Source organism: Diceros bicornis, chromosome 37 (genome assembly GCF_020826845.1).
Source record: "Diceros bicornis minor isolate mBicDic1 chromosome 37, mDicBic1.mat.cur, whole genome shotgun sequence".
NCBI lineage: Eukaryota > Metazoa > Chordata > Mammalia > Perissodactyla > Rhinocerotidae > Diceros > Diceros bicornis.
The window spans coordinates 19,525,828-19,647,723 of NC_080776.1; the positions used below are offsets into that span (position 1 = coordinate 19,525,828).

Here is a 121,896-nt window from a genome sequence, read left to right on the forward strand (position 1 = left end):
TCCATAGCAATAACAAAAAAATCTTCCTACATCCTGAGTTAGTTGCATCTCACCAATTTTGGTGTTTTATTTTCACTTTTATTCAATTAAAAATATTTCCTAATTTCACTTGTGATGTTTTCATTTGTCCCACAGGTTATTCAGAAAGCCTGTTGCTCAATTCCCACATATTTGAGGAATTTCTAGATACCTTATTGTTACTGATTACTAATTTAACACCTCTGTGACCGATGACCAATTTAATACCTCAGGTAATGCACCTGTATGTTTTCAAGCCTTTGAAATTTATTCAGGCTTGTTTTATGGCCCAGCATATGGTCTATCTTGGTGAATGTTCTATATGCTTTTTTATACAATCTGACAATCTCTGCTTTTTACATAAAAGTATTTAGTTCATTGATATTAAATAACTATTAACACGGTTAGGTTTAAGTCTGCCGTCTTCTTTAGTTTTCTATTTGTCGCATATGTTTTTGTTTTCCTCTGTTCATCCTTCTCTGCTGTATCTTGGGTGAATTGAGTATCATTTAGTATGCCATTTACTTCATCTGTTAACTTTTTAGCTAAGCTTCTTGGTGTTGTTTCTAGTGTGTTTTGTTTTTTTCTAGAAACCGAAACATGCGTCTTTAACTTGTCCATGTTATTGAACTCAAGCCTGCCTACCATCCCCGGTGTGTCACCTCCTACCTGTGAACTGTCTGTCCCTCACCCACACCATTTCTCTGGTCCTGGACTCTGTGCATCCGTGCATTCATCTGTCAGATACATGCTTACTGAGCACCAGGATAATGCAGGAAGAGGGTGCCAGGTCTCAAGCAAGGCATAAATAGAAAGGAAGGTGGCTTCTTCCACCACCAGAAGTGATGAGGCAATGCAATCATCAACTATAAGGCCAACTCGAGCTGATGCTGTCACTGTAGAAAGGAAGGCCATTGTAAAGGTGAAGCCAGACACTCTCTCCCGTCATCTCACAATCAGTCCTGGTCAGCCAGACCTGAATGTGAGCAAGTCAGGCATCATGCACAAAAAGATTACCCAGGTACAGCTGAAGTCATTGAACTAGAAAATCTGGAAAGATTACAGGCAACTTGCAGTCAATTTTCCACACTGGTGCATCTGAGGATGATTTAAAAACATGTTAAAATCATAAGACCAGTGCACAGGTCTGTATGTGTAAGGTTGTGCACAGAAGTGCTTTTGATAATTGCGTAAGAGTTCACAACATTAAGGCATTGATTAAAATAAGGTATGGTTAATCATATACACAATACTATTTGGCCTTCTTTTTTTTTTTTTTTTGAGGAAGATTGGCCCTGAGCTAACATCTGTTGCCAATCTTCCTCCTTTTTTCCTTTTTTCTCCCCAAAGCCCCAGTAAATAGTTGTATGTCACAGTTGTACATCCTCGTAGTTGCTCTACGTGGGATGCCACCACAGCATGGCTTGATGCGCGGTGCATAGGTCCACGCCGAGGATCCGAACCAGCAAACCCCGGGCCACCGAAGCGGAGTGCGCGAACTTAACCACTGCACCACCGGGCTGGCCCCTATTTGGCCTTTTGAAATGACGATGTCAGTCTATAGGTGTTGACATGGAAAGATATCCAGAATATATGGACCGGGGAGAAAAGCAGGTATCAGAACACTATGCACTGAGTGATGGATGCCATTTGTAAATGTGTTGTGGGCTGTGAGATCTATGTGGGAGGCATAGAGTAGGCACCGTGTCTACTTTTGAACACTGCTATATTTCAGGACGTAACACAGTGATTTTACACATCATAGGCTCTCGATAAATATTTGTTGAATATAATAAATGCTTTGTTTAAAACCTGGAAGGTTAACTCCCTGGTTGCTAATAATAGGAAGACAGATAATACTTTTTCTTTTTGGTGTTGTTTTTATTTTCTTTTTTGTCTGCAAGAAATATGCTGAAAAGAGGATTGTGATGCTGCCTTGAGAATTGTGCCACAACGAATGCATAAATTCTTCTGTAAGAAAACACTGACTTTTTAGGTCCCTATTGTATCTGTTGGTGGCTAAGGGAGCTGGGGGCCGATGGAGGCTCTATTGAGCTGCACTGACTATAGATTAGTCTTCTCAATTTTGCCTCTAAGACAAACTAGTGACTATTTGATGTTGATCTGTCCCAGATCCATGCCCAAAAGGGAAAAAAAAGCTGAAAAACTCAAAATTCTTAGAATTCTTCTTAGAGGATTCTTAAACTGCATGAGGATGTGAGTTCTGAATCCCATTCCACTGTCCAGAGAATAAATATAAGTTCATAATTATTGTGTCAAGTATCAAGGAACCATCAGACGGAAGAAGAGGAGTTTTGAAAGAATGCAAGTGGATGAAAATTCTTTCTACTACAGTAATCACAGGAGTGGTGACAAAATGATTATTCTCAAAGACTGAAATGAAAACTTTAAACCCAATAAAATCCTTGAGCTTCCCAGATTAGAGAATAGCACAGAGTTCAAGGGTCCAAGGGAAAATATAACATTTTAAATATTTTATGTGTATCATTTTTTTATCTTGCCCTGCCTAAAAAAATAAAGAAAAAACTTTTAAGCTTGCTTACAAAATACATCAATAAAATACTTTTTAAAAAAGTCCCAGAGGACATTAGGAAGAAGGGAAAATTAAGTTAGGAGAAATAATGTGAGGCCAGGGTTAAGATTAATAAACAAAAAGCTTGCCATGAAAATTCTCTACACTTGCTAGATATAGGCCACAATTTGACACTGAGCTTCCTAGCAGCCCATGCAAAGAAAGAAACAAGCCCAGCTGTATTATTCACAATGTCCACTAGATAAAAACAAATCAGGTGCTTAGTTCCAAGACCAGAAAGGAACTTCTTCCATGCGTTTTCATCCAAAGGGCCTGTGTAATATAATGAATAAGGCCCTAAAAACATTCTTATAGTAAATAAAATAATGAGTGCCAAAGGATTGGTGTTGATAATCTCCTTTCTTTAAGTCAATGGCATGACTCCATGTGGGTTCAAATAAAACAATCCTACCAGGGGCAGAAATCATGTGACCATCCAAGATGTAGTATTTAACCCCAAAATAAATGCTAACGAGGACTAGAGCTCTCATGCATGAATGAATGTGGGACTGCCATTCAGACAAGTCTTCCTAAATGTTTTTTAAATTTAACCGAACGTTTGCTAAGCATCAAACAAGAGTGAGTTTGAGGTTGTGGCTCTGATCTAACAAGAACCCACAGTATTCTATGTTGCTGGTTAAGTGCAGACCCCAAAGTTTGAACAGGCAGCTGAGCTGGGAGCAGAGTTAACAACCTCTTCTACTCTAGAAGCCTGAATAGAAGCCACCAGAATACCCCCAAAGAGGGGGGTCAGAGGCCACTTCAATTTCGCCCCCACACACAAATAACTGAGGCCCCAAATTCTTAGGCTAGTATTCCTGACCTTTTCACATCCAAGAACCATTTTTAATGCCCCCTCCCCAAACACATATAATAATTGTAACTTTGGAACTGGTTGATTGAAAAATATACAAAATGACAGACTCCTTTTTAAAAATTACACGTCATAAGTGCTCATTGAAGGAAAAAAATGTTTGTAACTGTGTGTGGTGACAGATCTTAACTAGACTTATTGTGGTGATCATTTTGCAATATATGCAAATATCGAATCATTATGTTGTACACCTGAAGCTTACATAATGTTATGTGTCAATTATACCTCGATAAAAGAAAGAAAACCCAACCACGTAGATAAGCAAAAAGTGAAGATAAAAATCACCAACGTTTTGGCTGCCCAGCCTCTGGGGCAGGTGGAAGGCAAGTCTCATATCTATTTCTCTCTATGGAAGCCAAAGGAGAATCAAATATTCTCTTTCCCAGTTTCTTTATAACTAAAGAAGCTCATGTGACCTAAACTTAGCTAATTAGGTGCTCCTGCCAAGGACTTCGAATTGTGAAGAAGTGATACAAAGGCCCTGTGGTCAATCAGAGAATATTCACAGGGGTGCAGCAGAGTCAAGAGTCCAAGAGCATAATCCCGACGGGCCAGCAGCAACGATGCCAGGGCCAGCGTCCCAAGCAGAATGTTCCTGGGGAGATACTGCCACCAAAATGGTGTCTCTGATTTCAGCAGAAGATCCCAGAGTGGCAGAGTGGCTTCTCTGATGTGTCAGTTCGCAGCCCCTTCACTAAATGGAGACTGAGTCCCCTTAAGAAAAGACCATGTGATAACATCATATATTCTGTCTGTCTCACTCCTGCTTTTCCAGCAGGGGATGTGACCGTATATCAGAAAAACTGTGCCCTGGGGAAAGGGATGATCCAGATCTTTCAGAGGGTTTGGGACACTAGCTCGGAACTAACACTCATCCCTGGGGGACAGAACACCACGGGGTTGGGAGATAAATGGAGCTTTGTTTGGAGTCCTGCTCGTAGAAGGAGTGGCAGACTCCTGAACCCACTATTTCTCCAGTGCCTGAGTGTGGTTGGGATAGATACCCTAAACCTCAGACAGAATCCCCACATTGGCTCTGTGACCCCAAAAGGAAAGGCTGTTGGGACAGGAAGGGTGAAGGGAAAGCCCTCGGAACCCCATCCCCAACAAATAGCAAATCTAAAGGAAAACCGCATCCCAGGAGGGAACACAGATGTTAGCATCGCTGTGAGCGAGTTGAAGGTGTGTGTGTGTATATGGGGGATGATTCCTCTCACGGCCCTAGACAACTCTCCCATCTGCCCAGTGCAGAAGAAGGGTGGGGAAGGAAAAGACAGCAGCACATTTCCTCAGTTTTGCTCCTGAGCTCTGTGCTGGATGGACCTTGGCCACCTCAGGACATCATGCTGGTCCACTGCATTGATGGTATGGTGCCAAGACTTGGTGAGGTGCCTTAGATGCTCTAAAAGTACATGGATTCACTGAATTTTCCCAAATGTTGTCATCAACAGTTGACAACAATGTCGTCAATCATTAACAATTCATAGAAAGATCATCAACAATTCACAGAAAGGTATTGATTGTCTTGGCCTTTCCCTTGTGATGACAAAATGGCTGCCACAGCTCCAAATATCAAATCCACACAACAGTGTCCTAAGCAAGAAGGACTATTTACCTTCCAGAGTCAGGGAAGAAAATCTTTCCCAGAAGTCTCCTCAGGGGACTTCCTCTTGTGTTGGATTGGCTAGAATTGAGTCACATGCCCACCCCAAGACCAATTACTGGCAAAGAGGAACAGGCATATCCCACGTGGCTTAATCTACTTGTGATTCGACCCCTGATCCTGGGCCCATTGCCTTTGTAACAAAATCAGGGCTCAGGAAGCATGAGTAGGGAACCAACAGCGTCTGTCACAGCCAGTACCCCAGTCACTGTCCAATGCTGAAAACCAATCTAAGTTCAGTTGTCAATAAAGCCACGGAAATCATCCTTGCAAGAAAGTGATGATAGCATATCTTCTGGACTTGTGCTGCCCAATATGGTAGCCACTAGCCACATGTGGCTATTTAGATTTAACTTAAAATTAATTAAAATTAAAAAAATTTTTAAATACAATTCCTCAGTCACACCAGCCACATTTCAAGTGCTCAACAGCCATATGTGGCTAGTGGCTAGTGGACTGGACAGCACAGACATAAAACATTTCCATCACCACAGAAAGTTCTATTGACATACACTGCTTCTCAGCTGCCACTACCAGTGAGAAGAACCTTCTCCTCAAGTTATGAGGTGAGGGTTTCACCAGCCCCCCAGTGCTATGCCACCATCACGTCCTCGGCAACACTGCCATTGCCTTCGCCCATTGCAACCTGAGATTGGTGAGCTGAGCAGCCTCCAAGCCAGTGATCACGGAAGCCTTCTGACCTGCGGGGTCCCATTGAACACACAGATCTGGCAATGAAACCTGTGTTTCCATGTTCTCACTGAGCCCATCCAGACTGAATCCTTGACCTATCCTTTTGGGCAGGAGAAGCACTGGCCAGGAGCTGGACTGAGCAAGAAATGTTATCATAAGACTAATATTTAATGGTCACCTTATCCTACACCAGGCACTCTGCAAACAGCGATCGCGAAGTCACCCACTGTCCATATCTCCAAAACACACACACTTCCTACATCTCATCAACCAGGGACTAACGGGCGACAGAAAGTGCACAGAATGAGACATATAGGTACGGGGGCAGGGAGCCCACCACGCACGCTGGCTCCAGGTCCACTCCATGGACACAACCGACATCGTATTTGATAGTCTGTAAAGGGCTGCTTGCTCTCAGCCTTGGCCGAGGAATGGGGATGCATCCTGCGATAACTGCCCTTTGATCCACTCTAATCTCGAGGGATGTGACGGGTAAGGGTTCCTGGTTGGGTGAGGTTGGTACATTCACATCCTGGAGGAGGTAAAGGCACCATTCAGCTCTTAAGAGACCCCCGTTGCTTCCTGGCCACTCTTAGCCAGCGCCATTCTCCCGCAAGGCTGGATCTTGGGAGACTCATGCTCAAGCTTTAACTTGATCCGGCCAGGTGGATTTTAAAGGAGGACTAAGTTGATTGGCTTCAAAGTCACCATATGTCCTTACAGCACGAGTCAGCTGCTGTTTCCCTCCCTGCCCTGCGGGAGCCTTAGTTGCTGACAGATCCTCATGAAGTCACCTTGAGGCGCTGGCCAGGGCAGCAGGTGTAGACACTCTCTCCAAGGTTGCGTACTGGGGCCGCATTTTGCCAACAGTGCACTAGGCTGAAGATGCAGACGTGCTGGTCCTATTCATGTGAGCTTGTCACCTGCTCCTGGACGCCAAGTAGAGCTGGCTGGTGCTCCCACTTCACACAGATGCTCTTTCAGTTCTTACTCTCAGGTCCTCTCCTGTGTGGCCCTCAGTGGACGGGTGGGGGTGGGCTGGGGTGGGACGGCTCATGCGCAATCTGAGTACAGGTTTCTGCCAACGGAGGATGCCCTCAGCCAGTGCAGGCGTGCCCTGGGGGCCTGCCCACCTCTCCCCTGACACTGCTGACCCATCCTGGCCCAGCAGGGGTACAGCGGGGGCTTAAGCCAGCAGCTCTGGCTCGCAGCATCTCCTCCCAGCCTTCTTAGCAAACCTTCATTAGACCCCTAAAATGCAGGTAAAACTGAGATGCTGGACCCTCATAAGAACACCAGCTGTCACAGAGAGCTGCATTCCCAGTGCCCTGATGGGGACCAGCCCTGGCCAAGTAGATGATGGAGGGGAGCAGAATATGTCACCCCAGAATGTGCCACTTTGGCATGTGGATTATTTTGAGCTGAAGGCAGTCAAGATCTAGCAAATCTAGGAAAAGCTTTTCACCTCTCCCTTAACTGCCTAAAGGAATTTAGATAAGGGGCCCCTACCAGATAAGCCAGTATTACCAGAAATAACTTTTTTTATCTGAAAGACTTGTCTGCAAGGCAGGGTAAACATCTGATAACCAAACATCTGCTCTTCTCGCCTTCCTGTGAATGGCCCTCCTCCCCTTAGAAGCCCCAGGCCCCTATCCCTTCCCTTAGCTCAGGAGCGCATATCATCCTCAACTGCCCACTGCCTTTGAGTCTCGTGTCTTTGTGGGGCTCCCATAGGTACATAATGAAATTTGTTTTTCTCCTGTGACTTTGTCTTATGTCAATTTAATTAGTAGACCAGCCAAAGAACCTGGAAGGGAAGAGGGAAAATTTTTCCGCCCCAACAACGAGATGAAGTCCTAGCACAGCGGCCTGTCTGGTCATCCAGCAGCTGGGACACAGCAGACGGACCTCTTCACGGCACCTTCTCAGACCCAGTCTTAAAACTTCTCCCACCCCAACCTCATTCCTCTGTGCGTCCTGGGGGCTCCGCCAATTTTCTTCCCCTCCATGGTCTTCCTCACATTTAAGGTCTTTTTCTCTCTATCTGGCTCCCCAGGAAGCCCCTAAAGTCTCCCCAGATCCCACCTTCCTTGTAGCTCCCAACTGTCTTAGGGGAGAAGAGAGAGTGTGGAGGGAGGAAAGAGAAGAAGGAAAGGAGGGAAGAAAGAGTGATAGAGGGGCCGGCCCCGTGGCTTAGCGGTTAAGTGCGCGCACTCCGCTGCTGGCGGCCCAGGTTCGGATCCCAGGCGCGCACCGACACACCGCTTCTCCGGCCATGCTGAGGCCGCGTCCCACATAGAGCAACTAGAAGAATGTGCAGCTATGACATACAGCTATCTACTGGGGCTTTGGGGGGAAAATAAATAAATAAATAAAATCTTTAAAAAAAAAAAAAAGAGTGATAGAAAAGGAAAAAAGAACAAGGTGGGGTCAAGGGGAAGGGAAGAGAAGGGGGAGGGGAAGGGAAGGGAAGGGGGGCGACGAGGAAGGGAAGGGGGAGGGGGAAGAGGGAGGAGAGGGGAGAAGAGGAGAAAAAGAAAGGAGAATAGGATGAAAGAGGAGAAAGGAGGTACCTGCAACTAGACCAAGCTTACTCCTTGTTTTCCAAAATCAGCACTTTTTTGTCACTCTTCCTACCAAGAACCAACATGAAGAAGCAAATAGTTTCAGAAATCCTATTTTCACTTTACATCTCCATTGAAAACCAGAGAAATAAGAAAAAGCCTGTACGTTTTATGATATTTTCTAGGGCGTGGACAGAGAAGAGGAAGAAAGATTCTTGACGTCCTGCCTTTTTTTTTATGGTCTTCCTAGTTTCCTGTTAATTTCATACCTGAACCTTTGCCATGTAAATAGCGCAGGTAGAGATAAAGTTCACTGGCCCTGGACTCTGGCCTTTGTCTAACACCCACCCCCTCTCTGATCCATCCTCCAGCCCATCACTGGAAAGTTTGGAACTGTTACCGGGAAATTTAGAGCCGGAGAATAAACAGGTCAAGAGGCAGAGCATACCGGTTTCAGACAAGCCTTGTAAGCAAGTACAAAAATACCAGCACATCTGAGGGTTCCTCTCTAGTTGGCTGCTATGTCTTCCTCAAAGAGATGACCTAGATGGGGTTAACTCCATTTCCATTAGTAGGACTCCCGGGCGCTGCCAGCCTCTCAGCTTACGCCCACCCCGGCTGTGATTTGCTGGCCCTGCCCTGCACCGTTCACTTAGACAAGAATAATTTACACAAATGACTTAATCTCTCTTACTAGCTATTGTTGAGCACACCTATGTTTATTTCTCTTCTTGTTGGAATGTCTCCTCTAACAGTGTTTTCAAAGAGCGCCTATATATGATAAACCCTCTGATCTCTTATATACCTGATAGTTTAGCTAGAAATCAAAATCTAGGTTCAAAGTTCTTTCTTTTTGATACTTAAAAATGTTATTTAACTATCTTCTTAAATCCAGTGTTGCTGTTAAGAAATCTGAAGTCAATTTTATTTTTGTTCCTTCCTCAGCCCTCTGCTATCCAGTTGCCTGGAATATAGATGTGATGGCTGGAGCTTTAGCTGCCAGCTTGGATCACAAAGACGAGATGGGGGAATAGTGATTCCCCCTCACTGGTGATTCCCCCTTCCTCTTCCTCAGCCTGATGTTACCATCCTTGGCTAGCACAGCTGTGTTTTTGCCTCCCAGCACCATGACAGTGGGCGTGGGGGTGGAGGGGGGATGGAGCTGGGGCTGGGCAATGATCTATGGAGGCCAATGTGGGCAGAGAAAAGAGCACATGATAAGGTGTTTACTCAGTCTATCCCCATATACGGCACCCAGTCCTCATCTGCAAGGGACATCTGCTTCCTTCCCACACTCCACGACCCAACCCCCTGCTACCTCCAAGGAGGTAGGGTGGTGGGAGGATGCTTCTCGTGGTTTTTACATTAGTTTCTTTATCCTCTTCAACCTTCCACTTGCTTCTGTGGCATCTTCAGGATTGTATTCACAGGAAGGGGCCAGCATCTCGAGTACAATATCATCTTGCCAGCCTTGCATTATTTTTTTCATAGCACCAATCACCATCTGAAGCTGTTATTTATGTGTTTCCTTGTTTATCGTCTCTTTCTCCCAGCCCCAACTAGAACATCAGCTCCATGAAGGTAGGAACTTGTCCCGTTCCCAGCTGTCTCCCCAGCACTGGGCACAGCACATGGTAGAGGCTGAATGACCAAGTTACTGAGCTGGTGCTGGAACCCAACCTGATTCCAGCCCAGGGCTTCTTGTTCCAAATCTTGGGCTTTTCCTACCCAAGCCCCTGGATCTCAGCCCTGGGCAAAGATGGTATCCAGAGGCAAGAGGTCATATTAACTAGGACCCCAACAAAGATATGGGACCCTTCCCCCAAACACTGGCTAAAACAACTGCTAGATGATCTGACTTAGGGCAGGGCTGCTTGCCCATATTTGAATCCCTGCTGCTTGCACACAGTAGGTGCTCAAAACAGGTTTGTTTTATTGAACGGACATACAATCCCTCCAGGAGGAGATGTTTCAGCATAATTATAAGAGGCAGGAAACAGAGTAACTAGAAGAGCAGATTGGGGGTTATATGGTGAAGGAGAGAGCTGAGTATTAACATGTTCTTGACCCAAAGGGGCCTTTGGTCTATAGCATGTAACAGAGAAGTAAAGAGCCTTGACCAGAGCTGTCCCATGCCACTAACCACATGAAGCTAGTTACATTTAATTAAACTTCAATAAAATGTAAAATTCAGTTCTTCAGTTGCACTAGGCAGATTTCAAGTGCTCGATAATAGCCACATGTGGCTAGTGGCTACCGCACTGGACAGGACAGATAACATAAAACATTTCCATCATCACAAAATGTTCTATTGGACAAGCTGACCTAGACCCTTAGAATAAAGGAAATGATTCCTGCTTCTGACTTGTCCTCCTGACACCCTCTTGTTCCCCTGCCCCACATAGATCCAAGCACCACCAGTGCCCCACATCTGCCTTCCTCCACTTTCTGCTCCCCAGGGAGCAGTGCCGTCTGCCTTCTTGGTTGTCACCCCCAGTGCGGAGGGCAGCACCCTGCAGGTAATAAGCGTGTGTTGACATGATGAGGCCTCAATTAGTTTTTGTTAAACGCTGAAGGCCCAAAAGGTGAGTTAAGTGACAGAAGTAACAGAAGAAACCCCTGTTTCCCCTCTTTCCTCTACCCCCTTTTCTGCACCCCCTTCTCTGGTGCCCCCCTCTCACTCCAGAGCAGCACAGTTAAGGGCCGGCCCTGCCCCCGAAAGTTCCTGTCCCCGAACCACATGGACTCCCCAGAAACATCTGCTCCAGGTCTCAAATCGAGCTAACTTGTGAGGGTATATTTGTTCACACGATGATTTTGTCTTCCTCCACCTTCGGCTGCCCTGGACCTAGCAGGTGCTCAGTAAGTGCTTATAGGATGGATGGATGGATGGATGGATGGACGGACGGACGGACGGACGGACGAATGGCCATAGGGCAGTTTCCCCGCGTCTGCCACGGTACTGCGGGGGGCGCCACCATTGAGGACCCGGGGGTCGGGCGGGGCGCAGCCCTCGGGGGCGTGTCCTCCGGGACCCGGGCGCCGCCGTCCCGAGAGGCCAGCCCCTGGCGCGGCAGGGCGGCGGCGGCCGCAGAGGGCGGGCGGCGGCGAGCATGGAGCGCGAGCTGGAGGCGCTGGCGGCCCGGCCCGCGCGCCCGGCCGAGCCGCCCTTCCAGGCGCTGGTGGAGGCGGCGGGCGGCCGCGGGCAGGTGCTGCTGGTGGGCGAGCTGTGGGAGCGCGAGCAGAGCCGCGCGCAGCTGCGGGACTTCGCCCGGGCGCTGTTCCCGGCCGAGCCAGGCGCGGGCAAGCCGGGGGGCGCGGCGGCCGAGGGCGCGGGGCCCGGGGCGCCGGGGGCGCAGGGGTCGCCCGGGACGGCGGAGGCGCGCGCCATCCGCTCGCCGCTCGTCTTCGTGCTGTGCCGCGCCGCGTCGCTGGCCGCCCGGGAGCCGCGGCGCCGCCTGCGGGAGATGCTGCGGGACGTGCGCGGCCGGCGGCGGGCCGGCGCGGCGCTGGTCGGGGTGCTGGTGGCCGAGGCCGGGCCCGAGGACGCGGTGGCGCCGGGCTTGCGGCTGCTGGAGGCGCTGCTGCGCGCCGTGTTCGGCCGCCAGGTGGGGGGCCCGGTGCAGGCGGCCGCCTACTGCCCCGGCCACCCCGCCTCCTGCCTGGCCGTCCAGGCGGCCGCCTGCAGGGCCCTGCAAGCCGCCGGGCCCGCGCGACCAGGTGAGGGGGCGCCAGGTCCGGGAGGGCGCGGGCGGGCGGCGGCAGGGGAAGGCCCCCAAGTTGGAACTCTTTAGGCCGGCGCCTCTCGTCGTGCACCGAGGTAAACTGAGGCCCAGAGAGGGGAGGTGCATAGCACTAGGCCTCCCAGCTAGCGCGCAGCGGGACCTGGGCAAGGGGTCGAGTCTGTTCTGGGAGGATCTGGAGTGCATGGGAGATGCAGAGGCTTAGGGAAGCCCAGGGGACAAGCAGAAGGCAGGGGAGGCTGGTGGAGAGAAGAGTTGGGCTGGGCTGGGCAAAGATCTGGGAGCCCGGAGGAGGGGCAGGAAGGGAAGGACATGTGCAAGTCTTGGGATGCGCAGGTTTCGAGGTGGGAGGGGGACAGAACTGGGACTAGGAGGGTTGGCGGTGCCAGGAGCTTCTAGAACGCTGTGCAGCTAGGGGTGCCACGGTGGAGGCTCAGTGTGGAAGTGCCGAGGGGAGGAAGAAGTCTAGGAATAGATACCAGGGATTTGGAGGTGTAGGGAAAGGGTGTGAGGAACTGAGGGCACAGAACTTTCTAATCCTTCTTGGCTGCCCACCTGGTTGTGCACCCATTGCTGTGCCTCCCTCCCTCCCCCTAGGTCTGCTGAGACCACCTTTTCCCTTCACACTCTCCTAAAGTGCGGGGAGGGGAGTTTTTCCAGCCCCGATGGACTGCTGCCATCAGCAGAAGGGTCAGAATCTCCTCCCTCCTGGTACACAGGTTTTACAGGAGCTTTGCAGTGTCCCAGGATTAAAATATGAACATCGAGTATAGCTGGATCTGGTAAAACTGGGAGATGCAGGAGCGTTCTTTGCACTCCTGACCCCCTCCCCACCCCGACCCTCAGCACCAGCCGCCCTCCAACCCTTCCTGCTGAAGAGTTAATGAAGACAGAGGCTGTCTTCTGCCTCCCTGGGCATTGGTGTGTTAACCAGCAAACGAGAGTTGCCGGACTTGCAGGGGGGCCTTTTCCAGCAAGGAGACCTGGTACCTCTGGTGTCACAAATGTCACAGACCCACCTGCCAGTCTGGCCTGGTTCAGGGCAGGCCATCCCTATCAAGCTGTAGAGCCTGCCCTAACCTCCCCTCCATGCCCACAACCCTTTCTGTGGAGTCTGTGAGGAAGCTGGCTAAATTTGAAACTCAACCACCAGCATCCTGAAAGATATAGGGAATGTCCTGAGGTGGATTGTCATTCTGGCTGTTGATGCCAGCCCCATCACTGATCTAGCCCCAAGGGGGGAAACTTTCTGCCCCCTAATGAGCAGGTGCCTAGAAAATTCTCTGAGCCCTTAGTATCCTAGTCCTCTCCCATTACCAAGGAACAAATTTTAATTCCCCAGAGCCAAGCTTGCTCTGGCCTCCTAAGCTTTTGTACACATTGTGGTTGCTTCAGAATGAAAAGGCTTTTCCTCCATCCTCCTCTTCACCTGACCAATCCTGTCTCATTTCAGAAGTGGACTTCCTCCTCCAGGAAGCCTTTTCTCCAGGAACCCACTTCCACTCCCTAAGCTCTTACCACATGGTTTTGTGACTTTCCCTTGCAAGTTGAATCATCATTGTATAGTCAGGCATCGCTTAATGACGGGGACACGGTCTGAGAAATGCATCACTGGGCAATTTTGTCATTGTGTGCACGTCGTAGAGTGTACTTACACAAGCCTAGATGGTATAGCCTATTACACACGTAGGCTGTATGCTACTAATCTTATGGGACTGCCGTCGTATATGCGGTCTGTTGTTGAGCGACACGTCGTCATGTGGTACATGCCTGTATTCCCATTTCCCTGCCTGGCATGCAGAATCCTTGCCTCCTTTTAAACCCTGACACTTAAGAAATTTTACCGTCTTGCAAGGGCATCATTCTCTACTGCGTTAGACTTGTTTCTGCTTTTATAAACGCATACTGAACAACGTGAAGTCTTTCATTCATGCCTGAAGGTCATGAGCGTAATTATAGCTCATTGTCCGCTGACTTCTTCCGGACTTTTGAGGCGGGCAGCGCCACGGCCCTCACGCCAAATGGGTTCATGTTGCTAAGGTCTTGCTGGCAGTTGCGGCTGGTTTTTCCCATTTCCCAGTCTCTTTGCTCACGGCCTCATGGCTAGTCTTATATTTTAGGTTGTCTGCTTCGTGGCGGTGTCCTTTTTTTTATCCAGTTTATGCCCAATCCAGCTGCCTTTGGGTTGAAAAACTAAGAATCCGATCTTGTTAGAAGTGGGTGCACATTACGAGTAAATAAGCCCCGAGTAACGAATTATGAACAAGGATATCCTATGTTTTGGCTGCCTGGAGTCTTTTTTTTTTTTTAAACTTTGCTCTAGTAGACCTTATTCCAGATTTTGGGGGTCTTGGGCGATCTCCAGCTAACTGAGGTGGGACCATAATCAGGACACCAGAATCAGTGTGAAATTGTTTTGTGTGTGATTATCAAAAAAGATTAAATCTGTTCCTATTAAGAAATAGTTTGAACTAAAAATCAGGGGGAAATTACTGCTCTCTGAGGATTTTCTTTGGTGCTATGTAATTGTAATTAATTTTATGTCCTTTTTGTTACTGTAGTTTTCCCAACATGGTACCTACATAGTAGGGTTTTTGTGAGGATGAAATAAGATAATATATATAAAGCAATCTTTTTTTTTCGTTCTTTTTTTGAGTACAAAACCCCACCCCCTCTTGCTCGTCAGAATCTTTGTTTTTTTAATCAGAGAGTTGAAAATAGGGCAGTTGACAGTTGAAGCTCTTGGTTTGCCAAACAGAAAATCTCTCAGTCGTGTCAAGCACTGTCTGACCTGCTGCCTCTGGGACTTTGTGTTCTTTCTAGCGGAAGGAGCCTGGGGGAGACCGGGCCTCCCGGCACTGCTGGCCTGCTTTTCCTGGGGTCCTCGGAGCCGGGGGAAGGACCTAGATGCCACCTCCCCCAGTGGCCCAGCTCAGGGTGAGTGTGTCGTCTTCCTGGCCTCCTGGACCTTGTGCTTGGGATTATGGGAGGGGTCATGTGCGTGCAGGGACCTTAGGGATAGAGTGGACTAACATCCATGGAGCACTTGCCTTGTGTGGGGTGAGCAATGTGAGGTGCCCATGTCACCAGACGGCTGGCACACAGGCTCGGTCAGCAGAGCTGTTGTCCCAGGAGTCTCTGATTAATGAAGGCAGTGTGGGCAGGGCTGTAAGGCAGGTGTCAGCTAGATGCGTGGTGGGGCACATGGAGCCAAACACATTCCATCTCCCCCAGAGGATCCTGGGAGTATCACAGAGCAAATGACTTTTGAGCTGGGGGTTGGGGGATTTTCTGAGGCAGAAATGGGAAGACTGGGAGAGAGAACACCATGAACAAAGGTTTGTCCACGTGGTGTCATGCTCAGAAAAGGGACCCCTGTCAAGAGTGTCCCAGTGAGGTCCCGAAGGAGGCTGGTAAGGGCTGAGACTGAAGGGGAGAGTTGGGACCAAATCAGGCCCTGGACCTAAATCTCTCAGGAATACTTGTTTTCAATTTCACCTCACTCTGGTGGGACTCTGACCCACACTCGGAGGAGCTTCAAGGAGGGGCCCACAAGTGGGCCTCATACCCACAATCCGTCCCTTCCTCAGAGGGTTCTCTCCTGTTCAGTGTCGTGGATTTGAAATGAAACCAAAGCTGAGCATTCACCAGCACAAGCTTTATTCAATGGCCAAAGAATGGAGAAGTGGGAACTAAGTTCACAAATCAACTTCTCAGCTCCTGGGGTGATTAAGCAGCTATTATAAGGGGTCTAGGTAATGAAGAGGAGGGATATTCATAGTTCTTGGGGCAAATGGGCAGGGTTTTCTGGGGAGCAAAGGTGCCACCTCTTTTCTTTCCTTATTTGCTTATATCCTGCCCTTGCCCTGTCATGGCACCTATGGGTGTGTTCTTAGTATGGTAATGTATTACAATGAGAGTGTAATGAGCTGCGGGGTCTATGTCAGGTCAAGTCAGGCTGCCATGTTGCCTTCAACCAGTTTTGCCTGGTTTTGTTCAGCCATCTTCTCCTTCCTTTCTTTGTGGTTTCCTGCCAGCTAAAAGTAACATGTTAGGCTTGTTCTGAGCAGGGTTGTGGTTAATGTCTTATGGGGCCAGGGTAACATAGTGAGCCACTGGCCACTTCTGAGCAGGGGTGTCGAGATTAGGGGCATATCTAGAGAGATGACAGGACTGCAGGAGCAGAGAGAGACCAGGGCTAGAGCCTGGCTAGGAGGGGACTGCATAGTCCCAGGAGGGACAATAGGCAGCCTGGACCCGATCAGGCAGTGTTGGAATGGAGAGGCAGGAACTCACCAGGGAGCCGTTTCCAGGGTAGAATCATCAAGCCGCCAAGTGGAGTCGAGGGAGAAGGAGAAGGGGAAGACTGCTCTGCAAGGTCCACAAGAGCACTCAGTAGGGATTGAGGCTGGATGGAGAGAGGAAGTACCCAGGGACGCAGGTTATAACCAGTTGAACGTATGTGACCGACCCCATCCCCACCAAGGTGTACTGAATACTATAGTTTTGTATAGTGGGCAGTGTTTTAAAATAAACTTTTATCATGCCCCTTATTTTTTAAAAATCATTAGTTGATGTATCAGTCTTCTATTGCCTCATAATGTTACCACAAATTTAGCAAATTTAGCAATTTGTTTTAGCTTAAAACAACAGCCCTTTATTCTCTCACACTTTCCATGGGTCAGAAGTCTGGGTACAGCTTAGCTGGGCCTTCTGCTCAGGGTCTCACAAAGCTGCATCAAGGTGTCAGTCAGGCTGTGTTCCTGTCTGGAGCCTGAGTCCTCTTTCAAGCTCACATGGTTCTTGGCAGAGTTCATTTCTTGGCTGCTGTAGGGCTGAGGTCCCTGCCTTCTTGCTGGCTGTCAGCCGGGGCTGCCCTCAGCACCAAGAGGCCCCACAGTCCCATCTCTCACAGCCCTCTCACAACACAGCGCTGCTCCTTCAGTCAGCAGAGAATCGCCCGGCTCCTGTAACGTAACTTAGTCACGGGAGGGACCATCCATCGTCACCTTTGTCATATGCAGTACCCTAATCAAGGGAGTGACCATCCCATCATACTCACAGATCCCACCCACACTCAAAGGAGGGATTATACAGGCTGAGTACACTAAGGGGTGGGAATCTGGAGAGCCATCTTAGAATTCTGCCTATCACAGTTAAAAGCTCAAAAAATTAAAAAAAGGAAAACAGATATTAAAAATCATTCATGTAATTTCATCAGAGGTAACTACAATCTGTATTTTGGGATAGACCATTCTGTCTGTCAGTCTGTCTATCTATTTATGTCTCCTTGTGCTATTAAATTTTAATAAATTCACATGTATAATACACAAATCGTCTGCAAAATGCATCAGATATTTAAAATATTTAATTGCAAAAATGTTAACTTCAACCTCTCCATCAACATGGTGGATGTATCTGGAAACTAAAGGAAAAAAAAATAATGCAAAGGAATCATACACAATTTTACATAAATCTCGGATAACTTCCCTCTCTATAGCATATAACAAATTGTTTAATCTCATGTAGAAGTGAATGTGCTAAGATGCAAATTGTATTTATGGACTATACATATACATTTATAATATATATAATAAATATAGGGTTATACATACATACATTTATGCATACTGTTTTGGAATCTGCTTTCTTCATCAATAATATATTGTGACTGTGCAATATTCTACCGCAATAATTATATGTCAACAACATCTTTTATCTCTTTTGTTGAGGTAATTGTAGAATCACATGCAGTTGTAAGAAATCACACGAAGAGATCCTGTGTACACCTTGCCCAGTTTCCCCCAACGGTAGCATCTTGCAGAACTATAGGATGATATCACACCTGGACATTGACATTGAAACAATGCACAGATCTTATTCAGATTTCCAATTTCACTTGTACTTGTGTGCGTGCGTGTATTTAGTTCTATGGAATTTTAGACATCATTTTTAATGCCTGAATCCCCTCATGCGGGTGAGCCACCGTTTACTCAGCCGATCCTTTTGTTGGATAGCGAATCGGTTAGGATGCTTTGAGCTGCAGGTGAAGAAACCATGACTCAAAGTAGCATAAGCGGCAAGGGAATTCATTGTCTCACCTAAAAGACAGTCTAGAGGTGGGGTCAGCTGCAGGGCTGCTTGATTCAGGGGTCCAGTGACCCCATCAAGAACCCAGGTTCTTTTCAACTCTCTGCTGAACCATCTTCAGTGTTGTTTCATCCTCATGCGGGTAGCAAGATGGCTTCAGCAGTTCCACTAATTATTCCTAATTATTTCCTTAGGATAAAATCCTAGAAGTGCAATTGCTGGGTCAAAGGGTGTGTACGTTTTTAAGGTTTTTGATACGTATTTTCTTGTGTTTTTTAAGTAGTCACCGGGGCCAACTTCCTCCCTTTCGTTGCTAGCTTACTCACTCATAAACTTTTTCTGATTGGGTGATTCCTTCTCTTGTGTTCCAGATAGCTCCCAGGACCCTGAGGAGGAGGTGGCGCTGACAGCCATATTTCCCAACGGAGACTGTGAGGATCCTGAAAAGGGCTCAAGAGCCTGTGATGGAGCTGTCCACACTCCCGCTGAGACTGCCGGAGACTCAAGATGAAGGCTGGACCCCTGGGCTGCCCTGGCTCTAACCTACAGACTAGGGGCTGGCTCCTTCTCACTGAGCCCCCATGCCTCCATGTTGACCTTGGGATGATGGTAGCTACAAAGGCCCCACCTGCCAGGGGCCTGCCACACTGACAGTTACCAGCTAGGCAGAGGATGTACTAAGCTAAATATGACCTAGAAAAACGGATCCTCTGGGAATCCGTCCCCCGCCTCGCATTTGCTCACTCTCTGGTCATAGCGAGGTTATTTTTTCTCTCTGTGCCTCGATTTCTCTATGCCGTTGAAACAGACAGCTGTCTACTTGGGCCTCTGTGGTGCTATGGCATCTTGTGGTTGTTTGCATGAGCATCCATCATTTCAAGTGCAGCTGGAAAGAACTCTGGACGAGAAGTCGTCAGATGTGGGAGTGGTGGCCTTGGATCTGTCACTCAACCTTTGGGGCTTTTGTTTCTCAAACTCATGAGGGCACTACCAGCCCAGTGGCTCTCCACCGGAGGCCAGGCTGCCCTTCCAGGCAGCACTGGAAACGTGTGTGTGTGTGGGGGGGGTCACTGTGACTGTGGGGCGCCCCTGGCATTTAGTGGCATCTCACAGTGTATAGGACAATCTCCAACAGCACAGAGTTGTTCCACTGAAACTGCCAATCTTGGCACCTTTGAAAAACTCTGGATGAGCCACTCTCTTCTCCCTGTCAAATTCTAAGAAGAGACCCCCCAGAGCAGAGAGGGTTGGGCTTCCTGGGACCTCAGCTCCCAGAGCAAGCCAGAATAAAGAATGCACTGCCACTCTGGAGGCCTGTGGGGTCAGAGCCAAGAAGGTCTGTATGCTGCAGACCCAGGACAGAAATAGCTTTGCACGCCCGTGAGAAGAAAGGGCCCTTTCTTCCTTGTGTTGACAGTGATTTTCTGTGCCAAGCCCTTTGGAAATAAGGATGCTGGCAACTGCCTACAGCACCAAACAGAGGGAAAGTTAGGGGTGTTACAAGGGCATAGGACCTTCTCTCAATATCAGGTCCTAATCCAAGGTCTAAGCAGACCCAGTCCAGAGGTGGCGGGTTCCTGAATCCTTTTTTCTCTGTCTGTGAGTCAGACAGGGTCTATGATGATCCCTTAAAAGCCAGGAAGGCCATCTGTTCACTTGTAGAGGGAACCCTGCATTACCTCCCTTGTCTTCCTCCCCTGTCCCTGGAGAAATCCAGTCTTTGGAATGGTGAGGACAGCTCCTGATTTTCCCTGGTGGGAAGCACCATCTACGGGAAGTAGCTAAATTCATTCATTCGTGCATGATTCACTCAGCGGACATGCAGTTGTGCCTACTATTTGCCCAGTGCTCTGCAAGGTGCTGCATAACTTCATTCGTTATTTCAGCTCTCTCTATGATGATGCTAAAAGGGGGAATGGGAAACCTGTGGCTGAGGGGCTCCAGAATGTTAAGGAGGAGCCGCCCCTGCTCTCTGCCTCAATTTCTTCTCTGTAATAGGGAACCTAATCCCTCTTAGTGTGAGGACAGGTAGGATGGCATCTTGTTTGGGGTTGGTTGGCAGCAGGTGTCATTTTAATAATGCAGGGCAGTCTCACCAATAGAAGGACCCAGCTGACCTCCTTCTGCACAAGAATGAACTCAATGAATTACTGGTGGTTTTGTTTTAAAATGGGGAGACTGGTGTCTTTGAAGCTGCTATATTTTTCTATTTCTCCATTAATTTCTTTGTAGTAATTTGGTTTGAGTTTTATTATTTCATGGGGGGAGGGAGCTTTTTTAAGTTAGGAAATGGTCTAAGGCAGAAGTTACGAGGCAGCAGCCTCTGCTGTGCTTAAAGACGTTGGAGTTCATGGCCAATGTTTGAAACTTGGGAGATTGCACAGAAAAAAACCTAGTTTTCAGGGTGGAGGATGGAATAAGCCATGGTCTCCATTTTGCTTAAATTCCACCCCAACGCACTTGACCCCCTCTTCCACCCACCCACCCACCTCTCTACTGTACTTCACTCATATATGCCGTGGTCCCAGTCCCAGTGGGCATCTGCGTTTGCAAGCCTCTGGTGTAAAGGGTGGTTTACTTGTTATTTTTTCATTACCTTCAGTATTTCCTGTGAATAGTGGAAGAGAGAAGGTCTGTCTTTACTGCAATGTGGGTTCTGCCTTCCAGCTGATGAACATGGGACATGAGATCCTTCCAGGCCCATCTTGGCTTCCTTGAGACGTGGCTAAGATAAGCAGCATCCTTTTAGGAACAGTCTAGTTGCTGTATTCTAGCAGATGGATGAGTTAGGTGCTGGAAGAGACGACCTTGGTGGCGGGTCTCCTCCCCAAAGACTCTTACAAGGCACGAAGATTGGGGTGGGCCTGGCTGAGGGCGGAGGCCCCGGGTTAGGTCAGTGGTACAGGAGCCATTGGGGAGGTGGAGGGCCCTCCAGTCAGGTCACAGTCTGGGCTCTTGGGTACTAATCTTTCTAATATGGCGGTAGTTGTGATGCTTCTGACTTGAATTGATCATTCCTTTTACCTAATAAAACCAAACAGTACCTCACTGCTGTCTAATCGAGAACAGAATGGCTCTTTCCATTATTCTCATAGGGTGCTCTTTGCAGGAGCCCTTGGGAACAGGGCATCTGGACAAATGGTGGGAGCCTCTGGAAGAGTCTGGCTGAAAGTCCCCCCATCCTGCCCTGGGTGACATCTCCACAATCCTACTGGCTGGGATTGGAAAACATGTAGCTGGAAAGTAAATATTTAAAAAGAGTTTTTTAAGGATAGCATTTAGCTTCGTATTTAGTAGGGTGTGTGTGTTTGTGTGCCCACACATGTCTGTTTAACAAGATAAAATGGCCTTATCTGAGTCTCTGAGAGCCCTGTATAATATTTATGTCACAATTTCTCTCCTCTCAGAGTATTTGTCTCCAAGAGTTAGCACACAAGGGAGTCCTTTTGTTGTCAAACCAGAACCAAGACAAACCTGCAAAGGGGCCAAGGGCTGAGATCCCCAAATCTGTGATCTAAACAAGCCCCTGTTACCCCAGGAAAGCAAACCTGGGACCCAGCCTCACCGGGGAAGGTCGATGGCAGCCACGTTAACCTGAAAGCAATTTGTCCTTCAAAGTGTAGCAGGACCTCACTGCAGGGCTGGTTCCCTGTGGTGGGGAAGCCTGCCCTTTGCTCTGTTTGGCTGGCAAACACGACCAGCACAGTGGGGGAAACCAGTTGTTTTGTACCCAAGGGCTGCATAACCCCCTTTTGACCTGGTTTTGTGTGTTAGTGGATCAAGGATTGAGACAAGACATGGAATTTGGCCTGGGCAGCCTGCCGCTTGCGTAATCTTGGAGTTCAAGGGGAAATAGGATACAAGGCATGGTGGACAACCAGCATCCTGCATGAATCCCTCACATGCCCTTGGCCCCTGAGCCAGAGCCCTCTGGTTGCAATACACTTGGGGCTGCCTAATTGGGAGCAGAGGCAGAGTGTACCCCACTGGGCCATGCCATGATTCAGGGATCCCAGAGTCTGACTCCAGGGGTGTGGGATAGCTCAGGCCCAAAGCCGGGCTGGGCACTGGGGCCACTGTGGGGCAAGGGCTTTGGCAAGGGCGAGAGCCCTGTCTGGCTGCCTCCGGGGGCTTCCCCGCCTTAGCCGGGGCTCCTGCTGCAAATGCAGACCCCCACCTCTATTCCTTGACCAGTGAAATTCAGAGACCCTCAGTAGGAGTTCAGATTTTAAGTCTTAAGTCCAGCTTGTTGCTCTCCTGCTCTGCATTTATTTGGAGTAATTAGGTGCTTAGTTTAGTCCTCGTGACCCAGCCTCATTTTGAATCCTGGCTACAGAAACTGGGTCTCTGTCTTGTCCCCTGTGTTTCTTCTCTCCCTCGCTGAGGTCTTCTCAGAGCAGCGTGTTGCCTCAGATCATTACCCCAACCCCAGACTACCCTCACCCTGACCACCTACTGCCCCAGGTATACTGCGTACTCCAGAACTCGGGGCTGCCAGGGCAGCCACGCCCAGCCCCTTGTTCTCCTACAGAAGTGGGTCTCACCTTCAGCCTCTGCCTCCCGTCTGGTCTGGCCCAGCATGTGCCAGCACCAAAGAGCAGGCGAGACTGTGAAGCAGGCCAAAGAGCCAGGCCTGAATAGGAAGTCAGAGGGAAAAAGACCTCGGGGTGGGTCTAGATCAGCCTTGTTGAAGAGAACTATAATGCCAGGAACATAATGTAGCTTTAGATTTTCTAGTAGCTACATTAGAAAAAGATAAAAAGAAGGCTGGCCCGGTGGTGGAGTGGTTAAGGCCGGTACATTCCACTTCAGCAGCCCAGGTTTGCAGGTTCAGGTTCAGATCCCAGACGTGGACTTGTCAAGCCATGCTGTGGCAGCGACCCACATACAAAATAGAGGAAGACTGGCACAGATGATTAGCTCAGGGCTAATTTTCCTCAAGCAAAAAAAGAGGAAGATTGGCCACAGATGTTAGCTCAGGATGAATCTTCCTCACCAAAAGAAAAGAAACAGATAAAAAGAAACAAGAGAAATTAATTTTAACAAGATCTTTTGTTTAGCCCAGTATGTCTGAAATAGTATCATTTCAACTGCAAATATAAAAAAGTTTTGATGAGACATTTTGCATCTTTGAAATCCTGTGAGAATTTGACACAGCCCAATTCAGATATTAAATTTTTATCCAAAATACTTGATCTATATTTAGATTTCATTAAATTTATAGTTGAAAAAATAAATTCACATCCTCAAATTGTTCCAAATATAATTTAAAATTTTTCAATAACTGAATTGTGTATTTCAATGAAATAAAATTAAACTTAACTGAAAATCAGTTCGTGGGTTGCACTAGCCACATGTCAAGCGCTCAATAGCACCTGAGGCTAGTGTGGCTGCTGCACAGGACAACGAGAATCTAGAACACTGGAGACTTGCAGGAGACATGTCTTGGGGTTTCACTGTGACTCCTCCCATCCCAGCACTCCGCCACTTGCCCAGAGCTGGCTGGTCATCTCAAACCCCCTCTTCCCCCAACAAGAGGACGACAGTGGCTTCCACCATCAGCTCCTCCAGGGCAACTTCTGCCCAAGATGAGAGTTGTCCTCCTGGACACCAACCTTAGAGGGAACAGAGCCCACAATCTCTGATGGCTTCCCAGGTCCTTTTGTGCCTCAGTCCACCCAGGCCAATTCCAGCCCTGGCCAGGTGTTTCCCTCCAACCAAGCACACACCCGCGGGAGGCCCGTGTCACCGGCTGCCTTTCACATCTCTGCTCCCTTGAATAAATGCTTTTACTCTAAGAGCATGTGGCATGCATGCCGTAGGTGAAGCAACCACCAGTCACGTGGCCAGTCCCTGTGACGTGAGATCTGAGGTTTATTGAGCGCTGCTCTCTGCCAAGCAGTGGATTAGAGCACCTCCCCTCTCGGGGGGCCCTGCCGGGTAGGGGACCCGCCCCCTCTACAGCAGGGCTCGGGGGACCCCACGGCCGCAGCGCTTCATCACGCTGCAGCTCAAAAAGCAATCAAGCCCGATTCTTGACAGGAGGACCGAGCCCTCCTAAGACCCAGGATTTAAATGCCAGGAAGCTGAGATTTAGGGGGTAAGGGTGGGTGGCCACAGCGCGCTCGCCCCTGCCCGAGTCTCCGCCTTCTGGTGAGCACTGTGACCACTAGAGGGCGCCGCGCGGGTCCGGGAGAGGCTCCGGGCAAAAGCTCAGAACTGCATCCTGTTACTGGGCGCGCTGGCCAAGAAAGCGCCGCTCCCGGGTTCCTCCCCCAACTCCGACAGGGACCCCGGCCCAGCCCACACCTGTGTGAGCCCACAGCTGCCCTCGTTTGGGCTTTGAGACGTTTGGGGTCACTCCTAAATTTGGAGGGAGATAGTTGTTTATGAACAGAGCCCTGGGTAAGAATTCTTTCTGTGATTTTACTATGTCCCAAATCTTCGCTGAAAATAGAGCTCGTTTGAGCTGTTGGAGAGGGTAGGGGTTTCAGAAACATAGGTCTGATTTCTAGCCTTGTGCCAACAACTAACTGACCCTGTGTTCATCCAGTCATTCAACAAACATGTACTGAGTGCCTGCTCTGTGCCTGACCCTGTGCTAGTAACTATAGGAGAAATGGAGATGGATGAGTTGTGGCCATGCCCTTGAGTAGTCCCTTGTCCAGTTGGGACATGGGCAACAAGACATGATTATAGCTATGTGGGGTCAAGGCTGTAAGGGGACACATGGTGGGATAGTCAAGGAAGGCTTCCTGCTGGAGGTGATGCTTGACTGGGGCTCAAGACAAGTCTTGTTATGCAGGGTTGAGGGGGAGGGGGCATTGAAGACAGCGAGAAGATCAGGTACCAAGGTCAGAGACAAGGTCCATGGGGGCATGGCCACTCTGGGAGCTGCAGCAGTTGCAGATGGCTGGAGCCCGGCATGCCAGGCCAGGGAGGTGGGACATAAGATGACGGGTAAGCAGCATTGAGTGAAAGGCCTGGAGGAGCTTGTCTTCCTTGTTTTTGGTGGTGCTTCTGGCTGGCTGTGAAGAATGGACTGGAGAATTATGAGATGGTGAGCAGGAAGTCAAGGCTGCTGGAGGCTGTTGCAGCCAGAAAAGAAGCGGTTGGGTGAGGGTAGGAGGACGACTAGTGGGTGATGGCGTGAGATGGGAGGCTGGGCTGGTGTGAGATATTAGGGAGACCAGATCTGGTGTAGACTGGTGAGGGAAAGAGCACAGTCAGGGGCACCCCCAGGGCCCGGCTTCTGAAGCTGACGGATGCCATTCACCACACGGAGATCAAGGCAGGGGACACAAGTTGGGGGGTGGGTTGGGTAGACAGCGCGTGCAGCTTTGAGGTCATTGGGTTAAGGAGCATCAAGCAGAGATGTCTAGTAGGTGTGTGAGTCTGTTGCTCAGGAGAGAGAGCAGGGCTGCAGGGGTACATTTTAGGAGCCACCACCTTGTCCAGAGCAATCGAAGGCATTGCTCTCTCACTGGGAGAACAGGTAGTGAGAAGAAGGCTGTGGACAGAAGCCGGGGGGTTTTTAAAGAGCAAGAGGCAGTGATCAGAGTTGAGCTCTGAAAAGATTGCTCTGATTAAAGAGTGCAGAATGGAATGGAGAGGGAGAAACTACAGGTCTGGGACAGCCATCGAGGTGGGAGATCAGAATCCCCAAGGAGAGAGGGGCCTCTCACAGGGTCCCCTGGGGCTCAGATGAGGTTGTGGCAATTACAAGTGCAACCTCCAAGCCAGAGACATGACTGTCCTCCCATAGAGAATGTCTTCCCTTTGAAGAGCAGACCACCTCTCTGTTTTAAAACATTTTGAATTAGTTGCCAACATTTATTTATTTTTGAAAAATTTTATTGAAATGGAATTGACATAAAACCTTGTATTAGTTTTAGGTGTACAACATGATGATTTGATATATGTGTATATTGCAAAATGATTACCACAATAAGTGTAGTTAACATCCCTCACTGCACATAATTACAATTTTCCTTTCTTGTTTGTTTTTTTGTGTGTGTGTGAGGAAGATCGGCCCTGAGCTAACATCTGCCAATCCTCCCCTTTTTGCTAAGGAAGACTGGCCCTGGGCTAACATCCGTGCCCATCTTCCTTCACTTTATATGGGACGCCGCCACAGCATGGCCTGACAAGCGGTGCATCAGTGCGCGCCCAGGATCCGAACTCGCGAACCCCGGGCCACCGCAGCGGAGCGCACGCACTTAATCGCTTGTGCCACCGGGACGGCCCCCAACAATTTTCCTTTCTTGTGATGAGAATTTTTAAGATCTGCTCTCTTAGCAACTTTCCAATATACAATACAGTATTGTTAACTGTAGTCACCGTGCTGTACATGACATCCCCAGGACTTATTTATCTTATCACTGGAAGTTTGTACCTTTTGACCACTTTCACCCATTTTGCCCATGTTGCCAACTTTTAAAATTCAGAAGATTTTACATAAAATTCTGGTTTCTGGCTTTTCTTGGAAAAATCATAAGCTCTCACAACAGTAGCCCTGCATTTTTGCATGGCAATGCTTCAGGAGCTGAGTAGCCACTACTGTCTTTAGATGGGGCATTCATTCTTCATTTTGTCACAGTCACCACCACCCCCTACTGCCTCCCTGACACAAAGTGTCAGTTGCCATTCACCATACTGTTGAGCTAGTATTTTCTTACACTAGGCCTGCTTCATTCATTTCCATTACCTGTGAGCATTTGTTTGAGATTCCTCTAGGAGGTTGAGGCACTCAAGTGTCTTTATGCAAGGAATTGGCCAAAGTGCCTCTGTAAAATGATGTTCCCAAACACTCAATCTGTTTATTTTTCATGCACACCTCTTAGGGCAGTGCCTTTCAATCTGAGCCACAGGTTCTTCAAAAGTGTTTGATAATTATATTTAATATATTTCAACAACCATAGCTTAAGAATACTAATTTTTTTAAAATTCACACATACACTCAAATGTGTCATCAACCAGATTTTAATTCAACTGCAAAGCATTGTCTTGTGCCTCTAGGTTACATTGTTTTGAAAAGACCTCAGAAATAAGCTTTAGTAATCACTGTTCAATTGAAGAGTAGCTTGATAGTGCAAGGCTAGTGGCTTAAAAATGCCACTACTTGTCACCAATCTTTGTCAAGGATTTCTCAGTACTGACTATTGAAGTAAATTGGCTATTGAAGCTTGTCTAGGCCTGCAAATGGCCATCACACTGCCATTTCAAATTGGATATATTAAAAACCAAGAACCCGTTGCTATGGCGGGAGAGAGGAACTGGGCAGATATAAGGCAAGTATGGAAAACTTTTTTTTTCCTTTAGAACACTTTTCACTGTATATCTTTTTATACTTCCAATTTTTAAACCATGTACAATATTAACTATTCCAAATGTAGATAAAAACCTTCATTGTTTCACTTTATTATAAACCAATGATAATAAAACATTTATGTGAGAGTTTTTTTTTTTTTTTTTTGAAGACAGTTCTGCTTTTTAAAATATTTGAAAATCACTTTTCTAAGAAAACGCTCTGTGCCCTGCTCCCTTCCCCAAAGGCTTGGCTGGAGGTGGGGGGAACTGCAAGGAGACCGCCCAAGCAGTAGGTGGCGCTGCGAACACCGCTCGCACCTCCCCTCCACACTCTGTCTCTCCGCAATGGCGGGTGACGGTGGGGGCCTCTCTGGAGGGGTGGCTATTCTAAAGCCTGATCCCGGATGCGGACGAGTGTCCCCACCCCCGCGGAAGCGCTGACCTCGAGGAGGATTAGAGAAAACAATGGAGCTCTCCGTGCACCCGTCTGCGCGGGTTGGGGCGGCGGTGGCGGCGCGGAAGACGCAGACCGGGGAGAATTCGCGCCGGGCGTCAGGCGGAGCGGCGGGCAGCCCCGGGGCAGGCGGGGTCCTGGGCGAGAAGTGAGCCGGCGGCCTGAAGAGTCGACTGGCTGAGCAGAGCTCCGGGGGAGCGAAGAGGCGCGGCGCAGTGAGCGGGCTGTGAGCTGACAGATCCGCGAGGCGGGCGGGACGGCGAGCGAGCGGTCGGGCGAGTGCGGGGCGCAGCCATGATCACCTCAGCCGGTGAGTGCGGCCGCAGCTGGCGCCGCGAGGGAGGAGCCGCCGCGCCGGCTTTTAGCTGAGTCAGGGCCGGTGACTGGGCACCACCCGGCGGGGCGCCGGCCTGCGCGGCCGCCCGCTGCCCAAGGCCCATCCCGGGCCGGGGGCTGGCAGTCTGGCCGAGCCTCTCTGCGGGCCCGCGACCCCCTGCAGTTCGGGGGAATCGCGCGGGGTCGGCCGCCTCGGCATCCCTTCCCAGCCACACCCCCGTGCCGGGACCGAGGGGCTTCCTGGGCTCCTCTCTGACCCCGAGGGGTCTGCCTAATTCTGTGTCTCCTGGAGTTGGCCATGTGGGGCCGTCCGATCCCAGTCCTTCCCCTCAGGTGGTCGGGATGGGCTGGTCCCCCTGTGCTGTCGGACAGTCCATAAGTGGTTCTGGACCTGGCCCCGCTCCGTCCTCCTTGGAGGGAAGTCTGACATTAGATTGGAGTGGGGCTATATCGTTTGTGGGTCTATTCCACGAGTATTCAGTTAAAGCATCCAGAGAACTTTTGTGTTGGGTGAACACAGTATAATGCCCGAAGGCAGCATCGTACTGAGAATCAACCGATCGTTTGGAGGCTAGGGGCTCGGTAAATATGAATTTTCAGAACTCCTGGGTGTGCGGAGCAGGTTTCTTGCACTTAAGTGGGATAAGCTATGGAAATCAAGTTTCAAATGGAGAATTTTAAGCCCCCCACTACAGATTGATTTGCATATAGCTAATCCACAGCGTTGGTGCTTTTTTTCTTGCCTGCTTAAACATCCTTTTCTCGTCCTGTTTTGCTGTACACTTGTCCCACTGCTGTTTTGTTGTAAATAAACTGGTGATCAGAAGACAGTAACTCGTACTTGTAAGGAGCTCAAAACTATATTTTTATGAGGATTGCTTGAAATTGGTGAAGATGCTGGGAGACATAATAGTTATTTCAAAGACTTGAAGAGCTGTCGCCTGTGTTTGGAATTAGGCTTTTGCCCCCAAGAAATGCAGATGATTGGGAGATGAATTTTAGTTCAATATAAGGAAGAGCTTTTCCAGTTAGAGCTCTCTAAAGAAAAAATAAGCACTAAGTGCTTACTGTTCTTCTTGCCAGTTGTAAGTGAGGGCTCATTCTGTTTCAGATCCATTCATTACCACTGCTGCTTCTTAGCCAAACCTTCATCTCTTGCCTGGGTTACTGTAACAGCTTAACACTGTTTTTCCACCGTGACCTCCATACAGGCTATTCTTGTTTTAGTCAGAGTATTCTTTATAAAACTTTAATCACATCGTCATTCCTTTGCTTAAAATTCTCCAGTGCTTCCCATTGTGTTTAGAAGAAAATCCAGACTCTTAATCAAAGACCTACATGATCTGATTCCTGCCTTGTTTTGTCCTACTCTCTTTCGATTCACTACATCCTAATCATGCTGGCCTTATTTGTGTTCCTTGACTATGTCAATTTCTGTCCTCCCTAGGGCCCTTGCACATTTTATTCCCTCTTTCTAGACTTCTCTTCCTCAAGTTTTCTGTTAGCTTCTCAATCTTTAGTCTCAGCTCAAATGTTAGTCTTTCCTGATCATTCTTTTAAAACATGCTGCCTCTCTCCACCTTAGCTGTTCACTTGCTTCGTCACGGTCCTGTAAGTACTTTACTTGCCTGATTACTGTCTTTCTCTCTCTGGTAGAATTTTGGGCGGGAAACTTGTTTTCACAGTTCTTAGAACGCTGCTGAGCAAATGGCAGAAGTTCAAAAGTACGTCTTGAATGAAGAAATCCATCAATTAATCAAATCAGTCCCTAGAGTATTTTAAGTAGAGACTGAAAAAGCATTTGGTGGGAATATAATAGAATTTAAACCTATTGAGGCTGGCAGGAGTAATAAATTTTGAAGTCCTACCATGAGACTCTGCGGTGATAGTATAGTGTGTATTTGTTACTATCATTTGTTACTTTTACTGGATTACTTATCAGCTTCTGCTCCAAACCTTCTGTCAGTTTGTTTTCTGTTGGCTCACACTGGCTTAGGATCTGTCCCAGGTGCTAAACAGGCTAGTGTCATGGTTCCAGTGTTTATTCGTTCATTTATTCACTAGGCTCTTGCTAGGCACTAAGAACACAGTGGTGAACAAGAGGTCACCATGTACTGTTAAGTTTTTCAAGAGGTTTGACTTTGAAAGGGAGTGAAGAGAGAGAGAGAGGTGGTTGCAGTAGGGAGATGTGAGACTGAGTGGGCTTTTGGTTTTTTTAACATAATTTAGGCACATAAAGGAAAATTATGCTAAAAAGCTTTAAAACAATAGTCTCCCACTCCTCTTTCCCCCTCTTCATCCCGAGAGGTATCTGTTTTTCAACTTTTAAACTGTTTCTTCTGGAACATACCTCCATATTTATAAATAATGTTCAAATATTGCTATAAATTTGATTCAACAATTTTAGATAATATCTGCTGACTTCCTATTACAGCATAAGAGATTTTTTATTATCCTTAAACCTTTCCCATTCCCTGTTCCCCACCCCACCCCCAAAAGGAGAGTTCTTTTTTTTTTCGCTGAGGAGGATTCACCCTGAGCTAACATCCGTGCCATTCTTCCTCTATTTTTTAGTATGTGAGCCGCCAGCACAGCATGGCCACTAACAGAGCAGTGTAGGTCCATGTCCGGGAACCAAACCTGGGCTGCCAAAGTGGAGCACTGCTGAACTTAACCACTAGGCCACCAGGGCTGGCCCCTGTTTTGTCTTTAAGATGGGAAGTATTCGTGTATGGAGTGTAGAGTATTTGATTTAGTTGTGTTCCATGGACAAAGGCTTTATTTCTAAGCCAGGACAACCGTGTAACAATTTAGTTGTAAGTGAAACCAAACAGGAGGATATAAAAATCTGTCATTTATTTTGGTAAAAGCAGTTCAAACGTTATTGACTGATGATAGGGAATGGGTAGCCTTTTTAGTATTTTGGTGAAATGTTTTGCTGTTTATGATGTGTTCCACATTTAAAGCATTCTTGTCTATCAGCTATTCCACGTCACTAGTTCGTGACACCTGCCTCCTCCCCATTGATTGCATTCTTTAATTTGTCTTCTCTCATCTGTCATTTCAGCCTCTCTGTTCTGGACTTGTAATGCCACCCTAGAGTACCAAGAAGTTCTTTTTATCTGCTTTTGTGCTTTTAAGAATAGTGGTCTGCCCTAGCTAGCACCATGGCATAGTTTTGTCTGTGAAATTTTGTATCCTTTCCTGTATGGCTCTATAAAGACTGCTGAAGCTATTTGGCAAACTTACACTTCTCAGTTAGAAATGGCTACGTCTCCTAAGTAAAGTTGCCTTGACACTTTTTAATCAAATCACAGTTTCAACTCAGTGTTCCAGAATGATTTTAAGACCTATGTGGAAAACATGTATCTGAGAGACAGCTTGGTTTCCTTTATGGTCTAAGGACACTAATTTCTCATATTTTTTTTCTAATAATGCCTTTGACATATGACTGTGTTTCAAGGTGCATTCTTTTGGAGAGGACAGTTGTTTCCTTTACTCTCCAGTATTAGTACTAACACCTCAAGGTCATATGGGAAACACTGTGCTTGGGTAATTGAAGTCAGAACAATTAAGATTGCCCATCATTTAGCAAAACTTTCTAGGTTACTCGCGATATGAAGGAGATGCCCTAATATAGGCATCTTGAAATAATTGAAATATTGTAACTGTTCGTTGTGAATAATTTTATTTTAAAATTGTGTGGGAAAGTTTCCCATTTTGGTCAGTAAATTAGGCTAGTGGTTGTTAAACTATAGTGAGCATCAGTATCACAAGGAAGGCTTGTAGCCCCGTTACTGGACCCTATCTCCACAATTTCTGATTCAGTAGATCTGGGATGGGACCAAGAATGTGCATTTTTAACAAGTTCCCAGGTAATGCTAATGCTGTTGTTCCAGGGACCACACTTTGAAAACTACTGAATTAGGCAAATAATGTGATATATGTGGTGTCAGGAGTGTTATAACATAGTTAATTCTTAAACTTTGAAATATAAACCTTTACAGTTAAAGAAAAATAATCATTCCTCTAGTGAAGTCACCCCTCAAAAAATACTTACTTTATCCAACTAATATACATTTTTGGCTAAGCTTTAGTTTCTTTCTTAGTATATATTTCATAATCATGATACACCTTTTGTCTTATAGCTGGAATTATTTCTCTTCTGGATGAAGAAGAACCACAGCTTAAGGTATGAGTGGAAGAAAAATTAACTGGGTTTAGTATGAATACTGTGAAACTCTTTGAATTTAGTGATATCTGTATATCTTCCATCATTTAAAATAACCATCCTACCCAGCCTGTACCCAGTCATTGAAATCTAGCCCCAGAGGACAGAATTTTGGCAACAGCGTTTGGTTTTCCTAGAGTTTAACAAAGCTAAGGCAAATAAACCTCAGTATGGCACCTGAACATCCCCCAGCCCGTTTCTTTATCAACAGAAAACATGAAAAATTCTTCTTCTGTGTCACATATTTTAAAATTATTTTCATTTGATAAAAATTTGGAATATACTAAAAGTGACTTCATACACCTGAATTCATTTATATATGGATATATATAGCAACCTGGAGTCAATCTTTTATATTCAAAGAAGAAAAATCTTCATTATGATAAGGAATGACATATGGTTAATCCAATGTTTTATTATTGAAAACAGAAAGGAAATGTGTACACCCAAGAGAAAATATAAGTCGGTAAAAATTTTTATATTTGTCATAGATTTAAAGTTTTAGTAAATGTGACTGAGAATTTGGCCATTGATTTGTTGGAAACTTTTTTTAAAGAACTGTAATGGTAAGTCTGTCTCAAAATTCAATTTTGGTTTTATCTTTTACAGGAATTTGCACTACACAAATTGAATGCAGTTGTCAATGACTTCTGGGCAGAAATTTCTGAGTCTGTAGATAAAATGTAAGAAGTCACTTTAGTTATATAAACTGAAATAAGGTAGACCAACTTTAATCGTTAATCTGTGGATGTGGGTCTTATGTCTTAAATTCATTTAGAAATTGGCTGCTACTAAATTGTGGCTTGAATATTTAGATTTGGGATTTTTAAGGAAAACCACAGTTTGAACTAGGCCTTTACTTGTTAATTTTTTTCAGAGAAGTATTATATGAAGATGAAGGTTTCCGGAGTCGGCAGTTTGCGGCCTTAGTGGCATCTAAAGTATTTTACCACCTGGGGGCTTTTGAGGAGTCTCTGAATTATGCACTTGGAGCCGGTGACCTCTTCAATGTCAATGATAACTCTGAGTATGTGGAGACGATTATAGGTAATTATCTTCCATCTGGTAAGGCTTTAACTTGTTGACTTCATTCTTCTCCAGTCCACAGTCCACATGAATTACTTTTTGATGTTGCTAAATTTCACTTTAATTGGAAGTTCATAATCTTTCTACAGTAATTTTTTGCAGGCTGACTTTTTAGATCTGCCTTCCAATTCTGTGCTTTATTATTTTTTGTTATAATGAACAGTAGCATCAATAACAGTAATAATTAATGAAGACACTCACTTCACAAAACATTTTTTTAAGAATGAATCTAAGAAACTATTCAGAAACAGCTAACTTAATCAACACAAAGATAGTAATCTCAGTGATTATGGTTATCTCTAGTCCAGTGAGCAGACTGTTATATGAAAAAATTAAATCAGATTATTATGAGTAACAGAAGTTAAATGATAGCAGTTTATAGAGTTGTTTCTAATACAGGAAACCATCATTGAGTATGTCTGTTCTAGGCACTGTCCCAGTCATTCTTCTTACCATGGTTTATTCCACAGCTGCCCTGTGAGGATGAAGCTAGTCCCATTTTACAAATGAGAAAGTTTGGGTTTCAAGATGATAAAGACACATGGCCATTAAATAGGAGGGTCGGAATTTAAAACTCGGGCTTACTTCAGAATCCATACTGTTTCTACTAATAACCATTGTTTTCTCATTTGTTCTTTATTTTTGAAGTGCGAGGGAAGCACACAGGCAAGGCTTTTGGTTCTCTGTCTTGTGAGTTGAACCAACTATGTAAGATTTTGTAGCTTTAAGGAATGTTTGAAAACTCCTGATCTAGTAGATGAAAGAAGGGACTGCATACCCTTCAGACATGTCGTTATGAGTATCAAGCTTTAGATCATAGTTACAGAGAGCCCAAGGGTGTGTCCTCTATCAAGAGTGTACAGTATAGATATTTTTTTGAGGTGCTGATTAAGAGGAGATCTGCATTATTCACTTGATCCCTTAAGAAGGAGAAAGTTTGTATTCTCTTTCAGAAATTAGGAAATGCTGTGCAAGGTGGTCTAAAGGGGTACTTGCAAATGTCCCTGAAGTTCTAAGTAGGATTCTGCATTCACATTTTTTAAGTTTTTTCTGTGATAGTGCGAAAATGCTGCAAGTAACTTTACTACTGTTGGGGGCTTGTTGAATTTCATCTGTGAATCCTATGGAAAGAACAGATGGTTTTAAAGAATAGACCATGTCATCTGAAACCAGAGCACTTTCCCTACATTGTTAAAAATAGGGAGTTAAGTGCACTTACTTCTTTTCTCTTATTTGAAGGGTTTTTTTTTTTGCTTAGAAAGATTCACCCTGCGCTAACATCCACTGCTGATCTTCCTCTTTGTATATGTGAGCTGCCGCCACAGCATGGCCATTGACAGATGAGTGGCATAGGTCCACACCCGGGAACTCAAGCGGAGTGCAGCAATTTAACCACTAGGCCACTGGTGCTGGCCCTTGAAGGATTTTTTTTGATGAATGTTGATAATTTCTTCCAACAGTGATCTCCAAGTGCTTGCAGTGCTACCATTTTACAAATCATGCTTTTAAAAAGGACTGTTGGTCTATAAAGGGCTATGGGGTGGTAGACACGTTCCCTGTCTTTAAACAGTTTATCATCGTAGCTTGTAGAAAGTGGTTGTTGATCAATAGACAAGTTCCGTGTGCTTTTCTTTGTGTGGAAGTGGGGTTCACCCTTCTGGTTTTGTAGGGATTTTTTTAAATGTCAGTGAGATTTGCGAGAGGATATGTAAAATAGAATTTGAGAAAGGCTTCCTAGGATCTTAATGAATGTCATAAACAGTATGTCCAGAAACTTCAAGACTGGTAAATCTTCTCCCAGTTATAAGACTTCAGCTGGGAATGAGGCTAGATTCTGGGATATAGTTAGGACATAAACCTGGGAAGTGAGAGCACGAATTTGAAATCTGGGAGGTACATTTTTTTATAACGTACGGAAAACTCCCTAAATGTTAATAATTCTGAGGTTCCTCTTTAATGAAGTGGGGGTAATGTTTCCTCACTTAACTACATTTGGTTCAGAAGCTCGTATTAGGGCCTGGTGAAGATTTTCTGCAGCCAGGATTGTCTAAGGTCTACTTTGTGCTGCCACTTTATTAACTGTACCTGAACCTGCATAGTTCTACCTGGATGGACCCTGACTGTGGTGTATTCCAGTTTATGAAAGTCCTCTGCTTCCCCCAAAATATAGACCCATTTAACATGGGCCATCTAGTGGGCCAACAGTTCTTTGTGCTAGTTCAAGTCATTTCAGTTTCCTAGGGCTGTAGTTTGCAGTTAATTAGTCTTGGCCTTGTATCCTTTCTTCTATTTGAAAGAGAGAGTGACAAGGCATTGAGTTAGAGAGAGGATAACTAGTGTGTATATCTTTCAGCTTGAGTGGCTATTTATCTTCCCTATGAAGGGGGAAGAAGGCTTAGAAAAATTCCCTTTTTTGGTTGTTCCTAAAAATTTTAAGGCGTGATTGCAAAGTAGTATAAGTTGTAAACAGACTTAAGTGTTTCTCATCAAGTGCACTGTTGGCACCCTATAGTATGTCGCCCCGTCCTCCCCCCTTAACCCAAATGATTGTGAAATGTGAAAGCCAAATTGTGCACATACACCAGTGCATGAATTTTCAGACTCCCTGGGAGGCTGTGTGTGAATAGGTTCCACCCATCTCACAGGGAGACAATGAATATTTCAGTTGATGTGCTACAATTCCTGGAAAGGTTTTTGGAAATCTTTGGAATTGCCTTTAGAACCTGTGACACATTTTAGGTCATTTTCCCATTATTCTACAAAGATGATTTAGATGATTATTCTACACATCCCTACTCTCAAGGAGCTAATACTTTCATTAATGTAAAGAAATTTAATAATTTATTGCCATGTGATAATTGCTGTCATAGGTCTTTTTACATATCATCAGCAATGGCAAGTGTTGGTTTCTTGAAAGTGAAACAGTCAGCAGTTGTTTGTAGCCAACTTAGTCAAGTTGAGTAATATAATTTTGCTCAAAATAAAGTAATAAGATAGAAATGTTTTGAATAATATCAGCCTTATTGGAATTAGTGTGTAGCCCTGCAGTGTAACCACTATGAAGGAAACAGTATTAATTTGAATGTATAACTTCTAGCATTTTAAAATTTGCTTATTACTTTATAGTCATCACATAAGTTTTTATGATTATAAATGTAGGCATTGTCCTTTCTAGTAGTTTAGCCCAACTTACAAGGTGATCAGAGTTCTTTTATTTTCTCCATAGCAAAATGCATTGATCACTACACCAAACAATGTGTGGAAAATGCAGATTTGCCTGAAGGAGAAAAAAAACCAATTGACCAGAGATTGGAAGGCATTGTAAATAAAATGTTTCAGCGATGTCTAGATGATCACAAGTATAAGCAGGCTATCGGCATTGCTCTGGAGACACGAAGACTGGACGTCTTTGAAAAGACTATACTGGAGTCGGTGGGTAGATGATGTGATTTTAGAGATTGTTATTGAAGGGGAATCAGCAAAGCAAATTATCAGAATTGAGAATCTCATGGGTAGTGAAAAGAAAATCTAGTTTGGGAATAATAAGGTGCTCTTTTGCTAAATGTTTTACTTTTATATTTATATATGGCTGTGTTTTGTGTTCATCGAATATCTGCTTTTATCTTACCACTTTTATTACTTTGAGGTCTTGCATGGGGAAGTTATATTAATTACCCTGCCCTTTTTAAGAAGATTATATTGATAAACTACTGTTTTAATGCATTTATTATGACTAAAACTATAAACGAGATTCCTGATTGGGGATGTTTTGCAGTAATTATGACAATTGTAAGTCACCTACCAAAGCAGTCAGAAAGGCGCAAGACTGAGTTAAACTGACATTGATCTGCACGCGCACTTTGCTTGCCTCACCACCTATCCCCCATGAGCTAGCTTGCTCTCTGCACTCCAGCCATTTTGACCTCATCTCAGCTCCTAGATGTACCCTGCCCTGTTTCCCTTGTCAAAAATACTGCCTCTGCTAAAAATATTCTTTCCTTTCTTTTCTTTACCTGCTTTATTCCTGTTCAAGATTCAGAGTTCAGCTCAATTGTCACTTGTTTACAGATCCTTTCGTCATTCCCTGCCACCCAGGCCCTCCGCAACCCCTACTGCAAAGGCTTGGTCCAATTCTTTTGTTAACTTCTTGGAGCCCCATATTTTTTATAGTGTTTACCGCTATAGTAATTGGTTAGTTATGTTGTTAGGTAGTTAACATCTGTCTTTCCCACTAGATAACTCCCTAAGAACAGGTACTTTGTGCCTTGTTCACCGCTGTGTCCCCAAAGCCTAAGGCAGTGTTTAGTAGCAGTGGTAAGATTTGTTAAATGAGTAAATGAATGAACCACCCAATGTGATAGAATGGCCCTTGTTTTACTGTTTCATTTTTGTGCAGTTGTAGCCTTTCCTTGTCTTCATGTGAATAGACTTAAAATACTTGTTTTCATTCATTCAACAAATATTTTTTGAGTGCCTACTAGGTGCCAGACATAGCTCTAGGCATCAGAGGTATAATGGCAAACAGCACCGAGAAAATTCCTGCCCAAATGGAACAATCCGTTGGAGGAATAGGCAGTTGAGCAAATAAATATATAAAGTAAAGAGATGATAAATGTTTAAAAAAAAGAATAAAGTGGAGTAGGAAATGCATCTTACTTTGCATCCCGGTGCACATATGCGTATAGATGTAACTTAAGTTGTATGAAACAATACCTACTTTTACTACTTGTAACTCTGATTTTTTTTGTGAGAAAGATCAGCCCTGAGCTAACATCCATGCCAGTCCTCCTCTTTTTGCTGAGGAAGACTGGCCCTGGGCTAACATCCATGCCCATCTTCCTCCACTTTATATGGGACGCCGCCACAGCATGGCTTGCCAAGCAGTGCATTGGTGCGCGCCCGGGATCCAAGCCGGCGAACCCCGGGCGGCCGCAGTGGAGCACGCACACTTAACTGCTTGTGCCACCGGGCCAGCCCCTTAGCTCTGATATTTTTAAATTGTATTTTATTTTTTAAAAAAGACTAGTTCCCTTAAGTTGATTTCATTATACACTGATGGATGGTCACAACTCCTTGTTGAGAATTAGTCCTGTAGCTCTTCAATATGCTTATTTATGTTGAAGGACTTTTATGGGTTGGTATTTCAAATATTGGGCATACTTTGGAGAACCACAAAGTAAACATATATAATCTGGAGTCAGAATTTCCTCAGGGAGAGCACCAGCCAGATGTGACAGCGCTCAAAACTTGAGTCACTCAGAACTGGAGAACAGTTATGTCACATCATGTTCCTGGCCAGAGAGTGTAGGCAGTAAGTCATGAGGGAGTCTAGTAGCAAGATTGGAGGCAAAAAGACATTGGGGGACACAACTGAGAAACTTAGCTACTTGGTATATGAACAGTTGTGTATATCTTTTTATTATAATTAATAGCATCACTCTATTATAGTATACTATGTTCATATGATGATGATCCTGGATGACCACTATATATTAAAGTTTTTTAATCCATTTTTTCGTGAAGACAGGGAAATATGTAATTTTCTTTTAAGATTTTCATCTAAAATGGTTACAAACTTTTTAAGTTTTTATTGTTTAAGGTGTTTAAATCTTTGGCTGCCTAGAATGACTAAAGAACCTAGATTAAAATAATTCAGTTTCTAAATAAACATAATACTTCAGTAGCCAGATAATGATGTATCTTTAACTCTTTCAGAATGATGTCCCAGGAATGCTAGCTTATAGCCTCAAGCTCTGCATGTCTTTAATGCAGAATAAACAGTTTCGGAATAAAGTACTAAGAGTTCTAGTTAAAATCTACATGAACTTGGAGAAACCCGATTTCATCAATGTTTGTCAGGTAATTACATTACATTACTTTATATTGCACTAATACATTGCATTATATTACATTACATTGCTATAATGGTTTCATACATGTATCTCAATTGATCCTCACAATAGCCCTGTGAAGATAAGGTATGTAGTTTATATTGCTTTTTACTGATAAGAAACTGAATCTTACAAAACTAAAAAGCTGTTTTGTTATAATGCATTCTTTCTATGTATTCTTTTTCATTTTGAAAATAATCCAAGCATTTAAGGAAATTTTGAAAACAAAAGGTTAAAAAAATAAAAGGTAAAAGAAAAGATAAAAACAGTACCTGTGTTATATCATTCTAAAAAGAATTTCAAGTGTAAAAATTGACTTTGGTTTCATTACCCACACACAACCAAAACATTTGAGTATATTTTCTTTATCTCTTTTCGTGTATGAATTTGCACATTTTTAAAAAAATCAGAGTGTACAGAAAATATGTAAAATGAAAAGTGTATCTTTCCTTTTCCCTAGACCTTTTCCCAAAGGTAAGGATAGATATTTTTCCTCCACTTATTAGTACATGTTGAGCTACCTCATTCTTTTCAATAGCTACATTGTATTTTATTGACTGGAAGTGCGCATAGGTTTGCTTTTTAACAAGTATCATACTGTATTCTGCTTAGAGCATAGCATAGGTTTGCTTTTTAACAAGTATCATACTGTATTCTGCTTAGAGCATAGCGTTTTAGCGCATTTTGTTTGTTGTTTTTTCACTGTAATGTGTTCTCATTATGTTTTCATTCTCTATATTATTAAAAAATTTAGATTAATATATCCTTTTTTTAAATGCTTTTTTTTTTAATGCTTTTTAACACAGATTTGAAACAGAAAAAACTGGAAGAAAAATATCCACATTTGTATCACCTGAAGTCAACTTAACATTTTAGTATATTTCCTTTCAGTTTTCTCTATATAGGTTTTGGAGTTTTGTTTGCTTCTAAATAGTTTTTTTTTTTCTTTTTTTTTTGTGAGTAAGATCAGCCCTGCGCTAACATCCGATGCCAATCCTCCTCTTTTTCGCTGAGGAAGATTGACCCTGGGCTAACATCCATGCCCATCTTCCTCTGCTTTATATGGGACGCCACCACAGCATGGCTTGACCGGTGATGTGTAGGTCCATGCCCAGGATCCAAACCCTGGGCCGCCGAAGCAGCACCCACGCACTTAACTGCCATGCCACTGGGCTGGCCCCCTAAATAGTTTTTTTAATAGTTGTTTTTAAAAAACTTATATGAAAAACAGTAGTCCTCTGCCCTCTTCCTCTGTGTGTGTGTATTTCATTTCTATTCCTCAGAGGCAGTTTTATTTCTTTGGCTGTTTTATTCCTTGTCCCTTTAAAATTTTTTTAAAATTTATTTTACATGTTTAAAATATATTTTTTGAATAGATATAACACATTCACCTGATTCAAAATTCAGAAAGAACCAAGGGGTATACAGTGAAAAGTCTTCCCACTCCTTTCCTCTAGCTCCCAACTTCCTTTCCCTGGAGGCAAGCAGTATCAATTATTTATGTCCTCAATTTAACATTTTTCCATGTTCTAACTTTTCACAAACTCTCGTCCTGATTCTTTCTTGATTGTGTAGTAGTCACTCAATGGATGTACTTTGCCTTACTTAACCATTCCCCTATTATTGGTCATTTATTTTGTTCCCGTTATTTCCTATTCTTAATTTGTAATAACTTTATGTGTTCATTTCAAAATTGAGTTATTTGCCACTTAAGGGAACAGGAAAATTTAAATTGAATTCTTTTTTTTTTTTTTTTATAGGAAACCAAGTCTAAATGTTCTTTCTTTCTTTTTTTTTTTTTTAATAAGTTTATTTATTTATTTTTCCCCCAAAGCCCCAGTAGATAGTTGTATGTCATAGCTGCACATCCTTCTAGTTGCTGTATGTGGGACGCGGCCTCAGCATGGCTGGAGAAGCGGTGCGTCGGTGCGCGCCTGGGATCCGAACCCAGGCCACCAGTAGCGGAGTGCACGCACTTAACCGCTAAGCCACGGCACTGGCCCTAAATTGAATTCTTAAAAGAAAAATCCTAACTTTATTGGATAATTTTGTTAAAACATGGCAGGGGCCGGCCCCGTGGCGTAGAGGTTAAGTGCACGTGCTCCGCTTTGGTGGCCCAGGGTTCGCAGGTTCGGATCCCAGGCGCGGACCTACACACTGCTTTTCAAGCCATGCTGTGGAAGCGTCCCACATAAAGTAGAGGAAGATGGGCATGGATATTAGCCCAGGGCCAATCTTCCTTAGCAAAAACGAGGAGGATTGGCAACAGATGTTAGTTCAGGGCTCATCTCCCCCCCCCCCCAAAAAAAACATGGCAGATCGTAAGAGTAGTAAGAGAAATGCTTCAAAATGGTCATTTTAATGCCTCTTGTCCTGGCTCAGCACAATACAATGTGTGTCAAGTGAGTGACTACTACAGTTTATGGTAAAGCAGAAAATACAAGTTAAAGAGCACTTAAATGTAAATTATGGATAAGATTTAAAGAAGCCAAGATTCATTCACCAGCCAGTTACTGAATACTGCTAATTGCCAGGCACTATATTAGGAGTTGTAAATATAATTGGTATGGATTTTCCTAGGGAAGGCAGATGCCATTTTCAGGATAACTTTGTCTAGTGTTGGGATCAGAAATGGAGTGCTAGACTAGATAGTTTGTCTGCTCCAGTTTACTTGTACCTATATTTTAAGGTTTCCTATATTGTTGACTGTTACTCTCTAAGTATCTTGTAAACAGAGTTTTCAATTATTATGTAATTGTTCTTTATCTGCATTTCAGTGCTTAATTTTCTTAGATGATCCCCAGGCCGTGAGTGATATCTTAGAAAAACTGGTAAAGGAAGACAACCTCCTGATGGCTTATCAGATTTGTTTTGATCTGTATGAAAGTGCTAGCCAGCAGTTTTTGTCGTCTGTAATCCAGAATCTTCGAACTGTTGGCACCCCTATTGCTTCTGTGCCTGGATCCACCAATACGGGTACCGTTCCGGGATCAGAGAAAGACAGGTAAAAGTATCTTTTTCTGCATCAGAACTAATTGAACAATCTTTATTTCATTTTGGAAATAGGTGGAATATTCATAGTCAGCATATTCTAAGAATAAATTTCACCATTAGCTTTCATAGATCGTAAAGTCTTATTAAGGCTCTTGCTCTGTTTTGCGCTGTGCTGGGCACATTAAGGAAAACCAAAGAAATGGACCCTCTGGAAAGAAATGGAAGTGACTGTCTGATAGGGAGGGCCTGCCAGACAGCATGTGTGCTATCACATCAAGTAAATTAAAAATCTCAGATGGGGTAGGTGGGCTAGATATTAGATAGTTGGAAAGTGAGAAACATTCTCAGCATTTTTTGCTTTCATTAGAACTAAATATACATATATCTTAGGCTGATACAGTATTAGATTTTATTTTCCTATATTTTCTTACACATTTAGGCCACTTATTAAAAATGCCTAACTTAAGTGTGTTTTTGTTATGCCTGCTTATTTTCCTTTTACGTTGTCCATACAGCAGTGAGAGTTATGCTTCTGAAGCCGAAGTAAGATGTCACTACCATCTCAACCTCCAGTACTTTGCAAACGCATTTCATATAAAATTCTGAGTTTCGAAAGTGGTCTACAAGGCTCTACATGATCTGTCCTCTCCATACCCTTCACCTCATCTCTTGCAACTTTCTTCCTTGCTCCCCACCTTCAATCTCACTGGCTTTCTTACTGGTCTTCAAAAACACCAAAAATATTCCTGCCTCAGTAAAATTTTCTTGAATTTTAGTTTTAGTGTTTGTTTTCTTCCCTCACTTTATTTTTCTTCTTGGGGCCTCTTGTTACATATAAGTTGGATTTTCTTTGCCCAGCTTCTGTGTTTTTCACTTTCTTTTGAATCCTTTCTGCTCTTTAATTTTTTTCTTTTAATTGAATAATAATTTAAATACAGTAAAATGCATATATGTTAGTTATGCAGTTCAGTGAGTTCTGGCAATATAAACACCAATGTAACCATCACCTCGATTATCATCCCAGAAACTTTTGCCTTTCAAGGTCAACCCCTTGCCTCCAAGGGAACCACTGTATTGATTTCTCTCACCATAGATTAGTTTGCCAATTCTTGAACTTCATAAAAATGAGATCATAAAGATGTATTCTTTTGTTTCTGCTTTTCTCACTCAGCAATGTCTGTGATATACATCCATGTTTTTGGATGAATCGGAAAGTGATTTCTTTTTATTGCTGAGTAGCATTTCATTGTATGAATATACCACGGTTTGTTTTTCTTCATCCTAATACTGATGGACATTTGGGTTGTTTCTGGTTATTGGCTATTAAGAACAAGGCTGCTATGAATGTTATTGTACAAGTCTTTTTGGGGACAGATGTTTTCATTTCTCTTGGATAAATACCTGGGATTGGAATAACTGGATCACAGAGTATATGTTTAACTTGGTAAGAATCTGCCAAACTTTTCCAACATGGTTGCCTATTTTACCCTCCCAACAGCAATGTATGAGCATTCTAGTTGTTCTACGTGTTTGCCAACATTAGTTGTTATTAGTCTTTTTTAATATTACTCATTCCAGTGGTATAAAGTGATGTTTCATTGTGATTTTAATACAAGTCATTTGTCAAATATGTTGTTATGGATGTTTTCCCCCAGCCTTGACTTATCTTTTCATTTTATTAGTGGTATCTTTTGATAAGCAGAGTTTTTATTTTTGATAATCCAGTTTTCCATTTTGGGATCTCATCTAAGAAATTCTTTGCCAACCTCATGGTTGCAAAGATATTCTCCTATGCTTCCTTCTAGAAACTATATAGTTTAAGGTTTTATGTTTAGGTCTGTGGTAGATCTCAGCTTAACTCTTTGTGTATAGTGTGAAGTAGGAGTAAAGGATTTGTTTAAATATGTGGATGTCTAGTTGTTCCATCACTATTTGTTTAGAAGACTATCCTTTTCCTGTTGAATTGCCTTGGAGTCTTTGACAAAAATCGGTTTACTGTGTATGTGTGTTGATAGATTTCTCTGTTCTTTTCCATTGATCTATTTGCCTTTCCTTATACCAGTACCACAGTATGTTTATTATTAAAGCTTATGGTAAGTCTTGAAATCAGGTAGTGGAAGACCTACAGTAATGACTTTTTTCCTCTCCCAAGATTGTTTTGGCTATTGTAGGTCTTTTGCATTTCTGCAGACTTCTGCAAGTCTGGGGATTCTGATTGGGATTGTGTTGAATCTTGAGCAATTTGGAGCAAATTAAAAGCCTAACGATATTGGGTCTTGTAATCCATAAATGTATTGTTCTTCATTTATTTAGGTTTTCTTTAATTGTTCTCAGCCATGTTTTGTAGATTTCAGTACAGAGATTTTGCACATTTTTCCTTAAATGTATTTCTAAGTATATTATGGTTTTTGATGCTATTTTAAGTGGTATGTTTAAATTTCAATTTCCAGTTGTTTGTTATTAATATATAGAAATACAATTGATTTTTGTATATTAATGTTGAATTCCACAACCTTGCTTAAATCACTTATTAGGTCTAGTAAATTTTTTTATAGGTCCTTTTATAAAATTTTCTACATAGGAATCATGTCATCTGTGACTAGAGACAATTCTTTTTTATTTTTTTTTTTTTTGTGAGGAAGATCATCCCTGAGCTAACATCCATGCTAATCCTCCTCTTTTTGCTGAGGAAGACCGGCTCTGAGCTAACATCCATTGCCAATCCTCCTCCTTTTTTTTTCCCCCCCAAAGCCCCAGTAGATAGCTGTATGTCACAGCTGCACATCCTTCTAGTTGCTGCATGTGGGACACGGCCTCAGCATGGCCAGAGAAGCGGTGTGTCGGTGCGCGCCCAGGATCCGAACCCGGGCCGCCAGCAGTGGAGCGCGCGCACTCATCCGCTAAGCCGCGGGGCTGGCCCGACTAGAGACAATTCTACTTCCTTTATAACTTTCATACTTTTACCCCTTTGTTTTCTACATTCGCTAGAATTTCGAGTACATTATTGGATAGACATGATGAGAGTGAACATCCTTACTGTGTTCCTAATCTTAGGGGGATAGCATTTAATTTATTTCTTTCTGATTTAAAAAATTTTCTTTCTTCTTACCTTCCCCTTTTCTTGTGTTGTGTTTATTTGCTCTCATGTTCCTTTTGAGTTATTCTTCATTTCTGAAATGATTATTTTTCCTCTTTCATTTCTAATTTTTCCCTTTTTCTACTATTTCAATTCTGAGTTTTTCTAATTTTGATATGTAATATTCTTTATATCTTGTATAATTTTCTTAATGTCTTTTACTTCTTTTGAAATAAAACTTTTTCTTGTAATATTGTATGGGATTTTACTTTGATCCTTTTCTGTGGTTTATCTTTACTGAAATTAATTTTCCTAAATTTTTATGAGGGAAGCTTATTTAGGATAATGTTTCTAATTTCAGTGCTTTCCAGAACTTCTTCTGTTGTGTTTGTGGAGTATTAAACAAAATGGCATCTTATGTTCTGAGATCTCCTGGCTGTTTCCTTTCCCACTTTTATTTGGGCCTTGTTTTTCCTTTGTTTCTGCCTTCTTAGTTTAGATTTTGTGCTCAGCATGCTCTCCTCAGTGTAGTGCTGTGACTGGAAGGGAGTTTTGGCTGGTCAATTTTAAGAGTTGTTGGGGCTCCAAGTGCTTCACTTCAAACTGGTCTTGTTGCTGCTGGTGATGTATCTCCACCTGCCTGTGTTGTGAGGATTAGGAGATAGTTTGTCACCTGATTTTGTTGTATTTGTCGTCCCTGCATTTTGCCAACCTAGTTAGTTGTTTTGTGTGTTTTTATGAACTTATTTGGAGGAATTTCAATAACTGGGCCGCCTCCATCTTATTAGAATCTTTTCTGTTTCTTTTTTTTGTGTGTGTGAGGAATATCAGCCCTGAGCTAAGATCCATGCCAATCCTCCTCTTTTTTGCTGAGGAAGACTGGCCCTAGGCTAACGCCTGTGTTCGTCTCCCTCCACTTTATATGGGATGCCGCCACAGCATGGCCTGACAAGTTTTGCATTGGTGCGTGCCCGGGATCTGAACCCGGGCCGCCAGCAGTGGAGCACGCACATTTAACCGCTACGCCATGGGGCTGGCCCCTCTTTTCTGTTTCTTAATGGCAGTGCTTATGAAGTAATGAAACATTTTTTCCTTGCAAAATATTTAATTTGGGCATGGTTCTGATCTGCAATTTGATAACGAATCAACCACAGAAACTATTCAGAATAGATTTTTCAGATTAGTAACTGTTGATTCTTTATATTTTAGTGACTCAATGGAAACAGAAGAAAAGACAGGTGGCATACTTATAGGAAAGACACCAGAAGCAGTAAGTTTGCTTTTTGAAGTTGAGGTTACCATTTAACATATATTCCCACAGTATATTGTAAATTATTTTAAAGTGTTACCTGTTTTTATGGAGGTTTATTATTAAGTTTGATATGAAACCAAAGTCATTTTATAAAAATGGATTTTCTATAAAAAGTAAAATTTTAAAGACTGATCCCAGAAAGCACTTAACTTAGAACAAATCAAATCCATAGATCCTTACCAAAGAATGAACTCTGTCTGTAATAACTCCAAATACCTATCACAGGGTGAGAAGAAAAGTATGGCCTCTAGCAAATAAATGGCAACTTATCATAGAGGGAGGCAGTTTAGTTGTCTTTGTTTTTAATATTCACAGTGTATAGAAGAGTGGGGTAAGTATCAAAGCAGTGGTCTGTTGGATATAAATGCTTCCTCCATCAGGACTCTTGTTTTCTGATGCTCAGGTATATAAACTTCAACTGTTCTTCACCTGGATGGAGAATTCTGTTGATGGTTTGGTAGTTCATGAGATCATGTCTATGTGTTAATTACAGATGCTTTTGGTTTTCTCAGTTTGGATTAGGGAGGTTCTCACCTAAAGTATAAGTTGGCTCTGTATAAAATAGTTTTCCTTGCATATCACCGGTAATTAGTTATTTTATAGTTTTTTTCTTTAATAGTAAAATATTTTACATTGGAAGCTAGTATGGAATGAATTTCATTCTCCCATCAAGCTGGTATCATATCTCAGTGACTTCTAATAAATAAATAAATAAATTATTCTTTCTCTCAAATAAATAATACGTGAGTTTTCTAGATCCTACTGTTAAAATGTGAGTTTTGTTGTGAATAGTATGGACTATAAATTTCACTGTTTTAAGGCTGTTAAAATAAAGTTGGCTTAGTGAATTTCAGAGATACATGAATTTTCATTCTTGTTTATTTGTGTTGGCAGAGTCCAGAGCCCAAGGACCAGACTTTGAAAATGATTAAAATTTTAAGTGGTGAAATGGCTATTGAGTTACATCTGCAGTTTTTAATACGAAACAATAACACAGATCTCATGATTCTAAAAAACACAAAGGTAGGAAATTCATCTGTAATGGAGGCTTTTTTCTTTTCTTTTTTTTTTTTCATGAGGAAGATCAGCTCTGAGCTAACATCCGTGCTAATCCTCCTCTTTTTGCTGAGGAAGACCAGCTCTGAGCTAACATCTATCGCCAGTCCTCTTCCTTTTTTTCCCCAAAGCCTCAGTAGATAGTTGTATGTCATAGTTGCACATCCTTCTAGTTGCTGTATGTGGGACGCGGCCTCAGCATGGCCGGTGAAGCAGTGTGTCGGTGTGCGCCCGGGATATGAACCCAGGCCGCCAATAGCGGAGCACGCACACTTAACCGTTAAGCCATGGGGCCAGCCCTGGAGGCTTTTTTCTTATGTTTATTTCTTTGTTGAATGTAAGTACTTATGTTTATTTCTTATTGAATACTTTGTTGCATTTTCTTCTTAATCAAGGAAATAAGTAAGTTTTGTAAAAATAATAATGGGAGAAACTCTTGAAATTGTTGAAAAAGAAAGGGAATTAATATTGATTGAGCTCCTGTTTCTGTGCTAGTGTCTCATTGGGAAGTTTAGTGGATTTTTTTTTTTCCGTTTTCTTTAGCTAACTTTTGTTTTAATATATACTTGTAGCATTTGGACAAATAGCACAATCAGAACACTAATATAGTTTGTTTGTGTGTCTGTTTTTCCCACTAAACTACAAACTTGAGAGCAGAGGTTTTTACCTTGTCATTGTAACCTTTGTTGAGATACTGATCCTAACAATTATTAATATTAATTTTAATTTTTGAACAGGTAATATATTCATCTGGTTCAAAAAATGTTTTAATATGAAAAGATATATAGCATAAAAAATCTTCCTCCCTTCCTTGTCTTATTTGCCCAGTCCCCTTCCCAAAGTCGTTTATTCTTTTTGTATAGCCATATACTATTCCATTGCTAAACAGTTGTTTGATTGAAGCATATGTAATAATGCTTTTCCAAACTTTTAATACAATTTTTACAAATGGCAAAGACACAGAATTACGTAATTTGCATTTATGACGATTATTTGAAGCTAATCTTTATAATATGGTCTCATTAAAAATAAACAGATTTACTTTGGTGACTGCCAGAGGTGCAGGGCCAGAAGAGGTGCGGCATTGCTCCTCAGCTTACCCCAGTACCTTGGAGACCTTGGGCAAGATGCTGAAGAGAGATTTCAGAAACCAAAAACTAGAAAACCTACTACCTAGGTTAACCTACCTAAAAGCTACTACTGACCTCAAGTTAAAACCACAAATAAAACTCTATTTGACTTGCTTGTTTTTATAAACAAGCTATTTAATCTTTATAAAGAAATATCCAAGATCCATATTTCAAATATCAGTTCAGTTTATTTATGTTTGCACCACAAAATAGGGTCTCTGATTTCGTGTTCACAAATGAGCTTGCGTATGTATGAATACTTTGCCAATGAAAAAAATCTATTTGTTTTTCTAGGATGCAGTACGGAATTCTGTATGTCACACAGCAACTGTTATAGCAAACTCTTTTATGCACTGTGGGACTACCAGTGACCAGTTTCTTAGGTAAATATTGCTTGCAAGTTTCCACTTTGGTTTAAAATCATCTTTAACAGAGACTCTGTTGACATTGTTACATGGACGTGGAGAGCTTCCCCTGCCTGCCAGTCCTGATTTTTAAATTCTGTTTTTGCTATTTTATGTATTTTTTATTGCATTTGTCTACTTGTTTTAAGGTAAAATTAATTCCCTTTATTAGTTGGCTTGTATTAGCTGGCTTATATATTAGCTATACATAATATATAAGTATTAAGCACAGAAATTTAATATAATTTTGCTTTTGTTCACAGTGGAATTACATATCATGCATTAAGGAAAAAAAGTTCTCAGAATATTAAGAACAACTTAGGGGGTAAAATAGAATCAGCAGTAACTTGAGACTCATAAAGTAAAATGATTTGTAGTAGTTCAAGGTAAAATTTTAATGCTTTGACTTGAGTGTTATAAAAAGCTTTATGAAATGTGTTTCAATAGTATTGCTAAATTTTCTTTTCTTACAGAGATAACTTGGAATGGTTGGCCAGAGCCACTAACTGGGCAAAATTTACAGCTACAGCCAGTTTGGGTGTAATTCATAAGGTAATATACACTGATCAGTGTGAACAGGCATCAGAACAGAAGCAAGTTTTCTGGAGTTAAGAAAAAATAAAAGTTTTTTCACTGACAAGTACATTTTATTAAATTGGATCAGTCCTCTCACAGGGAGGGATAAAGTAAGATATTAAATGCATATATATATATGTTTGTTTTTAATAAAAGGTGGAAATTCTTTTCCTGTGAAGACTATCTAAGCCATTTCTCAAAGGATGGATTGAAATAATTTGTTTGCGTAGTCTAAGATGAATTTGGGGAAATGTTATAAAACAAGGGAAAAAAATTGAAGCATCTGTGTCTAAACAGCATATGACTGAGTCTCATAAAGATTCTCCTGTCATTTGAGTGATGAAGTTGTATAGGAGAAAGCCCCACTTGCTCCTCCTCTTCCAGCAGTGAACATTGTGGAGAAAAGGCAGTAATCCTAAAAAACGTTGTGTCTTTTTCTTCTCACTTTCTCTTACTGACGCCTTTGTTGTGGCTAAAATTTACAGGGTCATGAAAAGGAAGCATTACAGTTAATGGCAACATATCTTCCCAAGGACACCTCTCCAGGATCAGCCTATCAGGAAGGTGGAGGTCTCTATGCGTTAGGTCTTATTCATGCCAATCATGGTGGTGATATAATTGACTATCTGCTTAACCAGCTTAAGAATGCCAGCAACGATGTAAGTGTTAGAATGGAAAACTAAATTTCCATTACATAAGAGTCCAGGAAAACATTGTATTTGCCAAATTATTTTAGTGAATAGAAATTTTGAGGCATTTGGGAATTCTCCAAACAGTACTGTTCTCATAGAAATTTTTTTTAAAGGTAATTTCCTTTCATTCTCTGTAAGCTGAAATTGTACATCTCAGTCCTTTAAACCCTGTGTGTGACAAGCAAAATAAAGTACTAGATATTTGTAAAACATACATTGTGTCCCCACACCTTATAGTCTTGTAACTATAACTATAAGTGACCTTCGTGATCATTTGATCTAATGCTATCTTTGCGGCCCTACTGTCAGGATGAAGGAATTTGAAATGTTTTTGGTCCCTGGGTCATCCCACTTAAGAAAGACTAAAATTCCAGAGAAGGAGCATCCGACTGGCCTCCTTTGGGTCATAGGCCCACAGTTTGGCTAGGGGAAGGTGGGAGCTTCTTAAATGACAGTCCCAGCAAAACTCTAACCAGTGGGGGAGGAGTATTCCTCAAGCAAGATTGGAGTGTTGTCTCAGTGAAAGGATACTGTGCATTCAAAAATGACAGATGACCACTAAAGTGTTCGTGTTCAAATAAAGACCAACTTTTGCTCTTGATCCCATTTTCTCTCACTTCGTTCACAACCATGTTCCAGTAGATACCTTTTTCTCTTCTTCTGCTCAGTCTATAAGCATATTCAAGTCTCACCTAAAAAAACTTTCCTTCATACTTGCTTCTCCCTCTTAATTGTCATCTTTCTCCTCCCCTTCTCATGTAAACTCATTGAAAGAGAGCTGTACTCTTTCTCTACTTTCTTTTCTTTCATTCACTTCTCGACTCACTGTTATTTTGCATCAGCAAGCACCATTCTTTTGAAACTGAAATTCCTGAGGTTACCACTGGCCTTCTGATTATCAGATTCTTTGGTCATTCTCACTAGGCCAACCACTCTGCATGTTTAATATCAAAATATATTTTGAAATTAGAATAAAAGCTTGGATTTTAAGCACAGTGTTCCAAATCAATGAAGCTCATACTTTTTCCCTAGATCGTTCGACACGGTGGCAGTCTGGGCCTTGGTTTGGCTGCCATGGGGACCGCACGCCAGGATGTGTATGATTTGCTAAAAACAAACCTTTATCAGGATGATGCTGTGACGGGTAAGTGATTCTTTCTAAAGATAACAAACTTTAGGATTGATTAATGTAACTGTAGTATTTGTTTTCTACTTATATTCTATTGCACCTTAAAAATCTAATGGATTTCTGTACTTGAAGAGGGAGTGGAATTTTCCCCATTTGTCAAACTCATTTTATAAAAATATGTTTTGTGATATATAGTCTTTTTTAAATGGTATATCCTGTGTGTCTGTCTGTATAACAGACTTCTGCAAATAGAAATTTATTAGAGTAATCTACTTGTATCATGGGGCTATCTATACTGCTTGATGGTAATGTGGAAAAAATGTTGTTATAATGTCTTCTTTGAAGTCACTGTAGGATTTGATGGTGCATTTTGTCAGGATTTAAAAGAAACAACTATAAATATATGGATGTACTTCCACATAAAATATCCTCCTTTTTATCAGATGGTTTGAAAAAAATGCTGTCAGAAGCTAATGGTTGTTTTGATAGTTGATGCTAATAGGTGCCACTTCCAATAGGATATGTTTTATTGACTTTACATACATAACTCTTATTCTTTAATGTTTAACTCACTAGGGGAAGCAGCTGGCCTGGCCCTAGGTTTGGTTATGTTGGGCTCCAAAAATGCCCAGGCTATTGAGGACATGGTCGGCTATGCACAGGAAACTCAACATGAGAAGATTCTGCGTGGTCTTGCAGTTGGCATTGCATTAGTAATGTATGGGAGGATGGAAGAGGCTGATGCTCTCATTGAATCTCTCTGCCGTGATAAGGTGAGACCACATTATTTATCCTCTTCTCCCTGCCCTTCCTCTCTCTCCAGTTATCTCCAGCATTTACAGAAACACTTACTTTCACTGGGAATTATCTCTGTTCTCCTCAGAGCAGCTAGCTATATTTGTTGATAAAACTTCTTGCAAGACATACAAAGCCAAATAAAATTTAGGAAAGAAAAATGCTGATTAGAAGAGGTGAACAGGAGTAATTTAAGGATTTTAAATTTAACGAAAGCTTCAGATCAGTGATTTTCAGATATGCAGATCCAGAAAAGTTCTTTAGATATTTCAAAGTTGATTTCTTTTAGAAATAATGTTTATGGAATAATTTTATAGTCATTTAATAGGATATAAAGTTTATTTCTTTGTTTTTTTTCATGGAAAAATAGTGCCAATCGCTATACTTATTTATTTGGGTGCGTTTTTTTTTTTTTCCATTGACTTGTTTTGTTTTGTTTTTACAATGGTATTGTGTATGGTAGGTAGTCAATGTAAGTAATACTGTCCTCTGTAGTCTGATTAAAAAAACCACTGCTATGGTTTATTGATAAAACAGTTAATTATTTTGCTCAACTGTCAGACTCCATATCTCTTTCACTCAGCGCTCAGTGCCCAAAAATCAAATGATAAGGTAAAAGCAAGTTAGAATGTGGAATTAGAAGTGAGCTTCTTTGTTGTTCCTTTAATAAATGGAAGTTGTGTCATAGGGCAGTGAGTGTTAGTGTTGGACTTCAGTTTATACTTTCTAGAAAGTGTGAGGTGGCACAGGCATGTTGCACAGAATATTGGGAATTATAAGCAGTTAATTCCTCCTGTATTAGAGTCTCCTATTGCCCCATTCGTTTAGAAAACTACCAACCGCAAACAGTTCTCCTTGAGTTCATCATTTAGTACCTAAAACCAACTCTCCTGGTGGATGCAGCTATGCCTGTTAGACTGTAGAAGTTACTGTTTGAAATGATAAGTTGTTAATTGATGTTGACTTGTTCTTTCTTAGGACCCAATTCTTCGACGGTCTGGAATGTATACCGTAGCCATGGCTTATTGTGGCTCAGGTAACAACAAAGCTATTCGACGCCTGCTACATGTTGCTGTAAGTACTCTGACCTTTCTTGGGGATAGGGGTGGAAGGGAGAGTTTGCAGATGGACACTAAGTGTCTAGGTGACTGCAGCACCCACACTGCATGGCCACCACCAGTGGGCCATGGTGGTCTCAGGTTCAGATTCTCATTCACTGAACACAATCAGCCATAACCTAGCACCAGGTTCAGTTAGCTTTTCTGAGGGATATAGGGCAGGATAACAGTATGTCAGTAGGGATGGAAGTTTTTAAAGTTATTCAGGTGCAACTTCTGAAACCCTACTCTGAGGGGCAACCTCATTTGTATGGGACAAGACCACGTGAGTGTGCGCAGCCTGTGAAGTTAGCTTCCAGGTACCCCTAAGGGACATGCTCTGTTACAAGAGACACATTGTACAGGAAAGCCAATGCCCATGTTTTTCAACAAGATTTTTCCACTCATAGTCCTCCCAATCCAGGTATAGTTTACCAACAATAAATAACATTGCCTGGTAACATAGTGGGCATTCCGCATATGTCTTAACTCAGTAGGTTTCTACCATCATGGTGCTGGGAGAAGATAAACTCAAGGTCATCTTCCCATGCAGAAAGGATTTAGAACTATTATTAACTCATTCTTCCCAGAGATATTCACATCCTACAGTATTTATTAATAATTTATCCTGTATCAGTGCAGTATGTGGTATGTTCTAAATATTTGTATTTTGCTTGAACTTAGGATATACTTTTTTGAAAATAACATTGAAGGAATGGTTAGATTTTCAGTGTAGCCCGCAAAAGCTATAATGCAACTGTGAAATAGTCTTTAGAAATAGCCCCAAATCTTAAACTTCACCAAGCTTTAAAAGCTTCTAAATCTGAGATGAAGAAATTCTCAGATGAGTTATTCTAAATTGGGGAAAGATGTTGTGATAAAGGAATAATATAGTAATGAGGTCTAATTTACATTTGAATGATGTAGGCCTCTGATAGCAGTTTACTCCAACAATAGAATGTATGGTGTAATGTAATCATCCTTTAACATTTTTCCTAGGTAAGTGACGTTAATGACGATGTCAGGAGGGCAGCAGTAGAATCACTTGGGTTCATTCTATTCAGGTAATAATTTCTAACTTCCGATTCTATTTATATTTCATTTGTTTTTGTAGTCAGAAACTAAAATATCTGAGGAATATATCTAGGTTCAGGCTGAAGACCATTTAACAATAAGATTAGTACTGTTTATCTAAAAAAAAAAAGCAAGTCTCTTGGGATTCTGAGAACCTATTTGAGAAGTAATAAAACAACTTTATTATTTCTCTTTATTTTTTCTTAACATTTCTGCTTATTCACTTAATTTTTTTAAATCCAAATAATTCCTTCGTTACTCCTCTTTCCATGTATATTCGTAATTCAGGTGAGGTGCTGTCTCTTAAACAGGTTGTAGAGTTCTTGAAGCTCTTTAATGAGAGAGTAAAAGGTATTAGGCTTTGTTTAAATGCAAAAGAGTGAAAAATTTGCAGATGTAAAAAAATTATTTTGGACTTAAAGATTGGAGATGCCCTTTAGTTGTGATTAAGAGGACACACTCTGAAACCGATCGCCTGGGTTGAATCCTGGCTCTGCCACTTACTAGCTGAGTGACTATGGGCTTGTTACTTAACCTCCTTGAGCCTCAGATTCCTTATCTATAAAATGGTGTAATAATAGTACTTATTTGAAAAGTGTGTTTTTTGACGATTAAGCAAATTAATATATCTGAAGCCCTTAGAACAGTCTGGCACTAGTAAGTGCTATTTAGGTGTGTGTTAGTCGTGGTAATGGTAACAGTGAGTGGTGTAATGCAGGAGCACTTCTTCCAGTAGTTCTTTTTACTGTCTACTTAGCTCTGATCTCAAATACTACTGTTTCTTTTAGCTTAGGGACTTTATCTTAAAATACAACAAAGGAGGGGCCGGCCCGGCGGCCTAGTGGGTAATTTCACATTCTCTGCTTCAGTGGCCTGGGGTTCACAGGGTCGGATCCTGGGTGCAGACCAACACACTGCTTGTCAAGCCATGCTGTGGTGGTGTCCCATATAAAGTGAAGGAAGATGGGAATGGATGTTAGCTCAGGGCTGATCTTCCTCACCGAAAAAAAATATATATATACACACACACACACACACACACACACACACACACACACAACAAAGGAAAATTAAAAGTACTTCTTTTGGCTCTATTTGGACACTGCTTGTTATAGCCTATTTGAGATGAAATTACACAATAAAATAAGTTCCCAGAGTACATGTTTGAAGAGTCAAATGTCTCATGGATCCTTTTAGTCTCTATAGATTTTCTACCCCAAGTTCCTGGGAGTGAACCTTTGCTGTAAAGACTGTAATATAATTCAACAAGTATTTTTTGAATATCCATTGTGAACTAGTTACAGGATCTTCTCCGTAACATCCCAGATAGGAAGTTAATCCATTTATGCAGGCTGTAAAATATTTTCTTCCTATTGCGGATTAAAATGTTGAATTAGGGCCGGCCCATGGCTTAGCGGTTAAGTGCGCGCGCTCTGCTGCTGGTAGCCCGGGTTCGGATCCCGGGCGCGCAACAACACACCGCTTGTCCGGCCATGCTGAGGCTGCATCCCACATACAGCAACTAGAAGGATGTGCAGCTATGACATACAACTATCTACTGGGGCTTTGGGGGAAAAAAATAAATAAATAAAAATTATTAAAAAATAAAATAAAATGTTGAATTAAACAGAGCAAAGCATAGACCCATATAGCATGCTAACTGGTTTATCCTTATGCCAGTTAGTTTTGTTGAATGAGGTTTTTCAAACAAATACTAATCTGCACTGTATTATCCTCTAACCTTCATTTGTCCAACTTGTTCACAAAGATACTAGAAAATCTTCACTAAATCCTAAAGACGTGGTGTTTACACAGATCTACTAGTATGGTACCTCCGAAACAGGATATGTGATTAGTTGGTCATTATTGTTTCTTAGTAAATCCATAGAAGTGTCAAGTGTTCATTGATTCCTTTTCTAAGATCTGACAAAACCTGTATATTAAGCTCTTCTACATTTTTTCAAAAGATCTGCAGTAGAGGCCCCCACTTTTAATTTCTTGAAACCTATCTCTCTTTTCCCTTTTTGAACATCAGAATATTTAGCTATTTAGTCTTTTTGTACCTTTGCCATTTTCTATTTTTCCTCAGATTTGTCAGCAGTGGTTTCATAATTACATCTACAAGTTCTATTTCAGGGTGGTGATTCATTCAGCTTAGAGACTTGAACTCATTTAAGGCAGCCAGTGTCTTCACCTATTTTGCATCTTGATGAGCCTTCACAACATTGCTTTTTATCTTTCTGGTCTAAAAAGGTGCAAGAGAAAAGAAGGAAGCAAAATAGTTGAATAGTTCTGTTTTCTTCCTTTCTATTTTCTTCCTCTTATCTTTGGCATATCATTCTAGCCAAGCTGTGACCCTAACCTTTCCTTATTTTTGCTCCAGAGTTTAGACACCATTGAAAACCAAAACAAATGGTTTTATTATTGCCCTCCAGAGAATTTTGGTGTTTTTTTTTTAATTCTTATCAGGAAACCATATAATTTTAGTATGGAAAGTCTATTCTTTTTTTTTTTTTTTTTGGTGAGGAAGATTGGCCCTGAGCTAACATCTGCCAATCCTCCTCTTTTTGCTGAGGAAGACTGGCCCTGGGCTAACATCCGTGCCCATCTTCCTCTACTGTATATGGGATGCCATCACAGTATGGCTTGCCAAGCGGTGTGTCGGTGTGCACCCAGGATCCGAACCGGCAATCCCTGGGCCACCGCAGCAGAGCGCGCGCACTTAACCGCTTGCGCCACTGGGCCAGCCCCTGGAAAGTATATTCTTTTAGGCGTACCCTTATTAACTGTTGGCTTGTGTAAAGAGTCCTACTCATGACGGTCTCTTCCTTTTTTTTGTTTCTTCGTTGTCAGCTGTTAATTCTTCCTATTAGTGATTTTATATTTCATATGTAATTCAGTGGCCTACTGTGTATATTCTGCCACACAGGAAGTTGATGGGTTTCATGAAAACTGTTTTTCTTTCCTTTTTAACCTGACAGTGCTTTGCTTCTAATTAACAAAATTTCATTTCTGCCCTCGTATTTCCTGTAGCTCACACACGTGCTAAATTCCCAGTTTCAACAGCAGATGTCTCCCATGAGCTGCTTTTAGGATAGTCTACTCTCTGCTACTTAGGATAGTCAGAGCCAGCTAATGAGTTGTTTATGTGCTCATTATTTCTCAGGGACCATTCTGAGTTTTTTTTTCATAACATGATTCTTTTGTTCTGTTTTGTTTTTGATGAAGAAGATTGGCCTCTGAGCTAACATTGTTGCCAGTCTTCCTCTTTTTGCTTGAGGAAGATTGTTGCTGAGCTAACATCTGTGCCAGTCTTCCTCTAGTTTATATGTGGGACGCCACCACAGCATGGCTTGATGAATGGTGTGTAGGTCCGCGCCTGGGGTCCAAACCTGCAAACCCTAGGCTGCCGAAATGGAGCACACCAACTTAACCACTACACCCCTGGCTGGCCCCCATAGTATGATTCTTAGAAGAAGTAGAAACTGGAAAAGACTTTAGAGATGATTTTGTCTAAAACTTACTTCATAGATGAAGTAAATGTAATCAACTTATCTAAGGAGCTACAGTTAAAACCAAGTTCTCTAAATTTTAGATTAGTGCCATTTCCCTGGAAAACTTTCATGTTTAAAGGTGAAAGAAACTTAGAAATCAACCAATATTCTCATTTTTTTTAAAGAGAAGGACATTGAATTCTAAAATAGTTAATAAAATTTCCCATTGTCGTAGAGCTAAATGGTATGACTGAAATTCAGAATAGGTCTCATGATAGACCAGTGCTTTCTCTACCATGCCGTTCCATCAGAGCACTGTCTTGTTGATTGGCTCTGAAAGAACATTTTCTCAAATTTCCTCATTAACTTTAATATTTGGAAAGTTTCTGTCTTGTCTCCTAAGAATAATAAATGTTTTCTGATGTGTCATCATTTACTTTCTTAGTGTGTGCTCCATTTTATCATTTCTTCCCTTTTAGGTGTCACTTTTAAAATAACTGCAGACGTTTGGCCTTCTTGAACTGTGTTCTAAGGATTTATTTCTTCTTAATTTTTTTTAACTTCCTTTTAAGTGTATTTATTGGACACGAATACTGAAAACATGTCAGTAAACACATATTTGTACTTCAGGAACTAAGATTTGTCTCTGTGGGAAACTAAAACTTGTCATGTATATTATCTCCTTTATTCTAAGGATAGTCCAGGGAGTTATATTTTCACTATTTCTTTTGACTGATATTCTTGGGTTATTTGTTCGTAATGTATATGATAAAAGTAGAAAATTAAGTTGAAAAACATTCTTGCCAAGTTGAAATGAACCTAGTACACATTTGATCTGATAAATAGGTGATTATCGGGCCCATTGTTATCAGTCTAGTCTACAGATTTTATTATTAAAACAACACTTTGTACAGTACTGTGCTTGGCATTGACCGAAACTCAATTGGAGTTGAACAGAATCTAAATTATTTTAACTTGACTTTGGAAAGGAAAATGAAGAAAGAAGTTAAAAGAAGTATTGGTCTTTACATACTTGTTGCAATTAAGTTGCTGTAACGGTGCACAAGTTGACGGTCTGATTACGCCTTTCTTACAATTAGACAATCTTGGAAGTCCCTGGCCATCTTTGCCATAACATAAGCTATTAAAATATGAAACTAAATATTTCTCAATGTATACATTAATATACTTTCACATAGGATGGATCTTGCAAGAAGAGAGGGAGATTCTTAGTGCAGATATTTTTTAGACCACAAAAAATGATTCCTTGAATATAAAAATATTGCATCATCGTAGATCCTTAGAATTTGAAAGAATCCTGGCAATCAACTAGTTACCACAAAGTGCCTGAATCATCTTTACAATATCTCCATTCACAATTTTATATCAGTTTGATACATATTCTCTGTATGCTGTTCTCTGTTTCTGCTTCGGTATCTTTGTGTTTGTGTTCTAGGTGCTGTAACTTCCTTACTTTATTTTTGTCTTTTTCATTCTTTTTCTACACGTTTGTTCTCCTCTCTCCATTAATTAAAAATAAATATGGAATAGAATGAAAGTTTTTTTTTTTAATTATTCTTCTAAACAGGTACAATCTATTCCTTTTCTTTGAAGGTAAGACGATTAAATAGAGTTCCTTTGTTGCCATAGGGATGGTTAACTTAGATTTGCTTTAAAATTATAGATTTATTTGAAGTATTCTGAAATAGAAATATCAGTTATATTTCAAAGTGGAAAAAATTTTGTGCTATGTTGTACTATTTCAGAAATAGTTTATATTAGGGTTGTATTTCATTTTCTAGAATCTTCTGGAAATACTAAAATGATCTCATTAACTGTAGAAAGATCTCTCAGCTAACTGTAAGCAAGGAATTTTTTTTTCAGGAATTGAAGCTAAATAATTTAAAGGTCTTACAGTAAATTTTGTAGGTGTACATATGTTTAAGCACATACACAAATTTAGAGGCCATATAGAACGCGTGGAAAGATAGTCCTTCTAATATAGATTGTCTAGGGGTAGAGCTTTATAAGTGTGATTGCCATCTAGTATTCAGACTTCCTGAAACAGTTATATATGCCTTTAGATACATAAGATGCAGTTTGGAATACTGTTAGAGAGATATCTGCAAAAACATCACATGGCTTGGCAAGAATATAAATCTTAGCGTATGCCAAACTCATCATATTAGAGACTGGAACCAAAATAGAGAATGATTTTTTTTTTCCTTAGGAACATAAATTATTTTGCCTCTTGTCTGAGGTAGCCCACCCTTAGTGCTGCTGAAAAATCTTAGACTAATGAAGAAAAGTGCCTAAAGCTTTGATGATTTAGGAATTAAATTTGTAAGAGTCTCTCTTTCTGGCAAATGACATAGAGCCCATAAGATTTATGTATTAGACCCATGTTCTAGGAAAAGATTCTGCCATTTGGAGAATATATTTCAAGGCCACTTATGCTGAGCTTCTCCATAGCCAACACATTTCTTGAAGTAATTTTCTTAAACGGAGTTGCTTGGAGAGGGAAGCAATAGAGCAATAGGTTGAGGCATAAAAATGGGTCACCCTGAAAAGGAAAAGCTGAGATATGGGCTGTATTCATTGCATACCCCCAGCCTAAGTTTGTTCACCATTTATGAGTAGCATAAAAATAAAATATCAAAAGTAAGTAGATAGAATTGTCTGCCGTTTACAGGGTGCCCACATGTACTCATCCTCATAAGAACTCTACGAAATGTAGAGGAGGAAACTGAGGCTCAGAGAAATTAAGTATCTTTCGTAAATTCAGTCAGCTAGTAATTGACATAGATTGGATTTATTCTCAGATCTAGCAATGCAAAATGAAATTAATGAAAAAGTGAATAAAAAATTTTGTGCCGGAATTTCAACCGTCTTTGGGCAAGCTTGGGTAACCGTGATTTCAGTTTATGAGATCATTAAAGTTTAGGTTCCCAGACTGAGGTCTAATGCCTCCAGTTTGTGTATGTACTTGAAGGAACATGAGGTTCAGGTACCCAAGAGTGGTTTCATGTGCTTTCTCCTCCCTCTCCAGGAGACCCACCTCTGCTGAGTAGATGCCTGGTAACAGCAATTTTAACAAACAGCTCTAGTTTTAAGATCCTATCATTTTATCCAACTACTGTCCTCCCTAGCTTTTCTATCAAGATAGTTTCCTGATCAAAGCAGAATCATGACTACATGTAACTAAGCCAGACTGTGAATGGCAATCTTAACTTACCTCCAGGTGTGATCATTATTTTGTGCACTTATTTTTAGTCCTCTGTTCCTATCACTGTTATTTTGTGTTATGCCTTATGCTTTTAAGGCCTTGAAGACAAGGTTAATGCTTGTTTGTTTTATTTTATTTCATTCTTAGCACAGCTTTGCATACAATTAGAAACTAAATAAATTCTTATGATGACATTTTTTTAAGCCTGAAATTTATTGATTTATTTAATTTTATTTCATTTGAATACCTCGACATATAACCATAGAATGCTGGATTGTTTTAATTTGCAGCTTTATAAAATGATTTTTTTCTTGGAGTAATTTTGTACAAATAAAGAAAATTGGATAATCTTAATGCATAACTCTTAGTTTAAAGAGATGATTTGATACATGACATAAAGTTCTTTTTTATATAATTCTTGGTACATTTATATCTGCTTCATCATGTTACTCATCATTATATTAGTTAAATGAAAACTGTGCCATTCCTGCTATACATAACTGACTTGCTCTTCAGTTTTGTCACCTTCGTTTTCGGTGAGGAGAAGTGTATCTAGTAGAATGAGTGATGAAGACTGAATGGTTGAACTTCGGAGCCTCATTGGGCTCTGGTACATGGCAGGATTAATCCCATTTCTCGTTCCATGCTTCATGAAAAACTTAGAGTTCTCTCCCATTGGATTCCGGAAATAGATATTACTAGAGCATTTTCTAAGAGTTTTTACCGATTTTGTGGCCCTGTAATTGCAGGTGATGTATCGGCCAAATGCATCTCGGAATGTCTTGTTGAAGAGGGTGTAGACCAAAGGATTCACCCCTGAGGAAACATAGCCTATCCACACAAATATCTCCAGGAGCATTTTGAGAGTAGTCTGGTTGCAGGAATCACATAAAACTGAGGTTATATTTGTAATAAAAAAGGGGCACCACATAAGCAAAAAGAGGAGAAACACAATCCCTAAAACCTTTGAGGCTCTCTGTTCATTGGAAATGGTCTGCACTGACTTTTTTCCAACTGTGGACATTCTTCGCATTAGTATGATATCACTTGAGTTGGGCAGAGTTTTGTCCTTTTGAGAACCATCCAGCATTGCCACCTTTTCAGGTGATGAGCAAGGTGTTTCATCCCTTTGGAAAACTGTGGACACAGTCAACCACGTTAGACGTTGAGGTGGCTTGTTTTTGACCAAGTAAGCCTTCTTCTGTAAAGCATGGATGGTGAGAAAGTAGGTGACAATCATGATCGCCAGAGGTGTAAAGAAGGAAGCCAGTGATCCAAAGAGCATGAAATTGCTGAAACGTTCCTTTGTCAGACCACAAGTGATGTTGTTTGGGTTACCCACATCAGTTTCTATCCCTTTAATAGGGACTGGAATGGCAATGCCTAAGGAAGAAGAAACAAGATAAATTGAGTTAATTTTATGACCTTTGACTCTTAGATTAGATCCTTTTAAAGTTTATCTTAGTGACTTTATGCGGTTAGTATATTATAATTCCTGGTACCCACAATACAGAATCTGTCAAAGCACTTAATCAATGGAAGATGTGACAAATAAAACCTAAGTAAGCAAACCTGCTTAAACAGAGATTGGTTAGTGATTTCACATTTTTAATTCAAGCTTGCCTAAAGCTGTAGTATGTCTGTGAAATAGTAGGGAATGTCTTCATTTATTCTCCATTTCTCATAATGTATTTTTGTTTGTTGATCGATCCCTGGTTAAGGAAAAGGAATTCAGAAGAGAAGCTGCTTTTATCTTAATATCCAATGTAGTTGATCTAAAGAGACTTCAGAGTACATTCATGCAATATATTAATTCTGAATAGATACATATTTTATTATCTTTGAGGTTACACAGTTTCTGTTTAACAGACAGTTTTGATATTTGTGAATGTCTTTTAATCGTTTCCTTCTGACTTCTTAGGGAAATTGTTTTTTAAAAAATGCTGCTTAAATATTTGACAGCATGTGAATGGTGAAATTTATTTTCAAGATTGAGAGTTCCTCTAATAGAAGAAAGAAATGTACCTTATGCTAATTTCCTGATACTTTAAATACCATGAAGTAGGTATTTAAATATGATCTTGTTTAGTGAACTGGCTTATTAGGAAGACAACACAAGGGTCAGCCTGAATCCTTTCCCTTTGAAACAGCAGATATTTAAAAATAAGTCTGAATTAATTGATCTTTGGAAACTTGTAGAATCCTTGTGTTGTTGAATGAACCTAAAAAGTACTCCATCATCTGCAGAGCCCTTTTATGATAGCTAAAGAACCTTAACAAGAATATTTTCTTCAAACCCTTACTAATGGAGGCCACTATTATTTCTGCTTTTCCTCAGGTACACCTCCAGAAAGAGGGTTCTGTATATTTACTGTTCTGCACTAGGGGTCAGCAAACTACAGCTCGAGGGCCAAATCTGGCCTGCTTCCTGTTTTTGTGTATAAAATCTCACTGGAACACAGCCATACCCATTCGTTAACGTATTGTCTGTGGCTGCTTTTGTTCTATTGCTGCAGAGTTGAGTAGTTGTGACAGAAACCATATAGAATCTGCAAGCTTGGGATATTTACTACCTTGCCCTCTCCAGAAAAAGTTGGCTGACTCGACTCTGTTACTTAGAGATAATCATTCCGCTGTTCTTTCCCCCCAAAACACTTCCTTTTTGAAGTCTATTTAATCTGCTTATACCACTCTATTCTCCATCCAGGTCATCTGCCATCCTCCAGGACATTTATCCATCTTCCTCAGTGGTTTCAGCACCTTGCTGTAGTCTTCCTCTCCACTGCTGTATGGCCCCCATGTTCCATCACTTCATCCCATTAATGACTCTTCCAACACCTTAATTTTCTATTTCTTGAACTCAACTCTAATTATTATTATTTGCACTCCTGAAGCCATCCATAAGTCCACTTAAAACTATCCCGTATCTGAAATCATGAACTCTGATATTTCTCTTTCTAGTCCTGCTACTCTTCATTGTTGTAGAACTTCTCTTTACCGTTATCTTGGCCACTAGTCCATCCTTCCTTCTCTGTTTTTGCATTCCATTGACCTCCATCAAGGCTCACATTACCTTCTCAACCGGCTTGTTGGTCAATAACGTTTAAGTTTTCACTGGTACTTTTTATACCCTTACTCCCTTATTCTCCTTTCATACCTTACTGTTACCAGGTGTTACCTAGAATAACGGTAAATCCAGAAGAACAAAGTGAGCTCTTTTCAGCACTTTGCATAATTAAAAACTAAACTAACCGGGTCAGGCCCGGTGGCGCAAGCAGTTAAGTGCGCGCGCTCCGCTGCGGCGGCCCGGGGTTCGCTGGTTCGGATCCCAGGCGCGCACCGACGCACTGCTTGGCAAGCCATGCTGTGGCGGCGTCCCATATAAAGTGGAGGAAGATGGGCACAGATGTTAGCCCAGAGCCGTCTTCCTCAGCAAAAAAAGAGGAAGATTGGCGGATGTTAGCACAGGGCTGATCTCCTCACAAAAAAACAAACAAACAAAAAAAAAAAACTAAACTAACCCCATCACCTGCTTATTCTTTTACAAAGTTACTGAATTGTCATTGGTTCTGCAAGGCAAAGTGTGATGAAATGAAAAGAGCCTTGATCTTGGCCTTGGTGCTGAAGAGCTTTGAGATTTTTTTAAGCCAGCTATTTAAAGCCTCTAGGTTTCTGTTCTCATGTATAAAAGGAAAAAGTAGATTTGTAAGATCCCTTCCAAAGCTATACATCTGGGGTCGTCTTTTATTCTTTTTTTCCTGCATACTTATCACTTCATATTAGTCTAATTTGTTTATATATCTGCCTTCCTTGACTGCAAAGATTCTTTTTCTTATTCATCTTTGTATTCTTAGTATGTAGCACATCTTAAGTACTCAATAAAAATTATATCGGTTTATAAATTCATGTTATCTAGCCTTAATTGAGGTATCACTTCTATCAACAGACTGTTTTATTTATTGGCTTGATCATATTTCACAGTTTCAAATGTTTTAGTTCTTTATAAGGATTCCTTTCTCCTGTTTTCTCCCTGACTTTGCCCTATTCCCCAAACCCTACACCAGTACACACGCCTCACACTGTCTCCCTTTCCCTCGTCCTCATTGCAGTGAGCTTACCAAAAAGACGTGGGTCATTTAACATGCACTGCTTTAGTTTTCCTGTCTCCCATGCCCATTCCCTAGCTTCTTTTGGGCAGGGCCTCTTTTGCTCTGTCAATCAGCCTTGCCTCCGAAACTGGCCTTTCTCACTGCTTATAAATCTCTCCATTCGGAATAGACTTTTCCTTGACCCTACTTTATTCCCAATCCAGAGTGGTAACACTCCTTACTTTTACCTCCAAATTTTTCAAAAGAAGTTTTGCCCTAGTGTCATTATTTCAGGAATATAAAGGTCAATTTCAGTGTCTTGCTTTTTTGCCCCAGTGTTCTTATTCTGATTAGAGAGGTCACATCTTTTTCTTGATTTCCTTTTAGCATTCTAGATCTTTCTTGCTTTTTCCTCTTTTTTTATTTTTTTTACTAGGAAGAAGTGAATCTGCTGGTCAGACTATTAATGATCAGAGTAATTGTTGTGAATCTGTTTGTTTTCTGATATTAACTTATAAGAAGTTTGAGTTATCATTTATGCTGTACTACATGCTAAGAAACTCTATTATAGCAGCTATCTTTGAGCATTAAAGATGAGTACAGAGGCATGAAACAGTTTAGAAGAAATGTCATTTCTGAATATCATTTGCATCTCTCTTAAAACTACTGATTAAACATTTTCAAAACATTTAAGCAGACACGTACTGCCTCTAGTCTGTACATATATTTATTGGCTTCCAAAACGACTGCGCACAAAATGTTTAGGTTTTTTCTTTTTTCTCTTTTCCTATTTATCTTCTTAGCTGTGATTTAAGATGCATTTCGTTTTTTTATTACTTTAATGTAATTTTGGGATTCTGCATTACCTAGACCTTCATGATCTGTTGACAAATATGAAAACTATTTTCAGATTTAGTCTTTCTGCATGTCACAATCAAAGCAGGAAGATATCACAGTAAACACTGTGAAAATGGTTCTTTCTGAGGACGTGAACTTTGCTTTTTCACACTTTTTGCTGATAGTGTGGTTTAGAAGCTGTGTGATGAATGTAATGGCATAAGGAGCTTGTGCTGGTGTAGCAGTAGGCTGCCTGGACCTCTTGTGCTGAGTTTCATGGCCTACCAGGCCTGGTATTCTCCTAGCCTAATGGAACCAAAGGCTATATGTATACACCACCCCACACCCTGACATTCCCCACATACCTATTGAAATTAACCACACCACTGTAATCTTGATGAATGCTGTAGCTCGTGAGTTATATTGATTGGCCTGGATTGGCTTTTTGATGGCTATGTAACGATCCACTGAAATGGCACAGAGATGCATGATGGATGCAGTAGAAAAAAGAACATCAAGAAATAACCAGGCAGGGCATAGAACAAGTGGGAGGGGCCACATAGCCTCTGAAAGAGAGAAAACAAAACAAAAACATAGTCTGCAAAATAGTAACCTTCAATCTGCAGTTTCTTTTTAAAGTGATACATATTTGTAACTTTTTCCCTTATCGTCTGAAATTTTGTGACTTAACCTCTGTAAGATAACGTTCAACCTCAGATAATGGAGTCAGTAATATTAAATATATTTCTGTAGATGGTACCTTTTAAATACATTTTCCGTTTTTTTTTTTTTTTTAAGATTTTATTTATTTATTTATTTTCCCCCAAAGCCCCAGTAGATAGTTGTATGTCATAGCTGCACATCCTTCCAGTTGCTGTATGTGGGACGCGGCCTCAGCATGGCCGGAGAAGCAGTGCGTCGGTGCGCGCCCGGGATCCGAACCCGGGCTGCTAGCAGTGGAGAGCGCGCACTTAACCGCTAAGCCATGGGGCCGGCCCACATTTTCCGTTTTGTATAATAATTACAACGCTTATTCTAAATCAGCAGCAGTTTGACATTTTTAGCATTATTTTGATCTTTGCTCTTTTGTCTATTCCTTTTGTGATCTTTTAAAAATTTACACACTGTTGAAACTGGAACTTAACCTTGCTATTCAAATAAAATTTAGGTTGGGGCTGGCCTGGTGGTATAGCGGTTAAGTGCGCACGCTCCACTTCGGCGGCCCGGGGTTTGCAAGTTTGGACTCCGGGTGCTCACCGACACACTGCTTGTCAAGCCATGCTGTGGCGGTGTGTCCCATGTAAAAGAGAGGAATATGGGCACATATGTTAGCCCAGGGCCAATCTTCCTCAGCAAAAAGAGGAGGATTGGCATTGGATGTTAGCTTGGGGCCAACCTTCCTCACCAAAAAAAAAAAAAATTTTCAGATTTTGGATATGATATTGAGTGTTCTACATAGCTTTCTAATAAATTTACTTAGACAAGTATCATACATATATGGGTTTGATACTTATGCATTATACGTACACCTGCTACATACGTGATTGCAATTTCAAAACAACTAAAACTTATTTTAGAGTTCAGCCTAGAATATTTCAGTTAGAATCCATTTTACCAAAACACACAGATTTTAGAACTTGCTGTAAAAGCAAATTACTTCTGTATAGAACAAATGTCATACATATGAGATTATCTAAATCCTTTTTACGGTTTAATTGTTCTATGTCTACTGACAAAATATAAACTACTTTTCTTTTCCTGGTTTTTGCAAGTATATCTGACTTGGACAGGTATCAAATGATTGGGATACTTGAAGGAGGACCAAGATAACCGCCTCAGGATTTCAGAGCACCAAGAGTTGTAAACTCTTTGAATTCAAGAAGCCTAGGGGTAGAGAGAGGTTAGCATCCCCAGACCATAATTTAGGGAAAGAGTTTTTAGGTAGACTTAAGTATGTTTTTTTCAAGAGTCGAGTAGGATTTCAGTGAAAAATATTTGGATACTCCCCAAAAAAGGTAGCAGGACTGACAAATCCACTTTTTGGTGCATTCTGTTTCCATATTTGGTGTGTAGTGTTCTTAGTAGGGATATTTTAAATATTTCTCCTTAGGAACAAAATAAGTATGAATTTTTATTCCAAAAGGATAAATGATTGCTTGGTACTTGGTTCCCTGTTCAGCAGCTTCTTCAAAAAGGATTAAAGCATCAGATGGAAGGAGTAGGTCATACTTTTAAGTAAATTACTGTAATCCAGCTTTTCCTGTTTCACTGAATTGGGGGTGAGGATAAGGGATGGAGATGATAAATTATAGAGTCATTGAGCTGGAAGGGATTTTAGAGTTTATATCTTTTTTTTTTTTTTTTTTGCAGATGAGTAAATTCAGGTACAATTAAGTCTTTGAATATAAGAGGGAACGTTTATTTATCAAAACTTAAATGTTCGTTGAAAGTATTCTTTAGAACCTTGCTACTCAAGTGTGCTCTTCAGAACAACAAGGATCAGCATCTGGGAACTTGTTAGAACTGCAGGCTCTTGGGCCTCATCCCAGACCTACTGAATCAGACTGCAGTTTAACAAGATACCCAAGGGATTTGTGTGCCAATTAATGTTTGAGAAGCACTGCTTTAGACTTTCTGGAAAAGGTTGTGTCTTGAGTCTTAAAAGATGCACCTAGGTTTGCTGGTGTAGAGTAGGCACTCAGAGTGCCTCATAGAAAGGAGCTTATGGGGACTTAAGTCTGGAACTTAAACTCTCAAAATAACAAAGAAATAAAGTATGGCTGAGAAGCCTGTGTTTAGGAAGAATCTAATCAGATTTTCTCCCTCGTAGCTGTAGAATTCAGATTTTCTGTTAATTAGTGGAAAAGGACCTTGGACAGTCAAAGGCAGCAGTGTATTCTTTGACCTGAGTGTAAGCAAATTTATGGTCTAATTAGAGTGAAAAGAATCATATACAGGGGCCGGGCTGGTGGCGCAAGTGGTTAAGTGTGCGCGCTCCACTGCGGTGGCCTGGGGTTCCCCAGTTCAGATCCCGGGCACGCAGTGACGCACTGCTTATAGAGCCATGCTGTGGCGGCGTCCCATATAAAGTGGAGGAAGATGGGCATGGGTGTTGGCCCAGGGCCAATCTTCCTCAGCAAAAAGAGGAGGATTGGCATCAGATGTTAGCTCAGTGCTGATCTTCCTCGCAAAAAAAAAAAAAAAAAGAATCACAGCTGAGAGAGTTTTGCAGTGGAAACTACTTAAAGTGAGGCTGCATTCTGAACTTCCTGAAGTTCTAGATTTATGACTGAGTAGGAGGTAGAAAAATACTCAAGTTTAGAGCTGCAACCAGGGATATTGATCATAGTTAAGGATTTTAAAAGGCACATAATTAATGTCTTATATCTTAGACTTGCTTTCTTTAAATGCATGCTCTTTCTGTATCATCTTTTGAAATGAGTTACTAATAATTTAAACTTGCCTATTTAGCTATTCTAATTATGGATTATATTTCTTGAAATTAAGGTCTGTAAAATTCTGGTCATAAATCTAGTAGCCATGAGCAGGAAGCCACAATAGAACTCTCATATAAAAGTACATGTCTTTGGAATTAGACTATCTGACCCACACACTCCTAATTGTGGGCTAAGAAGGAAAGCTCTTCAGTGCTGGTTTAATTAAGCCTATGAAGCCTTGTTAGCCTCACTTTCCAACAGAGTGAATTTATTTTATAAACTCCAATTTTGGAACAAAAAGTGTGTTTTAAAATTAGTGCAGATCACTAGAATTTTATTTGAGTCAGTGCTTTCTTATTGTTAACAGTAGAAGTATTGAGGCATGATAGAGAATTTCCTTTAAGAAAGAAAGAGACTATGAGGTTTAGGATGGAGAGATGGATCTTTGTGATTAACCTTTTTGATTCCAAGTTTCATGAAGTACTAAGGAATAGACTGTTTTTATCAAACAAACATTAAAGTAACAGATGACTGCATTAAGTTAATAGAAATCTTTTATACAAAGCAAAAATGAAAAAAAGTGTGTCTAATTGCCTAAATAGATTCAGGTAGTCTAAGAATTGATACAAATTAAAAACAGTTCCAGACATTCTCAGTTTATATAGGAACTTTTCCTAGTCTAGATACTTTCATTCTAAAATTGTCTTTTTAGTTACTATTGATTTGGTAGGCTCAAGGTCAGAAAAGTTTCTTACTATTCAGAATAACTGAAGAAGGTTAAGTTGGTATGGCGAAATAGGTTAACTCTTCCAAAACTTTATGTTATTTTTATTAGGAGTTTTAAGGATTTATAATTGCATTTATTTGTTGTAATGTATTATGTCCAGTTTATTTCCATAAGAACTTAATATATTATTTAAAATGGAGCAGTTACAGATTTACATAAAAAGAAAGAAAGAAAAGTGTATCTAGGAGTCAATCTAAGCAAAATAAGTTATCAGGTACTTGAACTAAATTAATTACTGCTATTCTGGGGCTCTAAATTTGACTTTTCCATGAAAGCTAAGACAGAAGGGGGAAAACACACTAATTATGTAGTATTTCTTGTCCCACAAAAAGAAAGCACACAAAATTTCTCTGAAAAACAAATCCCATTTTCCACCTCTTTCGCCCACCCACTTCCAAATTAAACTCAAAGAGGAATTTAATTTCAGTAAGGTTTGAATAATGGCATTTCTATGGGTGCCTGAAATAATTACACATTGATAATTATAGGAGCGAAACAAGTCTTAGATAAGTCTTGGATTATAGGCAGTTCATTATTTATCTAAAAATATTAGTAGCACAAATATTTTGTTGTTTAAAATGAAGACTTGTATGCTTTAAATGCCACCATACATAAGGTGTGGTAGAATTGCTATTCAGTTACTTAAATTTCTTTTTGTCTCCCAGACAAAGTTCAACAACTATGAAGTTGTTGGCGTGGACCCAGATCTAAAATCTTCCTCAGAAAAGAGGTCTGGCAATCATCTCAAAGTTTCGTACAAGTATTGGTTAAGACCCGAGTATTCTGTATCATTTAATATGAAATATAACTTTAAAAAAATATTGGGTTCTGCCTTGTCCCTAGAGAAAATTCTATGGCCCTCTTGTTAGATAGAGTTATTTAAGATATAAATGTTGGCTGTTTGCCAAATATGACAGTTTTGGTTGATGTAATTTCTCATTTCATTTGAGGAAGCAGAGCAGTAGAGGTTAAGAGTGAATTCTAGAGTCAGTTCTCGTTGGTTCAAATCATGTCTCTGCCATTTATTTATTTCTATGTCCTCTCTTGTAAAATGGGGATGATAGTAATAATACCAATTTTATAGAGCTGCTTTGAGGATTAAATGCAGTAATACATATAAAGTGTTTAGAACAATGTCTGGCATAGAGAAAGCCTCAATAAATGTTAGTTCTTATTACTATTATTGTTTGAGAGAAACTAGCCAACTAGCCCGGCCATTAAAACACTCCTACTTAGAAGCAATAAGCCATGTCATCATTATAAAATCGGTGTTGGTCTTCCTGCCTGCTGTAGCAGGAGTGCATGCATCCAACTGAACTTAAAGCTGTACTTCAAAAAAAAGGCATGAGAACATGTTTAACTGTTTAACTTTTAATTAAATTTGTCGTGAAAGTATGCCTTTTACCAAAGTTGAATTTTAACTACTATTTATTATATATAATACGGCAAAGAAACTTAAATAACCTATATGTGTTGCCATGCTTAGTTTTTTGTTTTCTTGCATTCTTTTTAAGTGGTATAAAAACTTGAATTTTTTAGCCAGAAACTCAGGTTCTTGATGAGATAGACTCATTTTATCTGAAAACTGCTTACCCTTTGGGCAGGTTTTTAGTTTGGAAAGCTGAGTTATGTCATTTCTTCAGAAAATAATTGACATTAATCTATAATCTGGAGCATAAGATATTTCCCTTTTGAGAATTTAAAAGCCATTGTATTTTTTCATTGTATGACCTTTATTGTATGAAGGTCAATAGTTCATGAGCGTGTTGGAGCAGGACAAATCCTAAATAGCCCTGACGTTCAAAAAGGACATAGTTTTCAAGTACACGTTTTTTTAATCTTCATAAATTTTTGCTTCTATTTTTATTTTCCAGAAAAGAGAGACATAGCTCAGTGCTTAAATTTTTATTATGAAGCTTCTGTTTTGTTTTTGTTGTTGCTTTTCCACTACGTTTGAGCAGATGAAATATCTTGGGGTTAGATGTCTAATATGATAGTTTTAAATGTTTCAAGTGATTTAATACTTATGAAAATTTTTCCTTGATATTTTTAAAATTTCCACTTTCCGGGGCCGGCCCGGTGGCATAGCACTTAAGTGCGCACGCTCTGCTTCTGCGGCCCGAGGGTTTGCAAGTTCGGACCCCGGGTACGCACCGATGCACCACTTGTCAAGCCATGCTGTGGCGGCATCCTATATAAAGTGGAGGAAGATGAGCACAGATGTTAGCCCAGGGCCAGTCTTCCTCAGCAAAAAGAGGAGGATTGGCATCAGATGTTAGCTCAGGGCTGATCTTCCTCAAAAAAAAAAAAAAATTTCCACTTTTGAAAAAGAAGCACCTTTAATTTCTGTGCTTCTTCATTTAAGAATTGGGCAGAGCAGCATTTCACTGCATAAATGAATAACTGATTTTTTTTCTTTTACTGCTATACCTCTGTTTCATCTCTGGTCAGACTCACATCTAAACTAAATCATATATTTAAGTATATGAACCCTTTGCATACTGTACTAATACTTGCCAATTATTAGTGCCTATAACGTGCTGGGCTCTACTTGACAAAAATTTCACAAGATATCTGCAGTGTAAGATTTAGCATACCCATTTTACAGACAAAGTGATTGAACTCTGATATGTTAATTGACTTTCCTAAGCCAATACAGGAGAACTAGGATTCAAAGCCTGGGTGTCTTGCATCAAGCCCCCATCTTTCAGCCATTTCAGTGCTCCCAGAGAAGAAGTGGCAGAAAAGTAGACGTAGCACAACTCATTTGAAAGACCATGTTATGTCAGTTGTCATAATCTTGGTAAAATAGAAATTCAAACAATATATAATCAAAGATTATGCAGATCACTGGTTAATAAAAGCCTCTTTTTAAATTTCACTGTTCTCCCTTTTTTAAACTTAATTTTATTAGAATATATGAAGTTTCTTTGTTACTTTTGAATTTGGATTGAATATTATTGAATTTCCGAGATAACTAAAATCATTCATAGTGGTAGTTAATTTTTTATGTTTACAGAACAAGGGTCACTTTTGTTTGTACAGACTTCAGAAGTTTTGAAGATTATCTCTATAATGAGAGAAAAATACACAAAATCTACTCCTGCCTTTTAAAGTTATCAGAAATTCTCATAAATGTATTAATTTAGAAAGTCTTAGTATTTGTTAACATATGAAAGGCTATCAAAAAATCTTAGTATTTGAAGGTAAGTCCACATTTATAGTATGTGCAGTTCCCAACTTATGAATGCATCCTTTTGAAGCTTTCTAGAGGGCTGCATGCATTTTCTTATAGAAATAGAATAATGCTTTCAGTAATGAATTAATGCAATAATGTTTTAAATCGTGGTTAAGTTCCCAGGTTAGTTCATTTTTTAAAAATCTACTAACCTCACTATACAGCTTAATTACTGATAGTAGAAGTGTTTGGGGCTATGAAAGATTTGATTTTGTAATTAAAAATTAAAAATTTGAAAGAATGAAGTGTGGTTAAAACATGTATCGTAATTATTTAAACATAAATAGGAAGACATTCTACATATTCTGTGTTAAAATTTGTTGAGTTTTCTGCTAACTTTTATTGCTAATAATATCTTAGGCCTCAAAAATTTAAATATAAACTTAGTTTTCAGCTGCTGGATGCCTACTATTCTCCTGTGTAATACATGGAATTATCTCTATTACCTGTTTTTGTGTTTTGTTTGTCAGCTCACTTTAATACCATGGAACTTTGCATTTTAAGATTCCTTAACTGTTTAGCTGATAATTTAAGTATCTGCTGCAGTATTTTGCATATAGTAGATGTTTGATATTAATGGACTCATGGATTTTAAAGTTAAAATTCAATTCTACCTAACTCATCCAGTCTCATTTATTCAACGTAATACATCAATTAAATTTTATGGTAGTATGAGATGAGCATTTTAACATTTTCTGTATGCCTAGCAAAGCACTGTTTAAAGAGTGTGATTTTACACTTTAAGCTACTATTGTGTACATGGAGATAAGAGCTTGAACCAAATGCCTATACGGTTTTTACCAAATATGCGTAAATGTTCCTACATAATCCTCATTTACTTTATTTCTTTTAAACTTTATTGAGAATTAAGATTGTTTAGGTTCTCCTTTAGAGTAAGGTTTCTTAGTTATTTTCCATGGTTCGTGTAGCACTAGATTATTCAAAGGATTACAGATTTACAAAAGAGAGGGGGATTGATTAGAGAGTCTGTTAAAGCAGTAGAACCTTATTCATTTCTGCTTCTCCTGCCACAGAATTTAAAGCCTAGGTAAGTGTTGATTTAGAATGAAAGTTTCAGCCAATCACCATCTGATTGTGTTTCAGTGATCAAGTACTTGATTTTAGATATCTTTCTATAATTACTTACAAAAATGTAGCATTTAAACCTGAATATAATAGTTTGAATGGCAGTTTTTCTTCACCTTCTAATATACTTTCTAGTTAAATAAATTTTACTTCTGTACCCTGAAATATTTTTATTTTTTACCGTATTAAAGCCCTATCTGCTACCAATAATCATTTTTCTTAAGCAGTTAATGAATGGAATATCAATTTATGCTAAGCGTTAAGTTAAATATCCTCTTAATGCCGATTCTTGGGAGACCTCATAATTCACCAGCAGAATTATTTGTGTTTACCCAGATTCTGTAACTAGAGATGATATATAGGAATCAGAAACTACTTACACCATTTTAATATCATCTTTTTTATTGTAACAAACTAAGATTTCAATATCAAACTACCTTTTTTATTATTGTAATAACTCAGATTTTTGTCACTTATTTTAATAACCTAGAAGTCTGATTCCTCTTACATATATCAAGTACACAGATGGTCAGAAATCATAAAAATTAAACAGATGAATGATTTCTGGATGCTCTGTGCCAAACCATTTCCTTCAGCAACTAAACATAATTTTTTCTTAACATGACACTTGTAAGAATTGTGTTTAAGTCTAAAGTACACAAACTATAAAGCGATATAACAAGAATTTTTAGAATAATTCTGATTTTAAATTGGGGTTTAGCGATTTAAATTGGAATTTAGTGATCCAAAGACCCTATCACTAATAATTAACCCAGCACATAACTGTCACAGAAGTGTCCTAGCTATTGCTTTGTCAAGAAAAAAAAGTATTAATAATGGGAAAGTTAAAGTATAGGTCTGTTCTTCACTATAATTCCTAGGTAATTATGCAGAATCTATGAATATTGCTAACTTAGATGACTTTTTTAAATGATTTTATTAGATGGCTGAGGAGGGAGTAGAATTGTTTCTAAAAAATTATCTTTTGGTCTTTAAAGCTGATTGTTAACCATAGAAAATGATGAAAAATGAGGAACTGTTTGCTCACTATATCTTTAAATATTCCAAGTCCATTTTTAAAGATTAAATGAATATCCGTTTCTCTGCTAGCATATCATAGTTTTGTGGTTTGGCAGCAGGAACAAAGTGAAATACTTACCAAACATTATTGTCAAGAGGGCAATCGGCATCACAAACAATCCAACCAGCAAATCAGCCACTGCCAGGGACATTAGAAAATAATTGGTAGCATACTGCAGCTTTTTCTCCAGTGAAACAGCCAGAATAACAAGGATGTTTCCACCAATTGTGGGTATTATCACCATGAGTATCAGAAGAGCTGCCCAGCGTGGTTTATTTCCCTGTTCCTCACCAGTCTGTTTCATTTCCTCTGGTATCGATTCTCTCTGTAATCCAGACCAGTTAGAAGAGATTAAGTGATCAAATGAGCTCTGCAAAATGTGCTCAGGAGTTGTGCTTTGTTCAGAGATTCTATAAGAGAAAGCCATTCGCTGTTGTTCTGTGGTTTGATCCGATTCCGGACAGTGGTCCGCATGGTCAGTAGCTCAGCTGGTCATCTGCTTTTTTAAGGCATTGTACCCATGCCAAATCCTTGAAGCCAAAGTTGACTCCTTCCTTTAAAAAAACATTTCAAGTTCTCTAAAATGAGAGCATACATGTGTCTGTCCATGTCTGTAGGCAAGGCCCAAATGTTTAGAATTCTGCAGAGGCTCAGATTTCGGAAGCCTTAGTGAAAGAAATCAATAGCTGTGGGGAAAAAAATGTTTATTAGTTTGTCTTTCTCTTTTTTTCTTTTTTTGCTATAGTGCTAGAGTAGTGTTTGAATTTGAATGCCAGAGAGTTCCCCTAGACATAAAAATATGTGAATTGCATTATTTTATTTCTTTATTTTCAAAAAACAGTTGAACTTAGTAGCCTCTCCCTTCTCAATAGGTCCCTTGTGCGTTTGTGACCAAGTGCAGCCAGTTCCTGCAAACATATTCCCCCGATATGCCTTAATTAATGAAAGAAGAGATATGTTAATTTTTTCAGTGGTTATATTAAAAAGCTAGGTGTTTCCTGACCCTTGAATATCTTGTTACCTTTACTTTAGAATATGTACAGAAGAATAGAAACATCAAAGCACTAAATAGTTCTGAATAGGACTTTTTGGTACACACTGACCACCCAACTGGAAACACTCCAAGCCCACCTAAGGTCTCAGTAAATGATTTACCAGCCAGGAATCTTTATTTTTAATTGTGTTTTGTCTGATCAGGTTTATCTTAATATTGTTATAAATGCCATTTTTATAAAGCATTTTAGAATTCCTTTAGTTTGAAAGAAGGAAAAAAAACAGGTATTACCAGGATCCAAATAATTGTTTTAGTAATTTTGTCTTTCAAAGAAAGTATGTTTCTGCAACAAATATTTTCAAAATACCACTTTATGCCACACTTGAACCAGTTCTTTTTTTTTAAGTAGTCAATATTTTTGCTTAACCTTCCTTGGGAAGGAAAGGGAAGCTAAGAGGAAGATTAAACCATTTATTCATAAAGTCTACAAATTCCATGTTTGAAACCTCCCCTTTAACATTGGCAAATTTTTCATTTTGGTCTTTAAACCACTGAATAGAAATGAAAGATTATGGTAGCAGAGTTTTTGAAGAAAGAAAAAAAAACCTTTAGATTACCTCTATATTTATTTGTTAAATACTTACCTCTTATTTGCTTGTTACTCTCCCATGGATGTCATTTTATCTGCTCAGTAGACCTGCTGGCTGCTGTGAGTGAAGTCCTCCTCCCATTGACTTATTCTGAGCCTCCAGCACTGGCGTTCGAAAGCAATGAAACAAATGTGTTGTAGAGCTGGAAGCAAGCCAAGAAAGTTATTTCCTCTTTAATACATTCATTTTTAGGGAGTAGCAGCATTCATTATAATTCATAAAACCACCAGTTAAGTATTTTGAACCGGTTCATGACCCTTATTCAAGTTTTATTCTTAAAAGCTCTCTTTGATATTTGGGGGACTGTAATAAACTGTCATTTTAGCTTACAATAGTTTTGTTTTGGATTAACCCTGGGCTGTTTTTCCCATTTGAGAAAAAATAAGATATAGTCTAGAGATTCTAGAACTTTCATTCTGTGAAAATTCTGCCCTGTGAGCCTTATGGCTATTTCCAGAGTTCTAATTTCTAGCAGTGAAACAAGATTCTTATCCAGATTTTATGCCTTTGCTGTGGAACATAATTAATTTGCTCTGGTTGCAACCTTATATAGAAGAGCACAGAAAGGTCTGAATTCTACGTGTATACATAGGTTTTAGCAGAAACTTTTTCATTGCTCAGTTTTAAAGAGATGGCCTCTGGATTTGGGAGTTGGTTCATTGGTGTTTTTTTTCCCACAGATAGATTGGGGAAAATATACGATATGTATGTAATGAAAATATATTTCTGCTTTATTTCAGAAAATTGGTATAAAAATCTTAACAGCTGTGCTAAGTTTTCTGTAAACTGTAAGGCTACCTTTAGTATTAGAACTTCAGCATTCTCAAGGTTTCTTTTTTAAAAGATCATCATAGATCACTCATATTTTAAAATTATTTAATTACTTTGAGATCAGTGATAGCATTTGTGCCCGTTTTCTGTTTCAGATTTATATTCCTTAGCTTGTATGAAAGTTATTGGAAAATACTTGGTTCACTTGAGTTCTACTGAACACTGAAGATTTTATTCAATATTTGCTGCTTTTTTAAGTTGAAAATTCAATATTTTAGAAAAAATATTTTCTAGGAATTTTTGGTAAAACCAAAATAATACTCAAGAACAATCAGATGGATTTTAAGGTGCCAGAACTTCTCTTCAGGAATATGGAAATATTTTAAAATACTGCTGTACTGTGAATCACAATTTGGCATCTTTGCTTATGCAGTCAGATAGGGGTCTGCAAAACAATGTCAGATTGAAAACAGCACCCTTGAATGAAAAGACTTGTATGAACTAAACTTTCTTTGATTTGTTTTATAGATGAAATTTTTTTAAATATTCATTGAGTATATTATAAAAATACCAATCATTATTATTATTATAATACTTTGCCAATACTAACCTTTCTCATCCACATTCACTCACTTTTTTTCTTTTAACCTTAACTAAAAGTAGTTAAAATTGGTATTTGGATTTTTTTATTTTTTTATTTTTTTTGGTGAGGAAGATTAGCCCTAAGCTAACATCTGTTGTCAGTCCTCCTCTTTTTGCTGAGGAAGGTTGGCCCTGGGCTAACATCCATTCTCATCTTCCTCCACTTTTTATATGTGGGACGCCTGCCACAGCATGGCTTGATAAGGGGTGCGTAGGTCCATTCCCGGGATCCGAACCCACGAACCCCCGGCTGCCAAAGCAGAGCGCACAAACTTAACCACTATACCACCGGGCCGGCCCCCTGTACTTGAATTATTTTTACTTTTGTATTTTTAAATTAGTTTGATGGCTAAGGAACATAACTAGTTAGAACAACTACTTATTTGGCAACCTTGAATTATTAGAAGCATAGCTGAGAATCAGAAAGAAAGCAAAATAATAATAAAGAAATAAAAGGGTAGGTAAATCTCTCAGTTGGCATATAGCTAAACTCGTGCTCTAAAACCTCATGCATGGTAGATAGAAGGCAGGTAAGACCCCACTCCAGATCTTTTTGGTCTACACAGATACTCACTCACAAAAACTTCTCTCTCCCCCTCTTTAATGAAAATACCTTTGCACATGGTGGTAAATCTAAGTAGTACAAAAGAATGTTCAGTGACAAATTTACTCTTAAGACAGTTTTAACAAACACGTTTGCCTGCCTACTCCAGCGTAGAGTAACAGATTAAAAGGTAGACAAGCACTTTGATAATAGCAAACAGGGTCAGCTGAAGAAATAGGAATTAAAAAGTATAGGTGTATAGGCCTACTCAGAATAGAGGCTTGTAGCTCTAATATAACTCAGCCCTCCACAACTGTATGTGCTATAATAATTGATAACAGAGTGATGACTTCCACATATTTAAGAAAAGGTTAAATCATCTTTATTCAGCCCTGTTTTTGATGACAGGAGCACGTGAAATGCATTTTTTAAAAGCTTTCCGTCCCAAATGATAAGAAATATAAAAGTATGATTCTTAATAACTGAATGAGATTTCAAATATCTGGAAACCTCCTTTGTGTAGAATATCTCATTTACCAAGAACTCCAGATAAATTAATTCTTACTAAAGTAGCTTAAAGTCCAAACTTAGACTCTAATCTGACCATAACCAAAAAACATAATTGGTGTATTTTTTCTAAAATACTGAATTTTATCCCTAATGCCTTTTTAGTTTATTGAACAGATTCTATCTTTGACTTAAAAGGGCAGTCTAATATCTTTTATAGGTCTAGGAAGACAACTTAAATATCAGCCAAGGACATTTTTTTTTTTACCTCTCAGTCATAATATATATCAAACACTAACCTTTAAGGAATTTTTAACAATATGTGGGATTGTGTCCCTTGCATTTTCATTCATTTGTGAAGTATTCATTGAGTTCCTTTGCTTGTGGAGATACAGTGATAAACAAGATAAACATTTTCCACCCTTATGTAATTTATAATCTTATGGGGGGTGCAAACAAGTATATTGATAATTATAATTCAGACATGGTGGAACTAAGACTAGCTTATTTCAGAGGGACAGCTCAGATATTTCTCGGCTGTCTTTTTTTTTTCATTTCTTTCTTGTTCATTCTCTTTGACGAGATCAGTGAAAGAGCTACAACTCTAAGAATAGCTATTCCAAACTTAATCTGTTCTCCTTTGACTCCTTCACTCACTCTCCCCTAATGACTACGTTTACCTCTTATTTTAATGACCTAGACCAATCTGAAAACTCTGTCACCTTTCACCTTCTCAAAATGTCTTTCTTTTTATCCATCCTATCCTTCTTTGGAATCATGTTGTCATTCCTTCTTTCCACAACTAGTTTCCTCTTAAGTTCTTGATCCTAACTCTTTATTATATTCTTTGCAATCTTGCTGAATAAAGTATTTTTTGCACATAGAATCCATGCCTTTAATATTCAATTCCTCAACGCTAACTTCTTTCTTGCAGACATGCTCAGGTTTCCAGTTAATAAAAAATAAAACCATTCCTTATCCTCTAAGTCTCTTTCCTTCATCATCAAACTTCTTCAAAGAAGCGCCTGTCTTTTTCTCTTCTTACCACCCACCCGGTCTATAACCCTTATAATCAGATTTTTATCACCAACAGTCTGCTAAGACCACTCTTAGAAAGTCACTAATTAACACCAGTTGTTGATTTTGTGCAGTATTCGGCTCTGTTGACTAAGAATTTCTCCTCAAAACTTGTATCTTTTCTTGGCTTCACCGACACCCCATCCGGGTTCTTTTTCTTTCTTATAGAATGTTTTCTAACTCTTATTCTACCCTCTTAATATGCACATTTCCCCCAGAATCTATTGACTTCATCTTCCTCTTCATTTTCTTCCTCCATTCACTCTTCTGGTTTCCATTGACTTGTGGAAGCTCCTAAAACTCTTATTTCCGGCTTAGTGGTTGTGATTCTGTGGTCATGAAATGAGACCTAAAGATTAGGAGACCTCAGACAAACCAATTTCTCTGAGCCTTAATTTCTGCATTTATAAAAAGAAGGTGATATAACCTACTCTGCCTACTTCATGGCAGCATTTGACCCAGTTGATCATTTCCCCTTCCTTAAAATGGTTTCTTCACTTGGCTTCCATTAGACCTCACTCTGTTGGATTTTCTCCTACTTCACTGCTGTTCTTTGTAGTCTCCTTTACTTGTTCTGTTTCATCTCCTCAACCTCTTAATATTGGTGCTCCTCTGGGACTCATTTCTGGATCTCCTCTCCCCTCTGTCTGCACTTGGTGATTTCATACACATTTACGGCTTTAAATACTATCTGTTTACAGTCATGCACCATGTTTAGGTCAACAACAGACCGCATATACGATGGCGGTCCCAGCAGATTAGTATCATATAGCCTAGGTGTGTAGTAGGCTATGCCATCTATGTTTGTGTAAGTACACTCTATCATGTTTGCTCAACGACAAAATCACCTAACAACTCATTTCTCAGAACGTATCCCTGTCGTTAAGCAATGCGTGGCTGTACTAAAACTCCCAAATTTATCTCTCTAGCCTAGACCTTTCCTTCAGACTCCAGACTCTTATGTTCAGGAACCTACTCAATAGTTCCCTTAGATGTCTAAAAAACATCTCAAATTCAAAATGTCCAAAACTGAACTTCTGCTCTTTTTCTCCAAATCTGCTCTATTCGTTTCTTAATCTCAGTTTAAGGCAGTTGTGTCCTTCTCTTCTTTCTCTCACATCCTACATTTTATCCATCAGGAAATCTTGTTGGTCCTACCTTCAATATATATACCAAATTCAAACTGTTCCCCCCACATCCACTTTGTCTGAGTCACCGTTGCATCTTGACTGGATTTCTGAGGTAGCCTCTTAACTGGCCTTCTTTCTTCTATCTTTGCTCTCTATTCTCAATAGAACAACCAAAATGATTCTTTTTAAACAAGTCAGATCATATCATTGCTTTGCTCAGAATCCTCTGGTGGCCTTTCGTTTTACTCATAGTAAAAGCCAAAATTCCTATAAAGCCCTGCATGATCTGGCCTATTTTCAACTACTCTTCCCCTCCTTCACTACACTCAAACCGTTGGCCTCCTTGGTGCGCCTCAACATGCGGAGCATCGTTCCACCACAGGGTCTTTGCATGAGTTGTTTCCTCTACCTAATACACTCCTCCTCCAGATAGCCACTTGGCTTACTTCCTCACTGCCTTCCTGTCTTTGCTTAAATAAGGTGTTATCATTGTTGTCATTGAAGCCTAACCTGACTACCCTAATTAATACTGCAGTATGCCCTCCTGGTTCTTCCAGTACCCCTTATCTTGATTTACTTTTTTTTGTTCTCCTTAGTACTTTATATTTTTACTTACTTTATCTTTTATTATTTATTATCTGTCTCCTACTAGAATGTAGTCTTTGTCTTTTTTGTTCACTGATCTCTTTGAGTTTATTCTGCTTGGAGTTTGAGTTTCTAGTTTTTCATCAAAATTTGGGAAATTTTTGGCCATTATTTTTTCAAATGTTCTTTCTACCCCTCTCTCCCTCTAGGACTCTCATTGTACATATGTGGGTATGCTTGATGGTGTCGCACAGGTCTCTTAGGCTCTGCTCATTTTTCTTCTTTCTGCTCCTCAGACTGGATAATCTCAGTTAACCTAACTTTAATTCTCAATTAGCCTAACTTAATATTATCAATTAACCTAACTTGATTCTTTCTTCTGCCTGCTCAGTTATGCTATTGAACCCTTTCTAATGAATTTTTCATTTTTTTCAGTTCCAGAATTTCTATTTGGTTTATTTTTGTAATTTTTACTTCTTTATTGATGTTCTGGATTTGGTAAGATATTGTTCTCCTGTTTCCTTTAGTTATTTGCTCATTGTTTCCTTTAGCTCTTCTATACTTAAGATAGTTTATCTAAGTCCCAATACCTGGACTTCCTTATGAACTGGTTCTATTAATTTTTTTTTTCCTGTGAATGGACTGTACTTTCTTATTTCTTTGCATGCCTCATAATTTTTTGTTGAAACCTGGACATTTTGAATATTATACTGTGACAACTCAGGAAATCAGATTCTCCCTCCTTCCAAGGGTTTGTTATTGCTGCTTATTGTGGATTGTTGTTGGTTATGTAGTGACTTTTCTAAAGTAGTTTTGTAAAGTCTGTATTCTTTCTCATGTATGGCCATTGAAGTCTGTGTTCCATTAGCTTAGTGGTCAACTAGTGTTTTGACAGTTTCCTTAAATGCCTGGAGCCAAGAAAAGAAAAAGAAAAAGAGACTCGCTCAGTCTTTGCAGATTGGCTCTTTGTTGGGGCACTCCTTCAGTGCTTAGCCAGGTTGTTACCACTCTGCCTTAGCCTTCACTTCCTGCTTGTCCAGAGCCTAAGCTAAAAGTTTAGGGTCTTAGTCCTTTCCTGAGCATGGGTCCGACCCTGGGCGTGCATGTGGTCTTCTCAGTTCCTCTGCTATTCATGAGAGGGTTTAAAAGCGCTTGTTGCCCCACGTGTCTCCTTTCCCAGCCTCTTCCTTTCCAGGCTTTTTAGTCTGTTGATTGCCTGTCTTGACTATTATCCCTTACCCCAGGCTCCTATGGCCAGTACTTTTGGCTTTAAATGTTTTTGGCGAATGTCACCTGGGAAGTTGCTCCAGCCCTGGATGAAACAAAGGCAGGCTATTGCGCTGGTCCTTCAGGGAGCTGCCAGACAGGTTGAAGCACACAACCACAATTTTGTGTGAATAAGGTCTGTATTGCTCCCTCTCATTAGCAACCTGCATCTTCACTGCCATCTTCACTACCACCGCCAGTCTGAGGGGTAAGGGTGGTAAGAGGCATTTTAAAATGTCACAGCGCTCTCTTACAACAGTGCAGCAGCATCTCTTACAACAGTGCCGCAGCATGCTTCTTCATTAAGCTTTCCTCTGGTGGTTGTAAGTTTTTGACTAGATTCCAGAGTTCTATAAAAGTTGATTCTCACAGTTTTTGCCAGGTTATTGTTGCCAGGTTATTGCCAGAGAGCTGTTCATACTGTATCTGCTTTAGTCAAGGACAAAAGAATAAGATATTTTTTAAAATATCAGTGAAACTGTATAGTACAACTTGATGTCATGAAATGACAATGTCCTTTAATCAAAATAATTTTTATACCTGTAATTATAGTTGAGGATCATAAAGTACCTAAGTATCTTTGGTGTAGATTTGTTCAGCTCTACGGTTCTTCAGTAATCACTGTAATCAGCTATTAGAAGTGGACTTTTATCATCAGGACCTTATTTAAATATCAGAAACAAATAGAACTTTCTGAGAATCGAAATATACTTGTGTTCATTTTTATAAAATCAAGGAAATACCAGTAAAGTCTTTAATAATCTACAAATTGATCACAATCCACTCATACTGTAAAATTTTTCTTAGTTTGCTGATTTAAAAGAGGTGAGGGATATGCTAATAATGCTATAAACTTTTTGAATATTTCAGATTGCTCTAGGTCTAGGAATACAGTCTGAGAGTTTCAGAGCCATGTTGCTTATTTTGGTGAAGTAGCAATTTCTTTGTATAATTCTTATGAATCTCCTTTTTTCTCACCTCTTTGAGATATTTTCACCTCATTTTGGCATCACCTGAAAGAAATTAATCTGGAACTATAACAAAAGCTTGTCTAAAACTATACTAATTTTTACTTTTCTGAAGTCCAGTAAGATGATAGAAATATTAAAGGTAGGACAAAGTTTGTAAGGTTTAGGGCGGGATCTGTGTGGTTTTGTTTTTTGTTTTCCTTGTGGTACTTTACGTGTAGTGGACAGATATTCAATAAATATTTTAGGATATAGAGTTTCATGGGACAAAAGTATGTTTGGAAAACAAAACTGTTCTCTTTCTCAGTTATTTTCCAGGTAATGAATATTTTATGCATCTCTTTTATATTGTGATGAAAACAAAATTCAAAAAAGAATAATATCTGCCCCCCTTTTTAACAATAGTATTCACCTTTTTTATTTTTATAAACCAGCCAAAAAATAACATAAAGGAGAGCAAGAAAAGTTGCTAGAATTCCCACAACATGTAGCCCCATAGTTGAAAACAAATGCAGCTAGCAAATTTGTAATTATCTAAGTAAATATACAACATATCAAAACATAAATATGTGAAAAAGCTAAGTCATAGATAGGTAACATTCTATGCTAATGAAGCGGTCTCCCATGTATTGAATTCCTTGCTCTCTACTTCACCCTACTCAATAAAACAGAATCCACTTTTTTTCTTGTGACTCATCCATTTCTAGACATTTTTCTAAATATGTTCATGAAGACATAGAAATGAGTGTTTATTGCTGATCAGGGATTAGTCACTTAAATACTTGGTTATAAATGCTGGTCCAAGCTACAGGAATTATTTTGTAATGTTGTCTAAGAGATAGAGATAAATGTTTATATAGAAAAGCTAAGATTTAAGGAGTGTCAGAATTATCTAAAATAACTGGAAGAAAGCCTAATGAACTGATATTAAAGATTTGGTGTATTTTCTTTCAAATTGTAGGTTCTCTCTTCATCTCTTCCTTGGCCTCTCTCTCTCTCTTTTTTTTGCTCCTTGCAGTTTTATTTGTTGAAGAAACCAGGTCATTATTACTGTCAAGTTTCCCCCGGTATGGATTTTGCTGATTTCATCCCTATGTGTAGTAGAATGCTTTCTTTTTTTTGTCTTTTATATTTCCTGTAAATTGATAGTTGAATCTAGAGGCCTGGTCACATTCAGGTTCAATTTTTCTCTCTTCTCTTTTCTTTTTTTTTTTGAAAGAGACAGGGCTGGCAGTACACATAAGGTCTAGTTGTTTCTCTTTTCGTGATGTTAGCAGTCATTGATAATTGTGCTGAGGTCCATGAATTCATTCCAAGTTGCAAAATGGTGATGATATTTTATCATTTATTAACTGTTACTTTAAAAATGTTATATATATGTATACATTCTATGTACATATATATGTTTGGATAAAGATTAATGTGCAGAAGTTATGCTCTCAGTGAATGTTTGCATTCCTGTCATTGCTTAGAAAGATTCGTTTGTCCTTTTGCGCTGCCTGCTGAAAAATAGAAGTAAACATAGAATATTATGGTTTTATTGTACTCTTGAAGAGATTGAATGTCTCAGCTAACTTATTAAAGAATTTGTGATTCCTTGTGTTAACACTTTTCTGAAGAGTGTGTCAGAGTTGGAACTGTTGTTAGACTGAGAAACTAACAAGAATTTTTTATGTGCTTTTGAGTTTATAGCTCTCACACCTTGCATCAGTCTTCATGGTAATCAACTAGGTAAAGCTCTGCATTAGGCTCCCAGTATTTATGGTCCCAGGCACAATTTTTTCTAAACTTCATGAAATTGTTAACGTCCTGTTCTAAATAAAATACTTTTTAACAAGTGGGGCTCATAAAATAAATGAAGTTTTCAGATACATTTAGGATAAGTTCTTTGCTGTGAGTCAGTTTTCCCTGGAATCTCCTGCCCTTGCTGCAGCTGAGGGGCAAGTGAGTAAGTGTTCTGTGTGCCATTAGTTCCCTAAAAAATCGATGAGGAAATCTGGAGGTCAGAGCTCTGAATATAACCAGCTTTCTAGGTTTAATATCCAACTTGCTTTATATTGTTTTGAATGACCTTTTGGGTATGAGTTACCTTACCTTTTTGAAAAAATAAGATCCCAAACTATAGCATACTAGTAGCCAAATTCCTGGTTCTGATCCAAAGATAATTTCTGGTTATGCATCTAGATTTCAGTGATTATAGTATAGTATTCTACTCTATCACACCACCAACTCTCCCCAGCATGAATAAGGTGGAGCAGGTACCATTTTATAGATAAAGCAGTTAAGGCTCAGAGAGATTTAGTGATTGTCACTCTATTAATAAATGGCTGCACCAGAATTAGAATCCAGGTCTTTCTGATTCCATCCTGTGTTCTCTCTACTACAGCAAACTGAAGATGAGAGGAAAAGGAGGCAGCGAGATCATTTAAGGAATCGCTGTGTTATTTCCAGTGAGAGATGATCAGGGCCCGAAACAGGCAATGGAAACAGAAACAAGATTTAAGGGTTTCACTTGACTTGGTGGCAGATTTGCTGTGGGGAGTGAGGGAATAATCCTGTGTGTAGATGAATGGTCATGGTGGGAGGAGAAGCAGTTTAGGAGAAGGGTGCCCTTTATTCCTCTTTCTGTTTGGAGTTTATTGGTAGGAAGTACAAGGGAGTTAAATGGAGGGTATACTCTTAATTCCTGTGTCATTATGTTAATCCTGTGGCACTTACCTAATGAGAATTATAAATTCATAATTCCACCAAGGGACTACCTTGAGGTTTATGGCCTCACTCAATTCCCACTGTGATGGACTCCATGTGCTTAGAACAGTGTTTCTGCCTATATACATATATTGCTGTATTTCCTCCTCTAATGAAAATAGATTAGAAACAAGACACCATATTCTTGAAAGCATCTTGATTTATTAAAATGATTTAATGTTCAGGTTGCACAAAATATTCAGTAAAGAAACAGTAGCTAATAGCCAGTTTGTTGAAAGAAACGAATTCATATGTGCAGTTTATGTTTGGATGATACGGCAGTGACTTGTGCATATGCCTTTGCACAATTCCTGCTCTGTTGCAGGTTTGTACAAATAGTAACGTGGGCAAGGTGACTGTTAGCTACAAGCCAAGAAATTTTATTGAAACAGCACATCAGAACTTAGTTACCTAGTTCAGTGTGCGTTTCATTTTTAAAACAGACCTTCCCTAGCCCTCTTTGTGATCTCCCTACTGAGAACTTCAAAGCACATAAAATTAAAAGACACTCAGTTAGCCCTTATAAAGTAATACTCACAGGGACTTGCTAACGCTCCCTGTTTTTGATTATCTATCTGAATTATAAACTTAAGAGGAAAGGGAAACAGGGAAGGGCTTGATATTTTTCCCAGTGGTTAACCATTAGTCCTCAAACCCAGTAGAAAATACTTGGTTGGTTAAGTGTCTAAATATAGATTTAGTTTGGCTCCCTTTGTCTTTTACTAAGTAATAAAAATTATTTTATCTTTAGTACCTAACACTGTGCTAATAATTGACTGGGAATAAAAATATAGAAGACACAGTCTCAGCCCTTGGCCCTTGAGATATGTACAATCTTGAGTGGTTTTATTTGTAATTAATTAGGTGACAAAATGCTTGAGTTTGTCAGAGGATTTGGGTAGCAAACTATGGACAGAGCTTTAAACTCTTAGCCTAATAGGACTGAAAAATAAAAGTTAAATAATGGTGAGCCAGCCCTGATGGCCTTGTGGTTAAAGTTTGGTGCATTCCGCTTCAGAGGCCTGGGTTCGGTTCCCGGGTGTGGGCTTACACCACTCGACTGTCGGTAGCCATGCTGTGGCGGCAGCTCACATAGAAGAACTAGAAGGACTTATAACTAGAATATACAACGAGGTATGGGGCTTTGGGGAGGAAAAAAAAAAAGAGAGGAAGATTGGCAACAGATGTTAGCTCCGGGCGAATCTTTCCCAGGAAAAAAAAAAAGTTAAATGATGGTGCTGTCAACTACAGGTTGCAGAATACTCTCCAACAACCTCTTTGGTGTAATATCACTTTAAATTCCATAGAACGATTTCTCATTGAAGAAATGTCCTATAATAATGAACATTGATTTAAAACCATTGGTGATTGGTTCATTTTTAAAAGCCATAGAATTGTAAAGTGGTACAGACCTTAGAGAACTGCTGGTCCCATTCCTTCTGTTTTTGGATGTGGAAATGGACGCTGGAGTATTTGATTAATTGAACCTTGTCTAAATTATCCCAGCTATTTAGAGACCAAATAGGAACTAGAACACGGGTTTTTTGACTTCATGGCTTTCTCTTATATAACTTATCAGCATGCATTAACTGAAAGCCTATATGTTGTTACCATATTTTCAGTTATTTGCTCATTTGTTTTTTATATTATTCCTGCAAAATAGTCTAATTACAGAAAAGAAAATATAAGTGACTTGCCTAATGTCATGTACTAAGAAATTAGCAAAGCTAGGAGAAGAATCCAGATCTTTTTCCCAAAACATTGCTTTTTTCCACAACGTCAGACTATTTTTCCATATTGTTGCCGATAGTATTATTTCCAAATTATTCATACTAGGAAGCTTAGTCAAACTGAGAACATTTTCAAGAAAGGGTGATAGACTTTGTTGTAGAGGGAAATAATCCACCCTTCCCTTATAGCAAAATTCCACTTTTCCAGTTTTCATGAACTTGGCTCTTCTCTGTTTGAAATTTGAATTTACCCCTCCCTGGAGTTTGGGGCTAGAGGACAATTCCATCATAAAATTAAACATTTGAATTGGTCTGTAGATAATAACTGCTTTCATTCACAACGGGATAGTCTTTAAAAAAAAAAAAACTTTAAAACGTAATATATGGATAATCTTTTTTTTTTTAATTTTTATTGACGTTTAATATACAGTCAAAAACGTGCACATGATCATTAGCCTACAGCTTGATGAATTTTCACAACTGAACACACTTATGTAACCAGCATCCAGTTCAACATCATTACCAGCCTCCCAGACGTTCCCCTTACACTCTATTCTAGTTACTAACCCCATCCTGCTGTCCCAACACTGTTAACAGGATAGTCTTTTAAAGACGAGGTATCAGGCACTTCATTTGTCAAGGTTGTCCGGTTTTTTTCCTTTACTGCAAATATGAAGAGGATGAGAGAAGAACAATTTCTCTAGTACTTATCAACACAAAATAATTGCTAAAGACAAAAAAAATCAGAATTTCCTCATTACCAAAGCTTATTTACCAGTTTAATATTCAGCCAAGTAATACTGGGAGATTTAACTCTTTCATGCAGCTTTGGAAACATCCTACAGTATCTCTAAATGACTTTCGTCTTCTGAATCAAAACAGAGTAAGCAGGAAATATAAGAATGGATGTAGAGTAGTGTGTGCTCCCTCACTGCCCCCCCATGGTTATTTCCCACTATGGAGGAGGCATGAGGGAATGACTATAATGCTGTAGTGCGGAGCTTTCGTTGAGGAATCTCTGACACGTTCCTCTTTCTTTGCATATGGTCTCTGAATATTGAAGATAGATTTCTAATATCAACAATCAGAATTCTGTGGGAGATTTTTAATTCTGCAATTTCTGTGTTGTGTTAAATATAACTCTCTTGTTTCCCATAACTTAAAAAAAAATGGTTAAAATCCTTTCATCTTGATTTACAGTGTTACCTGTGACACAGTCTTCACTTTCTCTGTTTCTTACCAGGACCCCTGAACAGTGCCCCAGCGTGGTTTCGTTGTTATCAGAGAGTTACAATCCTCATGTGCGGTATGGAGCTGCGATGGCCCTGGGCATCTGCTGTGCTGGTACGGGAAACAAGGTAAAGTCCAGAGCCAGTGGGGTCAGTTCTTTCCTGGCGCCAGACTGTTTTCCCTCGAAGAAAAGTTTATGTAACAGCTGTAAAAACACAAGGGTAGAGTGATCTGTGAGACTTAAGTTACCTCACAAGGCTTCCCAGAACTTCCTCACTGTACTGTGCTGGATTGCTCTAAGCCATTTAGGAACAAGCCACCACATTACATGGATGGCTATAATGGAAACAATGCTGTTGAATTTCTTTTTGAAAACATTGATTTCTTTTAAAAAAGAAGATAAAATATTTTTTTCTTTAACTACTCTGGTCATTTTACATGGTTATTTTACATGTTTAATTTGTATAATTAGTATTGTGGAAATCAAAGTTCTCGTCTGAGACCAAAATCAACTTAGTTTGATGGGTTTTTTTGTTTTAAGCAAATCATTTAACTGCTCATTTACCTATATTCTCCTCATGTACGTAATAGGTAATCTGATATTTGTTACTCACTCAAAAGTGACAAAATAAAGACTTGGGCTAGGCAAGTTGATGATGTGAAAACATATCATCATGAGGTTCATAAAGAAAGTACTATTGCTTAATAACAAGTATTCTTGATTCACAGCAATGACATAATCATCACATTTTGCCTTTCATAGCGCGCGCGCGCACACACACACACACACACACACACACACACACACACACACACACCCCTCCCCAAAAGGATGGTGTTTCTTTTAACAGAGCATGCACTTGCAGGAGTGCGTGCATGCGTGTCTGTGTGTGAGAAAGAGAAGGAACATAGTTATGAGCCCAGTGTCTTTACATCAGAGAGAAGGAGTCACTTTTTTATCATCTCTTGTCCAAACTAAAATAAAACAAAGCACAGTTATTAGTTTATCGATTGATTCCAGGAATTAAGTTTTTTTTAATTAATTAATTTATTTATTTATTTATTTATTTTCCCCCAAAGCCCCAGTAGATAGTTGTATGTCATAGCTGCACATCCTTCCAGCTGCTGTATGTGGGATGTGGCCTCAGCATGGCCAGAGAAGCAGTGCGTCGGTGTGCGCCCGGGATCCGAACCCGGGCCGCCAGCAGTGGAGAGCGCTCACTCAACCGCTAAGCCATGGGGCCGGCCCTCCAGGAATTAAATTTTAATTTGCTAGACTTTTTCTCTAATCAAGGGTTTTAGTATTGGATACAAGTAACTTTTTCTAGCCACATAAAACATTATTGAAGCTAGGAATTAAAACAGGCATTTTCAGTACATGTGGCAAGAATTGTGTAAAAATTTATAGAGAGACATTTCTTCCAATATTCTGTCTCATTGCCTTGCTTTATTTTTCTTCATAGCACTTATCACCACCTGACATATTTTTACTACATACTGACTATTTATTTATTGTCTGTCTCTTTTCCACTGAAATGTAAAGTCCCTGAGAACAGAATGTTCACAGCTAGAACCTAAAGTCAGGCCTGGCACATGGTAGACTTTCAGTAAATATTTGTCAAATGAATGATGGAAGGAAGATCATTTAAGGATATGATGGTGAGCAAGTTGGACACGGTCTCTGGCCTCACAGAGTCTTGTTTTTAAAATGTTTTCATTTCTTTTGGGGGTGAATTTCTTATGTGAGAATGTTATCTTCAGTTTTGTTAGAAATATCATTGGGTATATAAAATACAATTAATAGAAATTGGTATTCATTTTTTTCTGGGACACATCCATTCTATAAACAAAGGAAAAAATATAGTTGGATGTTTTGTTTTACTAAGTGTTTTCCCCCTCAGGTAGACATTTATGTCAAGCCTCATAAGTTAAATGTAAATTAGATTTTTTTTTTTCTTTCCAGATTATTCTAAACTTAATATTATATCTAGGAGCAAATGTTCTTTGAGACACAGCATCTGACAACTTAATTCAATGAAAAATTTTTATTACTCATACTAAACAAGTCTGCTTTATTTCTAGATAGTTTGTGTGATCTACATATTAATATCTATCTGACTGAGGTTTGGTGCTTTAATTATTTTTGTTTCTTAAAAACCTGAAACATTTGTTTATTCTAAAATATATCTTTGATGTTATCACATGCCTCAAAGGCCAAGTTAGTGTCTTTTAACTGATAAGTTGGAAATTTTGTTGTATTTTTATCATGACTACTTCATAAACAATATTGACAATATGAGTAATGTTTGAAAAACCTACTCTTTTGTACGATGTCACTGCATTTTTCAGTGAAGTTGGGAGAAAGAATACATTTATCTAGTATGTGTATTTGTTAATAGCTCTGATTTTTTATTTTATTTTATTTTTTTGAGGAAGATCTGCCCTGAGCTAAGATCCATGCAAATCCTCTTCTTTTTGCTGAGGAAGACTGGCCCTGGGCTAACATCTGTGCCCATCTTCCTCCACTTTATATGGGACAGCGCCACAGCATGGCCTGACAAACGGTGCATCCGTGCGCATCCGGGATCCAAACTCGGGATGCCAGCAGCAGAGCACGCGCACTTAACCACTACACCACGGGGCTGGCCTCCTAATAGCTCTGATTTTTAAAAATAAATAAATCCACATGTAAAAAAAATCTAAAGTCGTTTTCCCCAAAAAAGGATTCAATTTATTCTTCCTTTCCTTGGCCTTGGAACAAAGGATATTTGAGAAATGACATAACAGTCATCCCTCGATATCCCAGAGGGATTGGTTCCAAAACCTCCCTGCAGATACCAAAATCTGTGAATGCTCAAGTTTCTTTATGTAAAATGACATACTATTTGCATATAACCTACGTATATACTCCAGTATACTTTAAATCGTTTTATATTACTTATAATACCTAATGTAATGTGAATGCTGTGTAAATAGTTGTTAAAGTGTATTGTTTAGGGAATAATGACAAGAAGAAAAAGTCTATGGATTTAGTACAAACGCAACCATCAGAGGCCTTTTGATCTGCAGTTGATTGAATCCTCCTATTCGGAACCCACAGATATGGAGGGCTGACTGTACTGTTATTAAAAAATGTTTGATAGGGGCCGGCCCGGTGGCGCAAGCGGTTAAGTGCGCGCGCTCCGCTGCGGCGGCCCGGGGTTCGCTGGTTCAGATCCCGGGCGCGCACCGACGCACTGCTTGGTAAGCCATGCTGTGGCGGCGTCCCATATAAAGTGGAGGAAGATAGGCACAGATGTTAGCCCAGGGCCGTCTTCCTCAGCTAAAAAAAAAAAAAAAGAGGAGGATTGGCGGATGTTAGCTCAGGGCTGATCTCCTCACAAAAAAAAAAAAAAAAATGTTTGATAATTTTGTAAACCCGTTGCTCTGTCCTCCAAATTTATACCTACTTTAGGACCTTATAAGAGACTTTATAAAGTGGAACTTAACAAAAGTCCTGCAGGGTGTTAATAGAAGTTATATGGGGCAGAAGAGTTCTTGGTCAAATACAGTGGACAAACGCTGGCATAAACAAAGTTCAAGTGGTTTCTTTAACATGGCTTCCTGGAGCTTTTGTTATGTATGTACGTTTCTAGAGTCTTTGAAATGCTATATATATGTTTTGAATCTACAAGAGGAGGTGATATATAGTATGCAGGAACTCCCAAATTTATTTAACCAAGGAATCTTTTTCATAGAACTGATATCCTGAAGAATATGATATTGGGGAAATCCTGGTAAACATTTTGGAAAATCCCATCCCATGTGGTCTTGTGAAGTGTAACCATAAAATCAGTTCTAGTCCTACTTGATTTAGTTTGTTTTGCCATTTTACTGGCAAGTAAAATCTTTGAGGAGTTTTGTTTCTCTTTGGGTTTTTTTGTTTGTTTCAATTTAATTTTTTAAATTAGGTCTAGTAAAATCATCTAAGACATTACCTTATCCTAGTGTTTGAAGGAAGTTGGATACTTAATACAGGTTTTGAAGTCAGACTGGCCTGAGTTTGCTACTTATGTGACTTTGGGCAAATTACTTAACCTTTCAAACTGTCAGTTTCTTGGTTTATAAAGATTATTTTCTGTTGGTGGGGTTTTTTTTAGGATTAAGAAGATTATATGGGATAATATATATAAAATACCTACTGCTGTGCCTGGAAGATAATAGGTGCTTATCAAACATTAATCTCATTTTCTCTTACTTTCTTTTTGACCTCTTTTCCCTCGACAGGAGCACTCATGTTCTACAAGCTTCCTTTTCATTTACCATCAATTATATTGAAACTTAAAGCATACTCAGTTCTGAACTAGTGCATCCAAGTAGTCTTAAATTAACTTGTTATTATAATGTTAGATGAAAATATTGACTTAGAATGATAGTAACTAATTTGAAACTCCAGCTATATCAACTTTATTTAAAGTCTTTTTTTAATGCTTTCAGGAAGCAATTAATTTGCTAGAACCAATGACAAATGACCCTGTGAACTATGTGAGACAAGGAGCTCTCATAGCTTCAGCTCTCATCATGATCCAGCAGACTGAAATCACTTGTCCAAAGGTGAGCAAACAAATTCTCTAGAAGAAAGTTGGTTTGGGCTTTTCTTTATTAACTTATCTTCTTTTTTTTTACTGCTTTCTTATCTTTTTTAATTTTTTTTTAAATTTTGTGTTTATTGCAGTAACATTGGTTTATAACATTGTAAAAATTTCAGGTGTACATAACTTATCTTCTTTTGAGGACGTTTTTACCTCAAACATGATAAACATTGAACTCACAGGAAGTAAAAAGGTAGGAGAATGGGAAAACTTGAAATATATAATACTCTTTAAATGCATTTTTTTACAGATTTATGGTTACTTTGTTAATTCAACTATATATAGCCATACTTGCAAAATTAGAACTCATGGGTTGATGAAATCATAAAAATCAACTTTAATTTTGACTTCGTACTGTCCTTTTAAAATTTATTCAGTGGGATAACTTATTTCTCTGATATAGGATACAGACTCAAGTGGCCTATGACTTTTTTGATCCATCCTTCTGGGGTAATAAAAAATCCTGCAGTCACTTTATATAGTACATACAATCTCAGTTCAGAATGACTACATCCAGATTCTTTGCTAGAATGTCATTGCCCTCTTGGGCAGAGTTTCAGATGGCTCCAGGACAGTTTTCTTTCCTCCTTGACCCACATCTGTCTGCAGAAACAGTCCTGCTTATTTTGCCCTTTTTGTAGGTGGGAGTATAACAGGCTCTCAGTGCAACTTTGCCTGCGCTTTCCTTTCTCTCTCCCTCTCTGTGTCCTCCCTCAGCCCCCTACTTGCTAGTACCTTAGTCAATGGCTAGTGCCTCTTACTTTATGTGTCAGCTGTCAGTGCACAGTGACTACTGATCATATAAGCTCTCCAGGTGGCCCCTCTGATGCCCAATCTCTAGGCTTGGAGTAAGGGGGACGGCTCACAGCCCAGCTTTCCGCATAGAAATCCTCTTGCATAGCCTCCTATAATCCAGTCCTCATACATACCCTGTGGATAACTCTGTAACAGACTTTGAGACATCTGTTTCAAAATTTCCTCATGATAATCTCTCATACCTCATGTTAGAGTTTGATATCTAATGTAACTTGGCACCTCAGCCAAAACTCATTTTGTTGAGAAATGGAAAATACATAGATCTTATTTACATGTACTAAAAATTACCATGTTTAATTATATTAAATAGACATGTATAGCTTATACAGTAATTTCAGGTCTTTTAATTCTTAAAGTTAGGGCATTTAACAGCCTTGTTAATTCTGCTCCTAAATGAGAAGCAGTCAAAAAATTAACAACAGAAAAAACCATTGGCAAACTGTCTTCTGCCACATCAAGCAGATATAGAACACCCTCATTTTCAGCAAAGTAGATTGATTGAGGGCAGTAGAGAAAAGAAAAATTTCCAAGACTCATTTATTATTCATTCTCATTTTATGGAACTTTGTTTAATAGATTTCGGTTTCTAAGCAGTTGCTATCATTTTTGTTTCCTTTATCCAGTGCTTCTCTCTCTCTGTCAGCATCGTCTTTAAGACTTCCAAAAATTTCATGATGTAATCTATGCAGAAATAGAAGTATAATGATGTACACCTGAAATTTATACAATGTTATAAACCAGTTACTGCAATAAACAAAAAATAATAATAATAAAAAAAAAAAGACTTCCAAAAATTGGATTATTGCAAAGATAGGATCAGATTTTTCAACCTGTTTTAATAATATATTACTTAATATATTACATCTTCTAGAACATAAACAGCTTTTCAAACAGACCACATTTCTTTTTGGGTTTTGTTTTCAAATATAACAGTTATGGTATGAGTAGCTTTTACGTCTTTTATTTCTGCTTTTGATCTTCTGCTGAGCTTTTATCAGCTGGAGGTTATCCAACTGAGTAATGTTGTTTAAAAAGGAAGTTTAGGCCATGGAACACACTTCCCCTAATGGTAATATATAGATATTTATTCACTTTGACCTCACATGTTGCTTTCATGTATTTGTATTGTAAATAAGACAACTGTTTTACTATCTTCCCATCCTCTGCTGTAGGATTTCATTGACTTCACAACCATAAGCTCTACACCAACAATGGCAGAGTCCATTGGAATGGGGTTGGGATAGGGCAGGCTGTGCAGTTTGAAAAGGATTCAACTATTTATTCTAATAAATAAATAAAACTTTTTCATACTTAGAAAAAGTGAGAAAATATAGCAATTTAAATAATTAATGTTTTTTAATCATTCCATATAATAGTGTTGAACCCACTCTTAGCTGATGTGAATACCTGGGGCACACTTCCATCTTCAGGGTGTATCAGAATCTTGGGTATTGATTAAGAATGTTGAAATGCAGTTATGGCTGGTAGCCTTTGCCATTAATATAAACTCGGTGGGGAAAGTTAAATGTGTACCCCACTGACTACAGTGGCAAAACTGTATATGACGGCATAAAACTCAGATGTTCTTTCAGGAAACGCTAACCCTTCGAGTGAAATTGTTAGCTCGTGAATTCTTCAAGTTTAGGTTCTATTTCATTGTTTTATGCTATTAAACATTTAATAAAGAGCTTCATAGACTATAATTTATATCATCTTTCTTTTATCTGATAGTTGCTAACAAAACAAGGTTGATATTTTTGGGGTGGTGTGTGACATTTTGGTAAAAAGAAAAGGCTGTTAACAAGCTTGAAGAGAAGTAAGTTCTCAAGGCTACAGAGTCCTAGTCACAAGGTTGCAAACCAGTCCATGAAATAAAGTGGAAACGCCTCAAAATCAAAGATCAAGTGTTAATTTCATCAAGACTATAATCTTTCCTCAAAGGACTCCAGAAGAGACATTTCTCAGATGTTTTGTGAGATTCGCAATGGAAATTTCCAAAGGAAATTTTTTTATGTAATCATGATATACGTCACATCATTTTACAGAATGCTGTCTTAATGCTTAGCTCCACACATTGTGGTCTTAGTTTAAGTAACTCTAGGACGTCTTTGCTTTTCTTCTGTCAGTTTCTTGCTCACTCTCTCCTACAAACATAGACCCAGGAACATGCATTCCCCTCTGGGTGACTACAAACCCAATTTAGAAAACTCTTAGACCAGAGGTTCAAAACCGTTCAACTAGAATAATGTCCTTTTAATAGGTCCTTGCAGCTGTTTTTCTCTGAAGCACCTAACTCTACTCTTTATATTTTTCTTTTTGTTTTTCTGTTAAATAAAATCTACCTTTAGCAATTATTTAAATGTGTACATAATAAGTATCATATATAGAACCAGATAAAAATATTACAGTGTAAGAATAGGATCTGTTATAGGATCTCTTCTTTGCTTGATATTATCTGGCCTAAGGCCTGCTACAGGGAAGCTTTTCCCACCACTGACTGGTATCCTTTTGGAAGGGGGATCATATTTTGCCAAGCTTGATAAGCTTTTCAGTTCTAAAATAAATCACAAGTTGGGTAGATTAGGCTTTTATGAGCCATCATGGTAACCTAGAAATATTTCTGTAGAGAGATGTGTGAACTTTTATAAGATGAAATTATAAGAATGAAATTTTTTTTATAAGGTGATATTTTACAGCATAACACATTTGTAAATAGAAATGTGTATTACCCTACTACTGCCTTAAGATAGGGACTTGGACTCTAACAGTGTCAGTGGTAATAAAAAGAGAGGGCTGCATACAGCTACCATGAATAAAATAACACTAATAAAATTGAGAAGGGAGCCAAAAAGATCACTTGGGATATTGGTATTGGGGAAATCATGATAGCATTGACAGGAATATCTTGAAAGAAGAAGAAGAAAATTTTCATTTTAGGCATGTTGAGTTTGAGATGCCAGCATGTCAGTGGGAAGTAGATGAAAGCATAGGAAAAAAGTCAGAGCTGAAGAAGGATTTGGGAAGTTAGCCACAAAGAAACTATATAAGTCCATAGTCCTTTATCTACAAATCCAAAATCCAAAAGGCTCTGAAAACTGAAAGAGGTTTGTTTGTTTTTAAAGACTCATTTGACTGCAAAACCTAACTCAGTATGAACTCATTTATATCATTTATCCCATTTAGTGTAAATGTTCAACGATTTTGCTGCTTCAGAAATATTAATTTGTTTGATTATGAGATGTTACCCCCACACTCCACTGAGAGTATTTATTGCTTAATATATGGTGTATGCACCATGTTAGCTTTCTAAAATTCTAGAATTCTTCTGGCCTTAAGGATTCCATGGAAGGAATTACAGCCCTATAGTTGAAGTCGTAAGAGCAGATATAATGTCATAGAAAGAGAAAAGAAAAAACCTCCACACCTGATCACTGATGTGTAGCTCCATTTCTGTATCCAGGAAAATAGAAAAAAATAGAAAGGAAGAAACATACCCAGGTGATAAGTACCAACAGAAATGACTCCATGCAACTTGATTCCCTTTTCCGCATCCTTTATTTTTCTGTGACATCTAAGAGTGGGTTTTGTTTTTTTTTTCCCCCCCAGCAGTGTAAGGTATAGAGTTAAAAATATGATGAATGTTATGCATGAATTTGGAGACAGTAGATTTTAGAATAACCATGCACAGCAGAATACGTGGATCACAGAGTTGCCTAAAATTTCACTGTCTTTTCTGCGAGATTATCATAACATAAAATAGGAAATTAATATGATATTTTCCTACAAATTCTACTTTGTTTTATGTGGGGAGCCATACTATTCATAATAATGAAGTTGAATCAGAAAATCATGATCCTAGCCATGATTACAGTTAGTTATTTATGATCACAAGCAAGCCAGTCATTTCACCTGTCATACCTCAATTTTCACATCTGTAAAATAGAGGCAGTAGACCAGATGATCTCAAAGTTGCCTCCCAAATTTAAGATACCATCCTAACCTACTAAAATAATAATTCTTTGGGAAGAATCATAATAATGAGAATTAAGTTACTACTGCATAAAGTAATAAAATATGAGGAAAAAATTTTTTTAAATGATAAACAAAAACATTTTTTAAATGATAAACAAAAACAGCTTTTTAAAGTAATCTACTTAATATTAACTGGATAAGCCCATTATATATTTGCACTGATTAATCCATCTTCCAGTTTCACTGAATGTTTTCTTATTGTTTTGGGTACGATTTTATATTTAAATTCTTCCTTATAATGTACATACAGTGCTTTGTGCAGTGTTTCTTTTTATAAGTTCATGAAATATTTCATAAACCTTTAGCGAATAAAATTTCCATCCTATATAAGGTAATGTAAGTGTTCATCTAAAATAAGTTCAGAATCAAAGGAATTTGACCTGTTGAACCAGAGTAAAAGCATCAAACCTTAGGATTTTTAAAACCAGAAGAGAATTTGGTGATGATCTAATCATGCTGGGTTTTATAATTAGAGAAAGAAAGACCTAGAGACGTTAAGTGGCTTACTAACGGTCATATCTGGGAAGTGGCAAAGTTAGTTCATTGTTTTTCCTATCACATTCTGTTGCTGCCTATGAATAAAAAATGAGAACTAGGTTAAAGGAATATCATTTTGTTAGCAGTATTTGGGTTGTAGAGATAGTAGTCAAGGAGGACTTGTAGGATTCTGCCCCAGTGTGATAAGACAGCCATGCTTAATGAACTATAAAATGCCTTTTACGTATTACATTACATATATATTACCTCATATAATCCTCACAACAGCCATGTAAGGTAGGTGCTGTAATATACCCTGTAGAGATGAAGAAAATGAGACTCAGGAAAGCTAAGTAACTTACCCAAACAGCTTATTAGAATAGAGGCATTTATAAGCCAGTGTTGTCTGATTCTATGTTACTCTGCAGTATATCACAATGTTGGCCTCCCAAACCAAGATGATTGAAGAAGGGAAGAGATTCTGAAAGGATAAAGTCATTATATTAGGAAAATCAAATTTGATATTTTCTGCTTTTGGCAGATTTGGGGAACTCCGTGACCAGGTGCTTCTTGAACAAGCAGCCTTCTTCCTGGGTGCCTGCCATTTGAAAAGCACTGGTGGGAAAACAGAATTGTAAGACATGGAAGAAGCATAAAATAGTTCCCTTATTGTCATGCAAACAGTTTTAAAGGAATCACAAATATATTAAGAACCATATTTTATAAATATTATTTTCTAATTATAAAAGCAATATATATTAATTTTAGAAAATGCAGGAAAGAATAAGGAAGCAAACAAAAATTACCAGTAATCCCACCCTACATGAGTCAGTACGTGTTCCATTTTGGTGTTTTCATTTTGGTAAGAGTAATTATTGTGATATATTCTCAAAAAATTAATATGTGTGCATAATGAAAATCTTTACTGTATATGTGAATACGCTTAGTCCGAAATATACCTCGCAGAACTTCAGTGAAGGGTAGTTTACTTTGAGGTAGAATTGAAGGACTATGCCCGTTAGGAAATCTGTAAGGTTGACAGTAAGCAGAATAGCTGTAATTCACAGTGCAATGAAAGCCTTAGTGTTCACTTGAACTGTTTAAGCCTACTGACTAACAGTGGTGCAATGAGCAGTCGCATTCAACATTCCCTTGAGTCTGAATCATCCACTGTGGAATGAGGATTGAAAACAGAACTGGTGCTCCCACACCAGAAAAGTCATAACACCCATGATTTCAACCATGGAACTGTTCTTCCTTCAAATCTGGTCCATATCCCTCTCTTTTTGCATGTTGTGAAATTCAGAACTCAAGTTTCATTACCATTTGAGCAATCTATTCCCTGCTCTAAAATGACACAGCAAATGAATAGAATTAGACTATAATTCTTTTTCTTGTTCCTTCAGGTGAATCAGTTCAGACAGCTGTATTCCAAAGTCATCAATGATAAACATGATGATGTCATGGCCAAGTTTGGCGCAATACTGGCCCAGGGCATACTGGATGCAGGTAAATGTTTTTAAGTCTTCCAGATTTATTTATCTATTTAAACTAAATCTAATGAAATGACTATCCGCTCTAACTATATGATGTAGTAGAAATTGAGTCTGGGGCAAATTATTCCTGCAGAAAATTTGGAGCCTACAGTTCATAGAAATAATTTAATAGAGTTGTTAAGAGTGCAGACTGTTAGGGTTTGAATCCCAGTCCCTTTATAATACTAGCTATATAACCTTGAGAAGTAATTTTCCCCTCTCTCTGTCTGTTTTTCTGTCTTGTGAAGTCTACCTTATAGTGTTGGGAGGATTAAAAATACATGTAAAGCAATAGGAACAGTGCCTGTCATTTAGTAAAGTGTTCAATGACTATTGGCTGATTTTTTTTAATTTAATTTTCTTAGTACATATCAGTTTTAAACAAGTTGACGTTGGAAAATTTTTGAGGAAAAAATTAGATTTTAGACAAATTCTACCTGCCAAATCATCCTAAAATAAGATACATGGAATATTTGCCTAATAAATGCAGAGTACATGTGCCATCTGGCTCCTGAATTCGTACTCTTCACCTCTACACTATGGTTTATTTCAGAAGAGATGGGCTGCCCTTCCAAGGTAGAATGGTGTGCTTTAGTGCCTTGGACTTGGGGTTCGTTTGACGTATTCCTTAACTGTTACTATTGGTGACATCTCAATAGGGTAGAAGAGAACGAGCATACTTGTTTCATTGTTCAAGTATGTGATTCTTTTTCTTACTATACTCTAGCAATGTAGAATATAATCTTTTTTATTAATCTTTGCTAATTTGAAAGGTGAAGAATAATATCTCAGGGTTTTCATAGTAGTTCTGTTATTATATGAGCATTTTTCTCAAATTTATTAGCCATCTGTCTTTCTTCTAATAAAAATACTCTGTTAGCTATATTTATTACAGTCATTCTTTTCTTGGTCAACTAGAAATGTGTGTATATTTTTAGTGAAGACGAGATGAGGGAGAAGAAGCTGCATTTTTTTTGATATGTTAAGGTTTTTTATTAATCTCCAGGTTTTCTACTTGCTGAGAGTGTTTTTTAATCATATCAAGGTTTTTAGTGTCCTTGTTTTATCATTTTGGATACTCTCCCTTATATGGCTTTTAAAAAAAAAAAGTCTCTGTCTCCTTTCTAATTTGGTTTATTTTATCTTTTTCTTGATTAGATTTGCTAGATTTCTTTTTATTTGTTTTATGTACTGATGCTACTCTTCTTTTTTTCTCTAAATTTTTTATTTTTGCTCCAGTCTTTTGTTTGCGTTTCCTTTCTTTTCTTAGGATCTTGGTGCTCTTTTCTAAATTTTTGAAGCAAATATTCTTCTCTTTTAATCCATTTGTCTAGTGGGGGTGTTTTTGTTTTGTTTTAATTTTCCTAGAAGTTACGAGTTTTCTGCTCGAAGTTTTAGTGTTAAGGTACAATTTATTTTTCTCTTTTTAATTTAAAGACAGTTCCTTACAGCAGTATATAAACAAGGAAAATATTTGATGGATACTTTGGATGAAGTAAACGTTTTAATTCTCAATGGTATTAATTCTCTTCCATGTATAAGCAATACAGACATTGACATGCCATAGTTTCTCCCTCCTCATTCTTTACCACTTTCCAATATTTTTGTATTATGTTTACATTGTCATGGTTTATAACATTTAAATTCTCTTGTGAAATCATAATTCTCACAGTTTAGTCTTAGTTCCATATTTAAATGGATTCAGTGCTCACCACCATTTCTTTTATTGCTGCTACTTTTTCCTGCGTATCTGTACTAAGACTTGACACTTAATTGACTGGATTTTATTAGTCTGTGGTTTACATTTGGGTTCACTCTCTATGGGTTTTGACAAATGCATGATGACGTGTACCCATCATTGCAATATTATAAAATTTCCCTGCCCTAAAAATCCTCTTGTTCCCCACCTTTTCATCCCTCTCTTCCTCCCACAATCCCCTGGCAACCACTGATCTTTTTACTTTCTCTATAGCTTTAGTGTTTGTTTTCTTCCAGAATATTATATAGTTGGAATCATACGGTATGTAGCCTTACAGATTGGCTACTTTTGGTAATTGGTTTTTAAATAGGCTTTAGGAGTAACATTTTACTACTCAGTAATCTTTTTTCTTTTAGCTGCCACTTTCTGAAGTTTGTGGTTTTAGGGTACAACCCTTTACTTGTTCATTCAGTACTACTACAGTTTTTTGCTGGTTCTTACTATATTAGAGTTATTTGTGAAGAACTAGAGGAGGATAATTCTACGTTTCAGCTGTATTCTGCCATCTTGACTAGAAGGCCTCTCTCTGTTTTCTCCTTCTTCCTTCCTCTTTCAGCCCTCTCTCCTGCCTCTTCTTTTTTTGTGTCTGTTTGATTTGTCGTGGACCTGTTAAGTTTTCATGGTTCTTTCCATTTCTCTTTTTATTTATAATGGTTTTGGCCTTAGGTATTGTCGTATTATTTAGTACATAAAAGTTCTGTACTGTCCTGCTCACTATTATGAGCATAAAATTATTCTTTTACCCCTTTTCACTTTGTTACTATCCTGTCCTCTTACAAAACTGTGCTGCACCTGCATTAGAACAATATGTAGTCCTGCGGTCTATCTCTTAGAAGTTAGTGGTCGTAGAGAAAATCTGGAGAGGGCAACTTCAGGCAGAAAAGCCAAAGATTATGAAGGTTTATGACTGAAGTTTGTAAAACTATGTAAATATTCTCGATAAGATAAACTCTCTCTTGTTTTATATTAAATCTCAGACTGTTAGAACAAAAGGCTAGTTTAGTTTCTAAGTCTGAAGAAGATAAGTTTCCTTTTATTGGAATAAAAGGAAATTCAGCTTCAAAACTGAGATCAAATATCACATTCCCTAGGAAGCCTTTCCCCCTCTTCTGCTACTCTACCCAGCCCCCACCCTGGATTAGGTACCATGCTTAGCTATATGTTCCCACTAGCACCCAGGTTTATATCTATCATAATACTTTTATGCCTCATTTTAATTATCTAGTTATCTGTCTTCTCCATTAGACTGGAAGCTCTTTGGGATCTTTTTCAGTGTTTTGTTCAAAATTCTCAATATAGAGTAAGCATTCAGTGAATGTAGGGGTTAGAGTAGGGAAAAGGATAAGCAGACATTTTAAATGTATATAACTCATTCCTGTTGGAAAAACAAAATTTAAGTATACCTGATTTTTTTTCCAGATGGAATCTCTAGTGGAATATTAAGAAAATCTAGATTATTTGATTGAACAATAGAACCCTGATTCTTATAAAAGATTAAAATGCTTTTTGGTTTAATAAAGTTAGTACTTACTTCCTGACTTCAAGCAAAACATGAAGGCATCTGTGAGATACTGAGATTAAGAGAAGGGAAATGTGAGCAACAGGGATCCAGAATTGGAATTCAAATTAGAATGGTGACCAGGTACAGAAAAGCCCCGTTTTTATAGACTATATTATATAAACTAAAAGGTTTGTGTCTCAAAGTTCTGGGGTCCAGCACTACCACTGTTACCATATAGACCAGAGGCTACAACACAGCAGCCCACCGGCCACATCAGACTTAACTCGTGTTTTGTTTTGCCTGCCTAGCATAATTTGCAAAATTTTGAACAAAATCTCCAGATTTGGGTCTACTTTTAAAAGCAAAATTACCTAGCGACCCCAGACCTACACCCCTAGTAACATGTCCTCTGTAAGTAGGACACGAACTTTCCAGGTGGCTTCAACCCCACTGTTTCCAGTCCAAGTTTTCTCATACATTTATCTGACTGGTTTCTGAAGACGTTCAAGTTTGCAGCCCTTAATAGCCTCCTGGAGTCTCAGCCGTACAAGGCCCAGTAAAGATCCAGGTGTCCAACTGATGCTTGGATCTTAGCTTTTGTTAACTGGCTTTCAAACTGTGTTTCTCTGTACTCCCTCAAGGGGTGGCGGCAAGGGGACATGGCACGAGACAGATGAACAGGTCAGGTTCTAAGCCGTGCACCCTCTTGACAGCCCAAACTTCTGATTAAATAGAATTAGCTCTGTTTTTATTGTTTTATGTATTGTGCTTCCTCAAAAAAAATTTTCAATTGAATCAAGGATTGGAGATTAAAATTTTTCTTTTGTTAGTGGTAGTGCTGTAGTTCAAGTGCTCAAGTTCAAACTCTCATTTTGCCAATGGGGAAAAAGACTTTTGGAGGTAAAGTGATTTACCCAAGGTCATAAGGCTAGTTAATGTTGGAGCTGCCTGCATTCAAACATGACTAAAGCAGAAAGAGTAAAACTAAGCAAACAGTGTCTACCTCTTGCCTCTTTGCTATTGTTTGAAAATATGATGTGTACTAAAATTTTACTTTTTTATTTAGCACATTAAAAGCCAGTGTATAATATAAATATTTAATTTAGCATACGGTTTTGATATCCTTCAGGCTGTTTTTGAAAAATGCCTGCCTATGTAGAAAGAAGGTCTAGATATACCCTGAGTCCAGTTAAAGTACAGCACTTCCAATTTTGAAGACCCTAGATGGCTCACTGCCTAACTAATTCCGTCTACTATGTATTCAATTTTATGAACTGTACTCTTAAAATAATCACCAAATGCTTCACTAGTGCTGTACTTAGAAATCTTTATCATTGCCCTACTGGATTGGTGTTCATGGTTTCTCTCTTTTTCTGCAGGTGGTCATAATGTCACAATCTCCTTGCAGTCCAGGACTGGGCATACCCATATGCCTTCTGTGGTTGGCGTCCTTGTCTTTACCCAGTTCTGGTTCTGGTTTCCTCTTTCACATTTCCTGTCATTGGCTTATACCCCTACCTGTGTCATTGGTCTTAACAAGGACTTAAAGGTATGTTTTTGAGACATTGGTTTTATAGCATATAGTGTATATAGTTCTTTACTGTATCCTATTCACCCACTCATAAAGATTATCATGAGATTTTAAAGACGAGTTGACATCTCATCACTAAAGTATTTCCCCTTCAAATTGAGTCATCACTTTGTTGATTGGAGTGTGTTGGTGGGAGTTTTGAAAATCAAATCTTCTTACAAACTGTGTGACCTTGGGTAAATCAATTGAGAGGGAATGGTGAGAGAGGGGACGAAATGTAAAACTATGAAAAGCCTTTATAGATAACTCTGATTTATTTTATTTAATACTGAAAGTCTGTAGGAGCTGTTGAAGGATTTCATGCAGATAAATGACATGATGAGCTTTGTATTCTAGAAACATCACTCTGGTATCAATGGAAATTCATTACAATGCTATTGCAATAGTCTGGGCAAGGAAAAAAGAGGACCTAAACTAAATCTTAATAAGGAATGAAGGTTTGAGACAGGGACATATGTCAGAGTTATGTGATGCTAGAGCATTTGATGGAAGAAAGGATTATTACTAAAGGGAAAAGCAAAATAGGAAGATGTCCCTTTGGTAGCGGCGGAAAACAAGACCAGCAGTGAGGAGCCAGGGAATCTGACAGAAAGAAACTAGTCACTTATGGGCCGGCCCCCTGGCTTAGCGGTTAAGTGAGCGCGCTCCGCTACTGGCGGCCCGGGTTCAGATCCCCGGCGCGCACCAACTCACCACTTCTCCGGCCATGCTGAGGCCGCGTCCCACATACAGCAACTAGAAGGATGTGCAACTATGACATACAACTATCTACTGGGGCTCTGGTGGGGGGAACAAAAGGAGGAGGATTGGCAATAGATGTTAGCTCAGAGCCGGTCTTCCTCAGCAAAAAGAGGAGGATTAGCATGGATGTTAGCTCAGGGCTGATCTTCTTCACAAAAAATAAATAAATAAATAAATAAAATGAGAAGCTAGTCACTTAAATCAAAGACTTAAGGTGATACATCCCCTGTCATCACATCATCTTTTGTTTTTTTTAATGGAGTTTGTGCTTAGCTCTTTCTCAGTCCTGTGGCCTGATGGTTCACCTTCTTGTTCTTCCACCCTCTCAGAGGCCTTTTGACCTTTAAATAACTCTTACATCTGATCATCACTGTTATTAAAATATTCCATTAAATTTTCAGAGTGGAAAATTTTTAGGTCGAAAAATGGCTTATAAAGATTATTTCATTGAATTGGTTTTTTTTAGTATAGCTATACAGCCAGTTATCCTTCAAGTGTTTCAGTATTAAACTACTCACATTTGTAAATATTGAGCAGTTTTGCCTGTCAAACAAGAATCTTTAGGTTTCCCAATCCCTAACCTTTAATATTGCAGTTAAACATCTTGTATAATCTTTAGGGATTTTTTCCTCTGGCACACAATTTTATGATCTTTATTTCCATTCTTTACAGTGAAAGTGGGATGGAAAAGACAAGATTACTTGTCCTAGTAAATATGATGCTTATTACCATTCTCTATCAATATAAATTGGGTAAATAGAGAAGAATTCAGACTAGAGAACTTGAAACCTGCTCAATAAGTAATGTGAAGCTGACTTTTCCGTTAGGCTAAAGTTACGCTCTTGTAAGCTGTGATTATATGGTGTAGAAACTGTATACAGACTTCTATAGGTTGTTAGTGTGGTACAGGTAGGGGACATGGAAGTTAGGTATGCTAGTTAGGCTAGATAATCAGACAATACTTTACAAAGGAAGTAACAGTTGATCTGATGCTCACACCACGAGTGGGACTTAACCCACTGGAGCAAGGTGCATGGTCAGTAAAGATGGTGCCTGTTCAAAGGCACAGAGCTTCGGGAAAGTGTAGGGAACTGCAGGTGGTTCTGGAAAGCACCTCAAAACTAATGAATGAAAGAAGACAGATGCCTTTAAGGAGGAGTGATAATGTAATTGAATAGCACTGTAATTGAACATTTAGCCTGGATTGAAACTTCTGGCATCCCTTTGCATCTGTATGCTTGTTAAGAGGATAGAATACTTAAATCTTCATTTTGATTATTTTAATGGAAAGGGAAAAAATTCTTTTATTTCTTCAGATGCCGAAAGTTCAGTATAAATCAAACTGTAAACCATCCACATTTGCATATCCTGCCCCTCTGGAAGTACCAAAAGAAAAAGAAAAGGAAAAGGTAGGTTCTTTGTTCCTTTGAGCAGCACTTGTATGTATATATATAGGAGCTGCTTAGTGTTTTACTTGGGTTTGTTTTAAATATTTTTACCTTTTAAATTAGATACTTTAAAAGTAATACTTCTTATGGTAAAGTCTAACATTATAAAGGATATAAAGTAAAAGCCCTTTTTCTCTCCTGGTTATCCATGTACCATGTTGCAAGAATCACAGTTTGTGAATCGCTCCAAATGTTTTCTCTACACATATCAATACTTTTTATACCATAAATAGAATTATTTTCTACATAATATTCTACATCTTATTGTTTTCACTTTAACAATTTATCTTTTCAATGTATATGAATCTCATTTTTTCCACAGCTGCAGAGCAATCCCTTTATGTAGATACTATTATGTCTCATACCAATTCTTTATCTGACGGACATTTAAGGTTATTTCTGATTTGTCACTGTTAGAATGAGACTGGAATAAGAATCTTTATACATGTATATTTGTGCACTTGTACAAATATATCTATAGGTTAGAATATTAGATGAGGAATTGCTTGATCGAAAATAATGTATATTATTTATTTTCATAGTTACTAACTAAATTTCCTTTGAAAATGGATATAACCAATTTATACTACCAGCAGTGTATGAGGACACTCATTGATGTGTGTAAAATCAACATGTGGTGAATTAGAGAGCTGCACCTGGCCCTGCAGTTTTCTCAGTACAATTATCCTTTATGATACCTTATGTTTAGGAAAATGGTTCTTTCTCTTAGGATAATGTTCCATATTAGCCAGTTGTTGTTTGCTTGCTGTAAATTTTGTGTGTAAGTAGGGATAATTATATAATTAACCAAATTTGAGGGTGATGAGTGATGAATATCCTTTGACAACAACATCTTGTTTCCTCAGCTATGTTTCAGAATGCCCTTTTGAATCTGAAACAAAGTCAGCTTTACACCAACACTGCCTGGCCTTTCAAAGTCCCTGTTTCACCTTTGATTTCAGTGATACCCATCAAGGAGGATAATTCCAGGCTAACCACTCACCCACTGTGTATTACCATTGTAGGGCATCTAGTCTAGTGAGAGTGTCTTTACGACCAGGCTTGGAGGAAATTTTTATGTTTTCCAGTGCTTTCCCTATAAAGTCAAAAGGGGCATAACACCCAAATCTCTATCTCAGAAGCTCATGATAGCAAATCCACATCCAAAACAGGTTACAGATCAAAAAAAATTAAAGTATTGGACACAAGCCTCCAGGAACTAAAGATTCATCTGATGATCATAGTAGTAAAGTATGTGAATAAATGTCCTGCTTGCTTTTCCCATTTATTCCCTGATTATTTTGTTCTTTGTGATACTTACTGCCAGGAAACAGAATAGTATTGTAGGACTGAGTTCTCTTTGGGCTTGTACATTTGTTTGTAGGTAAGAGATTACAAGGATTTACCCTGTTCACTTCCTCTAGGTTTCCACTGCTGTGTTATCTATTACTGCCAAGGCTAAAAAGAAGGAAAAAGAAAAAGAAAAAAAGGAGGAGGAGAAAATGGAAGTGGTAGGTATAATTTGGTGGTCATATGGGTGGATCTATCTGTCTCTGTCATGGTCCAGATTCTTCCTCAGTTGGACATTATTATACCTTGCTCTTGTCTTCCTTTAAATAATTATCCTGTTCCAAGCATAGAAACTCATATAATTTTAATTGGAAGAGACTTTGGAAATTATATTAATTCATGGGAAGAATATAAGAGTACAAGTCAGGATTGGTTTCTTGGAGGAAATAACAACTAAAATGGGTTTTAAAGAGCAGAGTAAGATTTTCAGCAGACAATGAAATGATGGTGGGAGAAAGAAAGGCACTTTCAGGCAAAAGGAATATTATTTATTTAAATAGACCCTTATTTTCTGATCTCTCCTGGTAGAAAAACCTTCTCATCCTTCAAAACCAGGTAAAATACCATTCTCACCTCCAAGCAGAGTTACCCCCTCCCTCCTCTGAGTCTGGGGTCACTTTAGTTGTACTTCCATTGTATCTGATCCTAATTACCTTTTGCACCGAACAGTTGCTTAGTAAACTTATCAAACGTTATTTAGTGATGTGGAACAGAAGTGAACCACTATTGGGTTATTTTTTTTAATATTTTCTAGGATGAGGCAGAGAAAAAGGAAGAAAAAGAGAAGAAAAAAGAACCTGAGCCAAACTTCCAGTTACTGGATAACCCAGCCCGAGTTATGCCTGCCCAGCTTAAGGTCCTGACCATGCCAGAGACCTGTAGATACCAGCCTTTCAAACCAGTAAGTTAGCGATGGCCCTTAGCTATATACCAGCGGGATATTAATCCATAGGACAATGGAATATTGATAGAGAAGGATAAATCTCCAAAGCATTGAAGAAGGCTCTCTAGTACTAATAAATCTCTTAGCAAAAGAGAGAACATTCCCTTCCATTCCATATAGATTTGGAGGAGCTTTCCTTTTCTTTGTGTAACCCTGCAAACATCCTTCATTTACTAGAGACTTACACCATAGAAGTTCCCAATACAGCACAGTGATTAGGAGCATACACTCTGGAGCCAGACTTCCTGAGTTTGAATCCTGATTCTACACTTCCAGCCTATGTGACCTTGGGTCAAGTATTAAACGTCTCTCTACCTCAGTTTCCTCTGCTGTAAAATAAGAATTATTATCCCTAACTCATAGGAATGTGGCAACGATTGAACAAGGTAATACAGTTAATACACAAGCATTTAGAGCATTGAATTTTACACTTAGAAAAAGATCTTCATGCCATTTAATTTATTCTAAGGCAGAATGTTTCATGTTAGAAACAAATGCTGATCAGAAATTTGAGCATGATAATGTCTTTCTTTTCCAGGTTCTTGTGTCTAGAAAACTAGAGCCATTAGTAGACACATTTAATACATCCAGATGTTGGGCCTATCTAAAATATTGTAGACGAGATTTCTAGATCCTTATAGAAAAGTAACCCATTCTCATCAACTTGAAGGTGGTCTCTGATGGTGATGAGTGGCAAGTAACTCTTACCTACAATTGTGAGCCAAGGTCTTAACTTGACTACATTCTCAGCTAGAAGAGATAAAGGCAGGGGTTGGAAGGTAGCTGTGTTTAGTGGTGAAGACCTAGAATTGAGCAGAACTGAGTTCATATTCCAGCTCTGCCATTTCTGAGCTCTATGATTAAGACAAGTCATTTAATCTCTTTATATTTCAGTTTCCTCATCTGTAAAATTGGGATAGTGATACTACCTACATTGTAGGAACATTGTAAAGATTAAATAGGTTGTTATATGTAAAACAATGTCTGGCATGTGGTGAATCCTCAATAAATATTATTTGACCACCAGACATCTGTAGGTAGCAGGCAGTTAGTCCAGGAAGGAGGGACTAGCTTAAAGATCTTCTCCCACCTCCTATTAATCTTGCATTACTAGAACCTAACACTGCTTGATTTGTAGTGTTGAATAAATGAATTGATAGAATCACCAATGGACACCTCAGATGTAGTCACTATCTAATCTGCAACCCAGTCCATCCAAGTGGCGTGTTTACAGAGAATGTATTCTAACAGCATCTACAAACTGCTCTTGCCAGTTGAAGTGAGAATATGTCCAGAACAGATATATTAGTACACAGCTAGTAAATACTTTAAGCACACAAGACACCCAGTGTTTTTGACAATTATGAAGAACTGAAGACAGCAAAGTATATGCTTGATGTCGTGAGGCCGTATGAGAAGACTGATATGCCTCAGTTGGAAGTTAAATGACTCTTAAGCCTTTGCTTAACATAAGTCAGAGGAAGCTGTAACAGCTGTTCATCTGTGAGTCAAAAGACTGCCTCTGTGCAAGCAAGAAGTGAAGACTAAGGAAGAGTTGCCAGCTGCCTGGCTGACTGTTGCAGGTGTGCCCCAACACACACACAGCCCCTCAGCAAAGACTGGGAGACTTATTGGTTTGGGTGTTTAAGGAAATCCAAGTCCAATCATTAGCTGAGCACTCAGCTAACTAAGTAGAGAATGCAGTAGTCACATATGGCAGACAATACAGACTTTATAGAAGTAGTTCAGAAGAGTCACAGAACAAACAAACAACAACAACAAACCCTGGGGAGGAGGGAGAATCTGATTTCCAGAGTTGCTGCAGTATATTATTTAAATGTCCAGTTTTCAACAAAAAATTATAAGACATGCAAAGAAATAAAATATGGCCTGTTCACAGGGAAAAAGGCAATTAATAGAAACTGTCTCTGAGGAAGCCTAGACATTGGACTTAATAGGCAGATAAATTCACTATTTAAAATATGTTCAAAGAACTAAAGGAACTATGTCTAAAGAACTAAAAGAAAGTATGAGAAGGATGTCTCAACAAATCATGAACATGATGTCTCAACAAATCGTATCAGTAAAGAGATAGAAATTATAAAAAATAATCAAAGAGACATTCTGGAGTTGAAAAATACAATAAATGGGGTTGGCCAGGTGGCGCAAGCGGTTAAGTGCGCTCACTCCGCTGCAGCGGCCCGGGGTTCGCTGGTTTGGATCCCAGGCACGCACCGACGCACCGCTTGTTAGGCCATGCTATGGCGGCATCCCATATAAAGTAGAGAAAGTTGGGCACGGATGTTAGCCCAGGGCTGGTCTTCCTCCCCCACCAAAAAAAAAAAAAAAAAAGAAAAATACAATAACTGAAATGAAAAATTTGCTAGAGGAGCTCGACAGCTGATTTGAGCAGACTTGAGCAAACTTGAAGATAGGTCAATTGAGGAACAACCAGAAAAAAAAAAAAGATGAAGAAAAATGAACAGAGCCTCAGCGACCTGTGGAACACTATCAAGCATACCAACATACACAGACTGGGATAATGGAAGTCTCAAAGAGAGAAAAAGATAGAAGAATATATGAAGAAATAATGGCTAAAAACTTTGCAAATTTGTTGAGTAACATTAATCTACATATCCAAGATGCTCATTGAATCCAAGTATGATAAACTCAAGAAGATCCACACCTAGACACATCATAATTACACTGTTGAAAGACAAAGAGGGAATCTTGAGAGCAGCAAGAGAAGCTAACTCATCATGTACCAGGATCCTCAAAGAGATTAATAGCTTATTTGTCATCAGAAACCATGGAGGCTAGAAGGCCAGTAGGATGACATATTCAAAGTGGAGAAAGAAAAGACTCTCAACCAAGAATTCTGTATCCAGCAAAACTATCCTTCAAAAATGAAGACGAGGGGGCCGGCCCGGTGGCGCAAGCGGTTAAGTGCGCGCGCTCCGCTGCGGCGGCCTGGGGTTCACTGGTTCGGATCCCGGGCGTGCACCGACACACTGCTTGGTAAGCCATGCTGTGGCGGCGTCCCATATAAAGTAGAGGAAGATAGGCACCGATGTTAGCCCAGGGCCGTCTTCCTCAGCAAAAAAAAAAGAGGAGGATTGGCGGATGTTAGCTCAGGGCTGATCTCCTCACAAAAAAAAAAAAAAAAAAAAATGAAGACGAAATTAAGACATTCCCAGTTAAAAACTAAGAGAATTTGTCACTAGCCAACCTGCCATACAAGAAATACTAAAGTGAACCCTTTAGGCTGAAATGAAAGGACACTAGACAGTAGCTTAAATCCACAAGAAATATAAAAGACAGTGTAGGGCCGGCCCGTGGCTTGGCAGTTGAGTGCGTGCGCTCCGCTGCTGGTGGCCCAGGTTCGGATCCCGGGCGTCCACCGAGGCACCGCTTCTCCGGCCATGCTGAGGCTGAGTCCCACAAGCAGCAACTGGAAGGATGTGCAGCTATGACATACAACTATCAGCTGGGGCTTTGGGGGGAAAAAAATAAATGAATAAAAATCTTTAAAAAAAAAAAATAAGACTGTAAATGTGTTTTTGTTCGTAACTCTTTTTTCTCCTATTTGATTTAAAACACAACTGTATACAGCAATCATAAATTGGTGTTGATGTATATATACTGTACAAAAATGTAATTTGTATTACAATTGTCTTAGTTCTGGTTGCTATAACAAATTGCCACCTACCATTTAAGACTGGTTGGCTTAAAGAACAAACATTTATTTCTCACAGTTCTGGAGACTAGAAGTCCAAGATCAGGGTGTCAGCATGATTGGATTCTTGGTAAAGGCCCTCATCCTCGTTTATAGACGGCCCTCTTCTCGTTGTGTCCTCATATGGCAGAGAGCAGAGAGAGAGGAGGCAAGCTCTCTTCATGTCTCTTGTTATAAGGGCACTAATTCCATTCATAAGGGCTTCACCCTCATGACCTAATTACCTCCTAAAGGCCCACCTCCTAATACTATCACTTTGAGGTTAGGATTTCAACATGCATTTTGAGGGGGACACAAACGTTCAGTTTATAACACAATAACAACACAAAGTAGTGGGGAAACACAGCTTGGGGTGAAGTTATTGAAATTAACTTGCTGTTTTTCAAATTAGATTAAAATGTTAATTATAACCCCAAAGGCAACCACTAAGAAAATAACTCAAAAAATAGACTAAAAGAAGGGAGTGGGGAGAGGGCAAAAGGGGTAAAGAGGGACATTTGTATGGTGACAGATGGAAGCTAGACTTTTGGTGGTAAATGCAATGTAGTGTATACAGAAGTCAAAATACAATGACATACACATGAAATTTATATAATGTTATAAACCAGTGTTTATAATTAAAATTTTTTAATTTGAAAAAAAGAAATGCTAAAACTTAAAAAAAAATAGACTAAAAAAATCAACAAGGAAATTAAAGTAGTACACTAGAAAATATCTATTTAGTACCAAAGAAGCCAGCAGTGGAAAAACAGAAGAACAAAAATATGTAAGACACAAGAAAACAAATAGCAAAATGTCAGGAGTAAATCCTGCCTTATCAGTACTTACATGAGATGTAAATGGATTAAACACTGCAATTAAAAGGCAGAGATTGGCCAAATGGATAAAAGAGAAAATGATCCAACTGGTGTTCATATCAACTTGATACATAATAGCCAAAAAGTGGAAACAAACGTCCATCAACTGGTGAATGGATAAACAAATGTGAGATGTGATACATGCTACAACATGTGTGAACCTTGTGAACCAACATGTGTGAACCATGCTAAGTGATAAAAGCCAGATGCAAAGGGCCACGTATTGTATGATTCCATTTATGTGAAATGTCCAGAATAGGCAAATCCATAGAGCCAGAAGTTACATTAGTGGTTGTCATGGGCTGAGAGTAGGGGAAAATGGAGAGTGACTGCTAATGAGTACAGGGTTTCTCCTAGCTTGGTGAATATGTTCTTAAATTAGATAGTGGAGGTGGTTGTACAACTTTGTGAATGTACTAAAAACCACTGAATTGTATAGTTTAAAAGAGTTAATTTATGTTATGTGAATTGTATCTCAATTAAAGAAAGAAAAGAAAAGACTACCTCTGTGTGTGTGTAATGAAGAAAGGAGTGCCCCCTGACTCACTCCCATATGCTCGATGGCAAGGTCATCAGACCCTTCCTCAGACACCGCATTTGAAAGAGGCACCTATAGTTTTGGAAATAGCACTCCTACTCTGCTTCCTATCCATCTTAAAAGATGTCTTAAAGAGAATATGGAGTGCTTGGCAACAGGAAGTGTCCCCTTGCATGTATCTTCAGTTGTCGCTAGGCTTCTCAGAAAATGGAGTGTCATGTATCTTATTCTCTGCTTAGAGAGTGAAATTTCTCACTAACATATAAGACATTAATAAACCTAAACCATATAGCTATAAAAAGTTCTTTCTGTAAGTTGATTATATTGCAGGATTTGAGTTGGATTATTTCATTCCAGTTAAGCATAAAATAGTACCGTTATAACCTGGAGCCATATGTTTCCAAAATATGGGAAGTCCTTTTGTGAACATGGGTATTTTCTTCTGTTTGGTACAAAATTCATCTCCATTTGGTTCTTTAGAAGGTTCAAGTAAACTTTTAGGCCATGGAGGATTAGGATAGTGGCCATGTACTCATTGTTCTTGGGTGCATATTGGTAGTAAAGGCAGTCCATTCGTAAAATGGCTCCTCTTCAAGAAGAACAAACTTTTTAAGGCAAAAAGTGATAGATTAATGTGTATGGATATGTGTGTGTTGAGAGAAGGGAGATAGTTTAGAAATTCATGAAGGCACACCAGTTTTACAGCATGGCAGGGCAGAGTTCTGATGAGTAAAAATCAGATTACGTTGAAGTGCAGGGGTGCTTATACATATGTGAATCATTTGACTAATGTACTTGTGTTTCTTTTCCTTCCCAGTAATGTGCTTTTGTAGAAATATGTTTTTTCCAGATGTGCCCTGCCACTGTTGACTGATTTAATTATAGAGAGCAGCTTTCCATTTCCTTTGACACAGGCAAGCAAATAGAATAAGATTAGCACACCAGAGATGGGGAAGAGTTTGGTGTTTGAATTTACCTTCTGCTAATAGGTTTGGGAGAGGGCTTAATAGAATTGCTTCTACACTCTACTTCCTTTTGTTTCCCATCTCTTTCTTCATTGTCTTGCATCACAAGGATTTGTAGATTAAAGTGAAAACCCTCAGTATCTGTGATATTTATATTGTTCTCTGTCATTCTGAAATTGCTGGATTAAAATGGGCTTTTTATTTGTAGGTTGTCTTTTGTGTCTGAAACGGTGATTTTCTCACAAATAATAAAATATCTATTAGACTAGTGTGCTTCTCAAACTTTAATGTGCATACAAATGACCTGGGGATCTTATTAAAATGCAATTTCTATAGATGTAGGGTAGGGCCAAGTTTTCTGCATTTCTAACAAGCTCCCAGGCTATAAGGATACTGCTGGTCCAGGACCACACGTTGAGTAGCAAGGCGTTAGAATACGATATTTGGACAGTACACGTTCTCCCTGCAATCACACTGAGGCTAGTACTGGGAAATAGCTGTTCTTAAATTGGGATGCATCATCCACGTGGAACAGAACCACATGTTCTACCATCCAGAGCCACTAGGTTAAGTTTGCAAATACTCCTTATAGATTACAGTTCTCTTTATCCTTTGTAATGCACATTGACGTTGCTTTCCTCATTTCAGTCCTCGGACTAACCTGAAGGAATAGATCAGAAGATCTTATTAGCCCCTTCTAACAATTGAACAGTGTGGTTAAGTCCTTGGCGTAGCATCACACAGGCACATGTGCCCAAGTTTCCTGACTCTCATCTAGTAAAGTGTCGTTCTATCCCAGTTCTTCCCTTCTGAATCATTCAGGTAGTCTTAAGGTACTGTTTAACAAATATGCACTCTGCGTTCTGGAGCAGTCTGGAAATATGAGTGGCGCTTGTGCTTCTTCATTGCTTGCTCTGTGTTTACAGCTCTCCATTGGAGGCATCATCATTCTGAAGGATACCAGTGAAGACATTGAAGAGCTGGTGGAACCTGTGGCAGCCCATGGCCCAAAAATCGAGGAGGAGGAACAAGAGCCAGAACCCCCAGAGCCATTTGAGTATATTGATGATTAAGGACCAGAGGTGTGTGTGGAACAAAATTGCGTATCAAGGGAAATCTCTTTGTCAATACTTCATAGATGTCTTATGCAGAGCCATTGTCTCACTTTTCCCCTTCCTTTTGTGCTTAATCTCTATTTACCTAAACAGTATTACAACTTCCCCCTTTTTTTGACCTCTTTCTGCATACGTAACCACCAATTCCTTTTTCTTTCTTCTTTGACTCTACCCTCTAGTTTTTTACCAATGCTATTCAAAGTTGCTGGTCTGCAAACTGTTTTCATAGGCCTGTGAGGAGGTGGGGAGCTTGCTCTAGAGTATAAATCTACTCAATGCTTCTTACATCGAAAAAGCCTTGCTGCCTCCTCACCGCAAAAAAGTCAGCTGAACTGCCAGTTTGCTCAGTAATGGAGTGGATTTACATTTTGATATAAGCTCCTTGTTGTGGATCAGTTATAGTTTGTGGACCAACACTGGTCCGTAGATCACACTTTGAAGATTTTATTTATTTTTTTTTTATTTTTTTGCCCCCCAAAGCCCCAGTAGATAGTTGTGTGTCATAGCTGCACATCCTTCTAGTTGCTGTATGTGGGACGCGGCCTCAGCATGGCCGGAGAAGCGGTGCGTTGGTGCGCGCCCGGGATCCGAACCCGGGCTGCCAGCTGCGGAGCACGCGCATTTAACCGCTAAGCCAATGGGCCGGCCCGCGTAGATCACACTTTGAATAGCACAGGTCTAGGCTTCTCACTGATTGTTCTCTCCCTCTCTTTCCTTTGCCAACACTTTTGGCACTAAAGGCCTTAACATTCATTTATTCAATGAAGCTTTTGAACGTCTACTGTGTATAAGACACAGTGCTTTTAGGTACTTTGGGGTCAGTTAGACTATAACACAAAGCTTTGTCCAGTTGCCAAGATTATTATTATTATGCCAGTGTTCTAACAGTGTTGAAGGGAGGTCTTTAGATGCAAAACATTGGAATAATCTAATGTTATGAAATTGTCATTCTTATTTCTCCAATTTTTTTGGTCATCATGTAATTGAAGATGCATACAAACTATATAATCAAAGTTCTCTTCTACCCTAGTACAAATTCATTGTCAGACAAATATGAATTTGTTCTACTCTTTAAAGAAAGTAAGAACAGTATCATTTATTACATTATGACAAAAACACATTTAAATGTCAGGCTGCAAATCTAGCACCATGAGTGTTATACACTAACTAGCAATTAATGAAAGCTCTTACAGAATCTCAGATAAATATTAAGGCAGAACCTCTGCCTTTAATAGGAAAATATATTCAAGCCTCTGGGAGATAGTTTGGACCTTAGATGGAGATTTCTACTAACTTCCCTACAATCTAAACTTACTTTGGGAAAATTATCTTTCAGCCTTTGATGGTTTCCTAAGCTTTACTGAAACAGCACATGACAGTGTTAATACCATAAGTACTCAGTCTCTATGCAGAGCTGAACTGACTCACGTTAGTCCCCTTCAGCCTTTCACAATACCTTACCTGATCAAGTCTTTCAAGGCAATTAACTGCAAGATGGCTTAGAAGTTTTCAGTTGGAAATTGGATTCTTGTTAGTTTTCAAAAGGATAAAATATTCAGTCCAATAGGAATTTGAAAACTATATCTTAGCACAAACTGGCATATTAGACTGCTTAGGTGGGGTTAGGGGCTAGTTTTAGACTTCCATAGCTAGTAGGAAAAAAAAGAATGTTTTTAAAATAATGACCCTAGCTTCCCTGTCTCCCCTCTTCCTTAGGATCTCATTGCTTATCTGAAGAAGATTGTCCGGGTTCATATTGGAAATTCATGCTGAGACCTGCTATTCACTGCATATTTCATTGCCTCTGCGCTGACCTGAAGAACGTTGTCTCCAAGTCTTTGGTTGAAGAGAAGATATATGACTATTTAGTGTGCTCTTTCACAGAACTTGGTTTTCAAATAAATATATTAAAATCTCCAGATAGAGAAGGAGTTTTTTTTCAACCTAGATTTTAAATAAATGGATCAAATACCCTTCCCCCCCATCATGAAATGCCTAAACCCAAAGAGAGAACTAAATCCCTGATTGCTAGGATGAGTGTGCATGACTCTCATTGATGACAAAGTTTAACTATTTTATAGATTATTTGAAAATAATGCAAAAAAATAAGAAAGGAAAAATATCAACCCTTGTTCATCACTCCAAGAATTCTCTGCAGTTTTTTTAATGAGATTGAGGGTGTGGGGTGCCATCACTTACTGAAGAAGTCCTTCTAATGATGCGAGGGAAATGTAGTCTGGTTAGGCAGCTCAAAAGCATTTTTTTTTTTTAAATAAGCTTTGCTTATTGTTTCCTGCTTTTGACCCTGTTAAGGACAATAAATATACATTATTTAGTTTCTTTTAGCCACAGGATCTGATAATTTACCTTTTTTTCCTTTCTCCGTTTCCACCTTTTTTTCATGTTTTTTTTTATTGAAGTATAATTTAAATGCAATAAAATGCAGAAATTTGAAGTTACACAATTTTATGAGTTTTGACAAGTACAATTTTGATTTCTGTATTATCAGGCCTTTCTTGGATGCTGGGCTTTTGAAATAAGCAGGCAGGGTCATTATTCTGACAACTACCTCTTCTGAGGTTCTTGACATATGAAATAGATCTCTGCATTACTGAGACAGCAATCGGAGCTACACTTGGGGGTTTTGTGGGGTTTTTAGTGTTTTGCTCTTCAATCATGTAAAATAAAAGTAGGTAGTTTGCAGCATTTATACATGAATGGTTCTTTGCTCCAACCTTGATTCTTTCACTTCTTAATTTAGGATATAGCTTTTTGAGTCTGAAAAAAAAAAAACTTAGAGGAAACAAACTGCTGGATAGATCAGCCCTAATACATTCATCTGCCACAGCTTTGTTGTTAGGTCTG

At 39.4% G+C, this 121,896-nt stretch overlaps 3 protein-coding genes across 4 annotated transcripts; 2 read left to right on the forward strand and 1 right to left on the reverse strand.

Annotated features, from left to right (window-relative positions):
• The first annotated feature begins 11,495 nt into the window (after nucleotides 1-11,495).
• C37H2orf72 (chromosome 37 C2orf72 homolog) lies at nucleotides 11,496-21,298 on the forward strand. 2 transcript variants are annotated; one of them, XM_058533187.1, is made up of 3 exons: nucleotides 11,496-12,125; nucleotides 14,972-15,085; nucleotides 18,433-18,603. In XM_058533187.1, the coding sequence occupies exons 1-3, from the start codon at nucleotides 11,519-11,521 to the stop codon at nucleotides 18,435-18,437; spliced, it is 726 nt and encodes a 241-aa protein (XP_058389170.1). In that variant the 5' UTR covers nucleotides 11,496-11,518; the 3' UTR covers nucleotides 18,438-18,603. The 2 variants fall into 2 exon arrangements, with proteins under 2 accessions (XP_058389170.1, XP_058389169.1); XM_058533186.1 differs by lacking the exon at nucleotides 18,433-18,603 and adding an exon at nucleotides 18,610-21,298 and having other exon boundaries at nucleotides 11,504-12,125.
• Nucleotides 21,299-28,173: 6,875 nt separating this feature from the next.
• Nucleotides 28,174-120,952, forward strand: PSMD1 (proteasome 26S subunit, non-ATPase 1). Its single transcript, XM_058533188.1, has 25 exons — nucleotides 28,174-28,311; nucleotides 32,486-32,529; nucleotides 33,178-33,251; nucleotides 33,446-33,615; nucleotides 36,881-37,086; nucleotides 39,370-39,513; nucleotides 42,323-42,549; nucleotides 46,825-46,885; nucleotides 47,822-47,950; nucleotides 49,408-49,496; nucleotides 49,991-50,069; nucleotides 50,579-50,752; nucleotides 51,818-51,929; nucleotides 52,491-52,687; nucleotides 53,688-53,783; nucleotides 54,806-54,870; nucleotides 91,010-91,124; nucleotides 95,473-95,589; nucleotides 102,359-102,461; nucleotides 107,127-107,296; nucleotides 109,396-109,488; nucleotides 110,952-111,038; nucleotides 111,632-111,778; nucleotides 118,843-118,998; nucleotides 120,748-120,952. Exons 1-24 carry the CDS (start codon nucleotides 28,296-28,298, stop codon nucleotides 118,987-118,989), a joined length of 2,862 nt encoding a protein of 953 aa, XP_058389171.1. The 5' UTR covers nucleotides 28,174-28,295; the 3' UTR covers nucleotides 118,990-118,998; nucleotides 120,748-120,952.
• Nucleotides 62,091-76,596, reverse strand: HTR2B (5-hydroxytryptamine receptor 2B). Its single transcript, XM_058533189.1, has 3 exons — nucleotides 76,233-76,596; nucleotides 66,891-67,091; nucleotides 62,091-62,983 (listed from the first exon to the last, which is right to left on the reverse strand). Exons 1-3 carry the CDS (start codon nucleotides 76,579-76,581, stop codon nucleotides 62,091-62,093), a joined length of 1,443 nt encoding a protein of 480 aa, XP_058389172.1. The 5' UTR covers nucleotides 76,582-76,596.
• Nucleotides 120,953-121,896: the final 944 nt, after the last annotated feature.

Coding starts and splice junctions, on each gene's coding strand:
- C37H2orf72 (XM_058533186.1), top strand. CDS start 11,519: ATGGAGCGCGAGCTGGAGGCGCTGGCGGCCCGGCCCGCGCGCCCGGCC. Junction 12,126..14,971: donor CGCCGGGCCCGCGCGACCAG/GTGAGGGGGCGC, acceptor TGTTCTTTCTAG/CGGAAGGAGCCTGGGGGAGA. Junction 15,086..18,609: donor CCCCAGTGGCCCAGCTCAGG/GTGAGTGTGTCG, acceptor CTTGTGTTCCAG/ATAGCTCCCAGGACCCTGAG.
- HTR2B (XM_058533189.1), bottom strand. CDS start 76,581: ATGGCTTTCTCTTATAGAATCTCTGAACAAAGCACAACTCCTGAGCAC. Junction 67,092..76,232: donor CCTCTTGACAATAATGTTTG/GTAAGTATTTCA, acceptor TCTCTCTTTCAG/AGGCTATGTGGCCCCTCCCA. Junction 62,984..66,890: donor GGTGTGGTTAATTTCAATAG/GTATGTGGGGAA, acceptor CTTCTTCCTTAG/GCATTGCCATTCCAGTCCCT.
- PSMD1 (XM_058533188.1), top strand. Junction 49,497..49,990: donor ACCAGTGACCAGTTTCTTAG/GTAAATATTGCT, acceptor CTTTTCTTACAG/AGATAACTTGGAATGGTTGG. Junction 52,688..53,687: donor AATCTCTCTGCCGTGATAAG/GTGAGACCACAT, acceptor GTTCTTTCTTAG/GACCCAATTCTTCGACGGTC.